Source organism: Sinohyriopsis cumingii, chromosome 5 (assembly GCF_028554795.1).
Source record: "Sinohyriopsis cumingii isolate HCF-2022 chromosome 5, ASM2855479v2, whole genome shotgun sequence".
NCBI lineage: Eukaryota > Metazoa > Mollusca > Bivalvia > Unionida > Unionidae > Sinohyriopsis > Sinohyriopsis cumingii.
In genome coordinates this window covers 26,806,212-26,950,390 of record NC_142965.1, presented here as the reverse complement: position 1 = coordinate 26,950,390, position 144,179 = coordinate 26,806,212, and the positions used below count along the sequence as shown (strand labels likewise).

The window sequence follows — 144,179 nt, the reverse complement described above, 5'->3', positions numbered from 1 at the left end:
ATATGATTTTCTGACTGTACCACCATCCTCTTGTAGTTCGATGGTTTCCGTCGCTATGGCTTTGCTTTAACGTTTATTCTTCCAAATATGACGCAATATAAATTAATTTTGACTATGCTCAATATTTTATGGTTTTTCATGTGTAACCTGTACGGATAATATTAACGGCGCTTCCTCCACGGTCAGCAGGTCCACGTCTAGTCTGTAAAAAAAATTGTACTCATTAGAATAAATCTTATTAAATGGTAGAAACGGCTAATTCGAATATATTGTAAATAAACAAACTACATTCTCTGACTGTAAATTAAGTACAAGTGAATACAGCACCTGCTTCTTGCAATACATCCTAAGTATTTAAATGGATTTATTTATTTGTTACTCTTTTTGTTGAAAGATGTTTCTCTGAAAGAAAACGTTTGACTTGCGGAACAAGAAAACCCATAACAAAAACACAATGTACCTGCAGGATTAACTTGCATACCCTGGCTTACTTTCAAATGATATCATCGTTTAAAACTCAAGTTATTTACTTTTAATTGGTGTTGAATTTTAATCAAACGACAATTCGTCTGTAAAGACTTTCAAAATACAAATTCCACTTTAAGACAAGAAAAAAAAGATTTTACGAACAATGTTGGAATGGTTTCTAAATTCCTATGTTGTCACGGTTCGGTGCGTGTTTCCAAACATGTCATTATAACAACGGCGATGATTATGATGATTACGATAATAATGGCGGCAACTTGAACAAATATGATGATTATCTCTTTTGTCCTTTTTTTTAAAAAGGATTTCTTCACAGTGCCTGTACATAAATACGTATCTTTGCAACGTAATGCATACTTCATTTTATCGTTGAAGATACTGATTTGAAAATTTGAGATTTCATTGCGGTGGGTATGTAAATGTATACATGACTAATGTGGACAAGACGACTGCTTTGTAAATATTATTCCTGGTCTTTTTTCTTAAGAATCTCAATTCAGTGCCGAAGCATTTTTTAGGTGTATATCAAATACTGGCATGTGCCATAATTAAAGTCAGGGACATAAAATGGATAACGGTCTATTGGATAATACACCTAAGTATTGTTCCAATGGCACGGGCACTCTACCTCTGGATCATCACTTACCGGCTTTCCTGAGACACCTACCTCTGGAGTGGCCGAGTGGCCGAGTGGTCTAAAGCGCTCTCCGGTACGGATCACTGCCATCTCACCTCTGTCTGCGTTGGTTCGAGTCTTGGATTCGGCCAATGTGGGTATGTGAGAAAGCTTGCCAGTAGCTTCTCGTGGGTCGGTGGTTCTTTCCGGCGTTTTCCCGGGTTCTTCCTCCACCATTTATACTGGCCGCCATGTATAACCTATCGTGTGCTGAAAAATGGCGTTAAACCCTATAATATCAACAACTGGATCATTATTTACGGCTTCTGAGATACCTACCTCTGGATCATTACTTACCGGCTTCTGAGATACCTACCTCTGGATCATCACTTACCGGATTCTGAGACACCCACTTCTGCTATGGCTATATATAGGTGTAAAGAATGTAAAGTGAAGAAATAAGACTTACGTCCAAAACAGACCGTTTATCTCACTGTTGTCTTAACTTCACACACACACACACACACACACACACACACACACACACACATATTAAAGATCACCACACCTTAAGTACATTTATATTTCATGATCATTAGGAGATACATTCATATCTGTATCCGACACAGGAAACTCCTCAGTGGCAAGCTGGCAGCACGGGTATATGCAGTGGTGCTTCATTAACGTTTATATTTTTGTCCTTTTTATCATCATCATCATCATCATCATCATCATCTTCTTCTTCTTCTTCTTCTTCTTATGCTCATTTTTTATCATTAAACTAACGATATGCAATCTATTTTAACAAGTGTTATGTACAACTGCTCCGTTTTTAAGATATTTGATAAAGAAATGTGAATTGATAAATAATAACCTACTTTAATCCACAAATCTCTATTGAACAGTTTCTTGTCTGCTGAAATTGTTGGTAACTCTTCTCCAGGTGGTCACATTGGTCAGGTTCCAGGGGTAAAGACGTCATAGTATCGATAAATCGATATATCCATATTGGCATTCTATCTTTTCCGATCATTCTCTTCACTTCTAAGTTTCGTGCATCATTGGCAACACCTGAGTTGATATGCTTCTGAGCTACAGTAACTGAGAGTCTTTGATCTGATCTGCCAAACAATTCGTCATCGACAGGGATCATTGCGAAACCATTCTCGACTGCAGTAGTTGTCATTGCTTGTACAAATTCTTTGCCAGAATGACTGTTGTTGAAACTATCCAGATTGTTTTTTTGTCGTTGTAGTTGATAGCCTATCCAAAAAACTAGGCCTTTCCAAATGTTTAGACCGATCACTTTGGTTCAGACATTCATGCTTGAGATCTACTGCGGACCGTTTTCCTACTTTTCGGTCGCCTGCAGTATTTATTTCATTTGTATCTGCGGAAAACTGCATCAGTCCTTTAACTTCAAGTTTTCCATTACAGCTGGATATTGGAAGACAGTGTTTGATCCAGTTGGGACTGTCACATGCTCCGTCTTCTGTTTCCTTACATATCTCAATGGTGGCAATCTGGTCAGACATGGAATTTTGAATCTTGGCAGATACACATTCTTCTAGTTTGCTTTCATCCCTTTTAATGTGTTCATCTTTAGAAATTACATTGCTTTTATATTGATGACTTCCCTTTTCGCAGCTGGATGGCCCTGGTCAAATTTTACAAACCGATTTAGCTGGCTTGTACCTACTGAATATTCCTTTCCATTCTCGACCACAGAATTCGATTTATTTTCCATTGTACTGTCTGCGTCTCGTAAGAATATTTTGACGTCATCCATATACTTTTCTTCAAGAATTCCATACCGCTTGAGTACAAGTGATGGCTGTTGGTCAAAATAATTATGTGAGCGTTGGCACTTCAAACCGAATTTACAATCACCCGCGACAAACCATCTACAAAGATGTAAGAATTGACATTCATTATGTGAACATCCCATCCATCCGTTGTAGAAACGACATATGGTAGGCATTGTAGTTTCGTTCCTGTTTCTAATATTTCGCATTAGGTATCCGATATCTTCAGGGCTGAGTGCATGAAGCAAGTGCATTTTAAGTACTCGAACATTGTGTGGATCTCTTATATCATGTCCAAATAAGCACTGTTCGAAAGAGCAAGTATTCAGGATGTAAAATTTACAAATGTGAAGTCCATTGCAATCTTCCGAAGAGCAACTTCCGGCATTTGAACAGTGTTTCTCGCAGAGGCGCACGTCTGTTTTTCCAGCGACATATTTATCCCTTAATATGCCTTCTTCTTCATTACCATCAGCTTCAGTATCAGGAATACTTTCACTGATATTAAATATGTTAGGAAAGTTTTCAACTTCTTTCTCAAAATTTGAATAATGTGTTGCATGCTCACTTTCAACCTGTCTTTGTAGTTGTTCTAGTTCCATCCGGTTTCCATTTTTCACCAGGCATCCTAGAATAGATGAAATCCAATACAGATAATTCTGGTCCGTGGCATCTGTACTTGTTTGCATTAATTGAGCACTTTGGTTTTTAATCCTTACCGCAGGTAATGAAATAGTTTGATTTTTGCCATCGTGTTCGCGAAACATATGGTGTTGATGATCAATAGCGTGGCTCATTATTTCATCAAATGGAAATGCATGGCGGTCCATCTGGAAACCGAAGCAGTGTTCGTTTTCGGTTGAATTGGCATACTGGTCTCTTTTAATAGGTCCATTCCTGGCTCTATAAGACAATGATTCTTCTGAAGAACAAAATGCATCTCTGTTACCACACTCAGTATTTGAATAATTGCTACTCACAAAATTCATTCTTTCATAAGACGAGAAACCTTGGAGTGCCGTCTTGGAACTGAACTGAAGGTCAGTTTCGATATAATTGCTATACCGTTTTGTCGTTTTTGTTGCTCTGTCATGCTGTTTTTCTGGACAATCAACAACGTCTGTACTACCATAGTGAGGATCTGAATGATGATCAGTAATAACATTGTTTCTTTCATGGGAAGGAAAACCGTCGTGAGCCATCTGAAATCTGAATTGATGGTATTTTCTTTCCGATGAATGACTGTTTGCTCTTGTTGCTAGTCCTTCTGAAGGATGACTCACATCTCTACTACCATAATGAGGAGGTGAGCCTCTTTTCACACTTCTAGAACATCGCATCTGTCTGCAACCGCGTTGTCCACTTCTCATGAAATTGTTTAATTTTCTCCCGCCACATCGCCCAGCACGCTGGTATTGCGTGGGAACTAAATTCGGAAAGAATGTACTTTAGGTGGAATTCAATTGATATAAAATAAATTTTACTTGAACGTTTCTACACATTCAGAACGTTTATAAATCTGGCATATTTAAACACAATGTAATTATTCTATAATGGATTGACTGTATAAATCATTGTGTGTCATATTGTATTTGGAAGTCTTGCTGATGATATGACAAGAAACAGTATATTATCGTCATGTTTTAGGATGTTGATAGACGTTATCATGCAATCAGCTGACATTTTAAATTGTGCTTGCATGAAGCCCCTCTGTAAAACGGGACAGATCGTATACATTATTCAAACAAGACCCATCAGTGGCAAACAATCTTTCTCTGACTATACTCGTCTCGTTAGCTTTGATAATACCAAGGATTCCAGCTGTAAGCTTCCGTGAGTCATTGCTTATATTAATGGCACATGATAAATTACTTAACTACAAACTGAGATGATTATGCAAGTTGACATAAAATATAGATAGTAACTCTCGTCCTGTGTAATATAACATGCTATGGGAAAATCATAATTTGCGTTGAAGCATACAAATTAAAGATAATTTTATAATTTGTAATAGTTAACAGAAGACGCACGTGTGCGTATGTGTGTCTAAATCAACTTTTTGTTGGATGAGCTCTAACTTATTGAACTATGAAATGTTAAATTTCTGACTGTGTTTTAATTGTGATATGATGTTGATTTCTCTATTACAAAAATGACCAAATATAATTCTTTGAAAGCACAGTCCAAATAATTAGAACCACTCTTTACAGGCATTCTCATGAAATAATACAATCCTAACTATATGGGAGTGAAACTTAACACGTGACATATGTGTTATTTAAAATAAAAACATATAGACACATGATGAAAATGGCACAGCATTGGTTGTCATCGTCACTGTAAAATATGGTTTCGCAAAATTCTAGTTTGTCCACACTCGGATAACTTCGAAATATAAATACAGTTCCTTCTCATCCTGTTCTCCTTACACTGTGAAACTATAAATATAAAGTCATTTAAATTTACGAATAGGGCAATCGTGTCCTGGTAGTCGAAGAAAATCAATTATGGAAGATATTTGTTGTATTTACTGATGGATAACATTTAGAGTACCGTTGAAGAGAAAGACGTTCATTGACATTCTACAGGGAGCCGAATGAAAGTTAAAAATATAAGAAGATTGCTAAGAAATGAGCATTCGTCTTGGTGGCACATTCAGCTATTTTGCCATTTACCTTCTAATTTGTATTCATTGTCCATACATAATTGATTGTACTCAATACATTAAATTGAATTGAATATCCATTTTGTGAATGGTTCATTGTATTAGGCTTCATTTGAGACTCTTAGAAGCAACTTACACACTCTTTTGGAAGGCTTTCTCCCTGAAATAAAAAAAAAAAATATCATTCAGCAGCGTTTTTCTTGCTTGATTTTTATTAAGCTTACAATACATTAGAGTTATAAAAAATACATCAGACGAAAATATCCTCACGAGAGGTTAATTTACAGTACGATATTATTCTGCTCAAAGTAGGAGACAACTTGATAAGCACACACACATATACACGCACACACAAACACATACACACACAAACACACACACATGCACACACACAAACACATGCACTCGGACTGTATATAATTCTTATTTAAAAGGCGAGCTTCCTGGTTTACTTTAACCAAAAGTGTAGTACAACAAGTGGTATGTGAAAGATACGGCTTACATGTTATACGTATGTTTCGTCTATCACCACCACCTACCCACTACCCATCCCCCCAACACATATATGAAAGGTATGTGTTATTACCTCTTGGATGTGTGGCGGGTAACGATTTTTAAATGTACCCGTGCGATGTAAATGTAACCAGATAAAACCAGGGCCGTCGGAATCTCATGCCTGACAAACATGGATTTCCATTAAAGTTGATTGGCTTGCATAAGTCGTGTATTGTATGTACAACGAAGGTCCTGTCGAGTTTGTCCGCTACAATATGTAATTCAGCGGCTATTCCGAACCTCGTCAAAAAGTTTTAACTTCTGTCTGTTGGTGAGCGTCTATTTTCGTTCACATAGATTAAGTAAACAAAACAGAAGGTTGAAATTTAAAAGCTAAGCGGGTTTAAATAATGTACGAACATTACACAGACAGTTCTCCTAACAGCGACGACACTATAATGTGTATCGATCGATCCCTGGCGTGTACGCCAGACGACAAAATGGCCTACTGAAAAGATGACCAAACAGTAGATTATTCAAACACTGAAAGTTATTTACAGATGATCTAACTCATTATTATCCTTGATTTAATATTGCTACTGACAATATGATTCGTTTTTTATCCCTATTTTATCAATCTCTCGCTCAAGTGTGGTCGGTTTGTCTGTCTGTCTTTTGCACAATAGTACTTGCAGTTGGAGAGAGAGAGAGAGAGAGAGAGACTGAAACATTTTTAAATGTTCTGTTGTAGAACCTTTATATAGGGTTGAATAACATCAAATATGTTACAAGACTGTATGTGTGTGCCACGTAGGTTATGTGTTACAAGACTGCATGTGTGTGCCACGTAGGTAAGGAATTTACACAGTATGGCTCTTGTATCACGTGGATTCTGGTATCCATGGTAAAGTTTCGCACTGCAGAAAACTCCCATGATAAGTGTGCACATACTAGTATATAGAAATGTTAAAACCTTTTTATCTGTCCGTAGGGAGGTACTCTTTAAATTTGGAGGATCCAGTGAAATAAATGTCAGGCAAGTATTGATATATGACGATGACTCGTGCGTTGTTATGTTCAGTTGTTACATTACCAGCGAAAGAAATATGATGTTGCATTTGTTCCAAACACAGTAATAGTGGATAGATAGAAAAAAGGTTACCCTACACAAGCTTACTTCGGATTCAGAAAACGAAATGAAAAATATATTGCATAAAATAATGCGAATTCGTGAGGTTATAATTCAAGTTAAAGAATAATTATAAAATAATGCAGATTGATAGATGTTGACAAAACTGTATGACACAATAAACATATGATAATTGCAATTTTTACTTCCTTCGAGAGTCAGGACAAATGATCAAAACATAAACATTGTTTCTGTTTAGTCTTCGTCGTGACCATTAGTATCATTTGACAATATTATAGTTTTGGCTCTGCCTCTGTAATGTATATACTTTAGATATATAACTGTAAATTCATTCACCAGGGTGCTACTTAATTTTATGCATAACGAGTTATTGTGACTTCATTTGGCATTGCAGTAATTATATCATCCAAGGTACTGTATATGCACTAAACATTTCCCTTGGCTCTTTTCAACTGCAGTTTTCTTCTTATTCTTTCTTCTTCTTCGTCTTCGGACCGCTCCGGTGGCCTAGTGGTTAGAGCGTCCGCCTTGGATGCATGAAGGCATGGGTTCGATCCCCTACCGAGTCATACCAAAGACGTACTAACAGCTGCTTCGCTTGGCGTACAGCATTAAGAGGTTAGTGTTAGGACTGGTCGGCCTGGTGTCAGGATAATGTGACTGGGTGGGACATCATGCTACATGTCTGCGGCATGATGCCCTGGTAATAGATATCACTATAATCTGTCACACTGCAGACATTGTAGCGATATTACTGATTCTTTTTAAAGCTACGTTACAAATCCAAATCACACACACACACACACACACACACACACACATCTTCTTCTTCGTCTTCTTCTATTATTATTATTATTATTATTATTATTATTAAATCAATAGTATTAACATCGAAATAGTAAAGGTTTAAATTAACAATACCATTAACATGTCCTGGGCTGGGGAAGCCACTTCTTCCGTGTCCTCGTCGTTTTCTTTTGGGCATACTTACTACACACTGTTCTTAATAAAAAACAAAGATACTTTTGTCATTTCCCAGTGTAACTGTTGGTATGACTAATCAAGTTAAGCCAGTAGAAGAAAATATGTATATGAACAGTAACAGCAACAGTAAGTATTGATATTGATATTGTTCTTGCTGATGGTGATATTGTTGCCACTGGTGATAATGATATAGTTTTTCATTAGTTTTGTCATAGTATTGTTCAGTGATTCATATGTCTGAAGCGTTAATAGACAAGGTGAGAAAATTATCTAACACATTCAATAGGGAAGAGAGTCGAGGAAAATAAACTGGTTGCAAAAATGCACTTTCACGTGTCAATTGGAATACAGGAGATGCTTAGCAAATACGTGCACTCTAAATAATAATAATAATAATAATACTGATGATGATGATGATGACGATGAGTATAATAATAATAATAACAATCATAATAATAACAATAACAACAACAACAACAACAATAATAATAATAATAATAATAATAATAATAAAAATAATAATGACGTGATTATAATAATGACAATGATAATGTCGTAAATGTTTCAGCAATGGTTTCTTTTAACCTAGAATTAAAAGTAATAGAAAATTCTGGCTACTTACCGATCAGCTCTAAATTTCAGTGTTCGTTGATGATCGTCTTCTCTGCGGAAACCTGATCACAATTAAGCTAGTGGATTAGACATACTGCACATAATTGTCTTTTCCAAAGGTTCTAATTTATATGTGCTTAAGGTACAAAGACACTGATGAGAAGCACGATGACGATGAGAATGAGAATGATCATGTATTTGGAATAGGGTGCGGTGAGGGTACACGATGATGATTATAATGATGATCGTAGTAGTGGTCGTGGTAATGATGGTAGTTAAAGATAATGAGACCGGAGGTGAAGGTGGTTGCATGCTAAAATACCGTACCTTGCAATACAAATGCCTGCGTTGTATTGCACGGCTTGAGGCACCAGTTCTGTTTGCCTACCTAATAGTTTTATTTATAAACCTTAGTCATTGCACTTTTTCGCCGAAAACTGCAAAAACCACTCAATAGCAGTTTACGGGAAATAACTGGCAGACAGCCAGCAAGGACAAGCGGCCCTGAGCCTTTACCACAAATAATTTTTTGAACACGGTTGTGTTAGGTTTTATAACACATGGATCGATAGAAATTATGAGCTATAGAAGCGTACTAGTATCACTATTTTAGTCACTGCACTAACTCTCCACAGAGATTATGTGATACAACTAAAATGCCAGTTTTGGAATTAGTACGGTAATGCGTAACAAACCTGTAATTTTCTGAAAGTGATCATCTGTTTCATGTTCCATTCAAAGGAATGTATATTGAATGAACACCTATCGATCTTTTATCCAAGAGATTAATTATTTACAAAACACATACACCAGAAACGGGTATTAATAGAAGATAGCGGTACCCATGTTGGCCAGCATTCACTCTTCATTTATCAGCACTCTTTTTTATAAGAGTGATAAATTAAATCATAATCTAAGCTTTGACGATCGCTGATGAGAATTTTATCTTTTGGTGATGCATTAAAAGATTTATGGTGATCATGTATTCATGGGACCACGTTTATCGGCCTCTTTTAAATATTATTCATAAATATAAAGCATAATTACCAGAAATGATCTGTCCAATACATTTAGTTACATCACATCGCTTTGTTCACACACACACACACACACACACACACACACACACACACACTGTTGGGATAACTTGATAAGAATCTAAAAAGGAAAAGATAGATACATTGTAAAGATTAGGACCGACAGGTGGGTATGTGTTAATGTTTTTTCATGCAAAATAAGACTAGCTGATAACAACTTGTGTCGAATTTCCTATCATACTTCAATTACAAATTATAATATTGTACTTTTAAAACAGGTGCTCTGTATGTATGTATGCTGTTGTTGTATGATTTAACGCCATTTTTCAGCACAAGATAGGCTGCACATGGCGAACAGTATGGCTGTTGGAGGATGAACCCTGGAAAACCCCGAGAATAACCACCGCTCCACGAGAAGCTACTGGCAAGCTGTGTCACGTACCCACGTTTGCCGAGCCTGAGACTCGAACCCACGCAGACAGAGGTGATATGGCAGTGATCCTAAACGGTGAGCGCTTTAGACCATTCGGTCATTCGGAGCCATCATGTATGTATGTATGTATGTATGTATGTATGTATGTATGTATGTATGTAAGTAGCAGAGGAGGCGAACAGGCCTTTTGCTGAAATGTAACTTTGAAAACTTAAAACCTCATACGAAAAAATGAATAAAATAAGGTCACTGACGTTAAACAAAGGCCGTTAACATACCGAGAGTTTCTCTAATTGGGTTACTTTATTTTTGTCGAAATTTGTATGTGTGTTTTGTTTACCCACCGGACATCTCATTGAGGTCGCGCCTCCTCTGCTGCTATAATTAGATCATTACTTATATATCAATAACGGCACCTGGTGCTGAATCTTATACTGCTAGATTAGCCAGAGAAAGATTAGAAGCAATCAAAAAGTTTTTACCTGTTCGTGATTCTCTTAAACAGAAACTTCAGGAACGTCAAGAATCTCAGGTGGAATATGCAGAAGGTACAGAAAAATTATTTAAACCAAATACAAAAGTTACTGAAAGAGTTGTAGAAGCAACTGAAGGTCTTCGTTCAATGTTAAGACAGACTGCTAAATATACTAGGAAAACAACAGAACGTTTGAAAACTCTTCCAATTGATATAGCGGCTGCTCAGCCGTAACCTGTAGGTGAAGAAATATTTGAAGGTATTAGTGAAGTCAAAAAAAGATCTTGCACCTAAACCTAAAATAAAAAAAGAAACTGTTGAATTAACTAAAAAGTCAGAAAAGGTGTTATTAAAGAACTTAAAGAAGTTGAAGAGATAGATTTCCACGTGTTGCACTTGATAGTTATTTTCGAAGGTCTGAAATTTTAAAAAAAGCATGTTGACATAAATAAGGTTAGTTATTTTAAATGGATATATCGTTTGTATTATGACAAACCCAGTATCAGAAAGAATGATAAAACGTATGACGAATATATTAAAGAAGTAAATAGAGTTTGGGATCAACTTCAACAAAAAAACAATTCCACAATCTCCCCAGCAAGAACCTTCCTATCAACTTCCTCCACCGTAGCAACAAATAGAACGACAACAAAAACAACCACAACCTTCACGAATTACTCGGTCACAAAAACAAAATCTACAACCTCCTCAGCAACAACTACCAGAACTAACTAATGTTAGGAATAAATTTACGTCTAAAGGTATTACCCTCATCACAAATTTGCCACGTGAAAAGGTAATAGATATTGCTGCACGTGGAAGTCGTCAACTAGAAAAATATGTAAAAACTGAATATCTTCTTCATTGGAATAATGATGATGATTGGATTAAAGATGTATATTTCATATATAGTAACAGACCTGCAAAAGATGATGACCAGCATTTTCGTGATTTTAAACGTGATGTAGAATTAAACCAGACACAAGAAGAAGAAGAATTTCGTGACTTATATAGCCGAGGCGCTACTGGAAGTGATTTTTCTACTCAAGGAATCTGTCCTGACAGTGTTCTTACCGACATAGATAGATTAGAAGTTCTGATTGGAAAAAATTTGCCGGAAATAATTAATGAAATATCTGATATTTGTCGAGATTATTTACTGGCGGTATTATTGATCGCAACATTTATCGTTCTCTCATAGATGAAATTGCTGATGATTATAACAGCGACTAAACAACTAATTAATCAGTATGTAATTAAAACAATGATCATACACATCGCTCAACGTGGACCTGTAATGCTCAGGGTAGTAAACTCACGATTGCCATCTTACGAAGCGATTTACGGAGATGAACTTGGTGATACTGTTGTAGGTTTTTCAGAAGGATGGCTTCAAAAGCAATACCAATTGTAAGACACTTAGGGATGAAGGCTATTGAGGTTATTCGTGATAAAGGTAATAATACAGTTGGTAATCTTGCCGTTAAATTGTTCTCGACAGTCAAGGATAAACTAGCTCAATTGATACGAAGAAAACCACAGCAAGTAAAATTACCTAGCACTGAAGTTATGCCTGTAAATGTCAGTAAAATAATAAATCAAGCAGAAAACCAGAGTTGGCTGGTGAAGCAGAAAGAAATATAACCGCAAATTTAATAGCAGGAAGTGGTCTTCGTGTTAGACGATAACAATTATAATAAAATGTTCAAACGTTTGTCTGATCCAGCGTTCGATATAGACGCACCAGTTCTCAAAGATGAATTGATACGTGATTATCAATACTATTCATGCAATACAAGACAACCAAATCAGCGTGGAAGGATCGAATTACAAGTTCAGGATACCATCATATATTTGTTACCTGCTGAAGCAATTATTGAAATAGAAGGTGCAATTATAAAAACAGATGATACTGAATATGCAGCTGATGTTAGAGCTGGTTTTGTCAACAACGATATCATGGAGTTGTTTGACAGCGCTACGCACATGATTGACGAAATAAATATTGAATCAATGCAGAAGGACGTCGACATTGCCACGACGATAATAGTTCCAGCAAGATATTCAGATGATTATACAAGATCAGCTGGCCCGACAATGATGTTCTGCAAAGACGGAACTGACTTTCCTGATAACACACAGTTTAAAATAAAACGACCAAGAAACGCTGCTGACGGCTCCGACGCTCATGTGTGGCCGGTGGTTCGTGGTGGCAGCGATCAATGTTGAAAGGTGATCGTATAGGATTTTCATGCGCGATTCCATTATCCAACATCTTTGGATTTTGCAGAAATATTAGAAAAGTTATCTTTGGAGCTAGACATACAGTTGCACTTGTAAGAAAGGCTACTGATGATGATGCAATCTGGCGACCTGCTGGTGATGCTGGTAAAGTAATACTGACAAAACTTTCGTTGTGGATGCCATTGATAACTCCAACGATTGCCGAAGAACACAAATTAATTTCTTACATGGATTCAGGTGGTAAATTATTACTATCATGGTTGACAGCGATCACAGACAGTGTTCAAACAAGTGTAAATGGTTTATTTACATGGCACATAGTATCACAGCAGGGTGTTTCCGCACCACGACATATACTTTTTGCTTTTCCAGATTTTGCGCGAATAAATTCACATACACGTATTCATCTGATATTTGACAAACTTGGAATTAATTAAGTTTCTTTACGGATAAACGGGCATCAAGAACCAGCTGAGGATATATTGTTAAATTTTGATCAAAATCATGTAGCGCGTGTATATCATCCTTTGATGACATTCATGGGACGTGATCAAAATATAGATAATGGTCTACAAATACCCCAATTAGATTCTACGACGCTGTATCCGATTTATTACTTTTCACATGAGCATCTTGATTTATCCAGACAATCTGTCGTTGATATTCACTTTCGAGCTCAAGTAACACAACCTCCTGTGCTGTAGCTGGTCCACCAGTTGTTCATGGTGCTTACAGAACAATTGCAGTTATTCTTTCAGATAAAGCAATGTTACTTGAAGGTGCTGGTGGAAGAATGCGAGTTATTGACGCTCCAATAGAAAAAATGTAATTAAATTGCTCATCACATTTTACAAATGTCGTAAAGTCCCGTTATTGTCATTCTGACTTCCGGTCAAGTGAAAAAATTACAATCAAAACTCGCGAGTAAATGTGGAACAAAAATATCACTAAAAATGATCAAATTTCTAATGGTGGTCCAAACAAATTATCATTAACCAAGACACAACTTAAACATTTTAAGATGAAAAATATCAGATTTTGAGTTCTCGGAGATGATCAAAATCTACAATAAAGCAATGACGGCGGTAGATTTAGAAAATCAGGATTTAAATAATAATGACATCACAAAGCGAGCTACTACAACAAATTGTAACAAATACGACTCAAGCAAAAACAGTAATGATATCAGTAAGCTCAAATAATCTAGAATTTAGTGTTAACTTTCCAATTGCGATTCCAGTTAAAGTTATTAATGATGTTAATGAAGAAACATTCAATTCATTAACCGGTAATACTAGAAATGAATATAAAACTGCATATACATTATTAGTAAATTCATTTAAAGATTATATTCTCGAGTATCCTAATGACAATCTTAAAAACGAAGATTATTGAAACGATACAGCATTTAAATGAGTTTATATCAGACCTTGACTATTAATCAGAAAATTATTGAGTATATAACTAAAATAAATATAATAATTGAAATATTAGAAACTGGTATAAAAGAAACCTATAAAGAAATATTTCTCGATCATAATAGATTAACTGAAGCTGAATTACCAACATTTGTAATACCAGGATTTGAAACTGACGCACTAAAAATATCACTTAACGATCTTATCAAAGGAAACTTTCCTAAAATTCTCGAGTCATGGAAAAAAAATAACTCCACCAGCATCTCTTTTCAAACGCAATAATAATCCGTACGGTGAAGGTCGTCATATTTCACCAGGAATCGTTAATTTAACATCAACGATTGTAGTCAGTCTTGTATGTGACGTAATTGATGGCATCTTTCAAATAGACATTGAAAAATTATATCAGACTTAACAAGGATATATTCTTTATACATTTACCCCGCAAGTACCTCCTCGATACTTGATTGTACAAGAACCAATCAATCCAGTTTATCTACGTTGTCAGAGCGGACACTTATATGATTTAAAAAAGAAATTCTAAGCATAAATTTGTATGTCAAATCTTAACGATTTTACAATTAATCAATAGGTATATTACATAATGTATAACATGTGAGGGTTTTCATACACGACAGGCAGGTACTTGAAAATGCCATGGAAACAATAATGACACAGTCTCCAGTAAACAAAGAACAACTTAGTGTTCAAATAGTTATTGATGAATACAGTAACGAAGACTTTTTATTGACGCAGGAACAATTAGATAAGCTCCGGCGAGAACATATTTCTATGATCACGTGCGATAGAGATCAGATTATGAATTATGCACATTCCTGAATTAAACTCGATCAATTTAAAGAAAGATATTCTCTAATTCTGAATAATTCGGCATATTAAAAAATTAAAACAAATATACAACATAATATAATTTTTTACTGAATTTTGCTAATCAATCTCACTAGTGACGCTGTTACCACAGTCGCTTTCATTTTCGTAGACGAGAGTGTTTCGCGTTCAATATATGATATAATTTTTTCAGTTTTCTCACGCGTGTGTTTATGATCTTTTTTTTCTTCTCGCATTTGTCAGATAATTTTGATATAATTTGTTCAATTGCGATAGAAAGAGGGACGAATAACTTTACTTCTGTATCTATCACTGTTGATAAAGATTGTAACATAATTTCATATATATTTTTATCAGTTGATATTGAGATGATAGTGTATATCAACCTTGAAATTTACGATTTTGTAATGATTCAAAATCAGAAATGATCTTATCAGGACCAAGTTGAATCTTTGTGCCCTCCTTTTATAAATAATTTATCGCAGAAATAATAGCATTAATATTTTCAAAATTCATTTTTTTATTTATTTTATAAAATATATATTTAAAATAAAAAATATTAGGTCATATTGACCGTTTTTGAGGACGACACAACATATAGTTTTTGTTTTTGAGGACGGCACACATACACATATAAGCATATTTACTGCCTTGTCTATACGTATATATTTACAGCACTGTGTATAAGTATATTTACAACGTAGATATGATAGTGTATATCCACCTTGAAATTTACGATTTTGCAATGACTCAAAATCAGAAATGATCTTTTCAGGACCAAGTTGAATCTTTATGCCGTCTTTTTCACATTTTTTGTTGCAGAATTATACATTGCTAAAAAGACTATTTGAATTTTTTGGATTAATTGTAAAATTAATTGTACATTGCTAAAAAGAAATTTGAATTTTTTTTTTATTATTGTAAAATCGTTAAGATTTGACATATAAATTTATGCTTAGAATATTTTTTCTTACGTCAATTAAGTAAAAAATTCAAACAGTCTTTTTAGCAATGTACAATTTGCATATCGCCCTTGCCACAGTACTGAAACTACTTTTCTAAAAGTAGTTAAAGTCATTCTCTCGGCTTTGGATAGCCGAAAGATCAGAGTCCTCACCCTCCTTGATATGTCTGCAGCATTTGACATAATGGACCATGATATATTACTTCACCGTCTCCAACATGTATTTGGCATTCATGATACAGCCTTACTGTGGTTCAAGTCCTATTTTGTCAACAGGACACAAATTGTGTCTGCAAATTGAATTCACTCCAGCCCAGTTCATCTATGTTGTGGTGTTCCACAGGGGTCTTTACTTGGACCTGTTCTCTTTATTCTATACACTCAGCCGCTCACATGTGTCATAGATCATTATCCAGTATCTCACCAATTGTACGCTGATGACACCCAAATATACAAATCTAGCCACCCAACTGAAGTTTATGCTACCATCCAAGGTGTATAGGAGTGCATTTCTGATGTGAAATCATGGATGACATGTAACAAGCTGCAGATGAATGATGATAAAACTGAGGCCATTCTGATTACAACAAAAAAACTTTCTCATTCACATCCTTTACCTCAAACAATAAATATCAGCAACGCCAACATTAAATTCAAACAATGAATACGAAACCTAGACGTTACTCTGGACAGTACTTTCACATTGTATCAACAGGTCATGAACGTATGCAAAGCTGCATATCTTGAGCTGAGACGCATCAGCTCAGTTCGCAAATATCTTTCAGATGATGCCACTAAAACACTTGTGTGTTCATTAGTACTTTCAAGACTGGTCTATTGTAACTCATTTATGTCTGGTTCATCTCAATATCTATTCTAGAAACTTCAAAAAGTTCAAAACACAGCTGCTCGGAGCATACTTAGAGTACCACGATCAGAGCACACCTCCCCGCTGCTCTGTACCCTACACTGTCTATCCATTCAGCCAGAATCAAACACAAAATTTGTTCTCTGTGCTATCCGACCTCACCTATGTGTACACACAAGAAAGGTACTTACGCTCCTCTTCTGACAATCGTATACTCATTATTCCCACTATGAAAACAAAGTCACATATACAGCGTTCATTTCCATACCAGGGCCCAGCAACGTGGAATGAATTGACACTGAACTTTAACACAAATATACAGTGATCCCATTCAAGAGTTCTCTCAAAAGTCACTTATTTCGACTGCAAGAACAAACTTAAAGACCTTATAATGTTTCCTACCTTGAATATTCTCAGCATGTTTCCTTCTATGTTTTCTAATTTCATGGTGTTTGTGTTTGTAATCATATCATTACATATGTTTGTTATTTTAGAAGTGTTGTCTAATGTTGTAAAGATTAGACACTATACAAAGTCCTCATTATTATTATTATTATTATTATTATTATTATTATTATTATTATTATTATTATATACTTGATTCTAAAGACGTCAAAAGTGACGATTTTGTGGTGATAATAGCGAAATTAATATTTTTTCTAGTTTGCCAAATTGATATTTGTCTGGTGAGAATAACCAAATTGATATTTGTCTGGTGAGAATAATCAAATTGATATTTGTCTGGTGAGAATAACCAAATTGATATTTGTCCGGTGAGAATAGCGAAATTAATATTTTTCTAGTGTGGCAAATTGATATTTGTTTAGTCAGAATAACCAAATTGATATTTGTCTGGTGAGAATAGCGAAATTAAAGTTTTTCTAGTTTGTCAAATTGATATTTTTTCTAGTGGGAATAACCAACGTTAGATTTGGCTAGTAAGAACAGCCAACGTGAGGTTTGTCTAATGAGAATAGTCAAACTGATGTTTGATTAGTGAAAATAGTCAAATTGAGATTTGTCTATTAAGCTTTTTAGATATATGCAATCTACACACATCCCCTATTATCAACCCTGGGGAGAGTGCACAAGGATCACCCACCAGGTGGTGATATGATGATGAGGTGTTTTTTTCTGTTGAGTTTTCGAGGCGGAGGCTGGGCCCCTGATTTTATTGATACAAATCGCGAAATATGCGCAACCTTCGACAGTTGTCAGTTATGGGATTCTATCGCCAGACCTCGAATATCAGAACTCTATCCTTTAGCTTTACGCCACGTTCCGATTTTGTAAATATACTTTCAGAAATTATTATAAAGTAACCTATGGAAAAGGACTGAGAATTACAACGTGGATTTACTTCTGTTTAGAAACTCGCTGTATAAAATAGCTGCATATATATATATATATATATATATATATATATATATATATATATATATATATATATATCTGCCTTGACAAAGTTAGATTTGAAAAATATATTTTTCTGCATAACAGACCTGTTGTACTGTACATGTAACCGTGTGTTCTTTCTTTCCCGATCAGCTACAAACCATAAATATCCGTTTACTAGTTTGAACTAGCATACAATTATGTTATTTCACTGATATTAATTAAAAATTAACTCCCATCCTTCATGTCACTGATCTTAAGAAAGGTAGGTAATCGCTAAATTACTCTGTGAAGGAGAGGAAAGTTATCTCCCTTTGGAGTAGTAGGCATTAAGGGGTTATTAGCAAGTTTCCATACGTTTCCATCTACAAAACCTCACGACGATTGTTTTAGTGTTTCATCGACATAAAGCAGTTTGAAATTATAAATTGACAGTTGTATCATAATTAATTCATTACTGGCAAAATAAGAAATTAAATAAATAGTTAGTAAATAAAAGCGGGATAACTACTTAATTACTCCACCGGAGATAGCTTAGCTGGCCAGTTATCTCTAAGAATAAATGGAAAATGATTTTTTGTTTATATTTTTGAGAGAGAGCAGATTTGGTTATATTTATAAATATACCGAAGACATGCAAATACCAAAATACTTGCCAGTTGCGTTCATTGATTGAAATATCATTTCTTCGCCAGTCTCTGTATTTGTAGATTTAAGCGCCCATTTTCCAACTGTTTTACATTTACCAGTATTACTGGATTTACAATTTTGGCTTTGTGTGACAGATTGTAAGTTTGAAAAAGAGTTATTTTGGGGATTTGAGTCAATATGATCTATCACAAGACCGTCTTCGATCAATCCGTTGAAACACTCGTAAATAAATTTATGACAATGTTATATTTTTAATTTCTTTTCCCTGGCACCAAATATCAGATAACCGTGATTATTAACATACCCGACTGGTATTTTTAGTCGACAGTTTCTGATTACACCCTCAGTATTTGCTTCGTAATTTGTTATGATAAAGTGTTTAGCAAAGTCTTGGCTTGAGAGGTTAGCAAAGTCTTTTTGACTCATTTATATATAATATTATTTTTTTAATGGATTATGTGTCTAAATCATTACCTTGATAATCTTATTAGATAATCTTCTACGCTTTCTATAACCTTGTCACTGTCATTATTTTTTTTTTATCATAGTATCTTTTCAGCTCTCTGTATCTTTTACATTGCACATATAACTACGTTTTTCCTCAAACTCCGACACCGCATTTCAAACACGGCTTTGGTCCTAGACTTTCATTACGAACGCTTTGCAAATGATGTCCGCAGGCTTTGTTACAAGGAGTCAAGGAACCTATGATATGCTTTTATCCTTTGTTTGAATCATTATATATATATATATATATATATATATATATATATATATATATATATATATATATATATATATATATATATATATATATATAATATTCCAATTTAAATGTTTGTCTTAATTATAATATGAACGAATTCGAGAGATTATCCAAGATCAAGCATTCTAAAGATAAATTTCATCTTGACAGAATATCCCCTGTCTTACTGATAAAAACTCTAGTTGATCCGAAGAATAAAAGGTAGATCAATAAAATTCACAACGCCAAGAAGGAATTTAGCAAAGATGGCACATCACATGTATGGTCAACATTCAAAATCACCGATGGTGTCGATGCTACGATGAACAACAAATGAGCAGCAACTATTATCAATTATCTCGATAATCGAAAATATCTTTTTAACGTAAAATGTATTGTACTGGCAGAAACGGACAATTCGATTATCCGTGACAAATATGTTCATGTTCTTCATAACGAATGTTGAGTGGTATTGACAAACCGTATTATGAAAGAGCGTATCCTATAACCGCGGTTATTTATGGAATTTATCCGATAAATGAGAAATCCAGCGTTGATAATCTAAGGCCGGTGAAATTTTCAAGATTGAATTGTGTAGACGAACGAGTAATAGAACATTTTACCGTTTCGACTTGTGGAAACAGTCTGACATATAAAAGAAGTAAAACAATAAACAAGAATGGGAGAAACAGATAAAGACACCGGAGCGTCTATCAAAGATATCGGTGACCTAGGAAAAAAACTAAAATTTCCAATATCAATAAAAATGATAACCGGAGACAATTTGTACGAATCAACATATTAATCAAAAGGAGCTTCGATCGAAATTATTGATCATAATGTGCATGCGTGGATTAATGCAGTAACAATATTTCCACGAAATGGAACTGCTAAACTTTACCAAGGAGATATATTTGATTTTGTTAACGAAATAAGTAAAAACGATCCTGTATCAGTATGGTTATTTCAAAATTTGAAAACGACAATGAATTTATTAGACCAGATGGAAGTATTTGTATCGAAGAAAAAAAGTAAATTTGATCAATTTGTACGGCCTAATGGCGTTATCTATCGAACATATTCTCTTCATACGAAAATAAAAAATCTTGTATTAAAATATATTGATGATACTGATCAATTACTCAGTAGTTGCTTTACCGTTCCGTCAGTCGGGGCCCATTTTGCTAGAGAGAAACGTTCGTGGAAACCAATTCGGTTTGATTTTATTAATGATATAATATCGAGTTGTGTCGAATACGGACATGGTGGGTTATGGAATAGTAAATACGATCACAGAGATGGTATTTCGGTTGATATGGTTGCATGTTATCCTGGAAGTTTTCTAGGTATGGGAGAGTATTCTGCATATTTAAAAAGATTCGGTCATCCGACACACGAAATGATCAGAGTATCGATAAACGGACCATTGCCAGATTTTGACCTGACTGAATTCGCGTGCGTTCAATCGTTCGAGTTCGCTAACTATCTCCACATGATTTGTTATGTCTGGTTTGGCAAACATTTTTCAGAGTAAATATGGGCACCAACAGTATTATTACGATATATGCTCGACGTAAAAATGCTGATATTTTTGACAGTAAGTGAAGCAATTATGTCATATCGTCCGCAGAATGAGGTGTGGTTACCAGAGCAAAATAAATATTCTGATGATGAAAATCCAGATACAACCGATTATGAAAATAAAATTGCCAAAGATCTCGGCAGAAAAATAATCGGTAAATTTACCCAAGGAGGATCATTTGATCATAAACGCCATTGTACAAGACTGATAATAGACGATGCTGAGTTTGAATTTATAATTGCTGATACAACGAAGAAAAATACGTTCATAAGTCGAGAAATAGCTTTCTTGCCAAATGGAACTAAATTAGATACAATTGTGAGTTATATGGACGGTGAGTCACCGCAATTTACTCACATAAGATCCTCAATGTTGGCTTATGTTCCAATAAATATATTATCGATGCTAAACAGAGTTTCTAAGTTTGCTGCCAGAGATTACTGGAAAAATTAAATATCGACACTTATGCATCATGGGGTGAATGGAGAATAAAACAAGAAAATATACTCGATTATTCTGAATTCGCTGATGTTGAAATCACAGATACTTATTGCAGAAAATATCATACATTAAGGCTATCATCCGCATCGTCAGTGTATGATCCCGTAGCTAGACATAAAACAGTTTACCTTAATGGACCAGGGGGTCTGGTAAAACGGCTCGCGTGATTGAACTATTTCGGAATTTTGATATGATCGTTTTAACCCCTACAAACAGACTCGCAAGAGAAATGAGAGAAAGAAATACTAAATCGTGCACTTATCACAGCTTTTTTTTTTTTAATGGAAAGGAGAAGAATGGACTCCTAATCGAATGGGTGAAAAGTATATACCAAGAATAATTGTTTGGGATGAAATATGTACAGTATCTTTAAAAACATTAAAAACATTTCTTGATTGGGTAAACCAAAAAGATATTGCTGTAATAATGTGCGGTGATCATGGTCAACGACCACCTATTTTGGATTGTCTTCACACAAATGGCTGAGGAATTTTGTAGATTATTACGAAGAAGTAAATGAAGAACACTTGATCCAGAATTAAGAGAGTTTAAGAAATTAATCAGACTACAACCGAATAATGTTCAGTGTGAAATAATGCGTGATATAATTTCAGAAACTCCTATGAGCAACTTTTTGAATTTATGGAGACCAAATGATTTGAGAGTGGCAAGTAGAAATATAGCTCGTGATACACTTCAACAACAATTAAAGGTCCTCGTTGATAAATTCGGTGAAAAGCAGATACAACTTCAGCAGCTGTTTTAGATGATAGTGGCTCTGCTACTTTATATCTACTTGCAACATCAACAACAGTCAACGCGTATTTGTATGTTAATTGACGTCTACCAATTTTAATAGTATCGTGTGGTAAAAACAAATTGTCTGCTTGATGAACTTCATTATGAGTGCTGACATCAAAACGTGCATGCTGAATTCGTTTTGGAGGTGGTAGATAAAATTTGTCATATTGCCTGTCGTGCTAACCAATTTGCGGCGCCAGAACGTTCGACACCTGCTGCATCAGCAAGTTTACTAATTGCTGCTCTACCTCTTCAGTATCCCCTTGGACTATAATAAATTGATTCCATTCTAATAATTAGTTGAGTAATTGCCGGCTTCTAATGCTAGTTTACCTTTCATCGCAGATCTTACCAGTCAACTAGGTAATGATTATCTGATACTTTTATTTTTGATGGAATTTAACGAATGAATCAACTTCACATCTGCAACATGTCTATCTTGTTGCTTTTACTTTTATAGGCATATCATGAGCGTGACTTGCTTTATCAATATCATTTACAGGATATTCAGCAGGTTTTGGTTGATCTTGGTTATCAAGTCGAATATCAAATCGGTTACCATGACCATAATAATTATATCCTGGAAGATGTTTTTCTCCTGGGTATCTAGCCCATGGTGTTCCTGAAAATTTTGACATTAATGAAGCAATATCACCACCGTCTTTATGTTGAATTTTAGGTAAAAACGACAATTTCTTCCTAGCACACACTGCACATCTTCCATCATATGCTATTTTTCTATTTTTTTTTTGTAACCGTGCATAAATCAGTTGTTGGAGTTAGAACTCTACAACGTAAATAAAAAAGATTCATATACAATAATATTACGGATGTAACTGATTTCTCAGCGACACGAAAGCAAGAGACAGTAAAACATATTTCAGCATTACCAAATTCTATCAGAATGATCATAATAGGTCCATCTGTGTCTGGTAAAACGCAATTACTGCTTAATTTGATAACGAGATGGCTAAATTGGGATAAATCATATTTAGTTGTACCATCAGTTGACTATCAGAGATGCTATGATGTACTTAAAGATTTTAATGAAAATTGTTAAATGAAGATGGCGATGATATTATTAACTTTATAACCGATATTGATGAAGCGCCGAGTGTTGAGGAATTAGACGGGGTTATTAATAATTTAGTTGTATACGATGGTGTTCTGCTGGATAAACAATCAAATCCAACTAGAATATTTTCTCGAGGCAGGCATAAAACTACAGATATAATTTATGTCACTCAGCGATATACACAAATTCCTAAAGTGATTAGGGATAACTATAATATTTTAGTTGTATTTAACGGCGTTGATACACATACTCTGAGAAATATTCATCAGACCTGGTGCAGCGGAGATATGGACATAATTAGATTCAGAAACTTCTTTTCAAAAGCACAAGCTAGCCCACACATATTTATAACAATAAATATACACGATCCTAGATGACGATCTCGTATAGGCCTTGATAAAATATTTGGTTAAATTAACAGCAGCAGAGGAGACGTGACCTCAATAAAACGTCCGGGGGGTAAACAAAACACACATACAAATTTCGACAAAAATAAAGCAACCCAATTAGAGAAACTCTCGGTAAGTTAGATGCCTTGGTTTAGCGTCCGTGACCTTATTTTGTATCTTTTTTGTATGGGGTTTTTAGTTTTCAAAGTTACATTTCAGCAAAAGGTCTGTTCGCCTCCTTTGCTGCTATGTATGTATGTATGTAATCAGCGAACTATCTGATATCTGCTTTAAATCTCTTTTATGAATATTCCAAGAATTAGGGCCGTAGTATAAATAATGAAAAATCAAAACAAGGATGGTTTGATTTGTTAATTGAACAGGTAGCAAGAAGAAACACTGTCTAGAATATAAACTTAAATTTGTTTATACTGAGTTTAATGTCTTAGATATAAAATTTTCACCCAACCTAGAATCATTTTGAACTCTTAATTATCCTTGTGCAACTCGGGAAATTAAGAATCTGCTAATGCGGTGTAAGGAAAGGTTGGACCCATTTGGAGGGATAATTGTGATATTCACTTAAGCCATCTCTAAACCTATTGTAATCACCAAATCAGTTTAGACAGATTCTAATGATATACTCTGATTTACAAATTCATAAGGCGAAACAAAAACAAATATAATGCCGTAAATGATTCTCACTAGGTGTATTATTCATATATTTCAGTTATGAATGCATTGAAAATGACATGGCTTTAAAGCATTTTGTTTGATGCCTCTAAACGAAAATTTTAGTAGCATAGGAAGATGGGGGAACACTTTTTCTTGAAGGTGATCTTTATGCAGAAAAAATAAGTGTTTTGGAAATTATAGGTTAAACCTATTTCTTTACAACACCGATATCCAGTCTGATACAGTACATTTTGGGCGCAGAGCGATAAACTCTGCAATGGGTGTACCGTTGCAATCGTCTTCGAACGTTCCTAGGGCTTATTTGTTATCAGTTTAATAAAATGGACTATGTCGTGGGTGATTAATAATATCAAAAAAGTTCCTTGTGGTTAAACATATCATGATGAAGATTCTCCGTCTGAATTTCGTCGACGATATAAACGGTGTCTGTCATAAGCATATGAGCGCAAACACTGTTTCTCGACTTGATGTAATAATGTAAATCCAGCACGAAAATTGTGGAAAGATCTAGCACTGCATCTCCAACGTGAACAGGTTGTTGAGTTTCGGATTGGTTTTCCTGTATTCGATTTCCAGTAGGTTTTCTTTAAATATTTTCATGTGGACGAAATCGTCTGAGCAGACACGTTTGTCACATGGGCGTAAATAATTGACGATTTCGATGTTTTTTCGTTTTCGAATGTTTTAATGGACTTTATAAACACTCTGTCGCTCACGAGTTTGAAGAAATCCTTTTCGAAGTCTGTGGTTGATATCGTGCCCTGCTGTGTATTAAAGTCAATGTAACTTTTCATCCACAGGACCTGATTAAAATTGAGCGCGCGATAAATTTTACCTGGCACCAGCCCGTGTTTCAGAGCCTTATCGAGCAGTCAATGATGTATGATATATTTGGTCTTGTTCATTAGATTCAGCACAACCTTTTTTACCTTGGCTTTTAACATACCGAACTCGTTTTTTTCTGCGCCAGCTTTTCCGGAGAAAGCACCTCTTTGTCGACCAGTATCTGTTCAGCGCAGAAAGGATAATCGTTGTTATCGTTGTGATCGTGCAAGTGTTCAGGATAGATCAAGTCAACTTCGACGAGATAACCTATGTTGTCGATATATCCGTCAGAGCTTTTCTGCGGTGATCCGAGAAAAACCGCCCACGGGGAGAGTCTCTGAAATGGCCCATCCGTCCTTAGAGATTGTTTGCGTCCAGATAAATGATGTACACGGGTGGCATCGCCAAATCATAGCTGGATAGGTATTTGTCGTCGGAAAGGGTGTGTTTCTTGCTAATTATGGAGATCCCACCTCGCACCATTTGTTTGGTGAATAAAAACACTTGAGCTGTAACCGGCTCCTCATTATCAAAGCGTCCCATGCCAACCTGGGCGATGAAAGTACCAGAGTGGATCCAGCCGGTACTGCTTCTGACAGGTTTCCCTGAAATACTGAAACACAATCAGCAGCACATCCGCTTTCAGATATACGTTTTGGTAATCCCCAAGAGTATGGCAATTAAACCTGCTCGACACCGCGAGGGCTTGGTAGTATTCGACGTCGGTGATGTTGGATAAGTTTAAGCTAGAATGAAACGCGTTTCTGTGAAGAAAAGAAATTTCCTAAAATCGTGACCAGCCATCGATGTCATCGTAAGGATAAATTCCTTTTTGTTTAAGAATGGTCATTTTTTCCGGATTGGCCTTGTTGATATGAACAAATATGGACAGTGTTTCTTCTAGTTCGTCAAGCGACGATGACATAGACTGAAAAGTGTCAATGAAACGTAAGGGCCCAATCAAGAACGATATATACTTTTCAAAAGTATTAGGATGCATTTGATTTTGGTTGCGACGGATGGTAACAGTTCTTTGACACATGAATGGGTCACGACTTTCAGATAAAGTGTCCATCGTGCCCTAGCAGATGATATGCGATCACTGGAACGAAATCTGGATCCTTGAAACCTAGGTTGCACTCGGCGTGGGCTGTACGGCGATAACACCCAGGAATGTAACAGTGGTCTCTAACTTTCTTATTATGCGGCTTGAAATAATTTTCGCCGACCTGCCTTTCCCTTGTTATTTTGGCGTCATTGCTTGATTTTAAAAAAAATGTTAATGATGAGACGGTACTCCGCCAAAAAAACCACACAATGCAGTCTGAACCGCAATGATGGCGATACGCTGAGGACAAACGTTAATAGGCACCAATGCAGGTATTGTATCCGATCACGGACGGCACGTTTTGCTGATCAACCTACGTGAAAGGTCGATCAGAATCAGGATGAGGCCCCTCCACTTTTTCCGGTATAGCCTCCGATTCAAACTCGTTATTAAACGTCTGTGTGTATTTTTTGGTTTCAAACTGTGAAGTATTTTTCCCTCATCGGGCATCTGAACAGCTTGTATTTCCTGACAGTACTCGTTCTTATCGTGTTTGGTGTACTGCAAGGATCATAGACGATTGAAATCTTTGATCCAGATGAAATGTGATTGATGGTAAAATAAACTTATGATGTATTGATTGGCCAATTTTGAAAATCATCAGCTGGTAGAAGTTGCATTTTCTCGTCTTGAGTTTATCTTTTAACCTAAAGACGTTTATAGACAGATCGTTATGCGCTTCCAGTTAAGGCACATCTTGGATCTTACGCGGAAAACCAGATATTGCCTGTTTTGATGTTGTGGAGATATGTCCTGTAGTAGGAGACTCGATCCACATGCCCCTCTGTTGGGTGTAACACCGGGAGCACAGCTCAGACTAAACTGAGATCGTCTTTGTTTTTACGTTCACGCGCACTTTGGTCGCTGAAACGTCTTTGGAAAGTTGTGCGCGTGGACCTCCACGCATCGGGGTGTTTGGATATATGAAATGAAATCGAATTCACTCTGGCGAAGATCCATGCCGATCCACTCTGCTGATAATCCTCGATTTGGCGCTGAATAAATGATCAGATGATCGACAATCGCGCTGAAATCGTCACTGCAAACAACAAAGATCGACTTCAGTCTGAGTCAGGCATCGATGGTTTTCCTGTTGTGTCCGTGTGAAATGCATAATTAAGGCCACATTAAGTTTGATAGCCATGTGGGTTTGACGTTCTCGATAGACGGTCGGTTTCACTAGACCTAGCTATTGTTTATTGACACCGCGCTGACGCACGTTTGGATTGTTGTACGCATTTATGGTTGGCTGTGGTTTAAGTGATCGTTATATTGAAGGTCGATCCGGGAAAGCGTTCCAATTTCAGCTCACCTCCATCGACTCACGATCTCGTTTTGAAGTTCGAGCAATGCCGCCCTCGTTTGTCGGGATCTCTCGGTCGATGATATGGTTAAAATCCATCACTAAGATGCAAGCGACTCCAGGGAACGCTCACAGCAATTCACGTATCTTCCAAACTAGTTCATCCAACGCAGCATTCGACCTGGGATACCAGGTTTGTCTTTGGGTAATCCCCAAGTAAAGCCCTCTCAGATGAAGGTTCAGTAGATCTCGTACAATGATATTTTTGTACGGGGACAAGTATAACATCCACTCTACGTTTCCTTCTCTCCAACATGGTGGCAATGGTTCAGATAAATTTATTTGTCTTATATAAGCTTTTAAAATATACCTATAATTTCTTGTCATTTTTTGATTTCTTTAATTGTTTGTATTGTTTCGAATTAGATATAATACAATTTTATCTTAATAATAATATAGCATAAATAAAATTCTATCACAAGGAAACAAACGATGTCAGTTGTTGTTTCACAGCACATTGAGAGATGCAACAAAACCAGCAGAGGTGAATACTGTGCACAGTGCAACGCAATCATGAAAAAAGAATCTTAGGACCTCAGCCCTGCCTCTGTTGCGGCATATGTGTTCGTGGACGCTTACAAGTGTGTGAGAATGCGGAAGCCGAAACATCAGGGTAACCAAATATTATTAAGAGAAAGTAAGAAAAGCAACGTAGTCAAGAAAACCACGTCGATCATCGACCACTACATATAATAGATTAAAGATCAGGAAACAACAACAGCAGGATAAACGACATCGAGAGGCACAAAAATGACGTAAGCCGTGTTCCTGGTACTAATGAGATCATTTAGACAACATGTTTTGAAACAGCTGTGATTTCTACATCGAAAATGATGCCCCGTGTATAAATTTGATGAGATCTTCTCGATGAATGCAGCATTTGCTGTGTTTCACTAGGACGTGACTGTCGTAGACGATGATGAGCGTGCCATTGTCGTAGCGATCTTCTTGCTGAGCCGCCGTGAGCAGCACGAGATCTGTTCCTTTGCCGACTAATTTGGTAAGCCTGAGCTGCTCACTGATGTCAGTGTTGAGATGGTACGTGTTCTTGATGATATTATCGAGAATTGTACGATTTTGACGATAACGTGAGTTACTGGATATTGTCGGCCTGGTCTTTCTCTGTGTTAAGACTGCGATAATTGTAAGAGATTTTTTTAAGTACTCGCAGTGCTTCCTGATGAGGTCTTTATCATAGATGACCGTTATTACATCGTATTCGGACAGCAAGATTCTCATGTACGCAGCTCCTATGGCTCTCGTCGCGATGAGTTATATGGTCATGGGAACGTTGTTTCTCACCACGGTCGCGATGGCGTTGCCCAGGATGTCTGGATTTTGCAAGACGAAGTTGATGACAAACATCTCGTCGTCGTCGTTGGCCACGACGTGGCTCGCAGACATGTTTCATATTAGAGAATGACTATTAAAATAAGCATAATATCTGAAGATTTACATCAGAAGCTCGATGAATTTATTGCGCGTTAACGCATTAGACAAAAGTCCACGTAGTGGTATCAGCTAATAGAGAGGACCCCTGTGGATCCAAGCTAGCTACAATCGTCGAATGTTCCTCTTTTGGCGAGGCTGATTCGTTTGTGACTAAATAATTATGTTCGTCCTGAGGTAAGATCGCCTTGACGAAGTTGCGATTTAGAGACTTTACACGGAGAAGCCGTTGGAAGGTAAGATCGTGAGCAACGACTTATACATCGACCTCGAGATCCCAGGTTTCTGATATTTCCTCCATCACGAGTCTGAACTCCAGTACAATATCCACTTATTGGGAATGATATACCAAAGCCCCTCCCACTTAGTGGATGTGCTGCTTTTCTCCAGAGGATTAGGCAATACCTTTATATCTATATATGTTTTGTACGATTCAATGGTCTTGAACTAAGCAATAGAAAGGAACAAAAACCAAAACGTTTTCTAAAATGCTACACATAATTCATTTCCATAAAATAAATAGTTAATGTTTTTTAAATTACAGTATTAAGAATTCGACACAGAGCGTCCTAAGAGTTCTATCAAAGGTATAAAGTACCTTAAATGAGTTCCAGTGGTCTTCCGAATGAATTTCAATCTTCGATGTACTGTTATACCAAAAGCCTGGAACGTGACGATATGTTAACAGTCTTGATGTATTACAATCGTATAATCCAAAATGTCCTTGAATGAATTCACAATATTCACCAAATGGTGATTTCGTCCGAAAAGATTGTTGAATACTTCGTAAATCCATTTAATAATTTATATAAATAAATCCTCTCAAATATTAATTGAAACACAACTTAAAGTGATTCAACTTAGACTTATGTTAAGATATGGAACATATAATTCGTTTTATTTTCCCTGATTGTAAAAAACTAGGCAATAATATGAGGACCAGGATGAGTGTCATTTTCCCATCCAGTTCAAAACAATGATACCTTCTAGAAACTTCCAAGGGCACAAATATTTTTATAACAAGTAATAATTATAATAATATATAACCTAAACTTATACACAAGAATTCGCTATGTAATCTGTTGCTTACAAAACGACATTATTCAGCTTGGCTCAACTCATACCTTCAATCATGGACAAAGGTAAATCACAATTGAAAATAAATGTGCACAACAATACATATATAACTTGTTTTTCTAATGTGACAAGCCAGGGGTCAATGTCCGATCGATATAATCGATGTTAAAACAAATGGGTGAAGCTGGCCTTAAGTCGATGTTTCACCTATTTGTCAGGATCTCAAAACAAACTCTCGCTAGACGCATTTACGTTATTTCTTGATTCACAACCATACGATTTATAAGTACGCGTTCCTAAGTCGCTTGATCTGTATTGCATTCTACTGAATACTATACATGGCCTAACACACAGAAAACAAAACGATTCCTATGTCAAGTTACTAAATACCTAGACATAACAATATCATGAGCATTCTTCACTTTCAGAAATAAGGGGGAGGACATTTTACAAAACTTTTCCGTACCACCATAAAGGCTCGTGAATACCGTGACCGTGGAGAGTAGAGACAGATTTAAAAAACATCTTCCCATTACACATTCCCCACTTGCAAACAAATAATCACTATAAATGGAGACGTAAATACAAATAACACATACCCTAAGTTGATAACTTTGCTAATCATATCAGTTTTTAAAGCTTGCACTTGAAGACAAAGAACTAGTTTAAATCAATTTAGCTTCTGACTATGTGAAATGAAAGAGGGTATCTTTACGGATTTTTATCCAATTCCCCTGTCTTTATGACGTAAATTTACATCGGTTTTTCGAATTTATATTTCTTATTTTATATATCCATTTTAATCCGAGTTATTATTATTATTATTATTATTATTATTATTATTATTATTATTATTATTATTATTATTTGTAGCAGCAGCAGTAGTAGTAGTAGCAATAACATTATTGTTGTTTGAGTTCTACAAGAAAAATTGTATTTATAAATTCTTAGCTGTATACATTTCAAATTGCCTTGTTTGAGTTTTACAAGCGATATTTTATGTATAGTCTTACAAGCAATTTCAAGTAAAGTATGTGTTGATTGTTATCGGGCAAGACTAAACGATTTTATTGTTGTTGTAGTTGTTGTAGTGTTTAACGCCATTTTTCAGCACACGATAGGCTATACATGGCGGCCAGTATTAATGGTGGAGGAAGAACCCTGAAAAACCCAGGGAAGAACCACCGACCCACGAGAAGCTTTTGGCAGTCTTTCCCACGTACCCACGCTAGCCGAGCCTTGGACTCGAACCCACGCAGACAGAGGTGAGATGGCAGTGATCCGCAACGGAGAGCGCTTTAGACCACTCGGCCACTCGGGGCCCCATATTAAACGTTTATATATATATATATATATATATATATATATATATATATATATATATATATATATATATATATATATCGTTTACTGATAGGTTCACACTATTGGCTTATTCCTTTCTTCCTTTTTCATGACACATAATGAAATTTTAAATAAAAAAAAAATATAGTAAATGCAAATCTTTCCCCCTAGCCCTTTATAAATTAAGTATCGATCAAATCAGAAAAAGAAATAATTACAATTATATTATGTGAGTAGGGCGTTGTATGGTCAGGGTTTTTTGTAAGTTCGCGGAGAATTGACGTTAGCGACCCAACATGCACTGCGATCGACAGGCCGAATCGGCCCCTAACCCATGATGTTGATATTCTGGTTAGGGGCTCATTGTATTTATTCACTGACAGCTGCAATGTTTCGCAGCCACCTTTGTCTGCACACATCGGTGTACATTTTATACACTTAGGCTTACCGGTGTAGCAGGCCAAATTAACCCCTGCCCAGATTAAACCCGGGTATAGTTTGGCCCAGGCCAGAGTATAATCCGGGTATAAAGTGTCCTAGGGTAAACTTTGCCCGAGGGTGTAAAATAGCCCGGGCCAGATCATACCCATTCAGGCCAAATATGCCCCACTTGTATATTAAATTGATATTTACTTATCGTTCTGGTCTGTACTTGTAGCAGGAAAACATGAACAACAATCATCTCCGCCTTTTCTGAGTTTATTGAGGTATGTTTTAGCTTCAGCTTAAAGAAATAAGAATACCATTGTGATTTAAAAATTAGAACATATTGATGGGAGTGTTGGAAATATAATAGTTATTCAATACAATTGGACTGGAAGAATGTAAGATATATATTGTATCATGATTCTTGATTCCTTCTTCAAGTTTTCCACAAAAAGCTAAAATTGTTGTGCATTGACACTACCACGATATTGTACCACATGATTAACACTGTCTCAGGACATGAAGAGTATGTATGTATGTATGTATGTATGTATGTATGTATATATATATATATATATATATATATATATATATATATATATATATATATATATATATATATATAAAATCTTATTTTGTATGTATATACCTTGACAGACTACGAGTACGACTGAAACATGTCACTTAACTTACCTGACAAAGCTGAATCCTCAATAAAATGTTGAAACATTAAGTAATTCTTGTGTATATAGCTCAACACTATTGATATCTTGTGGGTATAACTTGGCCTGAGGGGTATGAATTGGCCTAAGCCATAATATACCAAAGGGGTATAAATTGGCCCAGGCCATAATATTGTTACTAAATACCTGATGTGGCTTGCTTAAACCACCATAGATTCCAGTATTTGACTTGTTTTGCGCGCCATAGTATCTTGTATATATACTTTTTCTTTGCATCGCGTGACGCCTTCATTGCTTGCGCGGCACGTGCGTAATACATGTTAACGCGCGCGACTTTATATGTTACTTAGGGATCTTGACTGACACAGCCATTAGAGGGAAGCTTTTTATGTGTTTAGCTGTCGGGGCGGGATCGCAATTATGTCTTACTTAGTTTGAGCCAACGAGTTGGGTGAGTTATATACTTTTTAATCTACCCTTTTTAATTAATGTTCAGTTTCGCAAACATGCTCAATGTTGTATTACACGTCTGCGTTGTTTCATCGTATTTGTAGTTAATTCATCAAGAGTGTATGGCTTATGTAATTCGGTAGCGAGAGATGTTACGATTTGGATTATTAACAGGGATATGAACACATATGCAATACTCCTGTTTTTTAGGTTATCTTGTCGCTATTATAACTAATATTGAAGAAGTACTATGTATGTATTAGAGTTTTAGTATATCATATTTCTATTTTTGGTATGCCATTCGTACGTCACAGTCGTACATAAGGAATATTTCAGGTGTGTTAGTATTAATCCATTTGATTTGCTCAGATATTTTAATCTAGATACAAAGAAAGCATACTATTTGGAAAGTTGTTTCTTTTCATATTCAGCTAACTAGGTGTGGATAACTAGTTGTGGATTACTAGTTGTGGATAACTAGGTATGAGTGTCTAGGTGTGGATAACTGTGTGGACTGACAAAGTGTAGCCAGAGGCCGCAGCAATAGTGATGAAAGACCGCCAGGAAAGTGCGAACGTATATGTGCATGAAAAGTCTGGATGGTTGAAGTGACCGAACCGGGAAGCGGGCCAAGGGCATATGAAATGTCAAGTAAACATTGGGCATGCATATAAGAATTTCATTATAGTGTTTGACTATAAGAATTGCATTATAGTGTTTGACTATAAGAAGGTCATGGTGTTTGACTAAGAGAATTTCATTATAGTGTTTGACTATAAGAATTGCATTATAGTGTTTGACTATAAGAATTGCATTATAGTGTTTGACTATAAGAAGGTCATGGTGTTTGACTAAGAGAATTTCATTATAGTGTTTGACTATAAGAATTGCATTATAGTGTTTGACTATAAGAATTGCATTATAGTGTTTGACTATAAGAATTGCATTATAGTGTTTGACTATAAGAATTGCATTATAGTGTTTGACCATAAGAATGTCATAGTGTTTGACTATAAGGTCATAGTGTTTGACTAAGAGAACTTTCATTATAGTGTTTGACTATAAGATGGTCATAGTATTTGACTAAGAGAATTTCATTATAGTGTTTGACTATAAGATGGTCATAGTATTTGACTTAAGAGAATTTCATTATAGTGTTTGAGTATAAGAATGCCATTAGTGTTTGACTATATAGGTAAAGGTCAGCATATTGCTTGACCATAGAGACAAAAAGCACGGTAGTGTTCAATTATCTGAGACAACGTTATAATTATTGAACATTTCAAATAAGTATATGTTCTTCACCATGGTTTTCCATTGGATTCATATTATGTACCTTTGTATTCATTTTGATATCATGTTTCTTCATCATTAGTGTGAGAGAATAATACATCTTTTTATTGTCATTCGTATGTGTGTTATTTCTTAAATACCAGTTCAGTCTCAAAGGGTGTCAGCTCGATTACGTTACAAATATACCAGGGTATAATCTAGCATAGGCCACTTTAAGCTCAGGTATACTCTGGACAGGGGGTATACTATTGCCTGTTACACCGGCACAGTTGTACCCACATATACAGGTTTTGTCAATCTGAGTTTTGATTTTTCTTACTCTTTAACGGGAACAAGTCCACCATCAAATATTGAGGTTCTGGATTCGAAGGTCGGGCCCGCAATAAGCCTTAAAGTTCCGTCTTGCTCACTAATATCACTGACATGATCGACTCGAATTCGTTTGCGCAGATACTCAATGGCTTTCCTAACTACTGCATTGGCATTGAACTTTAAAAAGTCTTTTCAAATTCGTTGGTTGTCGTTTTGCGTAGTTCCGTGTTCATCTGAACATACGGAGCCATCAAACGTTGCTGACGAAGTTTCATCTCTCGATGAATTTTTGTGATACGCATACCCATTCTTAAGTACATCTGCAGATTTCGCATGAGTAGCACATAGTTGAGTTTGTTTTGAAGATGCGGCACCAGTTTTGGTGCAGTCGTTGTATTTGCGACCGCACGAATCAAAGATCCAACAGTGATGCAGGGACAGCCAAATATCTGACAACTACAGTGCTTCTGGGGCCAGTGGATAGTCGTTTCGGGTCCCGTGTAAAATCTCAGGATGTTTGAGGTCGACTTCAGTGAAGTATGCGTGGTCACCGTGGATGTTGTGATCGTGCAAGTCTTTTCGTAGATCATTGTGCTCAAATTCGATCCACTGATATCCACTGAAGTGGTTGCATTATGACCTAGTTGTGCAAATTATGGGCATCGAGATACATAATGTAATTGTTGGGGTCAGCGGGGATGTAACCGAATCCATTGGGGTTGTTCACAAGAGCGTATCTGAGTCGCCATGGATATTCTACTGCGAAGTTATCGCTCGATAAACAGATGCTGGTCAATGTCCATGAGCAATTCCTGCTCAGTTTTGGTCTTGGACAATAATGCATTACAGCCCATACCCTGTGCCGAAAGGTATTGGTTGCATGGAGCTTGTACATGTGCATACAATATCACGAAATGCATCGGGCACATCAGCGACCAACAAGATACAGATCGAACGTTGAACAAACTTTCTTTGCATGTATGTAGTCGTCGGAGGAAACACCTAAACGTGACAACGATGAATAAAACGCTTCAATTACTGAGTTTTCAACAAATTTGTTGCAGTCATTCGTATACTCGTGCGAATACACACCTTTTCTCGTTGTCATTTTTGTATTGGTGACGAGTGATTTTGAAAACTTCCACCGTCAGATTATTTACTAATGAATTCATACATTCTATCGAATCCATAGATTGCAATTATTCCAGCCAAAAAGTCATGTCTTTTTCCATGTTGTTGGGGATCAAGGTAATCGTTGTCTACTGTTTCAAATGGCTATGGTGCCTACACAGGTTACGAAACACCACAGTATATTTTATTTTTGTTGGGGTATATTCTTAAATGCAGATTGCAAGCATTGTGTGCGGCATCCGTACACACCAGTGATGTGATAGGGATCACAAACATTGGAACCAGAACTTTTACTTTCATATGTGATCGGGCTTTGTTCCTTCTCAGTTGAAAGCTTTTTCACAAATGCAGCAGTGAGTCGCTACGAAAAACTCATCAATGTTATCACCAGTCATTATTATGCTTTCGAGCTGTTGTCGAATCCATTCTGCTGTGACTTCAATCGATCTGAGGAACACCTGAACAGTGCCTGGAGCGCCAATGCTCTGTGCGTGCAAACGCTGGACACGATAAAGGACTGGAAGCGCTGATATTCCATCACATCGGACCACTATATGGAATCAGGTCACAATTAATACTTCCAGTTCAGTACCCACGAATGTAGTTCTAGTCTATTTTTAGAACATTTTTCCCTCTCATTTTAGTGGTGATAGAACAAGTTTTATTTATACTTTTTCTTAGGGATTTAAAGGTAATTGTTTATTCTTGAGAATATGAGCTCAGGGTGTTGTTGTCTGTGTGTATTTCGCCGACAGTGATCAGTTAGTAATAAGACCTTGGTGATGATCTGGAAGTGAAATCTGTGTTCTGTTTACATGTTGCTCTGTTGACAGTCCAGCATCTCAAAAAAGAGCAGGTCAGCCTTTGACGAGAACTTCACCGTCAAGTCATCTTTGAAGGTGTTTTAGATTAACATATGACTTGTATTGATTGTCACACAGTGGAAAGGTCAGTACTGAGAAACAAATGTAGGGTTCATATAGTAAAATTGTGTTCTATGTCCTGTCAGGGCAGCATTGATTCAACTTTAAATTGCTATAAAAGTTCTTTAATAAAGATAGACACATGAGATTTTCACACCATGTGTATATTGACTGTAGCAATCAGAAAATATAATTAAAATGTAAAAAATTGAATTAATTTTATTTATAAATTAAAAAAATTAAAATTTTTTTAAAAAATCCCTAAAAATTCAGAAATGGCATATGTAGTAGATGACAGGCATTATTATTAGAAGCAATGTATTCCTACACCATACAGAAGTTGCAATGGAGGAGGTTTTCAAAGCCTGTCATCGAAAATCGCATAAAATTCTGTAATAGCACATAATAGTGTTTGTACAATATGGACAGGAAATGTAACAGCCAACGGATTATATGGCCTATTGTCATATAAAGATCCCGTGACAAACACATGGAAGAAAAAAACATGTTCAGACTGGCATTGATGGTGAAGTTGATAAGTCTGACTAAAGGAGCTAGATGCATCCCATTTATGCCATAATAGATTGTGTGTGAATGTGGATAATCTGATTCTAGAGTGTCATTCCGTTAACAATAATAGGCAGTATTGCAAAGGTTATGGTCATTGCATTGGCCATGGTGACTATCCAGACTGCATGATAAAGTTGAAACTGTAATATGGAATAAATTCAGGTATCATGATATATTCTTTACACCCACCCACATCCATATCAATTTATGTCTGGCATGGAAGGAAAGATGGATGGATATGTTGAGTAACAAGGAGAAAGGAAAGAGTGCGGTCTTTATTTTAGTAGACCATGACTGGTATGACAGTGTTTTCTTAAATACATTCCTTCCTTCCTTCCTTCATTCATTCAATCATTCAGCGAGTCTAGTAAGTCGTGTCTTGTCATGTCATGTCATTTTAATTTTGTGCAGTAAAGCTTTGTGTCATTTGGATTCAATGTCACGTTTAAAACGAGCGACTGTTCGTCTTGGGTTTGATTGGACTGGGCACCTGATTGCGACTTTCATAATAAGTAATTTTGTAGTAAAACACAAACAGTTGTTGTTCTACTTTTGGAATGCATTAATATCATCTACTGCGACTGTGGTAAGGCATAAAATGTTAGATTGCATGTCCGTCCACCAGGTGGTCACACTTTAGTTAATTTTTGAGGCATTTTGGTAGGACATTCTTTGTCCATTGTTAGCTAAGTATTTGAAATTTGCCTGATAAACCACTACATGTTACAAGTATAGAAACGTATAAACACGTAGATGACAACAGTTGTTACATATTGCAATGTGTGAGTTTTCATCTGGCATGGTGTATGATGGATCATGGTCCTTTCTTGTGATATTAGTAGCTATATATGTCACATACAGGTCACACAGGAATTAACGTCACGTAATGGGTTAGCATGCGGGGGACACTAAGGGGGAATATGGCAAAATACTATGATTAAATTGTTCAGAGGTAATACATTAGGTTAGTCCTATGGAGCCAAAAAAATTAATGGGATGATAATGGGAATGAAACATGGGAATGGCACTATGGGGTAAGACTGTATAGGGTACTATCAGACTTACCAAACGTATAGGGCCAAACCTACTATCATCCTACAATACAGTAGTCGCTTTTTTATTAGAATCAAACACACGGACCCTGCTATATAACGAAACAGTTTAAAATTGTTACATAATAATTAAACAAATACCCACACACACACAAGAAATGTGATTGTAAAAGAAAGATCTAATAAAACACGCACTCACACAAAGGAAAGGATTTGATTGTTTATAGACACTATACCCTTACACAAACATAATATTATATTCAAACATGAGCTATAGGGTTTAATTATCAACAGTAACAGACATGCACAAACGTACAAGCACAAGACACAAATCGGTAATAATTGTGGATAATGTCTCACTTTCTCTGTAGATCTGGGTGACCATGAAAAAGGCCTTTGGAGTGGTTAGCCAATGAGGAAATTTACCGCATACCACACCTCTTCACTGTTCTTGTTCGCAAACTTCGTCTCACTGCTGGTTTATAGTCATGATCAGTTTGATGTGCCCTTGCCTCTCCACACGTGCCCGTCCTTTTCATGTAGGAGTCTCCGTAATATTAGTGATGACCCACGATGATAGTCTGGGTTGAACAGTATAACAATGGTGGACTTTTCAATACCGGCATACATCAGTGTTTTGTCTTGAAATAGGTGAAAAATAGACAATAAGCCAGTTTAAAAATGACCGGATTGAAACGGAATGAGGTGTTAAACCAATCAGAATGTGCGCAACATACTTCAGTCAGGGCTTATTATCTCGACAAATGGAAAAGCGAGCGAATTATATACCAGGACCAAAAAAGCACAATGAAAAGTTGAACTTGGCCATTAAAAAGAATTTATACAGTTAAAACTGATGATATAATGTCCATGTTTTCATTTTCTGTTTTTTTATTATTAAAACACAACAGCATATGGTCTTTTTCATTGCCAGTTATATCGCTTGGAAACGATATGTCGCTCCATGATTGTCATATCAAATAAACTTAATACGTGTGAGCGTGAATAAATAGTATGAGTCTCTACCAGGTGACCCAGGGAGTCAAGATCAGCAAGATAGATTGTTTGTCAGTGCTCCCGAAGATTATTTGAACAAATTGTAACTTTCAGAAATTTTAGAACAGCGTACAGCGTACATTGAGACCAGAGAAAGCAGCGGGTTTCATTACAGACTTAATTGAACATTATTAAAATTATTAAAACGATAATGCCAAAGTTGATGATCACCTAAGACTACTCATTAATCAAGACAGTTTAAAGACACTTTTCTGGATCGCGTTATGTACACCAGCAGAATCAAAAATGTCCAAAATAATCGACAAAACACAACACGTTCAAACAACAAAAGACAAGTATGATAGGACAGATGGAAAGTCACCCTTCATATGACACACGATGTATCTCTTAGAGGCACCGACGACGCAGTTTTACTGGTTGATGAAATTTGCAGTAAAAACTCAGTATAGTTCATATTGTCAGTCGTTAGGACCAAATATGCAAAGACCATGTCACCAAAGTGATTCTGCCGAGAAAAACAATACGGCTCAAAGATCATAGGAGAACATTCGACAATTGGACAGATACATAAAAACAAGAAGAAGCAAAACTTCTTTTGCAGAAAGTAGTTATTTCCAAAGAGCCCGTGCTTGGAGTTATTGTAACCCACAAACTTCAACACGACCTGGCTGTATCAAGCTAACAGGGTGGGATTTTCGGATTCACAACCGAACACTTTTGACGATGATATAAATACAATGTTTAATAATGGATGACATGAATGGGCAACTAATTATGAAATTGTGCGTATATAATCCAAATATTAGATTTGATTAACATAAGAACGCACTTACTTAATGATGAAAAATACAAAGAAATTAATTTAGTAGATACATAGACAATGGGTGAATGGTTGCCAACCATTCGGTAGTGAAACAATGGATATTGTTTACTCCGGTAGGAAACGATGTAAAATTTTACTCGTGTAGTAAATTATGGTGATAAAAAAGAGGGACAGATATACAAATTGTCTTTACAGTCCCGAAAAAGACACTGGGTTTAAACGAACCCCAAAAGTAGCCCTAGGCTAACAAATTACATGTACGGAGATACACTCCGTTATCAGCACAGTTTCAGCTCAACGGCTGCTACAGTTCAGCTTCAGAGCTGCTACAGACTCCGAACACTCGGAACACTTCGAAACACTTGGAACACTCCGAACATTAGACCCTCCGGACATTAGACACTCCGGGTATTAGGCAGTCTGGTCACTCCGGACACAGACACACTCTGGTCACAGAGAGACAGCTGAAAATATATCCAATATCGTGTACTATACATGACACGGGCAAAATAACATAATGACGTTATACACAGTAAGTTATATAGATTACATTTTCAGCACAATACTAACAAACTGACAGGTTCAAAAATAAACCTAGTCCTGCTCGATAAGAATCCTACTATATAAAAGTCCATTAAAAAATATAGCTTTACATTACTAAAAAAGGATGAAAACAATAGTTCAAACAGCTCAATTACATTTCTATACACATGCATATAAGACATAGGTTAGTACCTCATCAAATTGTTTTTCACAAGTGAGACTAAGTATATTTGTTACTTATACAGTCCCGAACTATTTTACAGATTATTGGAAAAATTAAGGTTTGCTATAGGTATAACGGTACCAATTGCACAAGTCCAGGTGGGCGGAGCTTAAGGTGTATGGAACATTGTATTCAGAATTAAAGAACAACACTAGCTGTGATTGGTGCATTATGTAAGAGTTGTACTTTCTGTTTGGCTTTTAAAAAAGTTGAGCCTCTTGGCAACATGTGAACTTGTGTTAATTTCTATCTAGATCATATTTTGTATTTTTTATGATTTTTTTAAAATATGGTACACATGGCTGAAAATGTGCTTGTTGTGACTAGATAACTCTTACCCCTGTCTAGTTCCAGTAGAGTTATCTCTCTTAAATGCAATGGAGTACCTGGTTATGTCATTGTCAAATTGACAATCTAGCATTGTTCTATATGACAGTGTGTGACACGCATGCCCAAGTAGGACAGAAAGTATATTTATTTCACAAAACATTAGCATTGAGGTATATGGAAAAACAATTGGTACCGTGATACCATCACCTGTGTCGATTCAAGATTCCGCTCTCTGGCGGGTCACGGTAACCTTGCGTAAGAGATTAACTCTAGCCTACGACAATGTTTAGACATAAAACACATGGCCGTGGCAATTATGCATGGGCTTAGCAAACGTGACATAGCCCATGTCCAGTGGTAGCGGTCTACATGTCAACATGTAGCCCATACTCTGTGATATCGATCTACATGTCAACATTTAACCCATGCTGAGTGATACTGGTCTAATGACTACATTTAGAACATGTTGAATGATATCAGTCTAGCCGCCATAATTTATCCCATGTTCAGTGAGTATCGTTTGTACTGGTGACGAGAATGGTGCTGGTTCAAATCTTGCAAATGTTTAACTGAAGTAATGAGCTGCTAGTGTCAGATTGAACCAATTTATTGCTAGTGCCAGATCGTAGCAATGCATTGCTAGTGTCAGCCTGAAGACCTTAACTTCATAGTATCAGATTGAAGTAATGTATTGCTAGTGTCAGATTGGAGAAAATTATTAATAATATCAGATTGGAGCAATTTATTGCCATTGTCAGATTCGAGCAAAGCGTTCTAGTATCAGATTGGATAATTATGGCTCTAGTGTTACATCGGGTCAATGCATTTGTTTTAGATTTGAGCAAATAAAATCTAGAGTCAAAATGAGGAACGTTTTGCTAGTATCACATTGAACCAATGTAACGATGTCTTCAGACTGGAGCATTGTATTGATATTATCAGACTGAACCAACCTAACGATGTTTTTAGACTGGAGCAATGTATTGGTATGGTTAGACTGGAGCAATGTATCGGTATTGTCAGGTTGGAGCAATATATTGATATTGTCAGACTGGAGCAATGTATTAGTATTGTCAGATTGGAGCAATGTATTGGTATTTTCAGACTGGAGCAATGTACTGGTATTGTCAGACTGGAGCAATGTATTGGTATTGCCAGATTGGAGCAATGTATTGGTATTGCCAGACTGGAGCAGAAGATTTCCGTAATGTATTTGTAACGTTTGATTGGAGCTGATTATTTCTAGTGTCATACTACAGCAGTGTAATCTTAGTATTAAAATGGATCGTTCCTTGTGTCAGGCTAGAGCGATGTATTAAATTATTATTATTATAATTATTGTTATTATTAATATATAAAATGTATTAAATTAATATTAAATCAAAAATATATATTAAATTAGTAGTAAATTAAAACAGTGCGTTGCTAGTATCAGGCTATATAAATGCAATGTTAGCATTAAATCAAAACAGCGTGTGTCGAATGACATAGAAAAGCGAGTGGCCGAGTGGTCTAAAGCGCTCTTCGTTACGGATCACTGCCATCTCCCCTCTGTCTGCGGCGGTTCGAGTCTAAGATTCAGCCAATGTGGGTATGTGAGAAAGCTTGCCAGTAGCTTCTCGAGGGTCAGTGGTTCTTTCCGGGGTTTTCCCGGGTTCTTCCTCCACAATTAATACTGGCCGCCATGTATAGCCTATCGTGTGCTGAAAAATGGCGTTAAACCCCACAACAACAACAACAACACAGAAAAGCAATATGTTAGTATTAAAGCCTAGCGGTCCTATTATCAAACTACAACGATGACTTGGTATTAAATTAAAATAGTGCGTTTCTGGTATCAGACTCCACAAACGCAATGTTAGTATTAAATTAAACTGCGCGTGTCTCTTGTCAGACTACAGCAATGACTTGTTAGTATTACGTTAAAACAGCGTGTGTATAATTTCAGACTGCAGCAATTTAATGCTAGTGATAAAGCAATGTGTTTCTGTTGTCAGACTAAATAAATGCAATATTGGTATTAAAACTGTGCGTTTATAGTGGCAGACTACAGCACTGTAATGTTAGTATTAAACTAAAACGGCGTGTGTCTCGTGTCAGACTAAAGAAATGTAATGTTAGTATTAAATTAAAAGAGCGTGCGGCTCATGCCAGACTACAGGAATGTAATGTTAGTATTGAAACAATGCGTTTCTGTGTCAGACTACTTAACGAAATGTCAGTATTAAAATAAAACAGCGTGCGTCTCGTGTCAGACTGCAGCAATGTCATGTTAGTATAAAAACAGTGCGATATTAAAACAGTGCGTTGCTGGTGTCAGACTACAGCAATGTAATGTTATTATTAAAACAGTGCGAGTATAGTGTCAGACTACAAAAATTTAACGTAAGTATTAAAACAGTGCGTTTATAGTGTCAGACTATAAATGTAATGTTAGTATGAATTAAAAAAGCGTGTGTCTTATGTCATACAACATCAATGTAATGTTAGTATTAAAACAGTACGTTTCTAGTTTCAGATTACATAAATGCGATTTTAGTATTAAAACAGTCAGTTACTAGTGTCAGGCTACAGCAATGTACTGTTGGTATTAAAACAGTCCGTTTCTAGTGTCAGATTACATAAATGCGATGTTAGTATTAAAACAGTTTCTAGTGTCAGGTTACAGCAATGTACTGTTGGCATTAAAACAGTCCGTTTCTAGTGTCAGATTACATAAATGCGATGTTAGTATTAAAACAGTCAGTTTCTAGTGTCAGGCTACAGCAATGTACTGTTGGTATTAAAACAGTCCGTTTCTAGTGTCAGAATACATCAATGTACTGTTGGTATTAAAACAGTCCGTTTCTAGTGTCAGATTACATAAATGCGATGTTAGTATTAAAACAGTCAGTTTCTAGTGTCAGGCTACAGCAATGTACTGTTGGCATTAAAACAGTCCGTTTCTAGTGTCAGACTACATCAATGTAATGGTAGTATTACAATAGAGCGTTTCTAGTGAGAGAGATCCAGGGATAACTATTGGCGGAATTAAACACATGGATTAATAGTTCTAGATTGGTGCAGAGTATTTCAGGTGTCAGACTGAAGCAGTGCCTCGCTAGTGTCAGACTGGAGCAATATTTTGCAAGTGTAAAATTGGGGCAGTACGTTTCTGTGTCTGACTGGAGTAATGTATTGCTTGTGAAAGACTGGGTCAGTACGTTTCTGTATCAGACTGGAACAGTGGCTTCCTAATGTCAGATTGGAGCAATATATTGCACGGCTGTAGCAGTGGATTTGTATTGTCAAACTGAAGCAATGTAATGCTAGCGACGGATTGTAATAAAGTATTGCTAATGCCGGAATTCAACATGTCCTGTCTAGTGTCAAATTAGAGTAAAGAGTTGCTGGTGGAAGATTATGCTAATAATTCACACTTGACATCCATGTATTAAAAATAAATTCTATATCACAATCGTGTAACACTTGAGTTTCAAAGAACCTTGCATACGTCCTGGCAAGTTTTTGGACCTGCAAGAAAACATGCAGCTAACAAATACCATAAAATAAACAACTTTACAATGTTAGGAGAAATCAGCATAGTTGTGAATGACTGCAGTCTTTGCTTAATGACTTACTACATTATTTTTGAGAGTACCAATAGTTAAAGTGACCTTAAAATTCATACAGAGAAACTGATACTATGGTATCCCAGGTCAAACTGACATTATAATTCACATAGTTAAACTGCCATGAGAGTACCCAGAGTTAATCTGACAGTATGATGAGCATAGCTAAAATGGCATTATAATACATAAAGTTAAACTAGCATTCAAGTAGAGAGGTAAACTGACATTATAGTACCCACAGTTAAACTGACATTATAGTACCCACAGTTAAACTGACATTATAGTACCCACAGTTAAACTGTCACTATAGTACACGGAGTTAAACTGCTAGAATTAAACTGATATTATAGTGCACAGATTTAAACTGACACGATAGTCCATGGACTGTCATTATAGTACACAGAGTTAAAATGACATTATAGTTCATGGAGTTAAACTGTAATTATTATACATGGACTTAAACTGACATTATAGTATATGGAGTTAAACTGTCATTATAGTATCCATGCTTAAACTGTCATTATAGTAACATAGTTCAACTGACATTATGGTACATGGATTTAAACTGTCATTATAGTATATAGAGTTAAATTGACTTTATAGTACTTAGAGTTAACCTGACATTATAGGACCCAGATTTAAACTGAAATTATAATACACAAAGTTAAACTGACATGGACTTAAAATGACATTATAGGACCCATAATCAAACTATGAGTATAGTACATTGAATTAAACTGTCATTATAGTACACAGAGTTAAAATTACATTATAGTACACAAAGTTAAACTGACATGATATTACCAAGAGTTAAACTGCCATTATAGTTTCCAGACTTAAACTGATGTAACACAAACAAGTTACAATGGCAATATAGAAAGATGGCACAACTACAGATATGGTTAAATATTGTACACTTTAAGAGTATGTTTAAAATGGTACAAGAATGGAGATTTACATATTTGGCTTAAAATATATGTTTGCGCTCTTGATAAAGGGACGAGTATTCATTTCACAAACTTGCCTCTATGGGCTTGTACTATTTATATTCACATCAAACACGACACAGAATGCTTGCAACTTTCACATTCCTGTCTAGTTACCGGCAATCGTCTGATTTTAATACGAACATATTTTCCCAAGGTTTGACAATTAAAAAAGAAAACTTTGTTCATCTTGTGTGTGGTTTTTCAATAACACAACTCAGATTACCTTATTTAAATGCATTATTTAAATGCATACAGTGTTGTAATGTTGCATTCTTATGTCCCGGATGCATTAGTTTCGTATCGTCGGTTTCACCAGATAATAACTGTATTCCTAATATAGGACCCATATCGCTTTTTCAGTAATGACCTGCGTAATTGACATGACATAGCTGTTTTATTGCGATGTCTGTTCTCACCAGTATATCTATGCATTTTGTAGAATGCCACGTCCTGGTGTTGCGTTTTCTTTTTTAATTTTGTTGTGAATCTCACTCTAGTAGGAAACCAAAAAGCATATTTCAGTTTTTCAAATTTATATTTGCACATATTTTCTAAACCCTTTTAATAACGTCATCATCCTTAACTAAATGCTTGAAACTTACATTGCTTATTTCTCTGATATTTAGTATTGCAACGAAAATCAAAGTTACTAGTTTACATACGAAAATACCCACTCATTGTGCAAAGTAAATTGTGTTTTTGATTGTTGTAAGTGATCATGTATTGTATCATCTATACCGAAGAAATTATTGTACGGACAGATAACAACATATTGGCAAAGTATTTCATATTCCGTTTTTGTCTGTGAAGAGAATAGTATTCATAAACAAATGCAGTGTCTCGTGGGTAATGGTACAATTTTGATAATGACTAGGGGTGAATAATAAACATGGTATTTCTAGGTAAAACGTTAGAGTTATACTAACTAGGAAGAATGCGTTTATAGTTATTTATTTAAACACAGATCAATTCATTTTTGTCGTTGAATTAACAGTAAATAAAATTTTTTATCCGACTCGATACAAGAAGTTAGTGAAAACATGGAGAATGATGATACAATGCAATCAAAATAGAGATATGGGAACAAAGTCAGAAACGTCCATTGTTTTTAAATGGCAGATGTTTTCATTATACGATTATTGATTGCATATATATATATATATATATATATATATATATATATATATATATATATATATATATATATATATGTATATATATATATATATGTATACCATATTTCTATCATTTCTATTATTTTTCGTCTCTTGCGTTATACATATTTCATGTTTTATAGTTATTGTAATGAGTGCTCTTATGTTGTCTCTGTATTTTGGATTTGCTACCCACCATCCCACATATACTATCCAATACCCAACGTTTACTTTTCGTGCATTGAGAGCAATACTTTTTTATTAACTATCCACCAACAAATATTTGATATTATCCAACACGCCATGTGAAAGGAAGAAAATCGTATCACCTACTACCACATGAAAATGGTATGATGTGAAAAAAAGTGGGTTGAAATTGCACACTGTCAAGAGCAAGATGGTAGGAGCGTTTATACGTTTGCTTTCAGTATAGACACGCATACATACTATCACACACTACAGGTTTCTGACAGCATATACCCTATATCAAACAAAATAATTATATAATAGTTTTGTACGTTTTATTTGCTTTTGAACAGATGTAGACATTTGCAAACACAAAATACGCTGAGATAATGACTTTGAGCAGCATCTCGCCTTTCGAAGAGATTTGGATCACATAACTGGTTTTAGGGTTATTTAATCGAAGATGATTGACAGATGCAACGCTTCACAGTTCATGTTCTCAAACGTATCATAGCTTGTCCATAGACTAATACTCCCTTTCACATATTATTTGTGTTTCCTTGCCAAATATTTGTATATGTGATACGTGTCAAATTGGCATAACTGTATAGGAATATAGTTTTTCCACTGCAATCCATTCCATCACTATTTATGGATGCCCTTTCATAGAGAGTTTCGGCACCAACACAAAAAGCTCTCTAATGTTGGGCCGACGTAGTTGATGCGACTCCGCTAGGGTTTTTCCATTGTAGCCTCCAACAAGTTGAGGCTGTAAATATACTAGTTTTTTTCCAACTATATCACCAGGCTGAAAATTCATTTCCTTTCTATGTTTATCATACCTAAATTTCACTTTTCACTGAGAACAGTGCAGATTAATTCTTGCAACCGCACAAGCATTTGACAACTTATACTTACATCGGAAACATAATCAAGAATAATAATAAAGAATATTAATTTCGGTATCTTCATTAGAAAGAAGTTTCTCTTTAAACAACTTCAATGGCCCAAACACGGTATGTCCAAACACTATTTCAAAGGGACTGAATCCTAAAGATTCTTGAACTGATTCCCTAACAGCAAGCAATAGTAAATGAACCTTCACCCCAATCTGTACTCGTATCAAAACAATATGACCGAATTATATTGTTCGATATTTGAAGAAATCTTTATAAAGCCCCCTGGCTCCCAGGGTCATAAGTAGAAGACTTGAATTGTTGGATGCCTAATTCGTTCATAACATGCTGGAAAATGCATGATATAAAATCTGTCCCTTGATCAGATTTGAGCAGTTTTAGGAAAGCCAAATTGAGCTAAAACGTCATCAAAGCTTTTGTTATTGTTTAGTTTAAATATTCATCAAAGGATTGCTTCAGGCAATCGTGGTAACACACATATTATGGTCAACAAGTATTGATTACCTGACTTGGTCTTAGGTAAGGGATTGACATAATCTACCAATAGAAGTGATTCAAGATCTTGTGATACGTCTTTTTAATCTCTGCGTAAAGAGCCAAAGGATTTTCATGCGACAGACAAAGAAGTTCCTGTCTGTACGATTTTAGAACTACAATTTGATAGTGCACTCATTACCAACAGGTAACTCTGGTGTTATCCATTGTCTCATAAGACTCCCACTTTTAATAAAATAGCAAACAGTTAATTCTATGGATTCGGTTTTACTAATGGCCCTTTGAAACAAACAGGTGATATAAGGATCTATTTCCTGTTCGACGACAAACCAATATTGTTTGTCACCCCAGTTAGAATAAGGGAAATGTGTAGTTAAAAGTGAATCACTGTGATCAATCCACTTTTATTGATCCAATAGAGGAATGAGAGTGATCTCATCCAAAACTTAACCCATACATGAGTCAGCAAAACGAATACTTTCCTGAACAATATCATTCTCAAGAGGATTATTTGTCATAGCTCTAATAACTGCACAAGCTGGGTATAAATCAGGGATTTCTTTTTCAATGGGATCGACTTTCTGATCCAAACAAGGCTTGTCAGTTACAAGTGGTTTAACCACTACCTTGTTACCAAATAGGTCATTGTCGAGTAATAAATCAATCCCCTGAATGGTAAAGACGATTGTCACGGGTCCTGAGAGTATGTCCGATGTCTCTTTACACAATGGAGAGGACAATTAGCAAACCGCACTCTACTCTCTGAATAAGAACATTCTCATTTGAAGACTTCGCAGAAAAAGGCAAAATACCTGGTAACAAAAGACTCTGAGCAACTTATGTGTTCCTTAAGATTGTAATAGGGATAGGATTGGCCGAATCACCCAAGAGTGATATAGAACCCTTCGACACGAATGGTCCATAATTCTTCATAACAAAATCGAACTGGGTTTATTAGACCCAACAAATGTATCACTTTCAGTACATGACGGAGACTTTAACCTCTAAGAAATAAAAGCATTTGGAATACGTCTGTCTTGATTCAGTTGTTTCTTTTTCTCCAGAAAATTTGTTTCTGAATGGTGTGACAGATTGAGATTTGGAAGAGCTCGTATTAGGCTAAAATTCCCTTTTAACAGATGATGCTAAGTGGAAGAATTACTGACAAAAGAAACTTTATGAGCTAAGTACCATGGTCAAAGTCAATAAAAACCCAAGTATTGAATGATACCGGAGGAAACATGGCTCATTAAATGAATACGTATAAGACAGGAGTTGTTTGATAAAGTGACAGTTTATTTGTGCAGAGTAGTTACATAACACAGAAGAATGCCATAATGTAACACATATAAATACCTGAAGCCTCTTTTGACTGGATTTGCCAATATAATAACAAATATGAAAGTATGCTCATCAAATGAATAGATATACTCTAGGAATCGATTTTGTAAAGTTAGTTTTTTTATGCAGTGTATTGACATAAGAAAGAGGAATGCCATACAGTTATTTCCAAACAGACATGCGCTGATTTTCACTGCGTTTTCAAATAGTTTCGAAATCATGTACAATTGTTAATATCTATAATTCATTGCACTTTGCGACGTGGCATATTGTGCGAAGATCTCTATGTTTAAATATGTTTAAATTAATTGCGCATTCGATCCCTAATTTGTAGCATACTCTCAGGTAAAAACAGGAGATTGATACTTAAGGTTGTCCATTGATGTAATTAAATGCTTGAACTGTACAGTTAATGCAAGTACGACTCATCTAAATTTAAAGATCATGTTAGTTTTAATCTTAACATTCCGGTAGCGACTTCCTCCTGAGAATCATAACTAATGCAGCTTTCAGTGACTTTATTTACATATGTAAAGAAGATTTCATGTACATACATACATATATATATATATAATATAATTGCAATAAACGGTCAACGTGTACAGTACGAAACTGGTATCAAACGAGCATGAGGTCTTTCGACTCTTTAACGAGCCTTGTCAAAAGGCAAATACAGACCATAGACAAGACAAACAAATAAAACAGAAAAGCGGTTATGTTTAAAAAAAAACTGTACTTGGGTGTTTCTACATGAATTAAACCTTCAACTGTATTATGTTTCAACTAGTTTATTTCAACTTCTTGGTGATACGTGTGTTTGTTGTGTATTTGCCTTTGAATAAGACGCGTTCAAGAGTCGACAGCTCTCATGCTAGTTAGAGACTAATTTCGCACTGTTCGTTGTCGGTTTATTGTATTTATCTTAATCAAGCCCTGGCACACGTGATCCCTTGCTTGATCCAGTGCACTTGAAAGGATTATTATTCGCCATACGATTTGTTTTCTTTATACGTAACTATGTATACTTCCAATTCTAATTAATTGAGCGCGTGTTCTACGTTTTGATTGGATAGATACAGACACGTGATACTGATCTGGATTATTTTACACTTCGACAAATTCTGCTGACTACTTTTGGCTCCATGTTTCCAGGTCATTTGATGTAAAGGTATAACTGTATCAACGCCTTACACCATAATAATAACAAACACAAGCAAATACCCATGCAACCATGTGTTTCTCGATCAAACTTTACAAAGCCCAGATTAAAATCGACCATTAGAAGTTGAAACTATGTAATTACACAGACCTTGCTGGATTCTAACACTAAACCATTTTGCCAAAGAAAGCGTATGGCAGGCTGTAGAGCCAATTTTCAGAAATTATTGATTTCGTCTCAACAACATGTTCCAACAGCGTTTTTAAAGGTCAGTGTCATATGACACAAAGGGATCTAACTAAAAATGGACAAAAGTTTGCTTGAAAGTTCGAAAAGCTTAGAAAGTAACAACAACGGTTGCAATAACAACACGTGCCCTACGCAAGCATAAGTTTATGAAAAAATGATTAGTGAGGTTTGAATCGCATTGACCATTTTTTACGTATTAAAATAACGATCATAACAATATGACTGGCATGACCCGCTATGACACTCTACCCAATATTACTGATTAGGATTCGACGACTCTCGTCTAGCGTAGATCGTGCTATGTTTTCTGTCGCAGTTAAGAGGCTAATGAAATAAACCTTCGATCTGCATAAACGTGAATGTATTGTTGATGAAATATGCTAATCTGATCATAGAATGGAAGTAAACTGCAATTATAAGGATTAAATGATCATGGCTGGGTATTTATTGATGTATGAATTTTACGTAATCACTATTAAAGTTAACATAATTTCGAACTTTATTTACTTTGTGAGTGATTAGGTAACATTCGATTACTACCCAACCATGATCATTTAATCCTAACATAAATAATACAAATAATACGGTGTAAAACAGTCATTTCAAGTGCACTGATCACGTGTATCGGGGCTTGATTAAGATAAATGCGATAAACTGATTGTATTCATTGCAAACAACTAACAGTAATCTAAATTTTTCTCTATGAATATAGGCTTACTATCAAGATCGTTATTATCAGAAGAAGTAAATATGTTATTTGGGTCAGGGTTGGGACTTTCCTAATTGAATTTTACATCTTAAGGTTTTGAGTTTGTTATCATCATGATCATTCTAGAAGGTTTTCTCCATTAGGTAATCTTCTTTTTAGAAAATGCTAATTGTGACCTGAGGTCAAGTAGATAACTATATAATCTTGCAATTGTGAGGACTTGGTGATTCATGCTTTAACATCTAGCACTTTCAAGCTGTATGTTATATGTTCTGACCAGTAGTTTTGGCCTGGAATCTTGAAAGTCTAAATTATTGAATTCAAGTGATTGTTTTCTCTGGAAATACAAAAGCGCGCTGAAAAAATTCTTCGATTACTTCACAGGAATTTACTTATAGTATATTCAAACGCACAATCATATTTGGTGACTCAGCAAAAGTCTGTTGACATATCAACAATTTAATAGTTGCCACAGATATGTCATCGCCTTCATCTTTTGTCATTTATTTCTGGAATTTTGCTGTATTTAATTAGGAGTTTAAATCACTAGAACTTGTTTCTGTAATTATTCAATAATTTGTCATTTAATTTGTAATACCGTAAGTTGTTTATTCTCATATTTTTGTATTCAGGGAAATGAATATATTTGTTAAATTTTACAAAGTTTGTTCTTTCACTCTTTTCGATTACTTCTTTTAAGAGCATAGACTCGTAACATTGTAAGTGCTAATAATATTCCGGATATTTCATGGTCATAGTAGTAAAAATACGCTATTAGGTGACTAAAAGGAAATTTTTGAGATTTATTTAAAATAAAATGTGCCGTCTGCAACAAATGCTTTTATTTCTGCGTGGCTATCTTTTTCTAGTCCTTTTGGTTTACACCTCTTAGACTGAATGTTCTAAGGCGGCGTACTTTCCTTTCATTCACAGTTTCACATCCCCCCATAATACATAACGTTTCAGATTTACAAGAACAGATTGACTTCGATTATATGTACATTTATTCAATAACTTCATTCTTTAATATTAAGCTATGGCAACATAATTCGCTATATATATATATATATATATATATATATATATATATATATATATATATATATATGTGTGTGTGTGTGTGTGTATATGTATGTATGTATATATATATATATATATATATATATATATATATATATATATATATATATATATATATATATATATGCATGTATGTATGTATGTATACATAAAACAACATTATTTTTCAATTTTAGTCAGTCCCATCTGCTATTTCAGATGATCATGACTTTAAACAATAATAGATATACAGATAGCAAAAATGGGCTAAATGAAAGCAAACCTTAAATCCTTATGCATTGTATCAATGTATAAAATGGAAATATAAACAAAATGAGGTTATATGTTACCAAATTAAAGGTAATAATTAAATAAATTTTATACAGGAATAACATTTTTTATCATTTTCAACGGCGTGGATTCTTAACAAGCCCCTTTCAGTGATCATGTGATATGACATGTACAGTTGTTTAAGGTAGAGATGTCCGCAAAACCGGCTATGTTTTCTAATTGAGCACTGTAGTGCTGGAAGGACTGTGCAAGTAGAGTGTCTGAATTTCTGATTGGAGAATTTTTCAATGGTTGCTGACTTTGATCTGAAGTGAAATATAGGTTGGTGTTTGGGACTGATACAGGTAGAACGTGACCACTATTAACCATATTTTCCACAATTGAACTAATGAGTCGTTTCTGTTCAGTGCTAGGTCAGTGACTGTAAGTTTTTAGAGACTCCTCACTTTGTATATCGTAAACAAAATATATATGGTTGCAAACCCAGCATTACTCATAGCTTGTTGCACGGAGCGAATGATCAGTATAGCGTTGCATTCCTGCATTCTTGTTGAAAATGGTTAATTGCTTTGATTTGACCGGTTCACAATTATACCATTTGTCAGCGAATTTAGAAGATCTTTACCATTCTTTGCAACATTGCCTAAATAAGACCTTTGCTACTTTATCATATTTATGACGGAAAAAAGAACAGTTTTCACTGGATAAGTGTTTGTTCCAGTTGCGTACATTATTTGTTCTGATGTTTCTTCAAGTTTCTCATACACACCACCTTGGTGTTTTTTAAACTCTTTTTTTAATGTTTTAGTGTACTATACTTCATGCCAGATTCATCATTTGTGAAACTGTAAGTACGTTGGGGTCAGTTGATGGTGAAATTCTATACCTCTGATCACAAGATGAAAAGCTAGCAGATACGATATTCTGAATCGAAGGGCAACAGGATAAAATGTTTGAAGATATGCATTGATTTTTCATAATTCTTCCAGTGAAATTTCTTGATAGTGCCGTTTGGCCTTGAAATACCCGATTTGAAATTCAATTTCAATTTTGCATTTCACATTGAATTAGCATTTCTGAATTCTTTGTCTTTGGCAATGTCAGTTTTTTTCTATTGTCATTTAAGTGTCTATTTACGACTGCACGAATGTTTTTCAAGGATATCATGTGATTTTCTTGCTCCTGACCAGCTGGCATTTTTGTGACTCTGGATAATAAAACTGGGGGTTGGACCCCAGCGTAGAACCTTGTTAAGTTGCCACTCAGCTCGTCTGCTTAATTGTGTTGAAGTCAAGTTTGTGTTCAATATTTTAATGCACAAAGCTGTAACTAAATATAAAAATATTCATAGCACTACAGTTTTTACATTTTGCAATATCTTTATAAAAAAAACACATGAAAGCAAGATTTTCTGTAATTTGTACATACATTGTATTTTTATGATTGGGATTTATGTATGTAATAGTGTGACATTAGTAATAATTTCTTTCAAGATTTAAAGTTTTTCAAATTTATAAAGAAGATTCTTTTCTTGAGAAGAAGCGTAGCAACGCAAAAGGGTATGTAATTTCTTTTTCACTGAAACGAATGACTAAACATTCAAACTAATTTAACTTAGCAAGACAATCGAATTCATTGATAATTATATACATTTTTCAATGGTGTAGAGTCGCATTTTTTATATATTATTATAACATTACCATGTCATCAAAGTATGACTATGTTAATATAGATGTTCAAGATCTTTCCTTCAAAAATATTTCATGCAAATAATCTGATTATCTTCTTGTAGTTTTCTCATTCAAAAACCTTAATCATTCTTTGAACAATTGTCTCATAAATATTTGTTCTTATTTTTGTGAAAGTGGTCATATTCACACCATGTCACCAACACGCACACACCTTTGAAAATAAGCAACAACAAAAGGAAAATAAAATAATTAAGTTTGAAAACTTCAATGCCCCATTTTGTGTTTCTTTTAGTAGCCTCTGCGTACCGGTTTTTTTTAATAGCTTTTAACTCTTCTTGAGATAATTTCTTGAATCTTGATTTATATACCACAGCGGCCTCGAAATTGACTGGCCAGGTTCCCACGCTACTAATATAGTTGCTGTGTATGTCTCGGGTGGTAATGGGGTGCTCTGTGAGGGAATTTGTCAGTCTCTTTTGTTCTGTTTCATTTTCAGCGCTGGTAACATCCATGGGAATATGATTAAATCCATCCCCATCTGACCCAATGGCTGCTATTATTATTACTTTTAATTCCTCGTGATCTAATTGTCAAAAAAATATCACAAACTTGCATTGAAAAATCACCGTAATGAGCCATTTTGCTCAACTATGAAACAGACGAACGCCAAATTGTATAGCAAACTATGCAGTTCAATCAAAGAATATTGATAAAACACGAAAGTAGTCCCATCATTTATTGATGTCACGTGATCGGATAAATCCAATCATATTGAAGAAAATCCGTTTCATTCACACGAATTGGAATTATTAGGAATTATGTCCAAAATAATCATAGTGTTACAGACACAAGTCCTAATGACTGAAGTACTGAATAAACTTTAGTGGAAATCCTAAGTCCAGTGCTAAAAGTGTTGATACATAGTAGTGTTGTATCCACAGTCTTTTGATAGAAGACAATAATGTAGTTCCAGGTTCGAATTCACAAAAAAAAACAGTTTATATTTCTTTCCAAGAATGTCATTTATTTGAGCCTTTTCTTTTTCAAGAGAAAAATCAATTGCATGATTTGAAGAAATAAGTTCTAACGCAAATGAACTACTGCTGAAACAATAATACAAATTGATTCAGCACGATCTTAACGTACGATTGACCAATTTTCAAATAAACATAATTTATAGTTTAAACTAATTTCTAAAAATAGACGCCGGAAAAGAATCAAAATACAGTGTTCTAGAAAGATTTTATAATTAGAAAGTTTCTCTCCAAAAATCACAAAACATACGACAGTCATCAAGTAGTCTGGCTATAAAATTTCAATGGCCTAGATTGAGCTTAAGATAATGATCCTCACTCTGGGACAAAAAGTTGTTTACCAAACTTTCACTGATTTTGGACAAAGGCAGCCACTATATAATGTTTCATTACCCACAGCATATAATGGCAAAACTATAATAAACGAAAAACTAACAAATGCCCAATGCGAAGTAAACATACTTAACACTTCCCCTCATAAAGAAATAAGGAAGCATGTATGCAGCTTTATTTTTACTATTAGTCAAGGATACTTGTAATAATAAAATTTACATAAGATGAAATCGTATGGATGTCATAAAGTATACATGAAAAAAAACGATATTTATATACACGTAAAAATGCTTCTCCTAATTAAATATTATTTTCCCTTAACGTGCCTAATGTCGATATTTTATTCCTGCAACATTAAACTCTACCTTAATTATCTCTGAATTTTTGTTTTCATCTTGCCAAATATGACAATCGAAGAGGAACCTGAACTGACGCACAACTCAAAGTGGTGCAATGCCAATATCAAATCCAAACATTCGATCTCGATTGTGGAATAATTTATTTTGTGCTTATTTAATTTCGTAGAAAAATAGTTCACATGGTGATCTATACCATGTTTGTCTTCTTGAATTAATACTGCATCAGCCCCCAACATCATTTCAAGCAATATACATTTTTAACGATTGCCTGACATTTGGAACTGAAAGGACTGGTGGGCTGTTTAGTAGCCTTCTGACATTTTTTCAAACCAATGAAACTTGGTTTTCCTGTTCAACCAATTTTTTAGGGGTTAAACAATTACGGAAGAATTGGAACGAAATATCCGATAGTATCCAGCTATACCCATTACGCATCAGTTTATATTTACTGATAAGCATAGGGAAATCAGAGATAGCCTTGACCTTAGCATCTATAGGTTTAACTTGTTCATGTTGCATGGTATGTCCTAGAAATGTAACCCAAGGACGCCAAAACCCACTTTTGGATAAATTGATTGTCAAGTTTGCATAAGTGATTATGTAAAAGTAAATACGAATTGTCTGTAAATGATCTTTTCAGTTGTCGCTATAGATGATTACATTATCAATGTAAGAATCGCAACTATCTAGACCAAATGTAATCATGTTCATTAAAAGTGGAAATGTACAAAGCGAATCTTTCACCCCGAACGGCATCATTTTATTTTGATAAAGTCCATCTGGAGTCACAAATGCCGATATTTCATTTTCCCTTTCTGTCAATGGTGCCTGCCAGAATCCTTTCAGAAGGTCAAATTTGGTGAGACACTTTGCATTTCCAATTTTATTAATGCAGTCTTTGATTCCTCAAAATGGAAACGAATATGTTTCAGTTACACTGTTCACCTTTCTGTAGTCAGTGCAAATGCCGAAATTATTATCTGGCTTTGTTGCAAGTGTATATGGTGATCTCTAATCACTTGCACTAAGTTCTGTGAAATCATTCTCCAGCAAGAATACTAAATGTCGTGTTTCAAACATTCCAGTTGAGAGGGTTCATCCTGCACAGAAGATGTTTCACAGGCGTGGAATCTACAATTTCAACGACATTGTAGAGTTTATTTATACACGTAGGAACAGCTGGAATGAAGCGCTAACATTCAAGTAAAGGTTGTTCTTGTTCATTTTTTTTTTCTTGTTGCTGCAGATGTGAAAGTAGTTTGGTCTAGATTATTCATAATATCTGAATTCTGAAGATTGATTACTCCAAAGTTAAAACGGTCTGATTGAATTCCAACGCTTACATCTTCACTCAGTGTGGACAGGTGCAACTAAATCGATTACACGATTATCCTGGCTATCTCTATTAACGTATTCCTTTAACATATTTATATGACAATGCTGATCTTGTTCTCGCCTCTCAGGCTAACTGATGATATAATTTACATCGCTTACTTTCTTTTCCACTTTGTTTAGACCAAAGATTTTAGCCTGTCAATGATTTTGTGGCATGGGCAGGTTAGCCAGAAATAAACCACGAGGCTAACAACTCGACTACATTGTATTTTTATTTTTATCATACCATAATTTCATTTTTCACTTGGTGGTAAGCGTGTTATTTGTTGCAATCTCACATGCCTTTGACAGCTTGTACATAAAATTGAAAACCTAATCAAGAATATTATTTTCTGTATCCTCATTTGGAAGAAGTTTCTCTTCTGATAACTGCATTGGTCCACGAACAGTATGTCTAAAACTAGCTCAAAGGGATTGAATCCTAGAGATTTCTGTACAAATTCTCTAACATCAAGCAACAATAAGTGAACATGTTCATCCCATTTTTTTTCCAGTTTCAAAAAATATATTTGATCAAATCGTTCTAAAGCGCTTTGGCTTTCAGAGTGATAGGCAAAACAAATGAATTGTTGGATGCCTACTTCATGCATAACACGCTAGAAGATTCCAGACACAAAATTTGACAATTGATTAGATTCCATCGCTTAAATCCTGACTGTGTGGGACAGGAACAATTAAACTGATTACATGGTTAATTGGGCTATCTCTATCAACATACCGGTACTCCTTTAATATATTTACATTCCAGGAGAACTAATATTGTAATTTATCTCACTCAGTTTCTTTCTAACTTTGTAAGAACAATAAAAACCAATCTAAAGAAAAGTTTAATGATCGAGAAAGAGAGACAAAGCCCTATCACCAGACTGAAAAGTTCTCTCCATTGTTGTTCTCTATCGTACGTTAAGTTCATTTTTGACTTGACCTGCTGTATGCTTAATTCATGCATAATTTGCTGGAAACCGCCAGACACAAAATTTGAATCTTGATAAAATTGAACAGATTTGGAAAGGCCACATTTAGTAAAAATCTGTATCAAAGCCTGTACTATTGTTTTAGTTTTAATATTCCTGAAAGGAATAACTTCTGGGAATCTTGAAAACGTACACATTATGGTCAACACGTATTTTTTTCCCGACTTGGTGTTATAAGGGACCAACACAACTTACGAGTATTCTGCCTCATGGTTCGTCAAATGCAGGAATATGTTGCTGATGCGACTTGGGTATCTTCTGATCGGGTTTTCCTACCATATAACAAGTGTGATAAGGTGTACAGTATTTACAAACATCGTTTTTAATTGTTGGCTAATACAAATGATTCAATATCCTGCAATATGTGTTATTAATTCCTAAATGGCCAGCCAAAGAAGCTTCATTGAATTGACAAAGCATTTATTCGCTATACGATAATGGAAGTAAACTTTAACAGTTCAACGAACGCTCGTCACAAGCAGGTATCTTAGGCGGTCTCCCTTTTCTCCTAACAACCTCTAACAGGTACCTCCGTTACTTTAGTTTCAGTAATAGCACTCTGGAATCACACGATCGTTTTCCTGTTCCACTCCAACTGTTGTTTGTCACCGTGATCAGAAGACAGAGAACGAATAGTTAAAAGAAGATCACTGTAATCAATACCCTTTGTTTGATCATGGGGAGGAGTGCATGTGACCCCATTAAAAGCCTGACCAATGCATGGGTCAGCTAAAGGTATACTTTCCTGATCAACATCATTCCAATCGCGCTTTCTTTGCATGCGCTCTAGTAACTGTTGAAGCTGAGTTCCAACCAGGGATTTCTTTTTCAAACGGATGAACTTTATGATGCAGACAAGGCTTGTCAGTTAGAAGTTAATTAACCAAAGCCTTATCTCCAGCTAATTTATAGCCTAGTAATAAATGAATACTCTCGATGGGTTAAGACGACATTGTTCCGGCTCTCACAGAACCTGGGAAGCACTTTGATGAGAACCATAAACAATGGAGAGAAACATTAACAAACTCGTATTCTACTCCCTTAATAAGAACACTCTCTTTAGAATAATAATTCTTATAAAAAGGCAAAGTATCTGACATTAAAAAAATCTGAGAGGCTCCTGAGTCTCTTACACGTTTAACAGGATGGGATTGGCAAAATCACTAATGGGTGATATAGAACCATTCGACATGAATGATTCATAATTCTCCATAATAAAATTAGATTGAGGTTTAGATGACCCAACAAATGAATTGCTTTCAATTCATGATCGTAACCTTGATCCCTAAGAAATAGCAGTATTTAGAATGGGTATATTTTGATTCTTCTTCTTATTGTTTAATTTGCTGCAACAATAAATAACATACATGTCTTCTTGCAATAGCTACACGTAGGAAAGATAAGGACTTCAGATCAGTTTTATCAAAATGTTGTTCTAGTTTGAAATTTGAAAGTGCTCATATTAGGCTAATATATTTTGTTTCCACAAGATTCCTAAGTGGGAAGCATTGACAAAATAAAAGTTATTAGTTTAGAATTACTCGTTAACTGTACGATTAGCATTTTCCAATGTTTCAACCTTTTGCTCATCAAGGTAAGTCTTAACTGTGGACGCAGTTTTTGAACTCTTCAACTAATATGAGTTTTGTTAATCATGATCACCTTTCTTGGCTAAATAACACCTATCAAATAGCTGCTCTCTTTCTCTTTCAAATTCAACATGAGTTTGTCCAGTTTCTCTTTTTCAGTTCATAAACTTTCGTCGAGAAGCCTCAGGTACTAGCTCCTAACCCTTCAAGATGCGTTCATTGACAAGATCACAATCAATGTTTTGCTGCACTGACAGGGAAGTGTAGATCGGATGAGTCTTGCCACGAAGTGAGCTTGTTAATAACAGAGTACATTGATTTCTTTGCCGTTTTAAATGTTCAGCAATTTTTTTTTTTCCAAACTGAGGGAAATATTATATCTACTTTTTGCTTAAAGGGAGTACTGACCTAATATACTTAGTATCATCAAAACTTGAATTTGTATGTGAATCGAAAATATACTTTTCACTCGACATCTCTAATTGTTATAAATCTGAATTGAATTCCCCTTCTTCCTTTCTTCTTCTTCTTTTTATTTCTCTCCTCTTTCTCCAATCGAATTTACTTCTGGTTCTCTTTTCCTTTTTCTGCAGGTGCAAATTATCTTTTTCTTTGTCTTCGTCTAGTTGCATTTGTTTCTCCCCATCTCTTTTTGTAGCTCAAACTGTATTTGTATATCTTATTTCAGTAACTGCGATTTCCGTTCATGATATTCAATCTTTCTTAAATCAGTTATAACTTGCAATTTCATTTCCATTACATAACTGGAAAGTTTTAGCCAAATGGAGTCTGAGTAATCCTAACCAATTCATTTTCATCCCAAACATTTTTCCCACCAAATATTGGATAAACATATCTACTCTTGTTTCGTTAAAGAAACATTTGCCTCAGAAAGATTTTACTTTCTGGCAGGCTGAAGAAATTCATCCGTTTTCGAGGAATCTAACTGTTCATGGGTAGAATTGGAAAATATTGTTCCTTTCTTATGATGACATTGTATAAGCTTGTTTGATTCACCAAGGATTTATAAAATGTAAAATAATAGCTGGCACATAGCATATTACAAAACAAGGCGAATTTCAATGGCAAGAATAACGTTTTTTGAAATATTTTAGATATCTTCGTATCCCAATGACCATTCCCCAATTGTCTGTTACGGGACTAAGCACTTGCAATACGTAATATAAAGAAGTGAAAATCAGCAAACTTTGCATTATTCAACAAATTCATTTCCCTAGAATAAAAAGTGAAATGTAAAAAAGAACGTACGGTACCGAGGATTATATCCCAAATAATCTTAGAATTACAGATGCTAGTCATAACTCTTACATTTCGATATAAACTTTAATGGAAATTCATATTAAATCCAACGCTAACAGTGTTAATGTGTCTGTGATGGACTGTATCAAAGTATTGTACTAACAGTCTCCTGCTGAAACTATGTAATATAATTCCAAGGTTGAATTCACTATACCTTCTTGTAAGTGTCTCTGTGTAAGAATACTATTTTTTATCAGCACTCTGTTTTTCCAAAGCAAAACCATATCCGTTGCATAATTTGAAGAAATATTGTCCAGCGCCAATGTACTGCAAGACAAAACAATAGCAAATCTTGATTCTGCTAGATCATAAAGCATGAATGCCTAATTTTTAAACAAGGAAGATTACTATTTAAACAAAGACATAAAAGAGACCCAGGATATGGGTCAAAAGTTCATGGTTCTAGAAATATCGTAGTTATTATTAAAAAGCCCCTAACAAAATGACAATAAAACATTCGACAATCATTACGTATCCTAATAAAATACAATAATATTGACCCGGCTGAAGATAATGATCCTTACCCAGAGTAAAATAAAAACAACAGTTGTTGACCAAAACTGTCTCTGATTTTAGAAACAGTTAACCGTTAGATACAATGTTCCATTACCCACAGCTTATAATAAAAAATTTAATATATAATGTTACGTGTTTTCTGATATCTATACCTAAGCCGTGCTAAATGTTCTCAGATTTCTCTAAGTTACTGATGCTAACTTCCCCATGATGTCTTCATGTCATCAATTCCACATGTCCTCTAATGTCTGGTTTTGAATGCTACATGTTCTCAATCAACATTCTGCCAAAAGAGAACAAAGGTAATATCAAGCATAAACTTATAATGCCTGTACCTTTTGAATACGTTAACGTACTGACTTTAGTCCTTGGTTATAGGTTGTCAAGGTCATTTTGTAAACATCATATTACACAACTTATTTGTTGTCCGTGATTGTAGATTAAGATCATTATTACTCGTTGGTAAACACAAAAATTTGTATTTGATTTCTAGACATCGGTTTTCCACAGCAGCAGAGAGGGCGAACATACCTTTTGCTGAAACTTTATTGTTGAAAACTAAAGCCTCAAACAAAAAAAAAAAAAAATAAGGACACTGACGCTAAACACAACCCTCTAACTTACTGAGCGTTTCTCTCCCAGAGTGTCTGACGCAGAGTCTCTCTTGGGGGTTAGTTTATTTTGTTACTTTTTGCCGTTTGTGTTTTTCTAAATTTGTGTGTGTGTTCGTTTACCCGTATGACGTCTCACTGAGATTGCGCCCTCTCTGCTGCTATGATTAGATCATTATTTCATCTCAATAATGGCACAAGCTATTGAGTCTTATACTTCTTGATTAGCTAGTGAAAGATTAGAAGCAATAAATAAATTTCTTCCAGTCCGTGAGTCTGTTAGACGAAAACTACAAGAAGGTCCAGAATCTCATGTTGAATTTGCAGAAGGTGCAGAAAAATTATTTAAACCAATTGCCAACCAACCAAGAACTTTGTTGCAGAAACGGAGGCAACACAAAAAGCCCATGAAACATTGCCTGTTGATATTGCTGGCCGTCTTCAAGCAGCTCAGCCACCACGGAAGCAGCCTCCTCAACCACAGCCTCTTCCAAGAGGTAAAATTAATATTGCAGATAAATTCACGCCCGAAGGTATTGCCGCTATCAAAGACCTAGAACAAATATTTAATATTGCCGCGTTTGGATATCATGAAAGAGATAAGTATGCAAAACCTATAGGATACATATGGGATCTGCCGATTGGGTGAGGGATGTATTTCGCATCGCTACTGATACTCCACAAATCAGATATGAGAAAGACGCTAACAATTCTAATATTTTTAAACGAACAGTAGATGAGCGTGTTAGACAATTAATAATTGAAAAGAGACAAAAGAAAAGGAGATGGAGTTGCAGCTTAAAAAAGCAAAAGTAGAAAGATCACCCTTACGATTATGGAAGAGAAAAGCGGATGAAACATGAAGTGAGGAAGAAGGACCAACTGACAGTGGGTTTTCTACTCAAGGAACCGGTCTTGTTTCTTGTCCTAACAATATTCTTTCTGACGTAGATTATAAATTCTGATTGGAGGAAAACGTACAGGAAATAATTCGCCGGAAATCATTAATTAAATATATGATATTTGTGAAAGATTATTTACTGGCGGTATCATGGATATCAATGTTTATCGTTCTCTTAATCATGAAATTGTTGATGAATATCACAGCGACTTATAAACAACTAATTTAATCAATCATCATATAATTTAAAAATGATTGTACACAATACAAAACGTGGACCTGTAATGGTCAGGGTAGTAAACTCACGATTACCAACTAACAAAGCGATTTACGGAGATGGACTCAGTGATGTTGTTATGGGTTTATTTAGAAGAATAGCTGCAAAAGCAATACCGATTGCAAAACAATTAGAGATGAAGGTTATTGAGGCTGTTCGTGATAAAGGCATCGGCGCTACTGGTAATCTTGCCGGTAAAGAGTTCTAAATAATCAATGATAGATAAGCTCGATTAGTACAAAAAAAAAAAACAAGTAAAATTACATAGCACTGAAGTTATGCCGGCAAATATCAGTAAAATAATAAATCAGGTCGCAAATTAAAAATGATTGTACACAATACAAAATTTGGACCTGTACTGGTCAGGGTAGGAAACTCACGATTACCAACTAACAAAGCGATTTACGGAGATGGACTCGGTGATGTTGTTATAGGTTTATTTAGAAGAATAGCTCCAAAAGCAATACCGATTGTAAAACAATTAGGGACGAAGGCTATTGGGGCTGTTAGTGATAAAGGCATCGGCGCTATTGGTAATCTTGCCGGTAAAGAATTCTCTATAATCAATGATAGATAAGCTCGATTAGTACAAAAAAAAAAAAACATAACAGGTAAAATTACCTTGCACTGAAGTGCCTACAAATATCAGTAAAATAATAAATCAGGCCGCAAAAAAAAACTATCAGAGTTGACTGTTGAAGCAGAAAAAATATGACTGCAAATTTAATTGCAGGAAATGATCTTCGTTTTAGTCGATGATAAATATAATAAAATGTTTAAACGTATATCTGATCCAGCATTCGACATGGACGCACCGATTCTCAAAGATGAATCGACACGTGATTATCAAATTTATTATTATGTCGCACGAGAACAAAGCAGCGTGGACGAATCGAATTACAAGTTCAGGATACAAGTAGATACTTCTTACCCACTGAAGCATTTATTGGAGTAGAAGGTGAAATTTTAAAAACAGATAATACTGAATTTGCGGATGGTATTAGAATCGGTTTTGTTAATAACTGTATTATGGCGTTGTTTGACAGTACTATGCATATGATCGACGGAAGAAATATTGAAACGATTCAAACATACATTGATGTTACTACAACGATATTAGGTCTAGCAAGATATGCAGATGATTATACAAGATCAGCTGGTCCATCAATGATGTTTTCAAAAGACACTGATGACCATTCTGACCATAGACCTTATCTTTTGGTACAAATAGCACAAAATGCTTCGTCTAATGTACAACCACCTGGAGCGATAGCCCGACTCGCCGCAGCATTTATGATGTTACAGTCGGTCAATCCAAATTATAATCTAGGATTTGGAACGCGTTTATCAGTATTGGTTGGTAATCGTGGAAGATTTTCATGTGCAATTCCATTATCCCACATCTTTTGGTTTTTATAGAAATGTTAGAAAAGTAATTGTCGGAGCTAAACATACAGTTGTACTTGTAAGAAAGGCAACTGACGATGATGTAATCTAGCAACCTGCTGGTGATGCAGGTAAAGTAATACTGACAAAACTTTCGTTGTGGATGTAGGTGATGACTCCAATAATTGCTGAAGAACAAAACCTACTTTCTTTTATGGATTAAGGTGGTAAATCGATATTATAATGGTCGACGATGACCACAGATGGTGTTTGAAGTTCGTTAATGGTTTAATTACATCGCACATATCATCACAGAAATGTGTTTCTGCACCACGCCTTTCCATGATACTGCACGAGTAAATTAACAAACACGTAGTCATATGACATTTACAAACTTCCCTGAAGATTCTTTAAGAATAAATGGACATTGACAACCAGCCGAGCATGTATAATTGAATTTTGATCAAATTCATGTAGCACTTGCACATCGTCGTTTAATGACATTTATGGGACGTGATCAAAATATAGATACTGGTTTACAAATATCACAATTAGATTTTACAAAATTATATCCGATCTATTACTTTCTTTGGAACATCTTGATTTATCTTGACAATATGTCGTTGATATACACTTCCGGGATCGTGTAAATAGAGGAGCTATTACAGGGCATAGAGCAATTGCAGTTATTAATTAAGATAAAGCAATGTTACTTGAATATGTTGTTGGACGAATGCGAGTTATTGACGCACCGGTGGAAAGCATATAATTTAATCACTTATCATATTAATAAAACGTCGTATAGTCACGTTAATGTCACTCTGACTTCCGGTCAGCTGAAGAAATTACAAGCAAAACTAGCAAGTAAATGCGGAACAAAAATATCGCTAAAAAAGATATAATTTCTAGTGGTAGCCTAAACAAATTATCATTAACCAAGACTAAACTAAAACATTTGAATAAGTCTTTAGAATAAAAAACCCGGTGTTCAACTTCATTTTTCTCCGAGCGCTATTATATATATTGTTAAAGCTGATGGAATATTTCTACTTCTTGCAGCTATACCAGGTTTAGTAGCTGCTGCAGCCCCAGCCATTGCAAAAACAGCTGAAGTTGGTGTTATAAGTGGTACTGCCGGAAAGGTTGGTAGTATGCTTGTTGACAAAATAACAGGAAAAAGATTTAAAAAAGGAAGGGGTCTAAGATTACCGGGAACCCCTTATCGGTACGAGAAAGGTCTGAGAATTCCAGGAACACTTTGTTAATCCGTCCAATGTCTAACTTTAACTTACCTGATGCTGCTAAAAAATTAAATATAAAAAATTTCAGACGCATTTTTATGCGGGACCATTTACAAAAAGAACCAAACAATTTTGAAACAGCTATTATAAATCTAGATAACAGTTCTGGTCCAGGAACTCACTGGGTTGCATACGCATTTGATCCACGTGGAATTGTTAATTTTGATTCGCATGGGCTAGCGCCACCAAATGAATTTTTAAAATATATAAACACAACAAAAACTCCAGTCTCTTATTCAACATTACCAACACAAACAATGACAGATCCACCGATATGTGGCCGTGAAGTAATTGCTGTATTCGACACTATATCAAAATCTTCCGATGCACCTCATGAAGTTGTGCATGATTATACAAGTAGCCGTTAATCGTTTTAAACAGATCTTAATGTATAATGGTTGATGTTTACAGAGGATCCTCTTCCATCAAATACAAGAAGGGAAGGATGATATCGATTTATCAAATTACGCGACTAAAGATGAACTCGCTGATATTTTATGAACTTATCTGGAGTTGATCGAGATGAGGTCGTTATTTTTGCGGGATAAATACGGTGTTTTAAAGACAAGCAAAATCAAATGGAATGATATAGTTCGTAGAGGTCTCGGTGCTGCTACAGATAAAATTCTAGTATTTACTGACGACGGTAGAATCAGAGACTCAAACACATCATTCGCAGTTATTAGAAATGAAATTGCGAGAAATGTTCCTAATCGTTTGCGGAACATCGGTGATACAATGATGGGCGAACTCAGTATGAACCGAAATAAGATATTTGTTTTAAGAGATCCAACATCTGATGAAGATGCCGCAACAAAAAATATGTAGACGTTGGCTATCATACTGTAGATGCTAAACTATCCAGGCTACCAGCTGAGTATAACGTTCGCGTAAATATGTTTTTAAATACACGTAATTTTTTCAAAAACTTAATAAAATCGCCGATTTATTTGGCACCCCGTTGACTGTTGTCGTAAAACTCGTTGATATTAACACAAAACTTGACGATATTAAAACAGCTATATCAGATATTGAAACGATTAGAAAAAAATTAGAAGATGTTATAAGTGGGATTCCTGATATCGTTAAAAAATTAATCTGATTAAAATTCCCCACAAGCAGATTATCAACCTTGAATATATACAGTAGCGTCTGACCAAACATTATGGTCACCACTCAATAAAACCATTAAACATCACGCTGAGGATACCTGCATATACAGGCTTTCAATAATTGGTGCTGTAACATTTACAATATCTACGACGATTTCACGGCGTTATCCATTAACTGGATCTCTTGGATCTATGTTAGTAATGTTAAATCAAAACGACGAGGAAACATTTACTGTGGAACCCGAAGAAAAAAAACTCGGCTTGATTTATTATTGTTGCCTTGAATTAGTATCTTCATTCCCACCTAATTAAATATTGAGTATTCCGATCAACGTTCAAAGTGATGTTGCAGCGCAAAATAATATATGTAATCAAGCACGTGAATAGCAAACAAAATTTAAAAATATCGTTGACGAGTATCTAGTGAAAATAAAACAAATATCGCAGACGTGTAGTTACTGTTGATATAATTGTATATTCAGTGCCTGTTGTTATTGCTGGAATCGGCGTATTGTTATTAACAATAACAATGATGGCACCATTAGTTGCAACAATTTGGGTCATTTAAAGTTTACATTTGGCGATTACGATAACCCTGTAAATATGTTTTGTTTTGGTGATTCTAATTGTACAGGAAACGGTTTTCTGATATCTAGGTTCGATTATGTTCAAAATTTACTTAAAAGTCATGTTAAATAGGAAAGTTTAATACAGTTATGTAGGATAAGCTGGTTCCGATTACATATAACCTATTCTAATCTAGGATTCAAATAAAGCGTAACAGCACTTGCTTGACAATACTGTACTTGTAAAAACATATTGCTGTTTGGTGTCTGTATTTTATGTATTATTTTAACGAGACTTGCTTCAGATATAACTGTTGATGTACGCATAATGCATGTTTTTACAATCAAGTCATCATATCAATGATTGAAGCAGTCATATACTTGTAAACAGGGAGCTTCGTAAAAATCATGCTTTTATATTGTTCGGGACTAAATTTGTTCGCAGAAGCATGTTTTGAAGTCCTCGTTTGGGTGTGTCCTTAGTATGTTAGTGTGTCTACTATCATGAACGTCTTATATTTACACCAAATACAAAATTACTCACACATACACCAAAAACTGCATTATATAATTCCATTAACGTAGTACTACTATTCACCCATCATTTTCGGTAATACAGACAGTTTACAATAGAAATCAGACTGTAGATACATTAGACTGTTGAATGAACCAATTTTGTGTAAAGAAGAATAAACATCACTGTCATTTGTTTTAGATCTTCTTACGTAAAATAATAATAGCGGATTGAATTGCTAAATTAAATCGTTTTGATATCAACAGATTAATTCTGCCAGGACAACTATTCCAGCTAATGCAACTAAGAACGGTTCATGTTTAATGCAAAAATTTGAAGATGGTTAAGAAAACAGTCGCCGTGTTTAATAAACTTTACTAATTACATAACTAATAAGAAACATTAGTTTTAATAAATATAAGCGGAAAAACACCGAAGTTTCACTCTTGCGCCTCCATGTATACACCGTAGTACACAAACTGAACACATAACTCACATATTTGAAACGTCCATGCTCATCATTTGAAATACTGGTTTTCAGAGACCGCATGTTTTGGTTTTTGTATATTTTCTTTAATTTTGATATGAAGCAAAAATGATTGTTCCTGTCATGTCTTACTTTTCCTAAGTAATAAGGAACTGGGGTTTTTGCCCCACTTACCCATTTTGTGGCATTTTCACCCGCCCTCACCTTTACTTTCCATGACCATTTAGCTTCTATTTGAGCGTTGTATGTAGTTCACATTTTACTTTGACCATACAAAGGCAGGTACCATAGTGATCCCGTCATGGTGGGAAGAGTCTCGTCCGGTTGGAAATGTCGGCAATGACGGCTAGTGGGAAAAACACCGGCCTTTCGTACTACTTACTCTAGACTGCAGTGATTTCAAAAACGACAAAAATATCCTGCTGAGAGATTGGTTTACTTGGACAGATAAGTCTATGGTAGCAATAAATATACGCACTGCAAGACAATTGGTTTTTCTGTTTTTAAATCCGCGTTGTTTCTTTTTTGTGCTTTTAACTGTCTATCATTTTCCATTTCCGCTAGCAGCGTAAGCCGCAGTGATTATTTTATCTTCGATTGATACCGTGTATAATTTAATGATTGTATTGAAATTGTTATGTCTGGTCGCAAGCAATTCGGAATCGACTTTTACTCGGGAATATAGTCGCATCGAAATTAATTTACGCGCACCACCAGCTATACCGGTTACTATCAATAGAGCTCCGACAACAATACTGCATCTACAATGGTTGATGTTGTCGTTGTTCAAATCAAGCCAAGACCAATAGTTGCGGCCACTGCAGGACCGCATTCAGCATTTACAAAAAAACATTTACAAAAAAACAAACGCGTTTGTATTCCACGATTAGCGAGGTTCTCTTGGTAATTTTATCTCGTAGCTGTTGTTCGGGATCGATATTTTTAAAGAATCGTTACGACTTAGAGTCTGTCGTAATTCTTCTGTTAATAATAAAATCGAGTATTTTAGTTTCACGGCAGGCAGATCATGTCCGGTCTCATCGTCACGCGCAGGCGCAATATGTACACGCACTTTAACCATTTCTTGTGTTCGCTGGCACACTACTCATGCACTTATAAAATACATCTGTCTTGGAATACTTAAATATCCGACGATTGTGCGTCTTGGTGGTTTTTCACCCCTGTCCTATAAATGCACACTGATTAACACTGATGACGTCAAAACGTTTGATAGTTAGCGATCATTTTTGCCCAATAGCTGTTATCCGAGCAAGTGCGTTCTTGTTAAAAGAGAGTCAAGACGCTTTTTTCTTAGTTGAGTGAGTGTGGGTTTTACAGTATTCATTGTTCAACGTAACTGGGGTAGATACAACGGTGAATGCCACTTCACAGTGATATAAACAAGCACGGAGTGCTTTCGCATCTAGTGCTGGACTCAGTGATTGAGAGTTTTATGTGCGTGTGCGATGGTTCCAGGATAGCCTCGGGGTGAAACTGACATATCATGGTACCAGCTACCAGTTTCTACTTTATCCTTAACACGATTATATTTAGTTGTATGTGATGGTCTGGTAACGCCGTTTTTTGATGCGGTGGGACAAAACTGTTATCCATATTAACGCTGGCGAAAAATTCGGCCAACACCCGTTCCATGGGAAATTCCGGAACCTCATCACCGCCTTCAAATTCCATTGCTTATATAATTACAATAGAAATCAAATCTTAAAGACAAACACAAAAGAGGGTTAAGTAGCCTCCAGTAATCTTTTGAACTGAATTTCATCTTCTGCCGTTAATGATGCTGAAGATGCAACTTTGAAAAGGTTCTTAATCTTACTGACCGGATTGTAAATATATATATTACTTCTTTTGTGAAATAAAGACCGAGATGGTTTATAAATAATTTTATAACATTTCTACTTCGCACCACGTATTTTTATTTCCACGTATGATAAACATGAAAGATCCGAACACTCGCACATTTGAGATGTGAGATTTAGCTAAAAGTAAACCATTTGTTGTTCTTTAGGATAATCGCTCGGATCAAATTCATTCACTAAACATGTGCCATGTCCGCGTATACATCATCGGTGGTAATGTGCATTCGCAACCAATCAGTGCCTGTGTATAGGATCTTGATCCGATCCTGATAAAGCGGTTCGATCTTTTTATAGTAAAACTCGTACATGAGCAGCTTGGACAAATCCGGTACAATTGTACCCACATATACAGGTTTGTTAATCTGAGTTTTGATTTTCCTTACTGTTAACGGGAACAAGTCCACCATCAAATATTGTTTTTTCTGGATTCGAAAGTCGGGCCCGCAATAAGCCTTCAAGGTCCGTCTTGCCCACTAATATCACTGACATGATCGACTCGAATTCGTTTGCGCAGATACTCTATGGTTTTCCTAACTACTGCATTGGCACTGAATTTGAAAAGTCTTTTTCAGATTCGTTGGTGGTCGTTTTGTGTAGTTCCGTGTTCATCTGTACATACGGAGCTATCCAACTTTGCTGACGAAGTTTCAGCTCTCGATGAATTTTGCTGATACGCATAAACTTTCTTAGGTACATCTGCAGATTGCACATGAGTAGCACATAGTTGAGTTTGGTCCGAAGATTCGGTACCAGTTTGGGTGCAGTCGGTGTATTTGCGACCGTACGAATCAAAGATCTAACAGTGATGCAGGGACAGCCAAATATCTGACACCTACAACGCTTCTGGGGCCAGTGGATAGTCGTTGTGGGTCCCGTGTAAAATCTCAGGATGTTTGAGGTCGACTTCAGTGAAGTATGCGTGGTCACCGTGGATGTTGTGATCGTGCAAGTCTATTCATAGATCATTGTACTCAAATTCGATCCACTGATATCCACTGAAGTGGCTTCATTATGACCCAGTTGTGCAAATTATTGGCATCGAGATACATGATGTAATTGTTGGAGTCAGCGGGGATATTTAACCGGACCCATTGGGGTTGTTGGCAAGAGCGTATCTATGAGTCGCCATGGATATTCCACCGCGAAGTTATCGCTCGATAAAAAGATGCTGGTCAATGTCCATGAGCAATTCCTGCTCGATAATGGTCTTGGACAACAATGCATTACAGCCCATACCTGGTGCAGAAAAGTAATTGTTGCATGGAACTTGTACAAGTGCATGCAATATCACGAAATGTCTAGGGCACATCAGCGACCAACACGATACATATCATGATCGTCACCGAGGTTTTTGCCTTCGAATGTTGAACAAACTTTCTTGTCATGTATGTAGTCGTCGGAAGAAACGCCTTCATGTGACAGCAATGAATAAAACGCTTCGATTACAGAGTTTTCAGCAAATTTGTTCCAGTCATTCGTGTACTCGCCATTTTTGTATTGGTGACGAGCGATTTTGAAATCCTCCATCGTCAGATTATTAACTAACTTGTCCAGGGACGAACTCATACATTCTATCGAATCGATAGACTGCAATTATCCCAGCCGAAAAGTCATGTCTTTTTCCATGTTGTTGGGGATCAAGGTAATCGTTGTGTTTACTGCTTCAAATGGCTATGGTACATACACAGGTTACGAAACACCACAGTATATTTTATTTTTGTTGGGGTATATATTCTTAAATGCAGATTGCAAGCATTGTGTGCGTCATCTGTACACACCAGTGATCTGACAGGGATCACAAACATTGGAACCAGAACTTTTACTTTCATATCTGATCGGGCTTTGTTCCTTCTCAGTGAAAGCTTTTTCATAAATGCAGCAGTGGGTTGCGACGAAAAACTCACGAATGTTATCACCATTCATAATTATGCTATCCGTTAAATCGAGCTGTTGTCGAATCCATTGTGATGTGACTTCAAACGATCTGAGGAACACTTCAACTGTGCCTAGAGCGCCAATACTCTGTGCGTGCAAGCTCTAGACACGATAAAGGACTGGAGACGTTGATTATCCATCACATCGGACCACTACATAGCAGAACCCGAATGGCATTAGTTTTGCGACATTCACTGTTCGATCGATATCAGGCACATTTATGTCTTTATTAGCAGAGCTGGATGCATTATTGTCTTTGAAAGCGGAGTTTCTACTGAATCATTCAAGCATTCACAATTCGCGTAGATTATATCAGTGACTTTCATCTTTCGCCCTACTGCAGTAAATTGGAGGATGTTTTACCAGGCCCATTCATGATTGTACAGTATTTGTTTTCGCTGCTACCACCACAGCTAACATCGTGACTGGTGAGCAGCCTTTGAGTATTAAATACATGCATGCAACGTCTGCACGGGTATTAATACCCTTGTCTTAGCTGTGAAGGTTAAACAGTCGATCAAGGTCCTTTATCCATATGTAGTACGAAATCGATTTTGTTTCTTTCATTTTACTGACGAACAAAAAATCAATCTGAATTCGTTTCTGATGGCCATGTGGATAGAAAGAGCTCAGTTCTTCTGTCAAATTTTTGACATTCAATTATTTTGGAAGTTTTAGCCCCCACCACCACTTAAATGAACTCCTTCAAAATACTTTCTGAATCAATTGTTTCGTCGCCACTCAACATTTGCATATAAGAAGAAAATTAATATTCAGCAGAAGCTGCTTTAAGTACATTCATTCACTGAGTTGAGGCTAGAAAGTGTGTATATTGATCGGTATGATAGACTTTCCTGCCTGAGTAAATCACTCATTCAGCAGGATGTGTTTGTCGTGTCTACAGTTCCTGTAGAATTCAGTATCTAGTTGTACGTAATGCCGTTGTTAGCCCAACTGGCCTTTGTTTCCAACATATCCGTCCGAACGAGTCTCAACCCACTACCGCTGAATCACGTGGATGCTTGCCTGCATACGGTCAAATTTAAAAGCGAACTATTATTTGTTTGGGCGGGGTGGGTGGGCGACAATCCATCCCGCTGGCCAAAGCCTCCTATATCCAGGCGCTGAAAATTGCCGATTTTGCTAATTGACAAAAGCCGATTCGAGTCTAGTATATAAGACTGGTAGGGGCAAAAATATAATTAATTAGCAAAAAGAGATGATCACATCCAACTGAATGATGTTTTGTATACATATTTAAAGATAATTGTTATATTTATTGTAAATTTGTTATAATTGTTAATTTGTAATCCAGCACCACTAGTGAACCCAGGTGATAAACGAGCACCATATTGATGTTCGCTGATGGGCAGCGTAGCAAGTTTCACCTGGGTTCAGTTATATATTATACAATTGCCGGTTCTATTGATATTTCAAAATCTTCTCAGCCGATCGCAGCATGTCCCACCAGTTATAATAGTTTTTCCTATAAACACCGACAAATTGTCAGTGGAGTGCATTCCATCCCGAACGAATTTTCCTTTGAAGACCAGCGAGTCGCAACGCTATTCACTATATTACGAGCCATTTGTAAAAATATATATGAAAACTAATATATAAAGATAACTTCGTGTCGGTTACCGCCCACAACAAGCAATTAATTTTGCACCAGTTAAATCGTAAACAGGTGTACTGAAACACATCATTTACACTGATGGATTTTATATGAACGTAAGGCAAAAATAATACTATAATCTTAGTGTGTGTATTTCCTTGTGTTTAATGTACAACAGTGTTACTATTATTCTGTACGCGGCTAATAACGTACATTATTGAGAGGGCTTTGAACTGGATTTACCGTAACGGGGGAAGTTCGTGTTTTATTGGAATTTGAAGCAGTTTCTAGCAAAGAGTCCCGGCTGCTTGGAGGTAAGTAAAACAATACAGTACATTATTATATACGCTGAAATATTATTTCTTGATTACCCGCTTCGACAGAGCTGAATTAGTTACACCAACTGTAACACTCTGCACTGATTTTGGACTAATAACTAAGTATACTGAGATATATGCGCACGGAGATAATTTCATATAAGCCACAAAATCGGATTTGGCTGCCAGAGAATGACGATGTATCGTTTGCAAAAGATATGAGTCGAACAATTACTGAAATTTTTACCCAGGGACACTCATCTGATAACACGCGCTGTTGCACAATTAATTATGTACCAAGCAGAGCTTGAATTTATGATAGCAGATATGGCAGTAAAGGGCTTATTAGCATCGCGGGAGTGTGGAAACTTACCAAACAGAACTGTAATTGGTACCTCTCTCAGAAACTACGACTATGATTTGCCCCACGGACTCATTGTATACCAATAAATCAAACATAGACCTTTTAAAAAATTTGCCAATGATGCATATTGACAACGCTGCTCAATGGGATCATTGGAGAATAAAAATGAACGAATACGTAATTATTCTAAATTAGCAGATTATAAACCTAATCGTGTCTCTTACCGTTATTCCTCGTCGTTATTGCTTTTGCCGCAGTTGTATCCGTGACCTCCTAGCAGCAGAGAGGGTGAACAACCTCCAATTGGTTCACTCTCTGTTTCGCAAAATAATCCTTCCTCGAAAATCGCAAAAAAACCCACAAACAAATCGCGATTGTCTCAGTATCTGGTATGAGACAACCCTATCAACGAACTTAGTAAACTCTAATTGACTTACCCAGACTATCGCTGATAAGTTTTTCTGATCGTGAAAAATCGCAGGAAAATACGCGATCACGTCGGTGCCAAGTTGGAGGCAGCACCCTCTCTGCTGCTGTAAATTAAATCGTTATTATATCAATTATGGCAAACATCGGAGAACCATATTCCGCTAGATTAGCTCGAGAGTGATTAGAGGCATTAAAGAAATATATACCATTGAGAGATGCTGTCAAAAAAAAAAACTGCAAGCAAGACAAGAAGCACAAAGTTGAATACGCAGAAGGTAGAAAACAGTTATTTAAACCTGTTACTAAAGTTACTGAAAGAGTCGTAACGGCTATTAAGGAGGATCTTCTTCCAGTATCAAAACAGACCGCTGAACAAACTGAAAAAAATGCAGCGAGAACTAAAAACAACAAAAAAGATTTTACGAGATCTTCCAACTGATATAGCTGCAGCTCAGCCTCCTCCCGTATATGAAGAAATACTTGACGGTATTGGCAAAATTCGTACTGAAGTTGCCGACGTGATAAACGAACTTGCATCTAAACTAATAAGATAAAATATTAAACTGATTGCAAGATTTAAGGAAGGATTTGTCGAAGATATTAGAAATACTAAAGAACATGATTTACCTAACAAAATATTAATTAGCATATTTAATAAATCTAGTATTTTGAAACCCAGTTTTGAAAAAGTAAGCGATAATAATTTTATTAAATGGACATATTGTATATATAAAAACAAAGAAACAAGCCTGAGATGATGATTTAGAATACAGAAGTCTTTTTGAAGAAATGCAGAGACTTTATAAAGAGAGAGTGAAACAAATAGAACAACAACAACTTTCCCAGCAGAAACCTTCTTATCGACTTTCTCCACCGCAGCAACAAATAGAACAACAACAGTCTTCTTCATCGCAGCAAATGTTGATGTCGGAACTTAAAAGGCCTGAAGAGCTACTTAAAAAAGCAAAAGAAGAAAGATTACCCTTAAAACTATTTAAGAAAAGCATGGAAACAACAGAAGAAGGAGCAACCGGAAGTGGTTTGGAAAGTGGTCTTATTTGTTCTAATACTATCCTCGATGACATGCAACGGTTAGAAGTTCTTATAGGAGGAAAATGAGCTGGAAATAACTCACCAGAAATAATTGATGAAGCTGCTGATATTTGTCGACGATTATTTCAAGGTGGTATCATGGATATTGATATTTACCGAGAACTTATTGATGAACTCGTTGATGATTATCATAGTGACTTGTTGTCACAGTGATTAGATAAATAAATAATTAAATAAAAATGATCGTACACAATTCTCATCGTAGACCAATCATGGTCAGGGTGGTAAATTCACGATTACCAGTATATAGGCTGACTTGCAGAAATGAACTTGGTGATGTTGTTCAGGGTTTATTCACAAGGATAGCCCCCCAAAGCAATGCCAATTGCAAAACAATTATCGATGAAAGCTATTGATGTTATTCGTGATAAAGCTCCTGGTGCTATTGGTGATCTTACTGGTAAAGCATTCTTGGCAATCAAAGATAGATTAGCGAGATTAATACGACGAAAACCACCACCAGTCAAATTACCCAGTACTGAAGCTATGCCCGCAAATGTCAGTACAATAATAAATAAAGCCGCAAATCAACAACTAGCAGCCTTGATGAATCAATGGACTGAACAAATAAATACAAGTCTGATATCAGGAAGTGGTCTTCGTTTTAGAAGATAACAAATTATAATAAAATGTTTAAACGTGAATCCGACACAGCGTTTGACATAGACGAACCAGTTCTTAAAAATGAATCAGTGCGTGATTTTCAGTATTATTCTTATGACGCACGAAATCCAAATCAGCAAGGACGAATTAAATTACATGTTCAAGATACAAGCAGATATTTCTTACCCGCTGAAGCATTTATTGAAGTAGGAGGTGAAATTATAAAAATAGATGATACAGAGTACCGGGGTAATGTTACAGTCGGTTTTGTTAATAATGGCCTTGTTTGAAAGTGCTACGTATATGATTAGCGAAAAAAATTGAATTAATTGAAAATAATGTTGATGTAGCTACAACAATAATAGGTTTGGCAAGATATTCTGATGATTATACAAGATCAGCTGGTCCATCAATGATATTTGCTAAGGACACTTCTGATTTTCATAACAATGATCAGTACAATATGAGACGACCAAAAAGCCGTGCTGCTCCTAATCCTGCTGAGATTGACGTGGAAGACATGATTATTAATGCTAATACAGAATTTAGTTTAGGTTTTCATACACGTAGACAAATGCTGAAAATCTGAAATGGCCAAGGGAGCATTGTACTCAATTATTACAATGTGTACTTGTTGGTAATGCTAGTGATAATTACCATTCACTGTCAGTCACCAAATTGGTGACTATGATGAGGTTAATGAATGCATCTTAAGCGGTTATGAGTTAGTCCCTGAAGCTTATTGGGCAAACGTCAGAACCTATCAAAATTGAAACTGGACAAACTCATGTTGAATTCGCTAGCTAAAAAGAGCAATTATTTGACAGATGGTGCTTAGCCAAGAAAGATGAACAAGATTATGGAAGTCTCAAAACAACTTGTATTACTTGAAGAGCTCAAGAACTAAGGCCATAGTGACATTAAGACTTATCTTGACGAGTATAAAATTGAAACCTTGGAAAAAGCTGCTCGTGTTGCTGATAAGAATGTTATAACTAATAAAGTCTTTTTTGTAAATAAGACTTCAACTCAACAGTCTTCTGGCAGTGAAGTGTTTCAGCCTAATACAAGCCATTCTAAATCACAATCTGACACAACTTTTAAAACTCAAGCTTCAGATAAGCTTGATGAAAGATCCTTGTCTCTTCTGACGTGTACCTATTGCAAGAAGAAAGGACACGTAATTTCTGAATGCTACAAATTGAAATTTAGCACCAGAACCAAGACAGACCTATTACAAAAGTTTTTATTTCTAAGAGGTCAAGGTCACGCTCATGTATTGAAAGCAATACATTTGCTGGGTCTAATAGACCCCAATCTGATTTTGTTATGGAGAATTATGAACCATTCATATCGAAGGGTTCTATATCACTCTTGGGTGATTCGGCCAATCCTATCCCTATTAAAATTTTAAGGGACACATGAGCTTCTAAGATTCTTTTTTTTGTCAGGTACTTTGTTTCTGAGAAGTCTTCTTCTAATGAGAGTGTTATTCTTCAGGGAGAATAGCGCGGCTTTGTTAATGTCCCTCTCCATTGTATACATTTGTTATCAGACTTAGTCTCATGACCCGTGACAGTCGGAACAGATTATGCTACTCGTTCAGGGCATTCATTTATTACTAGGCAACGATCTAGCTGGAGGCAAGGTTGTGATTAATACACTTGTAACTGACAAGCCCTGTTTGGTTAAGAAAGACGATTCAATTGAAAATGAATTCTCGGATTTATTCCCAGTCTTTGCAGGTACCAAAGCTATGACAAAGAATGCTCTTGAAAATGGTGTTTATAAGGAAATTATTCCTTTAGCTGACACATATATTTGTCTGACTATTGATGAGGTCACATTTACTCCATGTTTGGAGCAATCAGAAGGTACTGATCACAATGATCCTCTTTTAACTATTCATTCTCTTTATTCTAACCAGAGTGATAAACTACTATTACTTGTTGTCGAACAGGAAGATGGTCTCAAGATCTCCTGTTCGTTTCAAAGGATCATTAGTGAAAATGGAGCCACTGAAGTACCTGTCTATTATTTCAATAAAAAGAGAATTATTATAAAAAAGGAGACCCCCTGAGATACCTGCTATTGATTAGTGGTCAGAGAACTATCAAATTGTATTTCCAAAATCTTACAGCTAGGAAATACTTAGTCTGTCCCATAAAACTCATTTGGCTGGTCGATTACAGATTAATTAAACGTTTCAGAAGATCTTGACTTACTTTTACCGGCCAAAAATCAAAAGTGATATTTGTAAATACTGTAGATCTTGTCATCTTTGTCAAGTTGTAGGATAACCCACTCGGAATAATACCTAAGGCTCACTTGCAACCTATTCCTGCATTTAACGAACCATTTTGTAGAATTACGGTAGATTGTGTTGGTCCCTTACCTAAGACCAGGTCAGGCAACTAATGCATGTTGACCATAATGTGTGCGTCAACAAGGTTTCGAAAGGTAATATCTTTGAGGAATATTAAATCTGAAACAATAGTAAAAGCTTTAAGAAAGTGTTTCACTCAATGTGGCCTTCCCAAATCAGTTCAATCAGATCAAGGCTCAAATTTCGTGTCTGAAATTTTCCAGCAAGTTATGAACGAATTAGGCATTCAACAATTCAAATATTCTGCCTTTCACCATGAGAGCCAATGGATATTAAAAAGATTTCACCAGACTTTGAAAAATACGATTCGATCATATTATTTTGATACGGGTAAAGGTTGTGATGAAGGCATTCATTTCCTATTGTTTTCTGTTGCGAAAAAAGGTCAAGAATCCCTAGGCTAGGTTTTTAGACACACCGTGCGTGGACCATTGAAGTTGTTGAAAGAGAAACCTCTATCTAATGAAGATACTGAAATTATTCTTCTCGATTAAGTTTCCAATTTTAAGTACACGTTTTCAACGGCTTGTGATAATGTCATCATATACAACGACACATGGAAGCAACATTTAGCAACAATTCGGAAATTCTTTGACACACTCACAGATGCAAGTTTGACAATTAATTTATCCATACATGAGTTCTGCCGTGCTAGTGTAACTTTTCTAGGACATTTCTTGGGACATGGGCAAGTTAAACCTATATATGCTAAGTTCAATGCTATCTCTGAATTCCCAGTACCTGATAGTAAAATGCAACTGATACAATTTTAGGTATGGCCACAACCAGCTTACTTTCATGTGCAATATGAAAAATAAAAATCAAAGACTATAAAGGTGGAGTTTGTTGTTACATGAATATGATATTGAAATTAGGCACATCAAGGGAATAGATAATTTAGTAGCAGACGTACTTTCCCATGTATAGAAATGTATTATTTCATGTACACTTTGTATAATTCATAAGAGTTTTTCGTAACCTCATGTATAATTAATGTCTTGTTAAAATAAAGCTTTATCATATAAATCTTTCTTTTTATTTATGGGGAAAGTGTTTTGTATATTTGATTTAATTTATATTTCATTTAAGTTGTTTGTTAGTTTTAAAATTATTTTTTTCTTTCTATTACATGCTATATTAATGAAATTTTGTTTACTGGAATTTGGCATTTTCCAGAAATTAGTTTGATCTGACTGTTTCATAGTAAACAACTAAAATAGAACTTTGTATCTGAAAGCTGACCTAGTTTCTGGCCTTGCCTCAAAAATCAGTAAACAACTTTTTTATTGTGTGATTTATACAGTGAGGGATTTATAGTTAAATCGAGGCTGTACTGGCGTACGTGACTTTACACATGTAAATAGCCTCTATTCTGATTTTACCGGAATTGCGCAGTGGTCATGTTTAATATCGATGTTTTGAGAAATAGTCTCAGTTTGGGCTTTTAAACACTTGATGTCAAGGTGTTCGTTTTGTTGTGACCAGTTTGAATTATATTTTTAATTTTCTTCAAATGACTTGGATTTATAAAGGTTTATTCGTTTGCCTGGAGAATATTTAAGTGCTCATACAGAATTCTTGCACAAAGACATTTATTTAAATTTTATTTGGAAATTCAAACACTGGAATATTATATTCTGTGGTACAACAAAGAACTGTAGACACATCAATCGTATACAGGCTACAGTATTCCTCATCGCTTTCCATATCGGATTTTCGTCGGGACTCGAACTCAAAATATTTAGAACCTAAGCACTTAACTATGGTTTAAAATTAAACAAAAAAGGAAGCCAAACCAATATCTTTAGTAAAGTCAAAAGATAAATGTATTTCTCTAAGTTAGAACGTAAAAATATAAGATGAATGTACAGTATTGTGAATTAAATCCGATATAAACATAAAAGTTATATCACCAATCCCAACTTATAGAGTGTTCCGAATGAATTCAGGTATTGAATGTGTTGATTTACCACGGTCTTGTATGAACTGAAGGCCAAGAGTCTTAATGAATCATAATGATATAATCCAGCATGCAGTTGAGTGAATTCATAACAGACCTAAAATAATGATTCAGAAATGATAGAACGTATTCCAGAGACCTAAATACAGACACATACATAACGATTGCTTCATTGCCGGATGGATGAAGTCAAGCAACATGTCAACAAGTTCATGAAATATAATGCTACATGGAAGAGTAAAAGACCTTGTGTGGCCTCAGTTGTTTTTTGGTAAGAAAGAAACATTCCAGGTTCATAGATACGTGGCCTGCTGAACGACAAAACAATTAATATTGATACCATATATGATACCGTATATCTTGAGTGGAGGAGGCTTTGAATGCTCCACATAGATCCCAAAATTTCAGTGTCATAAACTTGATTCAAGTGTATTAAGAAGGTATGATAGACACGGAAGACGCCCACAAAATGTTATTGAGAACTGCAACAGGCCGCTCGCCTATGCTGATAGACTTTTGTAACAGTCCCGCATAAATGAATGCATGCCTACTTTGGCGAAGTTAATTTTGATCTGCGTTTACAAGGGTAAAGCTGAGGTATAGTCTGCACCCACTAATAACATTTTGTAGCTGGAAATTGAGTTTAGTCTTCTCAAAAGAATTTACTAGCTATCAAATGAAACAATTGTCACTTTCAGAAAAGAAGTACTGTTTATAAACATGTTGTGTTGAAAAATAACGGAAGCACAGATAATGACGAAATAAAAACAGTCAGGATTTGGGAAGTTGCGCAAATGCAGTAATTATTTTGGTCATTTTTTATGCTTTATCATTATTATAGTTGATATATCAAACTTTCACCAAGACTGCTTCCTCTTTACAAGCGTTACTAACAAAAATGGAGATGAAAATAGGATGGGAAAATAATACAAGAGATAATAAATTTTCATTTCAAGAGAAGCAATCACCAAAAAACGTAAGAGAGTGCCTCATTCGTACACCAATAATAATAAATGTCGGAGAGAGATGCAAGTTTTGAGGACCGTGCAGAAGCAGCTCTTTTAGAAAATCAATCCCCTGATCAAAAGGTTATCAAGTATGCGCCCGTAGTAGTGATACCAACATACAATAAAATGGAAAACAACAATTCTATGAAAGTGGATTTGTTAGATTTAAGGTAGACAGTTACCTGAAATTTCAATGACTATGGTATTGTAGCATATTGCAGATTATATTAACAATAATCCCATGTGTTACGTGGGAACGGCCGTTCCTGAAAACGTTGCTATGTAATATAGAGCGGTATAGTCAAATAAAAAGGATGACGCAGAATAAGCTAATAACAGGTCAGAAGGACAAACCAAATAATTGAGGGTTATAGTCGCTTAACATTTTAAACGTTAAAAAAAGAAGCAAGGAGTCATAAATTCTACAAGAATAATCCAAGGACTGTTCAAACAACATTTCCAGATACGCCTTTTTTGCCGAGTTGTTGCGAAAAAGATACAATACCTGACCATAGTTTGAGACATACACTGGTTCAAAGAAGTTCGTAAGCCAGCTGTAATAAAGAGGCCAATATATCGAGGAATATTATCAATAAATGGCACGAAACAGTAGGGTCAGAAATCCAGAGTTAGGGGATCATACACAATCTTACACTAGATTATGTGAAAACTCAAATACTGGAGTCCTTGTATAAGTTATCTGGTTATCATGAAAAGGAGATCCTTGTTCGTCATGTCAAGAAAATATAACTCGCTCGTTATTTAACAAAATACAAGAAGAAGGCAAGGCAATGTAAAAGACTATCAAATGCATTCAACAACTGCTCCAGGATATGGTACTAAAATATATTGCGATGCTTGAAACTGGTATTGATAATATTGGCTTGTTGGATCATTCTGTTTTTATGTTTTGTGAGGAAAACAACGACGGAGATGAATGATTCTATAATAATACATTTTTTAAGGTGCATCATAGTTTTGGTTAACAATGAATTATTCTCAATGACGGTATAAACTATATTTGCATGATAACCGTGAAGTTTTGCGCAAATGACGAGATAATGTCTAATGTGTTTAATTTATTGCGTTCATAGATATTCAAGTTTGTTTTCGCAATAATATCTAACTTAAACAATAAACACAACATGTACGAATTTATGAAACTGTAATGTTCGCTAAAGCTGATATGAGTTGATGAAATTGTAATCTTCAAAAATGTGTATGACTTGCGAGATTGAACTTTTTATGTATCGGATAAGAAAATATTAAAAGGAATTGCTGATAAACATATTAAAACTTACGAAATTCTGCTGTTAACACATGAGATCGGAATATATGAGCTGTAAGAAACATTAATAAAACTGCACCAATTACTGGATTCAAAGTTATGATAAAAAAACTCCTATAAATAACAATCTCAATCTGGCACAACTTTTCGAAATCAAGTTTCTAATAAGATTGGTAAAATGACCTTATCGTTTACTACGTGTACCTATTGCTAAAACAAAGGATAAGTTATTTCTGATTGCTACAAACTGAAAAATAAGCAGCAGAATCAAGACAGACCTATTCCAAATGTTCTTTTTTCTAAGAGGTCAAGGTTACGGCCACGTATAGAAAGTAATAAATTTGTTGGGTCTAATAAACCCCAGTCTGAATTTTTTTTATTAATAATTATGAAGCATTCATGTCTAAGGGTTCTGTAACACTCATGTGTGATTCGGCTGCTCTTATGCCTACTAAAATGTTAAATGACACAGGAGCTTCTTAGAGTTTTTTCTTATGTTACGTGTTTAGGCTCGAACAAACAGTAACAAAAGAATGAGTGAAAACAACAAGCTTTGGAAACTATAACAAATATTTTATTTCCCTTTAAAAACTCTGTACAAATTAAAATATAAGAATTTACGGTTTCAGGAATCGAATCCAAAAATAATCCAAGAATAATCCTCGAATTAAATTTTAGATGTCCTAGCAATGAAATCTTCTAAGGAATTCAAGTTCGAGTCCCGACGAAGAATACAAGATGGAAGGCGATGAAGTATACTGTATCATATGTGGTGTTGGAATGTCTACAGTTCTGTGTTATTCACAAACAGTAATCCGGTGTTTGAATTAATGAAATGTCTTTGTCCAAGAATTATGTATGAGCACTCAAATATTTCCAGGAAAAGGAATTAAACCGTTTGAATCCAAATAATTCGAATAAACATTAAAATATAATTCCCAAACAGACACAACAAAAGAAATATCTTTACGTCCCAGTGTTTAGAAGCCCAACTGGCAAAAGTCTCTATAAACAATAATTATACAGTAACTCGAAAAGCAAAACAAATTCCCGGATAAGGGCCAACTTTCCATAACCTTCGAGAGTGTTCGCATTCAGGGAGTAGAGTGCGGCTTTGCTAATGTTCCTCTCCATTTTGTAAATTTGTCATCACACTTAGTCTCAGGACCCGTGACCGTCGGATCAGTGTTTTCTTTACCCATTGAGGGCATTCGTTTATTAATATGCAATAAACTAGCTGGTGATAAGGTTGTAATAAATCCACTTGTACCTGACAAGCTTTATTTAGATCATAAAATCGATCCTATTGAATAATAAATCCCTGATTTATACCCAGCTAGTGCAGTTACTTGAGCAATGGCAAAATTAGCTCTTAAGAACCATTCTGATCAGGTAAGTATTCCTTTAGCTGACACCTGTATTGGTCAGGCTTTTGACGAGGTCAATTTCACTCTTTGTTTGGATCAATCAAAGGGTATTGATCACAGTGATCCTCTTTAAACTACTTATTCTCTTTATTCTAATCAGGGTGACAAACGACTATCACAGGGAAAATATACTGAGATCTCCTGTTTGTTTCAAAAGGAAATTGGTGAAACTGAAGCCACATAAGTACTGTTTGTTAATTCATTAAAAATGGGATTCTTATGAGAAAATGGAGACCACCTGACGTGCCAGGTAGTGATGAGTGGTCCGTGAACTATCAAATTGTAATTCAAAATCGTACAGACAGGAAATTTTTAATCAGGCCCATGAAACTCCTCTGGCTGGACATTTAGATCCATAAGACGTATCACAAGATCGTGAATCACTAAAAGTATTGATTGTAAGTACTATATATCCTGTGAAACGTTTCAAATGGTATAAAAACCCAATAACAATAATCCGACGGTTTATCTGAAACCCTTTCCTGCATTCGAAGAACCATTTAGCAGAATAATGGTATAATGTGTACGTCAACGAGATTCCCAGAGGAAATTTCTTTGAGGAATATTAAAACTAAAACTAAAAGAAAAGCTTCGATAAAGTTTCTTTTTTACTCAATTGGGTCCTCCCAAATGCCTAATCTTATCAAGTGTCAAATGTTATGTCTGCAATTTTCCATCAAGGTATGTACGAATTAGGCATCCAATAATTCCGTAAGATCTTTATTCTCATTTTCATCTTGTATTCTAGGGAAATACATTATTTGTTGAATTTCAAAAAGCTTGTCGCCTTTCTCAGTTTTCTGTTGCTATCTTAAGATCACAGACTCGCAACACTGTTTAAGTTCTTAATGCTTAATTTTCACTGCCAGGTATCATAATTGGGAAAGTTACACACTCTTCAACGACATGGAAGACAAACTACAGAAAAAGTTCGATGCCATAGCTGAATGGCAGAAACGGTATTTCAAAGCTGATATCACCTCTGATGAAGTCAAATGTATATATAACGAATGGGCAGAGTTCGGATACGACGAGGTAACATTGTACACTATTCCATTGTTGTCGTCGTTCGTACGGTAGTATATTTAGTATAAGTAGTGGTAGTTGTTTTAAAAATAATAATATTATCTGTTGTTACTGTGCTTTATTCACTGACATAATGAATGGTTGTAGTATTTATGACCAAGAGCTGGAAATAGCAACGTACAGAGGTGATGTTGGAAACCATCAAACACTAGGCATGTACAATACTAAGAAACTTACAAGACACAGCAAATGGAAAGATGGCAGAGACATTTACGACTTATCAACTTTGAATACTGCACAATCTTATAGAGTTTGAATGTAAGTCTACCAAAAATATTGGACACACAGCTCAATAACGAAATTTGTCTGGAATGAGACTATATGGGTATTATCTCCTTTCTTAAATATCGGGAAAGCATGCGCTAGCTTCCATTGTGAGGGGAACACATTAGCTTCAAGTAGTTTAATGAAAAATACATATGCAAAGGCACGTAACTTTGTTCAGCTATATTATCGTCCAGGACTTGTTACTGCTTCTGCAATTTCTTGTTTATTTATAATAATAGGTTGGTTTCTAACTTCAATTACCGTAATTGTTTATCATTTTATTGTTCAATGTCCATCAGAGCTAAAAAAAAAGAATTCAGCTCACACATATTCTAATCACTTGTTATAAAGATCATGTTATCATATCATTATTCATATAACAGATGCTGTCCAGTGAAATATGGAGAGGCCCCAAAATAGTAGCTGATACACTGGAAGAGGTCTACGGAAGTGACGATGTGAAAATGCATCTGAAAATATTGGATATCGGAGCTGGATCCGGACAATGTGGAATAGAGGTGAACCCTATCTCCGAAAAAAACAATTATCTGTTTCTGAAAGAATAAGTTCAAAAATCAATACTTTGTCTCTAAAAGTAAATGTCTCAATTTAATCTGCTTTTGAACAAGTCGGACCAAAATCAATATGACTATATCTACTGCGTTTCTTCTATTTAATTAGCCTCAGTGTTTTGGAAGCCCTCTGCAAGACGTTTTAAATATAATTCAAGGTTTTCTTAGTGTCTTCGAGCAAACTGTGCAGCCAATTTCAAGGAAACTATGGAATGTTTTTTATCAAATGTGTTTTCAGATAGCTACCTTCAAAACATAGTTTTCCCAGAACCTAGTTATCAAAAGTCGTTTACGTTTCGTTAAAGGAACATTACATAACATTTAATTCACCCCCAGAGTAAACCTATCTTTCGCAACTTAATTTATTTGCCGACTAGTTACGCTTATAGTAATTATTGGTTTACTGAACTTTGCTTCACTGTAGTGTCAAATGTCTTATATTGCGAATTTAAAGATACCAACCACTGCAGCACACCACGATTTGTTTTCATTGCGTACAATTCTACTGTGCAAAAGCCGCTGACGTTTTGTCTTGATAGCTTTGTTATAGACAAGTTACAACAGACTTTACACCCGTATCCGTCTGGTGAAAATATTTGGTTTACTCCGGTCTTATTTTCATCATCTGATACAAGATTTTAGTTTCCTTATCATAGAAGTTCTCAAAATGAACATTGAAAAGTCTTGGGAATACATTTGAATATGTTAATAGTTATAAATGTTTAGTTCTAAAGCAAAACAACAGCAGACTATAAAGATTGTCCAAACTGTTAGAGGCAAATGTCTAATGGGATGAAAGAGAGTCAATCACCTATTCGAGTGAACTTGACAGTGGTGTTTTATTGGTTTAATGCCAGAGATGACGTGAGTTCGAAATTATCAACTCCAAAGATGAGGCCAATATTAATAACAAATTACCGTAATTGCTTGAAAGACCTCACGGGTCAGTTCTTTTGCCACTGGATACATTTAAATGTAAACTTTCGGGTTATAAACTCTAATGAATAAACCAGATCATGTGATTTTATTGAATTCGATGCACGCTGTAAATAAAATTCTAATTTCCCCATCGACCTTAAACATTGATTCAGAGCGTTTTGTATGACAGATCATAGAACCTATGAAAAATCTTATATGCTGATCAGTTTTCAAGCTGAAAATATACACAATAGGAATTTTGCTAGCAAACGTATTAGCGGTTGTAACAAGTGGAATTCCCCCAGAGCAAGTGTGTTGAAAAACTAAAAATGATATTTTTACAACAATGCACTGACAACAGATAATGACGTTAGATTATGGTATAAAACTGCATGACATCTCAGAAAAATGTTTTCGTGTTTGATTCGTTTCAAACACATTTTACTGTCGTTTCCTTTTTTCAGAAATATAAGTTCGCACAGGACTTAATTCATTCAGGTAGGTCCAGTCCCAAATCATACAAACATGCTCCAAGATGACATTCATTTTACATAAAAATGGGCTTATCTGACAACTAAGTTTAAGTAACATATATAAAGTGCAAACATTTCAAATATTTTAAAGTAAACAATTACGTGAACCATTAGATATATCAACACAGCGAGTAGAGGGCTACAGAGGAATAAGATGATTTTATTGGTTTGAGTCATTATTATCCATTCCATTTTCTTGATTTAGTACTTAGAATACAATTTTAAGTACTAAACAAATCTAAATGTGCGCACCTATTTCTGGCCATTTGAAAATATTGCACATTTTGTGTCTCATATGCGTAACCTCTGAATATCGAATCAAATATTACACAATAATTGTGAATTGAAAAATAGACCGAAAAGACGGCATATCTGAGTATTAGCACTGGACCAATAGTTTTCTATATCTTCATTACCATCATATTATGCACATCAGAGTGTTAACTCAGTTCAATTTGTTTAGTCAGATCTTAGGGCCCTAGATGCATATCCAACTATATGTTGTATAATAAAGTAGCAGTTCCGAACAGTATAATATGTAAGTGTGCCGGTATTTGATACAAATGTTTGTAAAATAGACTTTCTTAAATAAATTAATTGGAAGCATTTTGGAAGCCTTCTGAGAGAGAGAGAGAGAGTTATAAAGTTAGATGGGGGAAATAAGTCTGTACAATAGGAAGTAAGTTAGTGACTGGAGTGACACATGAGGACTTGTGTCGACTAATTATATGCATTATCCCGTGTAAGACTATTCTTAAATAATTATGCTTTTTATTATTTATAATCGATTTTATGCATAATCCTCTTTTTCCAAAATCGGAGCCCCGAGTGGCCGAGTGGTCTAAAGCGCTCTCCGTTACGGATCACTGCCATCTCACCTCTGTCTGCGTAGGTTCGAGTCTCGGATTCGGCCAATGTGGGTATGCGAGAAAGCTTGCCAGTAGCTTCTCGAGGGTCGGTGGTTCTTTCCGTGGTTTTCCCGGGTTCTTCCTCCACCATTAATACTGGCCGCCATGTATAGCCTATCGTGTGCTGAAAAATGGCGTTAAACCCTACAACAACAGCTTTTTCCAAAAGTTTACCAATCAGTTTTCTGCATTTAAAAAAATCTTGAGAGCAGTAAAGAAGTAGACATGTAGCGATTATTGCAACCTGTACCGGAAACTTTGCCAATATTTCTGAATCATATTTAGAGCAAATAGATTGCGCTTATATGTTGTACAATTGGACGTAAAGATATTGTATATAGTTTAAGAAGGATAAAAAGTAACACTGTAGGCCTTTGCCCAAACATTACGTCCATCATTGTGAAAGTAGTATAACAGTGGTCAAAATTAAAAATCCATCTACTCATTGCTGGACACCATTCCTTTCTGCCTGCAGGCAAAATAAAAACACCCTCGTACTCTTGCATCTCAGCATAATTTGAAGTACCTTACATCTACAAAAGTATATTAACTTGCTACCCCCGCCACATTTGTAGACTTTAGTACAGGCCCACTTTTCTTTCCGCTTTAGTTTCACAGACTTGATAATTGAACGGTGTGATGGTTACAAATGTATATGTCGTAGAATCTTTAAATGCTGATGTCTCCAGCAGCATGCTAAAATAACAATAATAATCCATTATAATTTCAAAATTAAAAAGTAAAATTAAGCTCTTTAAAGGAACTCATTCAGCCAGATATGTGTTAGACAGGATAAAGTAATTTTTAAAATACATTTTTTGGGAAACTTAACTTTAGTGAAATAGTGTGTAGATAAAATGAATGAAAAATGATATTTATCTTCACATTGCAACCATCCAGACACAAACAGTTTAAGATTTAGTAGCAAATCTATATTGAACTTATATAAGTTATATAAATTAGATCATATGCTCGGTCAACTGATTACAAAGCTGGCGAGGGAAAGAATAAGAAAACAACATTACAGAATCATCGATGACTAGGTCATACAGAAATCAAACGAATGAATTAACAATGTATGTACGGATTCAACAAAAACGACTTCGTGATTTATTCAAGAGCTCTGAATAATATTATCATCGAATTCACGGTCGTAACACTCAAATAAATGAGTAAATGGCACTAAACCCTAATTTACGAAACTCCCTATTCGGAAGATAAATAAACTGTAAAGAAACTTACACCACATGTTTTGGATATATAATGTGTGTTGTGTGACTGACTAGTGACATGATTCAGTGTTGCGCCTATCTGATTTTTATATTTTTATCATGAGTCTTAGGAGAAAAAAAAGAGATTTACACGAAGACCTGACATAGATATTCTTATGCTCCTTAGTATATATATATATATATATATATATATATATATATATATATATATATATATATATATATATATGTATATGTATATATATATATATATATATATATATATATATATATATATATATATATATATATATATATATATATATATATATACATATATTGATGGCTCAACATCGGACTCCTTTGACATCCGCACTGGAGTGAAACAGGGCTGCGTCCTTGCACCTACGGTCTTCGGCATCTTATTCGTAGTCCTGCTCAAGCACACCTTTGGGACGTCCACAGTAGGGATCTACCTTCACACGCGATCAACCTGGCACGACTGAAGACCGAGAGCAAAGTGTGTAGAGTAACCATCAGGGACATACTCTTCGCAGACGATACTGATCTAGCCACCCACGAAGAATCTGAGATACAGCGCCTGATGGACCGTTTTTCAAAAGCATGCGATGCGTTTGGGTTGGCCATAAGCCTAAAGAAAATAAACGTGATGGTTCAGGACGCGGACCCCCCAACCATCATCATCAACAACTACGAACTTGAGCTGGTCAGTTAGTTTATGTACCTCGGCTCCAACATCACCATGAACCTCTCGCTCGATGCTTAGCTCAACAACCGGATCTGAAAAGCATCAACAACTCTCTCCAGGTTGTCGCAGAGAGTGTGTAACAACAGCATTCGGACCCATAACACTAAGATTACCGTGTACCGTGCCTGCGTCCTAAGCTCTCCCCTGTACGCCAGTGAAACCTGGACTCCTCACAAGAGAAAAGACTGAGCGCTTTTTACATGCGATGCCATTGACGCATACTCGGGATCACCTGGAGAAATCGAGTAACAAAGAACGAGGTGGTCGAGCGCGCCAATCATCAGATGTATAATTTTACTAGTTTGTGTTTCATGACAGGGAGTAAACTATTGTTCCCTACCATATAATATGTACGTTGTCCATTACGGAGACCCGGAGTCTTTCTCTAACACATAACGAGCAAACAAATTCCAAATTGTAATGGAAAACTCAGCATACAAGTCAAATACTATTCTACTCCATCTGTTATGTCATTTGTAACTTGCACTCAGCAAAACGTTACAGACCATCGTTAACTTCTTAACTCTTACCTAATCACTCGAGGTAAAGATAAAATTTTATGACATCCAGCATCTCTCTCTCTCTCTGTCTCTCTCTGTCTCTCTCTCTGTCTCTCTGTCTCTCTCTCTCTCTGTCTCTCTCTCTCTCTCTCTAAGACCATACGCAGGTGACGTCTACTTGCCAATGGAAACTGTATGGTAGGGTTTGAACTTGGAGTTCTCATTGGGTTTCTCACTCGATTCTTGCTGTAGCGAAGTCATCCTTCTTGTTGGTGGCTATCCTCTTACAAACGATTTTTTATACCGACATGTCCATACCGCAAAGTGTAGTGATTTGGAAGACGCACTCGCTTCTGGTACACGATTTGATAGACTTTTTCCAAGGGTCGACTGAGGATTTGATGAGTGTGTAAACGTACAATCTTGTGCAGTTGGTAGGTGGTCACTTTAAAGTTCCCATCCTCTCCAGATTGCAAGGTTTCTTTCAATACCCAAAAGTTCACCACTCGACTGGTGCGATAATTGAGAGTCAATTATATCACTTTACACTCCGTGTGCATTTCTCCTTGTTTGTCCCGGTATTCGTAGCCGTAATTTTTACGACCGCCACTAGCGAAAGTTAAAATCTCGTCGGGGTGCTCGTCCGTCCAGGCTCCTAAACGGTCTCCTTCGATGTCAGAGTGTTGCTGACCCGGGCGATCGATGTAAATGCAACTGTCCGTGTCAAAGTACAGGACCCGATCCCCTAGCAGTTTTAAAGCTTCGTACAATTTTAAGCGAGCATGGGCTGTCACGTAAGCCGCAATGATGACATTTCCAAATTCGTCGGCTTGTACAAAGTCCAGATCTTCTTCGTAATTGACTAAGATCAAATCCTCACGAACGACGTCCACGTGTTTCATTTATTAGGTTTTGTCATGAATCGTCTGGAAGTACCGGAAAGTTTCTGTCAAATATTCCGTCTTAGGTAAACACGGTCGTTGTGCCATTTAACCCCACAAGCAATTTAAGATCACTTTTGCAAACGATCGCCTGCCTTCATTTCTCTCGATGTGGTCTAAAGTGATGCCTTCTTGTTCCCAGTATTTCTCTTTGAATGTCTTTTGGTCTTCGGGAGTGTGACACCAAGAAGGATAGCCACTTTCTTCTTGTTTCAGTTTCAGAAAGGCACCCACGTAGTCTGCAAAAATGCCTTTCTTAGTTTGGTCACCCTTGTTGTATTTCTGTGTCTTGGGAAAGTGATAAATTTCGCACACTTCTAACAGCTGGTATCTCAAGTCCAGAGTTTCAAACAATTCCACGCTAATCCACGTTCCCGTCAAGGCGCGTTCTTGGGTGTTCTGACAAGGTTAGTCTTGGTTACACGTTTCGGCACAAGTACGGCACAAGGGAAATATCAGTTTGCCTTGGCAATGGTGGGGTAACACGGGATGGTACAAGTCCATGGGAGGCAAAACTTTGCACTTGATCAAGCCTTCGTATTTTCGAATGTGGTCCAGGTCGATGTGTTCTGTCAGCAATTGTGGGTGCCCAGTAGGAAAGCGACAATATTTGCACACGTAGGGATACAGTGAACACACGTCCAAGTATTTGATTTCTTCTCCTCTCTCTTCGTCAGCGTGGTACAGCAAATATGTGGCATGTGTCCCTCCTCCGTACAAACTATCCCTCGGGTTCAGGGGGTCCATCAACTTGTAACTTTCTACGATGCGTTTAAACTCGGGATAGGTTTTCCCACATTTCCACCACTTGGCATCCTTGGTGTTCTAACTTTAAGCGTCGCTCACAAGTGGCCTGGTACAAGTCTTCTATGGTTCGTTGTAAAAACTGATTTTTAGTGCCACGTTCAAGGTAACAGACGGGGCATCCTTGAAATAAGCAACCGTTAAACTCGTACATGATCTTGGGGTTTTCTAAATCCCAGCCATCTACCGAATACGTTCCGGTGGTTTTTTCGCCTCGTCCGTTGCAGGCGTGCTGAAACCGTTTGTCTTCATTGTCGCATAAGTAATGCAACCAGCGTAGGGTTTTGACAGAGTATTGACGTTTAACAAAGTTGGTCGTTTGAGGGCTGATTACAGCCAGGGTGTTTTTGGGGCATGAATCGTTGGCGGTACACTAAGGAACATGTTTTGACAATGGTGCAAGCTTCTTTCAAATGATCGACCCCTCCGTGTTCCATGAATAGTTCTTGAAATTTTCCACAGCAACGCCGTAAAATGTCCAAGTCGGAACGACAATACTTTAATATTTCTTCCTGAAAGTCGAAAGGGTCTGAGGCGTGAGCCTGGTACCAAGCGTAGAAAGCTTCTCTTTGTTCGGTACGCATGTTGTCGGGGTGATAATCGTCAGCCTCCGGCAAATGGGGTAGAACAGCATGTTGATTTGCTTCAGTATTGAAAAAGTGTGGAAGTAGCCTTTGGCCATTTCTGTCATTCCAAACGTTTTGTCAAACGTTTGATCGAACATAAACATAATGAGATCGATCGTTCACCTCAACGAATAGTGTGGTGTTACAAAGAGTGGCAATCGGCGTACAGCCTCTTGCGAGAAAGTCAGGCGATTCCATCGTGTTTGTGGAAGGAGTTCCTAACGAAGACGACAGAATCGTGTCTGACCCCCGTCAAACGCATCTGGTCATTTTCGACGACATGTTAGGAGAAGACGAAGAAGAAATTAAACTTTGGTTTACGCGCAAAGGACATCATCGCAATGCCAGTGTCAATTACATTGCTCAAAATTTGTTTCAACAAAGTAAAGCCCATCGCACCATTAGTCTCAATGTTCATTACGTGGTCTTGTTTAAAAGCCCTAGAGATAAATCGCAAGTGCAAGTCTTAGCCAAACAGTTAGGAACGCCTTAGCTAACTCAGGCGTACGACGATGTCACTGAAATTCCAGACGCCTATTTACTCGTCGATTTAAAACCCACTACACCCGATTATTTGCGATTTCTTACCTATTTGTTTCACCACTGGTATCAAGACGGAGGGCCTGTCCTGTACATGTCTCCGTCCTCGACTTAACCAAAAAAGTCTATAGAAACCTCCGACACCTTTCGTCTGTCTCACACAGCGTCAACATGACGTCTCTTCAGTCTCATCTTCCAGTCAAATTGATTCGTGCCTTGTACGGCATCAGTCGCGAGAAAAATCCACAAATACGTGATCGTGTCTAATAAGCCAGTCTCAAAGAAGGCTTACGATGGTTCACGGTGACAGCACGTCAATTACTGCAAGACATCATTCAGATTCATCAAACCAAACGATTGTTTGATAGAAACAAAGTAGGTTTGACACAATTGGCCGATCCCCGCATTGACACTCAAACCAAAAAGCAAATCATTTTGAAACCTGAAGAGAGCGGTACTCTAGGATGTGTCATCATTCTCTACCTCTTAAAACAGGATCCTAATTCTCCCAAAGAAAAAAGCCACTCCCAAAAAAGGCAAACCAAGTCCCAAGAAGAAAAAGAACAACGGTGTCAATTCCAGAAAAAGAAAAGCCCCCAGAAAAAGAAAAGTCCCCAGAAAAAGAAAAGCCCACAGAAAACAGCTTCCACTCGCAAGAGAGGCACTTCGGCCAGGACGCAACCTTACATTCGCAAACCACGACCTACAACGACGGTGACCGCGTCTCCGGTAGCCTCAGGTTTATCCACGTCTCCGTTGATGACACCATGGAAACCCGTGTCTCCAAGAACTTCTCCTCCAGTGGTGACACCCTTCTCCTTTTTAGCTGCTCTGGCAGCTGCTCACAAAGTACCTGCTCCCAAAATCAAAGTCCAAGAGAGGTCGGGTATGTTACAGAGTTTACTGGATTTGTCCAAGCAAGAACTGACTCGATTTAGTCCGTTACGAACCCCTCCACGACGCGTGATACCTGTCATCAAGTTGATACGACGTAAAGACATCAGTGTCAACGCGTTCCAGTATAAAAAAGGTCTGAGACAAAGCATGGGTATCAGTGTTTTTGTGCTCCTGAAGGCCCAAAGATGTCACCCCCTAGAAAACATGCCTCTTCTAAACCCAAAGGAAAGAAAAGGAAACGGCTGCATCCTCGTTTAGTCAAACATGGGGACATGTTGTCTGTCCTGTAAAAAGCTTCTCCAACCATGCGAAAAAAACTAATTCAAACTGTCTCCAAAGATATCATGGGTACCGTGTGCGAATGTTGTTTGAACGTCTTGAAAGGCACGATCCCTTTGTCGAAACACCAGAAACAATGCTTAGGCAAACATCGTAACGTTCTTCGCCAAATGGTTCGAATGAAAATCCCCATTCGTCAAAAGAAGAAGATGTTGGTCCAAAGTGCAGGAATTTTCCCACTATTGTTAGGAACTTTGCTGAAAGGAGTATCGGGAACCATGCTGGGAGGACTCGTGGGAGCAAGAATAAAAGGATCTCTGGAGTTCAAAGATCTCCTACGTGACCCGTGATATCGAGTGGAAAGACAAAAGCTAGCTTTAGTGCCTTACAAACGATGGAATACCATCGTTGGCAAGAACAACGAACCCCGCATATACCTCCCAATCCCAATTTGACCGAGATGTCCCAGTTACAACACGAACTGCAGACGTTGATGGATCGCCACGATTTCTCCGAAACAGAAAATTCGCAAAAGTACGGTCAACTCTTGCAACGACTGCAACTCTTTCACCAGAAAGCTTTAGACGATAAAGCTCTACCCACTCTGAAAGATTTTAAAACCTTTATGAAAAGTCCATCCACCACACCACCACCAACAACAACATCCCCAGTGGTCATGAAAGACTCCACCCCACAAAAACCTGAGGAAGAAGAGATACGAGAAGTGTTTCAAATACCGTCATCAGCTCCCGTTTCTAGTAAGATTGCAACGTCCTTGTTGACCCCTTCCCCCACAGCCCAACGAGAAGAAATGACAGCTTAGGTTAAAAAGACAGAAGTGAAACAGAAAGAAAGGAAACCAGAAGTGAAAAAAGAAAAGAAGACCAAAGCCATTACATTACCACCTCCACCATTAGCTTCGACGTCTAATCCCGTGGCCTATCGGACACGTAAATCCGTTTCCAATCCACCCTTTCGCCCCGTGCAAAGTATTATCAGCGAAGAGTGGGTGACTTATTAACCAAAAAATGGAAAAGGTGTTAGCCAACATTTACTACTATCCATCCCATCCTGCCAGTTACAGAGGAGTTCAGATATTGTATTGTGCTGCCAAATTTCCGCTGAAAAGTCTCCGTTTACCTCAAGTGCAACGGTGGTTACAAGAACAAGCTACCTACACTTTACACAAACCCATTCGACGAATGTTTTCCAGAAGTCTCACCCAAGTGGAAGGCATCGATCATCAATGGCAAGGCGATTTAGCCGATGTCTCTCATTTAGCCACTTACAATCGTGACTACAAATATTTGGTTTTTGTCATCGATGTCTTTTCCAAATATGCCTGGATCGTGCCATTGACTACCAAATCCAGCAGCGAATTAGTGCGAACCCTGCAACAGGTGTTGAACAAAGCGGTCATCACCCCATTCGATGACAAACTGACAAAGGTATCGAATTTCTAAACCAAGCTTTCCTAAAAGAATTAATGAAACGTGACATTCTTTTTTTTTTTACCACCGAGACTCCACAAACGAAAGCCATCATCGTGGAACGTTTTCAACGCACTTTGAAAGAACGCATGTGGAAATATTTTACGCATCACCACACTCTCAAGTACATCGACATCTTACCGTACCTGGTTCAAGCGTACAACCAACCTTACCATCGAAGCACTGGACATGCCACCCACCCCCAGATGTGACTCCGGACAACAAAGTGCTGGTTTCTGATCGCCTATTTGGTACGTCCCCGACGGTGGTTGCCCACAAGAAAAGTGATGTGTTTGCCGTATGAGATTGGGTACGCATTGGCAAAACCAAACGCACTTTTGACAAAGGTTACTTACCTAACTGGACCACCGATTTGGAAGACATGAAAGGAGAAGTGTTAAAAGGAACGTTTTATTTGCCTGAGTTACAACGTGTCACAAAAAAGAAGACGACGTGTACGACATCGAAAGCATTCTCGAACGCAGAACCCGAAAAGTGGGCAAACGACCTGTCAAAGAAGCCAAAGTACGTTGGAAAGGATATCCACCCAGTTTTGATTCTTGGATCGACGCTTCGCAAGTCATCGACTATAAAAAGAAGTGACCATCATGCCCTTTCACACAGACTCAGCTACCGCTGACACTGCAGCGACCACTTCTTCGCCCAGTTCTTCTCTGCAAAATCTACAAAAACAACTCTTGTGGGTGTGGTGTGGAGAACGTGTGCCTAAAACGCAAATCGTCTTTTTCTGACAAATCTTTGTGGTATATTGTGTCATCGGTGCAGCCATTGCCAATTTGAGTTTGCAACAAGCAGACAAACAATTGTGGACTATTTTATTGTTACATCGGTTACCTTCTTCCCAATCCATCCCTGAAATTCTCTTCGAACGGCAACAACGGGAATCTTGCGCCCAGTGTGTCACCATTCCACCAACAACAACAACAACCACAGTTTGTGCGGAAACACTCCTCTGACTTCCAGTAACCCCTCGGACAGCCACAGAACTCTGGAATTATGCGCCACCATAACCAATTTTACTTAACCTTACCCAGCGACAGTTCCATGGAGGTGTTTCCCAACAGCAATTTTTGCTGTTACACGGCCAAATTACCTCAGACCATCCAATTAGATCACGAAGCCCATTGGGAAGTGGCTTTGGTGGAAATCATTCACCCATCACAAGTCCTCAATGTCTTCCCAAATCAATTTTTTTCAGTGGAAGTTCATGACGAGAAAAGGCAAAAGTACTTGGATACCAATGTAAAATATAATAAGAAAACATATAACTCAGAAACTCAAAAGTCAACCTATCACTTGTTCATTCCCCCAGGCTATTATTTTAGCGGACACCATTTGGTGAGCACCATTGCTTCCAGGTTTAATGTCATGTTTCTTAAAGCTCTGGAGAATGTCAGAAAAAGTGTCACCCTTGACTACCATCAAGTAGCTAGTCGCCTCCTGATGAAATTTCCTGAGGGGAGCAAATTGTTGTCCGTTTTATTTTGTCCTGAATTGTTCGACATGTTGGGCGGGGACATGGAGATGAGGATGGCACTGATCAATAAAAACGAATTACCAGTCATTTCCGAGAACTATTCTTTTGCCAGAACTGAACCAAGGACTGAATTTGATATTTGTGTACTCCAATGTGGTGGAGTATAACGTGGTGGGAAACACCTCCGTACCGTTACTGCGTGTCATTCCTTTCCAAATGGATTCTGCCACGAACGCTGACGAGGAAGGTGGAAACACTTATCACGTTCACCGCGAATTTGTACATCCTCACTATTTGTCCGTCAGCAAGTCTTTTTTTGACACTGTCAACATTGCTATAAAAGGAGATTTGGGACAAAATGTTTCATTCACCAAAGGGAAAGTCTTGGTGAAACTCCATTTTCGAAAACGGTTCTCTAACGATTCGCAAGTCATGTATCCAGTGTACCGAGGTGTCGCTCGACAGCGAGGACATGGTTTAGGAGATATGCTGAAATCGGCCTTTCGTTGAGTGGCTCCGGTGTTGAAACCAATGGTGACACGCGGACTGCATGCCTTGAAAGATGCTGCATTGACGTAAGGTAAAGAATTTCTCCAAAATGTCATCATCGACAAACAAAACCCTAAAGAAGCATTCTTAAGAGCAGGCAAAAATATCTTGCTGCAAACGGGCACAGACAGTTTGGGCCGCTAGAAACGCCTATAAATGCTCTGAATTTTTCCGAGTCAGGCATTCCTGCTTCCCTGACACCACAGCAAGGACAATGTAGAAAAAGAGGACGAAGAAAACACCTCTTCAGAAGACTTCATTCACCTACAGCTAGAAAGACTAAGAAAAGAAGAACTGTTCGAGACTTAGACGTTTTTGATTATAAAAAAACCACACAGAGAAAAAAAATGATGCACCGAGAGTCTTGCGCCTATTCCAAGTCGGAATTGGATATGTTTGACATGCCCCCCACCATGATGATGATGCAAGAATCCCAATGGGTCGAATTTCATCCCGTCTCTTCTTTGACGGATTCCGATCCTATTGAGTTTGAAATCAAAGGATAGCCCGAAGATTACATCGATCTGAATAGCAGTTACATATACTTGAAAGTGAAAGTGAAAGTGATCGGCACGACCACAGATGGTCCCGATCTAAAGGCCGATGAGATAGTAGGTCCCGTCAACAATTTTATGCATTCCTTGTTCAGCGAAGTGGACTAACAAACTCATCAGCAGCAGCATGGATACTTACCCTTACCGAGCGTACCTGCAAAATCTCTTAACGTACGGAACAGAGGCTAAAAACACTCCTCTGGATGTCAGCGTGGTATGGAAACCTGACACGGCAAACAAATTCACCGAACTAGATGAAGACAATAAGGGATTTACTGAACGTCAAAGGCAAAATGGCTAAAAGCCGTAGTTTAGAACTAATGGATCGTTTACATTTGGACGTGTGGTTGCAAGAAAAGTATTTGCTGAACGGGGTGGATGTTCGCCTGAGACTGAATCGTCGCAGTGCCGCTTTCCATTTGATGACTGCAACTCCCGATTACAAAACCATTATCCAAAACACCAGACTCTACGTGCGACGTGTGGAAGTGTTACCTAAAGTGGGAATCGATATCAGTCACACTTTGAGCAGAACGACTGCCAAGTATCCGATCCGAAGCGTGGAAGTGAAAACGTTCTTCATCCCCGCTCATCATCAATCCATGATCGAAGATCATCTATTTCAAGGCCAGTTACCCAAGCGTTTGATCCTTGGTATCGTCAAAAATTCAGCCTTTAACGTAGCCTACAAGGAAAATCCTTTCGAGTTTCATCATTACAACGTGTCCAATATCGAAGTCAGTCGCGATGGTAAGACCTTGTGAACCAGGCCTTTCGAACCTAAGTTTGGTAACGCGAAGAATAGCTTGATATCGTACTTGTCCCTGTACGAAGCTACCGGCCAGTTAGGAACCAACAGCAGTCACGGTATTACGTACGACAATTACGCAGGAGGTTATGCATTGTGGGCTTTTGAATTCACTCCAGACCAAAGCAGCGACGAGAGACATTTCCACCCTCTAAAATCAGGTCAGCTTCGAGTTTGCACACCGACCTCCAGATCACACGGTGAACGTGATCCTGTATGCGGAATTCGATAATACCATAGAAATCAACAGTTTGAGAGAAGTCATTCTAGACTATTAGAAGCCATGGAAGACTGCTATCAATCATTACATAGTGCAGAATCTTTGGACATGGAATGTGAGGAGACCATGGAAGGATAACCCCAAGACAAAGACGAAATAGACCTAGTAATCAAGTCCAGATAGCCAGAACAAGAACAGCATTTAGTCTCCTGTTTTGCCAAAAACTTGGCCAAAAAAATTACGGAATTGATCAAGAAAGATTGCCAAATTCAACACGATAAATGTCTGATGCTGAGTCAAGAAGAAACATTGGATGAGTATCTGGACAAAGCTTGGGGTCTCATCCCGGAAGAAGCCGCGTTTCATCAGTGGTATAAAGGCTTGCGTGAACATTCTTGACCTCCATTAACGGCTCTGGAGATCCGTCACATCAAAACTCTCTTGGACCAGGGTACGAAGTCTGAGCTAATAACCGTTTCCTTGTCACACATTTTCCAGGAGAAAGTCAGGATCAAATTGATCACTTATCATTGCCTGTGAAGAAAAAAAAACAATACAAAAATGGATACCTGGGAACTTTATTACCTTTAGAACCACAGTCCGTACACTGCTTCTTGGAAACCTGTCGTGTGTGCAAAAGATGAACTTCGTCATCGCAATCCTCAAGACCATCAAGCTTATGTGACCAACACGGACGACAGTCATATCCCAGGAACCCACCGGGTATCCGTCTACTTTCCTCATGAAGGATGTGTGGAGTATTTTGATTCGTATGGATTGCCCCCTTTGGAAGACGATATCATTGATTTTATGAGAAGAAATGCTCAGAAAACACGATCCAATAATGTGAAATTACAAGGCACAGATTCATTGGTGTGTGGACAATATTGTATTTTCTGCAACAATGCAGACTGGGATATTCTTTAGAACATTTAGTTACTTATTTTGATCGTCATTATTCTAGAAATGATGAGAAAGTAGATGGATGGTTCTATGACCATTATGGTTATCTTTTGTATCTCGCTAGGAAACGTAGTGTACATCATTGGCCCAATGACTTCCAACAGTGGAAATCTCAATTTAATTTACAACGTTGTCAACCTTGTCCAAAATAGTTAGTTTGTTGAGAAAATGTTCGTTAGTTTATTGATTGTTAACTTTTTAAAAAATTGTTAATTGTTAGTTGTGAGTTGTTTGAATAAAAAATGTTGTGTTTTGAAAAAAATGCGTTTATCGTTTGTTTGCCATGGGTATCATGAACCATTCTCTTTGACTTCTCTCTATCCCTCACATCAAACTATTTTAGCGTTCCGACTCGAAACCGTGTAGGGATGTTTTCCTTCGCGTCCGCGCTTTTACCATAAAAGCAGGGCAGTTTCCAGTCTGACCATCCATTGTCAGCTCATCCTCCTACGAAGATGTGCTCAAGATTAGCCAAGCTAAACGAAGCTAACGTGAATTTGCATCGCGTCATGACAAGCCTGATACCGAGACCTGAAGAGACAGAGAATGTCAGAAAGTTGAAAGTCACTGAAGACCTGATAGTAGAGCTCTTCAGAGTGGAAATCAAGAAGGAGAAAGAAGAATGGACGGTGACGTACAGACTTCAGAATCAGCAAAGAGAGCAGCAGCAACAAGAGCAGCAGGAACCTGACAGAGGTTTTGTCGACTGCCGTGTCGATACCAAAGAGTTCTCCTTCTCTTTCCGAAGAAGAAGACCATATCCTGTGGGAAAGCCTGTCGCCAGACGAGTTCGCAATCTTAGATCATAAAATATTGCTATAGCTCATCGTTCACAAAAACCTGCCCTTTTCAGGGCTACCCAATACTCTAGAAAAGAAATAATCATTCCATTGCCTATGATATGCTAGAAAAAATTAGAAGTGCGTATATAAGCACATAATTTGTTTATCTTGGTTAGAAAGTGTGACTCTAAGTCGTTCGTTTCCGTCGCCTGTCAAAGAATTTAAAATATTGATTGTCAGTACAAAAAAGTGATCGAGTGTTTCTTTTTTGGTGATAATATGGAAAATGTAAGTTTGGGTATCAGGAGACGTTTTCCTTCACGTGCGTGCTTAACGTATTTAAAGGAAACACTCGTCAGTCTGGCTACCCATTTTCAACGAGAAAACTTAAAGAAGATGAGTAGCAGAATCGCCAAACTAATCGAACATCAAATGCATCTGGACTATGCACGAAGACTGTTGGATGAGCTGGCCATGAAGGCGATAGGATAGGAAGCCAGGATAGAAAAGGAGGAGTAGGAGGAGAAGAGGAAAACCAAAGAAGAGGAGGAAAAGAAGATTACCATTTTGCCTCGCCTTATCATAAGACAAAAAGGTGAAGTAAAGCCCATGGAAAGGACGCCTCCACAGGTAGCACCAGCACCAGCAAGACAGCCACAACCACATCCACAGCCACAACAACAACATCAACCAGTAGAGCGCCCACAGGAGGCAATGAGACCAGTTCATCCTCGAGTGTGGCAAAAAAGGCAACGAATGCAGAGGAAACAATAAGTGTTCACCATTCCCCAAACGGAGGAGTGGGATAGTGAAGCCTCTGCGCTCCCAGCCACAAGGGTATATTGGGAAGCAGATTGGAGCAGACGATGCGTGTGCGGTGCTCGACCTGGAAGATGCAGGCATTAACCAGGTGCATTTAAAAAAACAGCCCTTTTCAGGGCTAAACAAAGCTCTAGAAAAGAGACTATTCAAGTTGCCAATTGTATGAGTGTGGAGTAGTGTGATTATAAACACTCACTTCTTTAATAATGTGGTTGTGTGTGTGTGTGTGTGTGTGTGTGTTTGGATGAGCTCACGTACGTTTGTGTGGACATTAGATTATTGGGTTTTGTAAGCCCTCACGTTCGTTTGCGTAGATAGGAGAGTGTATGTTTCTTTAACCGTCCCTTCTGTGTGGATGATATGTTTGCGTTTTGTTTTTGATTCTTCGCGTGTGTGGATAGTATATTCGGGTTTGATTTTGCTACTTCGCGTGTGTGGATAATACATTTTGGTAATTTTTTTGCTTATTCGCGTATGTGAATAGTAGATTTGGGATTTGATTTAGTTTATTAGCGTGTGTGGATAGTAGATTTTGGGTTTAATTTTGATTATTCGCGTGTGTGTATAGAAAAGGTTTGTTGTTTTCCTTCCGTGCGTGGATAATATATTTGGGTTTGTTTTTTGCTCCTTCCCGTTTGTGGATAGTATATTCGGGTTTGTTTTGCTTCTTCGAGTGTGTGGCTGCTATAATTGTGGTTAGTTATTTGTCTGCTTATCTGTGTGTGGATAGTACATACTATGAGAAGAAAAATAAGGGATGTTTTCTTTCACGTCCGTGCTTTGCACATAAAACTCAAAGCGTTCGTCATTCGCGCCATTCTACGAAATAACCGAAAGAACAAGATGGCAGCAGCTTCAGACCTGTTCAGTAACTTGAAGAAGAGTTACTACTGAATGATAGATGCTGAATATGAAGTGGAAAGAATTGAAAGAGAATGGAGGATAAGAAACAGCCTGGACTTTGCTAACAAACTAAAAGCAGCCAGGGTGAAGATAGATTAGATAATAGAAGAAGTGAAGAAGTTGAGAGGGTTGATTAATCCACCCTATGTCAGAGTGGGAACGTTAAAACAAGCTCTGGATAACGTTATCGAAGTAAGGTGTTTCTTGGAAGGTATGGTGCAATGGTCAGAGTGGCCATTTGTCAAAAGGGGTCTGGACAAGCTCAAGAAAGCTGAAGAACTTATGAGAAAGGTGGTAGAGTAAAAAAAATAAAAGAAAAATGGAGTAAAGAAAGAAAGGACAAGGAAAGCTTAAAGAAGAAAGAGGCCTTTGACCAACTGAATAAAAATTGGATCAGGATACAAGAGAAATTTAGAGCCATGGGCCATCCCGAATGAATGTCAGAGAGAGAGAGAGAGAGAGAGAGAAGAAGAAGAAGAAGAAGAAGAAGAAAGGAATGATGGAGAAAGTTAGAAGATGGTTAAAGAATTTAAGAAAATAGAAGAACCCAAAGACCCTTTTCAGGGCCCCTCATATGCTTCGAGAAGAAATGACTTTCATGCCTGCCCCCCCCCCCAATGCTTTTAAAAATGTTGTATAAGTATAAAGTAAGTTTCTTTCCCTTGTCCCTATACAGGCCCAATGTTTCTGTAATGTACTTTTCCTATTGTCCCTATACATGTCTCAGTGTACTTTGTCCCTATACAGGCCCAAGGGGGTCTGTAATGTATTTTCCCATTGTCCCTATATGTTTTGTCCCTATACATGCCCGGGGGTGGGGTGGGGTGGGGTTGCCATGTTAATTCCCATTGTCCTACAGCTACCCCATTACACTACTTACAACATACTATGAAATTTGAAAAAATACAAGCAGAGAGTAAAATAGTAGATGACAAGAAAACATCTCATCATTAAGATCTATAACGAAGTCATGTACAATCACACACTTATCCATTACAAAAACAATCACAACACATTTCAATTTACAAAACATGTTTTCAGGATCTATTCCATATTGCAATTTGATTGTGTATTGACATTTAGATATATCGGCGATAAGAAACTAACGTTTAATGCTTAAATGACAAATCTCCGCTGAAGAATCTAATTCCTTTCGAAGTAATGCAGTTATCTTTTCAGTTCATTTTTCAAACATCGCAGGTTGTTATCGGCAGGCTGAAGTAAATTTACAGGTACCCTTTCAGAACAAACTATTTGTGTCTTCGATAAATCGTAATTCCTTCTCCGACAGTAGCTTGTCCATTTTCTTTGCTATGTAAACAATCAAACAACGGAAGGAAGTGGTGACAACTTTCAAAACCAAAATCTTGGCAATCATGACTGAGCATGATAGTGTTATATACACTCAAGTTCGAATAGGAATTAATAAAACAGTACTTTATTCTAATGATTTATGAAGATCGCAACGTCCTATAATCAACAACACCGTACAAAATACGGCGAAATTTATCTGAAACACCTTTCAGACATTCTCGATACAAAGGAAGCTCAAGCTTTGTGAGCAAATATGGTGCAGAATAAAGACACTAAAGGCAAGAAAATATTTAGAAAATGCTCTTTAGTGCACAAGATAGCTATCCGCTTGACCTATCCGTTATCATCAGAAAAAAGAAATTTAGTACCCAAGGAAATGTGCATGCGAACAATAGACTAAACAATAAGCATTTCAGTAAACATGAAATTGAAACAGAGATTATAATACATAATTTTCATGACGAAAAGATTATAGAAGAGGTAATATAGTTCATTGGAAAGCTAAAATTAATTAATGGGAAAGAAAATAATAAATAGTTAAAAGATGACTAAAATGTCTAAAGCATAAAGCATGTATTACAATAATGTTTGGAACGAATAGAAATTATTAACTTACCTGTAACACAGTTGGATAGCAGTTTCAGATATTTAAATAACTAAATCTAAAGGCTTGCGAATACATTGCATTAGGTGAAATGTTAAATGTTTATTTAAAACAAAGTGTAACAATAATAGCAATTCTTATCGCGCTTTATGATATTATTAACAGTTGCTCTATATATGGAAAAATTTACAGCAAGGTGAAGTTATTTTGATTTCCTCATACACTGAATATGACAACCAGAAAGTATTAAATACTATTTGTATAATTTAGCAGCAAAAGCAGCAGCATCTGTGCCTGGAATAATCAGTATTGTGTTACTTCGCTGCGCATGACCACCGGCGCAAATCCAACTAAAATAACATTTGTTTGCTTCGTGATGAATATTGTCACTTTTTGACAATTCTGAACTGGACTTTCTCAACACTTCTCAATTAGACATCCCATGTGTTCTGCGATTAACATGTATAGTTCCAACTATTTTAAGAGAAAAACATTCGATTCTAAGACTGTCATTATCGTAGTTATTCCCTTCTACATAGTTGTTACTCAATTTGTCTTCTCTTTTGTCCTCGACAGTTTCTAGTGTGCCATGTATATCTCTATTTTCTGTAATTTCTGGAATATGATTCTATTTAATTTTCGACATTTTTATTCATGGTTGTAAACTGTATAGAATATTTTTTTATATAAAAAATGTGCATAATTTGGCTTTGTTAAATTACGTAGGATCTATAAATAGATGTTACGTACTTGTTGACAATTAGTGATAATAATGGTAATAAAAAGAGTTAAAAGAGTTAAAATAGCGCCTTTGGCGTGGTTTCACATTGACTGATATGGTATGTAATTTTAAAGAAGAATTATGTGGTTTCCCTATGGTTGCGCGAGGTCATAGAAATATACGAAGCTCGTCGTAAATCAATAATGTATGTTGTCACATGGGGACTATTGCAAACTACAATCGCAGTGTATATCAGGAAACAATTAGGCACTCAGTTTCATTCCGATTTCTGGAGTCGTTCACATTTTTTGGGTCCCTGATATAATTCTGCAGCAGTGTTTTATGTTATATTCAGATATTTTTTTAGAGAAAAAACATTTGATTATATGGCCTCTATTATGATTCTGGAACTGTTTTAAATTACTTGAAGGACTGCTGCACTGCACCATCTTGTTCACCTTACGGTTTTGGGAGGACCAGTATATTTACAATATTGAAAATTATAAAGGATCTTTCATTCGTTTAGGACTTTCATAAATCTTCATAAGGACTAATTTAGATTCACTTCATTATACTTTAAGTTCCTCTCACATTTTTTCATTTATTAATTTAATAATTTACAAACTTTTTAGTTTTGCTTCTTTTGTATTAAGTTTGTGACCTTAGAGTCGTGGCACGTGACACTGGTACATATTTTTATGAGCCTTTATATAAATAAACTTTACAGTATCAACATTTATAAGCAAATCACTGGATATTTTGTTAAAGTTCTTGTTGTATCTAATGATACGTACCATTTTGTTACCAATTATATGAGATCAAAGACATAACCTGACTTCTAACAGAATAGAACAATTTCATTTTAATGGTGTCTTGTGTTGTTTCAATTTCGCAAAGAGATTTTAAAAAGTTTAAAAATAACAACAGTTTTTACCTTTAATGATAATTTAAGCAGTCGCTGTATCTACAGCAAATTTACAGTAAGGTGATGTTATTTCGATTTCCACCTACAACTGATATTACAAATTTAAAACAACAAAAACATTTGGTAATATTTGAATGGCTTGGCCGCATTGACCAGCATCTGCTTTGCCTCTAATAATCAGTATTGTGTTACTTCACTGCATATGACCAGTGGCCAAATTATAAACATGTTATTTTACTTGTCCTGACGTTGATCGGTTCTTATTTGTACATTGGCAACATGTAAAATTGAACTTGAACCAAGTAACTAGCAGTAATCTGATTCGTGGTAACGGCATGTTTACGCTTTCCTTGGGACCTATCTACAGTGTTCATAATATTAATGATACATAGTTGCATTCGCCAGTCGACACCAGGCTTATATGCTAAAATTGTCGGTCACGAGGTACACATACTGTAGCGTATTTAATGCTTTGTTGTCTTTGTTTCTTAAACCTATTATAATGTTCTAAAAGTCGATTATTAATTATTAAATATAAAAATATTCCCCCCCCGTCTGTCTGTCTGTCTCTCTCTCTCTGGGTTATCGTAGCTAGATATGGGCGAAAGTTCATGAAAATATAAGCTCTGGAGATTTTCGCTTGTATCATACGACGATGTATCTGGACCAGTTGAATGAGTGTTACGTTTAGTCAAACCGTTCCAAAGGGGGAAGAGAGACAGACAGACAGGCAGACAGAAAGAGAACAGTGGTGTCACTAGAAGGGTGCAGTCCGCACCGGGTGACACAATCAGAGGGTAACACAAAAATGACTGTCTATACAGTTTTCGAATCTTTGTGCGGGAAGGAGGTCCATCGGGTAGCCAACATAAGTTACGGCACTGGGTGACACCAACCCTAGTGACGCCAGAGAGAGGGAGAGAGAGAGAGAGAGATACTTTTATAATCTTTAGAAATGTTAATTCAAGCAGAATAATGACTATGATGAACTGTCGATAGATTAAAATATTTTAATTACGTCTTGTTGCTTCGTCATTTCGCTCAGTTTCTTTTCCACGCTAATTTCTCTACGGCATTACATGAATATCTGACAGTTCAGGTTAAGTGTAGAAGAAAATAACCGTGGTTGTCGTGCACTACATTCTTCATAAAGAGAACATATTTCATGTTTAAATAATGAGTGTGTCTTATATTGATTTAATAATTCTGAATAAAAATAGAAACTCAGAAAGAAAACAATCAACTTATCAATTTGCATATGTGATTATGAACAACAAGAACAATCGTAGAACTACATTTTGTAGCGGACACACTAGCAGGGATGTGAGGAGTTCATTCGCTCGGCCAATGCACAGTTACCCAGAGCATATCGTAACTCCATTCAAAGTATACATATTATGAATTATTCAAGTATATAAACAATAATGCAATATAATACATCTAAAACGTGAATGTGTCAGCATATACTTGAAATGACTGACCACAGTTTGGAGATGAAATAAGTTTGTATTCAGAGATAGCATGTCCTTAAAATTCATAGGTTTAGCTTGCCTGTGTCTCCCAGCATGTCTTAAACGTGTAACATAAGCATGAAAAATGTCACATTTACCTAAATTTATTTGTCAAATTTATATCCCAGAATCGATCAATGAACATCCAGATGGTTTCCAAATCATCTTTCCAGGTGACTTTGTGGATTATAATGTCATCGAAAGCTTTACAATTCGGTATATCCTCGAGCTACGAAGGCTTAAATCTAGTTTGTTATTTCCGTAAGTGGAGATTGCCCTAATGCCTTCAAAAGGTTAAACGTGTTTACATATTTTGCATTTCCAATTTTGTCAATGCAGCCATCGATTTTGGGATTGGAAAGGTGACTGTCTTGGCGACCCTGTTTCCTTTTCATTAATCAGTAGAGATAGAGAAAGTATATTTGGTTTGGGAACTAGAATACATGGGTCATTCCAGTTACTTTCGAAGGAGTCATTCTCCAGCTAATAATGAATCTCGTTCTTCAAACAGTCGTTTAGGAGGGACTTCATCATATAAAGATGTTGTTTCGCAGGTATAAAATAAATAAATTCAACGTCATGATATATTTTATGTGTTCGTGTTTGAACATCTGGAAACAAATGCTCTTATTTCCTTAATAGTTGTCTTCTCTTGTGCATCATATACGAATGTTTCTGGTACAGAGCTATCTATATCAACATATTCTATTAACCTGTGACCATTGCTTCTATTTGGCTCCAAGGAATGTTAATAATGTAATTTAAGTTACTAACATTCTTTGCAACTTTATAAGGACAATACTACTTGACCTGAATGCAATTTACAACTAATTCCTAACAGTAAACAACAACAAATGAACACCTTTGTTCCAATCTTGTTCTGTGCCAAAACAATAAAACCAAATCATATTCTTCAACGTATGATGACTTCTTTCCAAAGAATGTCATATTCATACATAGCATGCTGGAGAAACTTACAGACATAAAATATCCAGCAAGATCAGGTTGGACAGACTTGGTAAGGCCACAATATGTGAGCAACTTTTCTAAAGCTTTCAATATGGTCATAGTCTTAATATTCTGCAAAGGGATTGCCTCTAGAAATTTTGTGGACGCATACATTACCGTCGACAAGTATATGTTGCAGAACGTGGTTTTTGGTAATGGTGTGACACAGTCTACCATTATTCTACTAAATGGTTTGTCAAATACATGAAAAAACTGAAAGGGAGTCTTACCTATCCTATCAATTGACACGTGTCACAAGATCTACAGTATTTAAAAAAACCACTTATAATATTCGGTCAACAAAATGATTTGAGATCTTGCGATAAGTCTCTCTGATTCCTAAATGACCGAACAAATGAGTTTCATGTGATAGACTAAGAATTGCCAATGAAAACCCCTTTGCTCACAACATGACAACTTGTTACTTGGGTGGCTTCATTTTCTTTAATAGCCCCCAGAAATAAACAGATCTCAGTGTTGTTTTCCTGTTCAACAACCAGTGAACACTGTACAACTGGTCACAATAAAAATTCTCCCCGTCAATTGTGTTGCAAATAAAATTTAATTTATTTCGTTTCGTTTTGGACTTTTCTCAAATAATATCATTGTATATACTATGATCAGAGTTGTATAATATTAAATATGCTAATCATGTGATGAATTTCAGCACGGTATCGTCTGGTTAAGGATAATTTCTTTTTTATATATACAATATTATTTATGTATCATGCTGACAGCAATAACATACTGATGTTCAAGTTTGAAAATTGGTAAATTTTTATCATCACTATATAGGAGAAAAGCTAAACTTTCAGCAGCTCACACATTTTTTATAACTTATTGCAAAGTAACATGATTTAAACTCAAAGTGGAGGTCATATATTTTCCTTTTTTTTGTAAAATGAAATCGTTATTGCATACAGTTCTATTAAAGTCGAAGTTTTTACCGTTCTGTGGGGGGCTAAAGTATTAAAATAATTGTTTCCGTTGCTCCATTTGTCTAACTCATAAATCTTTCTTTTGTTCATATGATACTGACGATCTGAGTTTTTATTTCTTAATGTCTTTGCATTAAGTCATTCGTATGCCTTTATCTCCCCCGCCTAAATCTGCTATAAACTACAGTTTATCATCGAGATAAATCTTAACCTTTTTGTTGGAATCCATCTTCAAGAAATATTCGTAATAGTGAATGTAAAACTCTCTCGTGCCCGAATAATATTGGAATCGTTGTAAACACCGAGGCTACTTTGCTTTGTTAACATGATCACACAAATCTTAAAAGATCAAACTCGACTAGTCTCACATAGGCTATCAATAACACCAAATGTGTCATTATTATCTCTGTTATAAATCTCAGTAATTTGAGTCCTTTGCCAGCTGTTCATGAAAATAGACATGCAGATATTTTGTTAATTAAGAGCATCATTACAATAATTTATATTTTTTCTGAAGTTGAAAAAGAACGGCTTCAAACACATTGATGGATTGGACCCAGCAGAAAACATGCTTGCGAAAGCAAAAGAGAAAAATGTGTACGAAACTTACATCAACACCGCCATCACAGACAAGGCTTTGGACATGGATGATGGTAATCCCCATATTTTCTTTGAAAACATTTCACAATACATTTTAAAACAGTTTGCATTATATAGCATAATGTTAACTGTCATTGATATTTCTTGAAATGTACACACCTATTCTTCTAATAATGTAATAATTAAACCTGTTTCAGAGCAAGAGTTAGTAACTAATACACTGTTTAAAACTTATTCAGAGCAAGGTATAATTTACATCTACCAAACAAAGACTAAACAAGAGAGCCAGGAGTTTATCCGTCACTACTAAATCTTGTTTAATGGGGAAATAAACAAAACCGAATACAAACACAAGAGATAAAAAAAGACAAACTTACTAGACGGTCGTACTTATCTATGGTATCCTGCTATCAACTCTACGATGCTGTACCTATAACAAAATTCAAAGAAGGGAATGTAATAAAGAAGTGAGATTATCGTTAGATTTTGTCGTTAAATAAATTTTTATGTTTTGCAGTGACAGCCATATTTAATTTCAGTCACGAAGACAAACCTGTCAAGAGAGTTTATTGTGTGACGAAAAAGTGATTAATTTATTCCCCGTTTATCAATTTAATTATGTGATATTCAAGTAAGTTTAAGAGTATAAGCTTATAATTTAAACTTTTTCGAAACATAAATATATACATCAAATCTTTATATAGCATTTTAGGAAATATTGAGTAACTGTGTACATAGAAAATTAATGTCTGATTTTATTTAAAATCTTTTTAAAGTTTTTAACTTAATTTGGATATTTTGTCGAGACACGTTCAGGAACGAGACATAGGATGCCTATTCTTTCTTGCATACTAATCTTTCTCACCTTCTCATGTTTGTCCCTGAAATGGGGAAATCAGTCAGCTTCAAATATCTGAACTTTATTTGTACAGAATCAACCTCTGTTGCTTCAATTGAGGGCCAGGAAACTTATTATTTTGTACGCTAAAAGTCGTGCAACTGATTCAGGATTAGATCAAGTAGCAAAATGACCTATTTTACGAGCTTACCTGGTTCTGGGGTATTGTTTGGCCCGTTATGAAACTGTACATTGACATGAAGCATAGTTGAACAATAAATAAATAAATAAATAAATAAATAAATAAATGAAATAGAAAAACAAACATTCATAGAAATATTTTAGAGATTCCATAAAGGTTTCCTCTGAAGGGTAAGAAATTTACATTTAGCACCGTTTATAATCGGATCACATTTTTTTAAGGAACTTATGATGTAGTCACAGCAAGCGGTCTTGCAGGGAACGTTTGCAGTAAAGCGCTACGGGAGATAACAAGAATCGTTAAGTCAGGTAAGTTGAAGTTGGACGGATTCCAAAGACAGAAATACAGTTTAACATTTTCCGAGTTATTAAATCTTCATTGGTGTTTCGTTGTAACAACTAGTGTAAATTGCTTGGTTTGGTTGTATGTTTGAGTATGGGTGTGTTTGTTCTCTATGTGCTAAATCAACACAGAAAATCATAGTAAATCGACAACAAGCACAAGCATGAAACAACATATATGATCATTGGGATAATATGATGGTTTTGCACAATAAATGGCATATATATATATATATATATATATATATATATATATATATCGATGCCACTCAATGCGCTGGCGAAACAGTTGGTCTCAGAAAACGAATGAATGATCAAAAGAGCCACATTCTCAACAAAACAAACCACAACAACTCAACCGAGATTCAGTTGAATCACTTAACAGTCTGTGTAATAAGACTAGCATGGCATGGACCAATATAGAACTCACACGTATGGAACGATACTGCATACTGCGCTTGGAATTTCGTGGAGAATGTTGCCTAAAGAAATGTGTCTAACCGTCCAAATGCAGTCTTTTTAAACTTGAATCAAGCATTGTTTATCATCTATGCACAATTATTTGGGATACTGTCTCCTTCGTTAAATAGTGCATAAGGTTTTGTATAAATTATACAGTCATTATTATTATTATTATTATTATTATTATTATTATTATTAATCTTTTTAAGATAGTACTAGTAGCATTAATATTAGTGGTATTAGTAGTTGTAGTAGTTGTTGTGATAATACCATAGTTACGTCGTTTTCATGACATATTCCCATTACTAGGACAATGAAACTATGTGGATATTAAATATTATTCATGGCGCTGATATTCGTCAGGTATGAGTTCCATCCTTTGCTGTTAAATGATAACGCTGTGGTTCTCTGTACTAGAGGTACAATTTCAGCTGAATGCAGCTCGGAGCTTCATGTTGTGTTCCCATTTTAAGACAGTTTTTAATTATATATTATTTCATCCTACACTTGTAATTATTTTGTATATACTTTGATTGTCATTCTAAGATGTTGTATTCCAGATTTTCCCTTGAAATTAGAGTTTAGTATTTGTCTTGTTGATGTGTGTGTGTGTGTTTGAGAGAGACAGAAAGACAGACAGAGGAAAAAGAAAGATAAAATGGAACGCTGCCTTATTCCACATCAAGGCTTATTTACGATAGATACGAGTACTCATTTCATTTCAATGGTACATACTCACCGAACATCTCCTTAGTAATATGAGTGAAAAGAAATTACTGAGATCAGCCGACCTGATTATCTGCGGAGGATTCCAACTAGCAACCAAATGATTTAAAGACCAGTAAAGTAATCACTGATAATAAAATATTGTGTACAGTCTAAGTTACCCAAAATAATGAAGCGAACATTATACTCGACTCATAATGTTTGCAAACTCTATTAAATCCACGACCTTCCTTTGATACCGCTCTTAATGTACAAGTGCTTTTCCCGTATTTTATTAATGTTTTCGGTTTTTAGGCTAAACATATTATACTTAAAAATTCCAGTGGCAAGTATTTTATTTCTCACTGATGTACATTAGAGGCAAATATAGTTAAAATCCGTTTGTCTGACTGAGACGATGGGTATTGTACGCAGTTGCCGTTGGTGATGACTTGCTTGTTAGTTTGACTGCAGCTCCTCTGGTGGGTAAAAAGTCATAAACTTAAACGATAGATTAGGCCGTGGTAGACTGGATAGCACACTATGTCCTGCATTGGAACTAACTTTGTGCCAAAAGCTTTGTCACGATGGTGTGCTAAAACACGAAGCTTGCAGCTCCAGTTGTCGCTGCTCCCTATCGGTATCTCTTATTCACCGACGTCGATGTTTAAATATGTCATGTTTTGCTTGCATTCATCTTTAATGCGGCTTTTTGGGCGTCCAGTTGGTCTCTTATTATATTAAGCAAATGTCATAGTTAGCATGGTCGTCACTGTCTAAGCATGACCAGGATGCTTTCTAGACTGGATTGGGCAAGGACGCTGGTGCTGGTGACTTATTTATGTTAGTGTATTGCCAACGATACAACGATAGCTGCAGAGATGGAAGTTGTTGAATATCTTCTCTTGGCTGTTGGGTGTAGTCACTGTCTTGTTGCCACAGCAAAATACTGGGAACATGGGCCCACCGAATCCATCTCATGGTCTTTTGGAACGTTTGTTGAGTCCCAGGAACGTTTAGGTGGCCTGCTGTAAGGGTTGCCATTATACCCAATGTGGATATTGATCTCCTCCTCAAGTGAGAGGTCGTCGGTCATGACTACTTTTATATTGATGATGTTTTTGAGTGAGCACATGGAACATTGATGAGAGAGTAAGTCTATATTGTTCTGCAACTGGGTAGCTAGTGCTGTATCGTCTGCGAACAGAACTTCTCAGATCAAAACATGCCGCATTTCGGCCTTAGCTTTCAATTTATAGCGATTGACAAATTTATGTCGGCACTCATGTATGAGCAGATAGTTGCCATTTATGCGCAAATGGCGAGGTTGAGAAGTAAGGTAGACAACATTGTCTAAGCGTTTTGAGGCCAGAACGTAGCCCTTTTGCACTATTCACTTTATCTTGATGCTATCAGAGGCAACTGATCTTTCCCGAATATCTTGAAGACGTCTGTACTGTTGACCGTATCGATCTGCTGTGCTCGCAAAAAGACAATGTAGAGTGATTTCTGGAACATCATATCCACTGTTCAAATTCCCACTCAGAATTTACCTTGTGCCTCTGGAAGCACTCTGTTATCGAGTGCTTGATGCCTCCTGAATATAACTCTGACAACGGTCTCCACCTACTGTTGAGGAATTCGATAATACTGTAGCTGTTACTGTCTCCACAGTCGCCTTTATTCTTACACATCACGGTGATTCTAACGTTCGAATATCTAGAAGAGGTTAAGATCTGCTGGCTCTTTGTCGATTTCCTTCATGCCGGCTAATATAACACTGGCCGTGCGTCAAGTGAGATATCCGTTTCGTTTCAAAATAGATCCAGGTGGTATTCAACCCAACGATACCTCTACGTTCTCCTTTAAGTGATCAATTCATCAGTCTCTGCGGCTGATGATGCTGGGGCATCTTCTTTATTCCTTTGTAAATGTCACTGATGTGTGCTGTACCTGGGATCCTCTGCACCGCTCGATTTGCCAGCTTAAGATCCAAACGTGTGTTTGTGATGGATTTAGAATGCGCTCTAGTTAAGCTTCATTCTGCATATCTGTTTAATTCACAGGCAATGTATTTCTCGAACCAGTCTTTGTTTTGAGCCCAGGTTGTCCTAAATGTAGTGACGGCTCACTTGTAGATGATTGAGTCAATGGCATCCCAAACATCATTAACTTCCCCTTGAATGCCATCCTCAGGATTGGACTTCTCAATGGTCTTTGAAAGTGCAGACATTTGCTATATAAGTTCATGCTGCGTATTGTTATGCAAGCGAAGAATCCATGTAACTTTCTGTGCTGTACTCAAACTTTGAGGCTTACAAGTGAATGGTCGGTGTTGCAGTCTGTATTAATCTAGTTGGCGCCAGTGACCAGATTTTGGGTATCGCCATGGTACGTTCTGCTTATGTTTGCCCTTAAGGAATGTGTTGTAAGTACAACGCCAGATCTGGGCGCACAGTTCATATAGCTTCTGGTAGCTCTTGTTGAATTTGCCGACACCTTGGTGTCTTAGGCATGCTGTCCTTATTCTCTGGTCTGAACAGCCTCTGGCAACAAAGTCGGCTGTGAAGATCAGTTTCTGGCCCTTCGGTGCGCATTTGAGATTGTCATATAAATAGTCATAGTATTCAATGGATCAATACAAAGTTAGTTTATTCTCTAAAGAAACGTCTCAAGCTGATGACGACTTTGATACAGTTGTTAAGTGTTTGAAGAATTCAACAAAAAGTGGCTCAAGCTACGTGCTCTTTTTTCAAAATATGTTACTGCGCATTTATACGGATTAATTAATGACAGCAATACGGGTGAGAAAATGGAAAAATAAAATCATTTGATATTAGTACTGTCTTATCACATTTAATCGATGGATGTGATATGAAAATAACAATAAGTAATTCATTTTTTTTATACCGATATTTTTTATCTTTCATCAGTTCTGATTTTGAAAGGTTCTATGGTAGACAACAGTACGACAGATTACAATGCTGGGTACAGACTACCGCACATTTCAAACAAAGTGGATAGTGACGGAGGAGAATTTTTAATTAATGATATTCTTGGAACTAATCTTTTCTTTCGTGGAAGAATGGCCAGTGTTGCTGTTACTATTACAATGATACGCTACATGGAAATCTTCTTATGGAATAGTTTGTAGACTGATGAATGAACCACACTGTGCAGGAATTTACACTTGTTTACAACTTTGGATTCAGCCGGGGCTATTTTGAATTCTTTGAAAAAGTTTGAGGAACCCAGGTCTGATATAACACATTTCTAGTTTTTGCGGTCTTTGCCATAGCTCTTGAGAGAATTTGGAATTTTCATTTTCATACTCATTGATATGTATAGTCAGTATACCAGGAACCGTGTTTTCTGTTAATGTTTGTTCCACACAGCATCGCGAATTTTATCCTATATGTACCTTAGTCAATTTTAGGTCACCGTCAGTAAATGTAGCAAACAGTAGCTAATTCGTTTCACACGAATAATTAAAAACTAATTAGGTACTTTAAGCGGCATCTAATGGCACTGACCTGAAAATTTACCGAGTTAAGCCTTTAAATAAGATAAAGTTCACCATGCTGCGGTGGAACTATAGCTTCTAGTATACTAACAAACAGCTCGACTTCGTTTGCGTGTGTCCCTCTTAAAATGACTGATATGGCTTGTTTTCAAAGTTAAAGACCAGTTTTATGAGTTTTATATATATATATATATATATATATATATATATATATATATATATGTGTGTGTGTGTGTGTGTGTGTGTGTGTGTGTGTGTGTGTGTATGTATGTGTGTGTGTGTTGTTGCAGTTTGAATTTAGAACAACTCCGTCATGTCTAGCAGAAAACAAGGGTGTCTTCTTTTTAAATGTAGTTCTTAGCGCTTGGACACAATGACTGAGACAACCTGACTGAGATAACCAGACTGAGATAAGAACAGTAAGCTTAGCAAAAGAGCTAGAGAAAATGTGCTCGTATGTTACTTCGTGCAAAATACACAAGTCACACACGGTGCTTGCCGCACTCTTGCCGCGCCAATCAAAAGTTTAAGTGATCTCACCTACTGAGCCTCCGGTAGCTGGTCTTCGTTCATGGACAGCAGCGAAGTTGATAGCGTATGCAGTCTCCTGTCAACACATGGTCCTGAATTTGCTTTTCTTTGTGTTGGGTCCACTCTTGATGTTTCTTTGTCAAGAGAAATCTCTTGAGTCAAATGCAAGTAGTGAGGAGGTAGAACGAAGCCCGCCATTACATTATAGACTGGAAACGGCTCAGCATGGTGGGCGCTAACTCAACCTCAAGATGAAATGAACCTTTCCACCGTCGGACGCAAAATATTGCGTTGATACTATAACCACAACAATCTAGACCTATAACCAGATCACTGATGCCTCCAACGGTATTATCCCCTTTTTGGTAGGAGAAGGGGTGAACTGTCCTCTCAATGGCTTACTGCTTCACCCAGGCAAGCAATACAGGCTTAAACATGCATAGAGTCTGAGTCTCTCTGTACAGTTGGCAGGCTGAGTCCTCATGAAAGGCACGTGCCATTGTGTCTTGGTCGCATGTGCTTGTAGGAACGTGCATAAAGAATACCCAGCCCCTTAATGGGACTACAATTCAGTTTGCATTTTTGGATGGGTGATCCCGCTTAGTCTTTGGCATTCCCGAGTCAGTCCTTTAACTTCATATCTGACTATAATTATCCATTAATAATACAGTATGATATTGTTTGGTTATGGCGCACAATATACTGGATATTCCAATATGGCATGCGCTGATAAAGCTGTATTTATCAATAGTTATGCATTTATGCGGTATAAAATTGAAATAAATTTTAAACTTCAAGCACATAAATGAATGAGTGTGTTTAAAGTATTAAACAACATTTGTAAACAATAGTTAGAGACGACCAATCTGATTTTTGTTATTGTTCTTGCATTGAACAGTGAACGAAAGCATTATTTATCACTGTTTTCTTCCTTCAGGTGGCACCATTGTCATGGTAACTAACTATGAGAAGAGAGCATTCAATGGCGATCTTGAAGAAACCTTGAAGTCTCTTGAAAACGAGCATAAGATTGTATTACTGAAAAGAGAAGTTAAAGATGGATACCTGTACAAGCAGAGAGGTGATGTGATGGTATACAAAGTACTGTAGACGAGTATATGAATGGTTGCTGATTATTACTAGCAATCCGCGACACAACGGCGTGGTATCTATAATTCACTCTATGAAAACGGTCTGTATTGTGGCTGAACAATTATAGGTTAGGAAAGATGGATATATCATTTTGAGTTTTGTTACATCCAATTCGAAACATCATGCATATTCAACTACTATCCAGAGGTTTCCAAACACAAATGTTGATAATATTATTTGTATAATTAAGAATATGCAGATATAAAGATTATACTTTTATTTTTATCTTTTCTTGCGAACAGATATTATTGAATTGTGTGTAAGGTACAGAATAGCTGCAATGTAATACCAATATGTTTGTGTAACATTGTAATAAAATGAAATATCACACTCGTCTGTATTCTCTGTCTGAATGCTTCGTATGAAATATTATGCACCAAAGAGAAAACAATATGCATATAGAAAATGGGCCGGATTTACAAATATAGTTCAACATAATACACGATTAGTGGACAGACAATGTAAAAATAGGAATTTTTTTCATTTCCAAAGCTTAGAATGATCATTTCTGCATTCTTTACTTTCAAAATATCTCTTGCTACGGAAGCGGCGGATATTACATATACACAGTCATAACCGCATATGTGTCGATCATTTTGGTTCGTTTGCTTGTCTGCATTGCGTTTCTTGTAAATGCAGATTTCACAAAAGTAGAGACGTTCGTTGAAACCGTTTCATTGTGATGATCTAAATAAAACATATACTTCATAAAAATTTATTGCACTTATTTATTTAAAATATATCGATGAGCCTGATTAATATGATACTGAGGCAGTCATTCGAAATAGTTGCAATAATTATAAATTTTATGATACAAGTAACACATTAAGTCCAGAGATACATATATGGAGATAACTGGAGTAGGCGGTAACTAGATAAATTTGAAAAACAAACTGACGCCGAAAATTGCAAATCTACATTTTAACTAACCAAAGCATTTTCGGCTCTAACTGAGTCGTTTTCGCTGCCAAACTTATTATGAGATCTAAAAGTTATAGTTACAACAGTTATATGACACAGCCCTTTAGTCCCAAAAGAGAACTTTCAAATGCACCAGGATAAGTTTACGTTAAGCATTAGCTTTAATACGACCATTCCAAACATCAATGTATGCTGCGAATAACATTTTTGAATGAAATGACTTATTAATTTACTGCAAATGAACTTTGCAAAATTATACGCATCACACTTGTTCTCTGGCGAAGACCAGAGTGTCTGTTTAGACTTTAAGTTTGCTACTCCTAGAATGTAATTAACACACTTTTTAAGGGAACATATTACGTTGCAATTGAAGCTAATCGGCTAAATTAATATAGTCATACTTTAAAAAGTGTGAAGACTATAGACGTTTTCAACGAAAGAGGTATCGTATCAACCCTTTTATGCTTTTCCTGAAGGTTAGCTGCACTGAAGACTTTACAAGTTGGAAAAAAGAGTCTGGCAGGTCCGAGCCGCTTTCGTCAACTAGTGGTCAACAAACGCAAGCTCACAAAACATGTGGAAATGTTCTCTGGAAATTCGATCTTGGTAAATGACTAAGAAGCAACCAAGTTTGCGAATCCCGAAACGTTTGAAAATGTCATCATTGTGTCGTACGTGAGAGATAATACTCGTTTAAAATTGTAATAAGCCTTATAACTAAAAGGATATCGATTCCATACCATTGACCCAAACATTCAAGTGAACGGTTTATGTGCATGTACGGAAGAGCACATAGAAGACGCCTTCATTACTTTTGGTAGCGACGGCCCAAAAAATTACGGTTGTCTACACCGAGACCGACAGGAGGAAGTTTCATACCAAATGCAAAGTCAAGGAACTAAACACACTCGATTGAGTCAAGTTGTGACCTTTGACGTTTTGAAAGAAGCTCTACAGTATGGAGCAGATCAAGACGTTTGCGTCACAATATTAGCTCCACACACGATTGTACATTTAGAACAACCACCTGTTCGGCATGCGCCTTTTAAACATTTTTGTACCATAAACGAATGCGATTTTGTTATCTCCGCCACAACTGCAGGTACCCGACGAACCCATTCAATACTACGCCTGCCGTTGCGCTTTTGACTAGCAACACTGCAGGGATATAGTACAATTGATAATCTGCACAATTACTTGCGCACGATTAAGGCTGGTTTCGCAAACTAGAATCGTCAGTCATGCTTGGCCTGAATTACGACAAGGTACCGATGACCCCCGAAACAAGTGTAAAAAGAAAACAATCATCACTTTCAATCCTGTTGCATATTAAATATATATATATATATATATATATATATATATATATATATATATATATATATATATATATATATATATATATATATATAATTATAGTAAACTTGAACAAATGATATGCGTAATGAATCATTAACGGTAGCTTTTGTTTTTCTTAAATGAGTCAGTCAGTCAGTAAGTTTATTAACTTTACAAAAATATTTTCTTAACTTGTGTTTATGTTATGCACTGTTTATTTAAAAGTTTCCTACTTGTTGAAAATAGAAATGCTAAATACGAAATAAAATTTGGGCATATTACAGAGAGAAGGAAACAGACATTGATGTTCTGTTCATGATATAGATATTGGATATTAAATGGCAAAGTCAAGCCTGCCTTTGAAGTGTGGATGGAAATGTATTTACTATTAATGACAATATATATGGGTGCTTAGATGATAATTGACCTCTTTCGAGCTCAGGAATGCGTACTGAGGAATGCTTTCGGTTTGTAAAGGTTAGTACAGATGATGATAATCTTGTGGATTGTGGCTGATCTTTCCATGAGTGAATAAGTTGTTTTTGTATGTAAGATATTGTGCACAAGTGTCTCTAAATTACTGTTGAATGATATTGTTCGAGTTTTTCAGATCATAAGGTACTATTTTTAATATAATCTTGAGACTGGCAGTTTTTGTTTCGACCCCGCTTCAGTCCCGATTTATGAAAAATTATTGATGATTTTAGAACAAATAATGCAGAGGTTTTTGCATGTTGCGTCTTTCTGCGATGGTGCGCCATCCAGTTTTAAAATGAAGTGCATTTCTACTAACGTGTTTAGATAGTCCAGAAAAAACTACTTTTATTACTTAAACTAATGGTGGAATAATATATATATATATATATATATATATATATATATATATATATATATATATATATATATATATATATATATATAATTGTGAAATTGTGACCACATAATTTAAGAATTGTGCATTTTTCATATAGTAATATTGTGTATTCGATAAATGTTTGCAAAATTCTAACATATTTACCCATTGTAGCGTTTCATGTTTAAATCAATTTTGATACAGCTAACTCCCGGAAGATTTTGTACAGTTCTTCATTCTCATTTTATTAGCAATGCCTTCAATTTGCACCTATAGTCTTAAATAATCGAAAATCTGGATTCTATAGAGTGTGTAATTGTGTAGCTTGTGAAATGAAAGTTTGTAATTTCTTCCTAATATGGTTATTGTGTCTTAGCTCTTTTATATTGCTGTTTACTTGAAAAATATTCTCTCTTTCATTAACATCTGAAACAAGATCCTTCTTATTGCTATGTTTAGTTTTTTCATTAATAGTACAAATATAATATTCATATCTTAGATAACCAGTACAAAAAGTTAACAAGTTGACATAATTATCAACGGAAACAGTCTCTATCTACGTTCCTTATGCATGTGGGAAAGCTGTGAAACGCTGTTATGAAAATGATTTTTTAGAACTTTAAAGATGACAAATTATAACCAACAAAAACCCAAAGCAACAAAATCAAAAACAAAATGAAGTAATTCTGAATTTTGCTAAAATTTAAAGACGAATATTACATTTGTACCATTCAGTTGCCTCAAAGTCTCAAATTTCACATTACGTTATCTTGCTAATTACAATATTTTTTGGAGTTAGATTTATGGTCAGGTAGAATGGAATTGACATGGAACAAAAAGTAAATCTTGAATTCATTCCATTGTAACTAAAATAGAAAACTAGTAGATTACACTTGTGCCAATCTTGTTGCTTGCAGGTATGCAGAGTGGTACATTTACTCCTCTATGAATCTTATTTTCAAGTTTATTCAACATAGCAGAACTGGTCGTTTTCGTTGGCTACTCAGAATTTTCTATTTTGGTTGGCTATTCAGTGCTTAATCAATTCATGTTTATATTTCTCTTGTAGCCGCCATTACAAGATATGGCTCTGCATGTACTGGAACACTACTGTTCTATCTCTTTTCCGTGCAGGCTGGGGGTATTAAACTAGCTCAACTGTTATACATCTCCACACATTAGCCCGATAACACAGCAGAGTAATGACTAAATTTCGTCAGTACTATTCAAAAGGACAGTGAATTATGACTGTTATTCGGAGTCAAACTTCCAGCTGGTCAGACTACCAATAGTCCCTAGTGTCAACCACCGAGTTCAATTGCCGAACACGATTGAAAGTGGGTGTATTTTTGTCAGTGTAAATGTGGCCGTAATGTTCTTCTATAACTTATAGCAAATTATCCTTGCAGACTGTTCCTTTCCCATGAGATTGTTGTTGTTTATAAACAGGTATTCATATGAATTTAATTTGAATTTGTAATATAGCTTTTGACCGTCTTGTACGGTGTCAAAGAAAGTAGTGGCAGTCAATTTTATGCAGCCACATCCCTGTGTAAAAGATGCTATTTTTGGTAATGCAGGCTGGTTGCATAGTGCATTATATTAATGAATACTTAGTAGTCATGCATTGGTTCAATATTGCTTTAAAAACTGCTTGTGCCGTAAATTGTTTTTTTTTTGTGAAGAGGTTATGAGATTCTTTTATTTTCACAGATACGTTTAAGATTACCAGAGCTGACTAAGAATTAATGATTAATTAGAGGCTATAATAATTTTCATTTTTCAATATGGTTGTACCATTATTAAAACATCGGTGAAATAATTAATAATAAATTAATATTAAACGGACAATTACACTTGAAATCATATAGTGTAAAATCTTGGGTCATATTCCATATGCTTTGCACTTTTATTTTCTCAATTTGTACATACTACATGTACTCAACGTCCTGCATACATTTGGTACCTATACATTATGGATATTTTCCTTTCCTACAATGATACCGAAATATTTCATCCTGTGGTATAAATTCGTCGCATTTTAATAAAATGCAAAACCATAAATTAAAATAAATCGTTTTTGTATAACCAAAATAAAATATACCTGGTATTTACACATGAAAAGAAAATATGAATGTGGTTATATGCGAAACGTGTTTCTAAATCGAATTTTTGAATATTAAACTCACCCTTTACCACACTCCCTACACACCATTTTTCGTACGTTTACATCAGTTTCAATTTTGTATTCATCGACCGATCATAAAATAATCATCGATCTGAGAGAACGGTAGTTTTGGGATGACCTACAATGTTTCAGTGAATTGCATATGTGATATTTTTGTAAACTATCTAACCATACCAGACCATACATACATGTATGATTGAGCAACACAGCGCACCGGAATTTTATATTGTTGTTAAGGTAGTACAATTGGCATAATATCGTAACGATGCACTCTTTGGTGAGTCAAATATATTTGGCCCACCCCCACCACACAAAAGTATTTAATTTCTGAGAGGTAATGCAGTTTCTAATTATTGCTCAAGATCACAAAATGCTCTTGTTTCTTTGGTGTGTGTAAACCTTTTACACGTATACACCATCAAGCGACGCATGGCATAACGAGAAATCTTTTATTTTCACAGGTGATAATAAAAGATGTATTTTTCACATGTTAAAATATGGGATTAAATTATACAGTTGACTATAGGGACTGTATCAGGCCAAAAGTTCAATTTATAGGATTAATTATATTTTACAGGTTTAAATACAAAGGGCTGATCTGCTCCTTCATTTAGAGGCAAGTTAGCTTACCTGTTTAGGACTGTAAAGGAGTAACTGAGGAAGCATGCGTTTGGGCAGAATTGGGTAACCAGATACAAAACCTATATCTTGTCTTGTCCATCCCTGGGATCTAGGTGTACTGGTGACCTTCGGAAACAAATGATAACTGGCCCGCCCTGTAATCTTGGTGTGGTCTCGTCTCCCGGTATTGACGGTTCTAAATTATTGGGTTTCCCCGTAAAGTAGCAGGTTATTCCACTATTTGTGTTTGTGTTGTTATTTTAAAATTAATACTATTAGAAGGCTTGTAATAGGTGTGATGTTACAACTGATTTATTATCATAACAAAATAACTCCACTAAACAACAAACTGAAAATTGGAGTTGTATCCCTTGGTTCATATACAACCTGGAACATATTCCATTGCGCATTCACGCGTTTTCAATGATTGTGTATTGTGCTTTCTAATCCTGGCATACTAGAATTTACAAATAATATGCAACAAATCAGATGAAATTGAGCGAAATTGCCATCTGCAATTAAAACAAAAACCAATATAAAGGAAAGCAACCTAAATACTCTGTACGTTATATTTAAGCCTACACACTAGTGTTTGCTTAAATGACACAAAACACGTGGCATCGTGTCTGATGTGACCGTTGGAAATAGGGAGAATGTACGGAATACACAGATGGGATGAGAGATCGTCAGTAGTGTGGAATTGTTAAGTAACTAAACAGATAATAATCACACTGAATATAGAAGGTCAAAGTATCAAAAGCTTCAACCAACAGAGCATGTGATCGGAATAAAAGCTAATGAGTCTAATTGGTCCATCTGATATCTTTTACACAAGTTAAAACAAGTCCACCCCATATCATTTTTTAAAAATATAATGTTCCAGTATCCTGTTTCGTTTGTTATAATTTAGTATTTCGTTGTCTTCAACTGCTATGAATACATTTGGTCTATTTTGATTCTTCTTTGTTTTATTCGGTATAACTAGTACTCCTTCTTTGGCCTTAAATCAAATTTAATATGCACAAAAAATAAACAAACAAGCAGACAAAACACTGATTTGCAGAAACAAATTACGTCTCTCCCTTTTTACTGTCCTTAAACCGTTTGAGAATTCCACGTAAATATTTGTCCTGTTCTCTCAGGTAGCACTGAACACTTTGCTCAGAGATCAGTTATGTAATTTTCAGCTAATAGAAAAACATTCTTCCAGAAAAAGACATTGTAGTATGGATTTTCAGGAGATTTTACAACAGTTTTTAATTGCTATTTTGTAAGACTTTTAGGTTACTGTTGCCACCATATGGCATATTAATTGTAACTATTTAGTCTTAAACACTATTTAAATTCATGTTTCAACCAGTTGATTTATTTGACCTATTTTGTATTGAGTTTAGGAAAAATTTATTAAGGCCACTGATTAGCCAGTTGGAATAAAGAACCAAGGCCACTGGTTGCCAAAATATTACTAAGAAAAAGTAGAGACTACTGGTCACCGAATGTTTGCAGCAAATACAAAACAATAATCACTATACAACCTAAGCCAATAGTCGCCAACATATTACTAAAAACCCTGAGTGTATAGTCACTGATCTTCACCATTCCTGTTCTTTTCTTCTAAAATCACTGGCCCATTCGCCCACTGGCCCACACTACTCACACACACACACACACACACACACATATAATATATATATATATATATATATATATATATATATATATATATATATATATATATTGCACCTTTCATGGTCATACACGCAAAACATTGGATAAGGTGCTGGCGCGTACCCTCCCCCCCCGAAATATTTTTTTAGCTACGTAATTACTTATTACACATTTTTAAAATTACCACTCTACCACATATATCCTCTCCTCTGTGGATTACATAGGAAAGAAACATCTTACCACACAGGATGGGCTGCATCTCTTTCGCAAATTTTCTGTCCTATATTTAGGTGCACATTGCTCTTCATGTAAGCTATACACATGACCAGCATCTTCCTGGATACGTTCTGGCTGTCATGTGATGCATCATTTTTACACATAGTGCCTCGTTTGTTTTTATTGCTCTACCACGACGCTTCCATTCAACTTACTTCGCACCAGACGTGGGCCCCGTTTTACGACGTATTGTAACTTTACGCGTAGAATATTCGTAAGTTTTAAGCCTATGAAAATCGTATCATATTTCGTAAGTATGTTTCACAAAGATATCAGTAGGAACATTTCGTACGGCAAAGAAAAACGTTTGCAGAAACTACATTTTTTGCATGGGAGGTAGATAGTCAATCTGTAAATGTAATAGGGCACATGCAAGATAATTACAAACGATGGCGATAAAATGACCCGAAACAAAATTTCGGGCAAAAAATGCCTTGACGTATTCCTTACATTTCGTGCGCCATTCTGGCTCTCATCATCGTAAGCGTTCATGCAGCAACTTTCTTTTTGTTTTTCCATTTCCTTACTTCTCATTTTTTTTCCTTTTATAATTTTTTTTTATCGTATGGAATTTTCTTCTCTTTTCTACGCTCCTGACTCAAGGCAGTAGCGTGAGACTAAATCGTACATGTAAAATGTTTAAGACGGAAACCAGGTATCGAAAGCCCAGCGACCTTAAGTTCACAATAGTCATTCGCCTATCCCAAAAAAGCTATTACTTTAATAATTTCTAACGTATCCGAGGACTGAATACAACTTTCTTCGATAAATGACTTTTTATTAATATTATTTCAGAGAAGCAATCCCCGTGCATACAGCAACTTTGCAAAGTTTGGGCAGCTTAAATATGGCGCCACCTGGACATTATTCGGAAGAAAATCAGCTGGCATACCAGAGGCCCTGGACCTGAGAACTGAGACCGATTGCGTGCATCAGCTTGAGAAAGAACACCTTTCCAGCGTATCCAGCCATTTTCCTGGGACTAAAGCATGTAGACGTCTCGAGTAGATCAGGCCGCCCGAAAACTACGCTGGAAAAGAAGCCGAGATCAACATTTCCATCGGCGGAATGGTAAAACTTTGCTTGGCTGTATGGGGATTTCTTTTCGATTTATCCGACAACCACTTTTGGTAAAGTTCTCTTAAAATCCCAATTTGATATATTCGATGCCACCATAAAAATGTAATTGTATTTTGTTAAACAAGGTAGAATACCAAAACAAAATGAGTTACATATACTCACAGAATGGTTTTATATTCAGAACTACATAATCACCTGTACTCAAAATTCAAAGTAGAATGTGAATAGCAGAGAAAATTTGTTACTTTATGGATTGCTCTGATTAAATGCGTATCTTACACATTATTGGCTGTGATGGACCGTCCATGAGTCATAACCTGGCAGATTTTCCTCTCACAGGCATGCGTAATCTGGCTGCAACACAGACATAACTAAGTAGTCTGCGGTGCGGATATTGAAGCCTCATCTAGTGACTGAGTTCCTACTCGAAGAGTAATTAGGCAATACGCGATATATAGAGTCGAATGCCCGATATGCGTGTGAGGGGTGAGAATATTGGTACCCCCAAGTGTTCGCGCAGATTAGGAGTAATATCTTGTTGGGTGGTGGCTCTGTTCCCACCCAACATCGAAACGTACATGGCCGAATGGCCGAACACGTCTTACATTTGTACCTGATGTTTACCATATTCTTTATTATAATTTTAGTAAAAGATTTTAAATTGTTGACAAAATATAATATTTCAGGAATGAACTTTTGACCATCGTGCAAGTTCACATTTGTGTCTTACCTTTTTATATCATGTTGTTTACTTGATAAATTACTTATTCTTGCATTCAACATCTGAGGCAGAATACTCGTTTTGTGTCTCCACTATTTCATTTGTGTATAATTATTTACTCAAATTAGTATTCACCAAAAATACAAAGTACTCATTTATGATATACTTGGAATTACTATGATTTCAGACAAGAACTTGGACTGGAACATTAATTTGGAATTACTATGACTTCATACAAGAACTTGGACTGGAAGATTAATTTAGAATTACTATTATTTCAGACAAGAACATTTTTGGATTATATTTTTGAGATATATCAAACCACTGTTAGCACATAATCACACTTCAGGCTATTGGCACATTAACACTTTTCTGACTACAGGCACACAAATACCTTCGATACTGGAATTTAATTGGAATACTGTTGTGATTCAGTTGGTACTTTTTTCATTTTGACAGTTAATAAAAATTTTGTGAGTATGACTATCTGGGATTATATCACAATACTGGAAATTCTTTTTAAGTTTTCACTTCGAGTTTTTGGGAAATGTCTTATTTGTTGATAGTCACAAAACTTCTTGTTGTTAGCTCTTTTCTTTTACTTTGTTTAAGACCACGGAGTCGCACTATTTTAACATTTCCCAGGAAGATACAGAGTTCTGACGTATGAAACTGTAATAGAAAAAAAGAAAGGAAGTATATTTAAATCGGAATTTTCTATACAAGTTCAGAGCGGTTTGTCTCAAAATTTAAGAGATTACAGGTCTAAATGAAACACTAGTATTTCTTTCTATTCAAAACAAAATTTAATACGGGCTTTTCTTACATGTATGAGCACTTGGCGTGTGTTATGTGTATCAACACTGGGCTTGTCTTACGTGTATCAACGCTGAGCTTGACTTACATCAGCAATGTGCTTGTTTTACGTGAATCAGTAAGGGGCCTGTCTTACAGGTATCAACACTGGGCTGGTCTTAGATTTATCAACACTGAGCTTGTCTTACACGTATCAACACTGCTCTTGTCTTACATGTATCAACAATGGGCTTATCTTACATGTATCAACACTGGGCGTGTCTTACGTGTATCAGCACTGGGTTTGTCTAACGTGTATCGATAATGTTGTCCCAATGAACTGTATTACAAGATGCTTCATGAATAAAAGACTGTGCATTTGGATGACTGTTTGTTTCACTGAATCTGTTAATTTTTGAACCCGCCTTGGTGGCATCTCGACAAAACGATTACGTTGGTATCGGTGTGCGCGTCTGTCTACATGTCCGTTCATCCACACCGTTAAATGAGGTCACTTTTAAAGTTGTTTACATTAGGCTCAATTTTTTTACATTCAAGGTAAATCCCAAATATTTTCTTTTCTTTCGTTAAAGGTATATACAGAAAGCGATAATTTAGCACATCCGGCAACCCCAACTTTGATCCATCTACATGCAATTAGGAGTTTATAGTCGCCATACTAAACACATGTGGGGACAATTTATGTGTAATATACTCATAATAAAAGGATTTGAACAGAGTATAATGTTGATGCATGCAATTTGGCAAGCTGTTAACTTGCATACTTTAACTCGTTTAGCCTTTCGGCATTCATGTGAACAAACAAGCTTCTCCATTGTTGTTGACATACACAGCTCTGTCTCTACAAACGTAGACCATAATAGCGTCGACTCTTACGCTGTGCCAAGGTTACAAAGCCCTATCTAAATCGTTGGAAAGATCTTTAAGTCAAAATAGATTCAAATATCACGCAATTTGACCTGAAACAGATTATCCACTATCACACATTTGCAGTATAACAAATGGATTCAATATGGCCGAGCACGTGCTATGCATATGACAAGAGATAGTTCGGATAAATGCTCCCGTATACATACATACATACATACATACATACATACATACATACATACATGTGAGGCCGGGGGCGGTATTCCTAAACTAATAAAATCTTGTCTCGCCTTTCTTAACCTTTGAGTTGCCAAAGTCGAACATTAGTATCAATCCCCGTTTGAGTAATTAGAGGCTTTTCAAGCCACAACTATCCAACACCATGTATATTTCAAGTGTAGATTATCCAATGGACAGCTGCCCACTCTTAATCGGATGTAATTCCAAAGCAATTCTAAATGGAACTTGCACTCAGTATGTGGAGCATAGAATTATAAAGGAAATGACTGACTGATAGACCAAAGTACGGATATCTTTCTGCAGCAGTGTACTATCAAGAATTTGCTTATAATTCAACGACAAATAAAATCATGCTTGCACGAGCGACAAGCTGTTTTTCTTTGGCTGTGTTCATTTTATTCGCTGATTCTTCTTTGCAAAATCTCAAGAGAGCTTCAGAGTGTATAAACAGTTCAGAAAAGATTCAATTTCATCTTTCATCAAGAAACCAGTTTCAAGCTTTGCATGACAAGCTCATGTTTTTTTAAATGATTGTTTTACTATCAGAATGCATCTAGATCGTCCGTCTCAGATTGAGTGCATAAAGCTTGTGTGGACTATCAATGGCATTGCTTTCTTTTTATTGTTTTTGTGGTTTTCATAATTAGATTCACTCCATCCAGAATGTATACGTGTTCTGGGTACAGACGATCTCTACGCTTTGATCTGCACACCTTTTGAGACAGAATATGTTTTAGGTTTTTGGTCAGGCACAAATAGATTACTGGAAGTGACATTGAGACGGTGAGAACAAGTGCTTTAAATTCTGTTTTGATAAACTTAGTGTTAATTATGGCAGGGATGTGCACATTTGGACGTGCCATTCTGATCTTTTTGTTTACGGGTAGGTACTACAGTGCGTACTGGGAATCTCAAAGCTTGTTTACATGTTGTTTCGACTGAGCGACGGATGAGGGTACCCTGCTGGATTCCATCATATTAAAAGAGTGAGACAATAAGATTTAAGCAGACAGTGGATTCTAGAAAGCGTTATGGACGAAAAGATGTGGGAGTGTCGCAATTTGTTTGTGCTTGGATACTTTTTAAAATTGTAATTTTATTTAATATTTTGACGGTGCACAATAAATAAATAAATAAATAAATATAAAAAGCAAACTACTGATTTAAAACTGCTCATAGCAGCAGAAGACGATGATTTTACAAAATATAACAGAAAATAACCTTCGATTACCTGGATATTATTTTAATAAACGAAACTAATAAGGGCTGCATGTTGGTTAATATGTGCAAAACAGTGAACTCGTTAGAAATCCGTTTCCGATCACTCGCTGTGCTGACTAAATTTTGAGAAACTTCGATATCCTTTCTGCATGCAGGTGTTATTAATGTCCATTTGGGATACTTCGATCTTTCTATGCTCAGTGTGATAAATGTCCATTCGGGATACTTCTATCTTCCTTCTATACGCAATGTCATTAATGTAAATTTCAGATACTTCAGTCTCCGTCCTATATGCAGCGTGATTAATTTTCCATGGCATAATATAGACGACTGGTCATTCCGTATGTTTCCTCTATCCGTAGATTTCCGTGTTTCAAATGGCAACAAAGATGAAAACGCATATTGCAAGTTATTTCCACAAGGAACTCCTCATTTGTAAGAAAAATATTAACCTACACTCTACTTGTGTTTTCAGGTTACTTTCCCCATTTCTTTTTTTTTTTCTTTTTTTTTTTTTGGTGAATGGTAATATCCCTCATTTCCTTCTAATTAACTGCAGATTCTTTTAAAGTAGAGGTATGCCAGATAGTGAGCTCAGAGCATTTCAATAGTTACGATTTCCTTCTATTGTCTATTGTGTACATGAACCAAAGGAGACAACTCCAGCTTGTATTTCAATGCATTGAGTAGCTATTTCCCTATGGTAATATATATATTTTATTGTGAAAAAGTGCAACATGAAATTGAATAAACATTTTTGTCTGATGTACGCATGGGTTTTTTACGATTATTTAATTCATAATAATTAAGATTAGATTTCATTGTAGATGACCCCCACCCCTTAAGGTTTGCAGACATAAGAATGTAAATGGGCCCTACCCTATACCCGCATTCCGTACCAGACAACTGATGGAGTCAGAATCCGTGGTGGTTCAATGGTCAAAATGAAAGAGTCCGACCATTGGATGACCCTGTGTGGGCTGACTTGCTACGTCCTTGGGTAGGATACTTTACACCAATAGCCTCGGCACTAAATAAACAGCTTGTATACCAGTCTCGTACAACACTAAACAACCTCAATCAAACAAATCAATCGACTTCTAAAAAGATTACAATCTATCTTAGCAATAAGTATTCAATAGTATTGTCAAAATGATCAATCTACATATTTTTTTAAAGAACAACATGTCTGAAAGTGAATTACAAATTGAATGTTATATTAATTATTTGCAAAAACGTTGTCATTAACTAATATCTAAATTACTATTGACTAATACATGTAAAGTCTAAGGTCATCCATATTATCTCGTTCCTCTCTTGTAGTGTAAATACTTATGCTTTCATTTATCGTTTTCTTTCTTCCTGTAACCATCAGTTGATTAGTTCCATCATACTTCCTGTTCTTTAATATTGCTTTCTTGTATTTGCGTTTCACTTTTTTTTTTGTTTGTGGGAAAATATTTCCTTTAGCATCTCGAGATGACAGAATATGATTTTCTGACTGTACCACCATCCTCTTGTAGTTCGATGGTTTCCGTCGCTATGGCTTTGCTTTAACGTTTATTCTTCCAAATATGACGCAATATAAATTAATTTTGACTATGCTCAATATTTTATGGTTTTTCATGTGTAGTAATATTAACGGCGCTTCCTCCACGGTCAGCAGGTCCACGTCTAGTCTGTAAAAAAAATTGTACTCATTAGAATAAATCTTATTAAATGGTAGAAACGGCTAATTCGAATATATTGTAAATAAACAAACTACATTCTCTGACTGTAAATTAAGTACAAGTGAATACAGCACCTGCTTCTTGCAATACATCCTAAGTATTTAAATGGATTTATTTATTTGTTACTCTTTTTGTTGAAAGATGTTTCTCTGAAAGAAAACGTTTGACTTGCGGAACAAGAAAACCCATAACAAAAACACAGTGTACCTGCAGGATTGACTTGCATACCCTGGCTTACTTTCAAATGATATCATCGTTTAAAACTCAAGTTATTTACTTTTAATTGGTGTTGAATTTTAATCAAACGACAATTCGTCTGTAAAGACTTTCAAAATACAAATTCCACTTTAAGACAAGAAATAAAAAAAAGATTTTACGAACAATGTTGGAATGGTTTCTAAATTCCTATGTTGTCACGGTTCGGTGCGTGTTTCCAAACATGTCATTATAACAACGGCGATGATTATGATGATTACGATAATAATGGCGGCAACTTGAACAAATATGATGATTATCTCTTTTGTCCTTTTTTTAAAAAGGATTTCTTCACAGTGCCTGTACATAAATACGTATCTTTGTAACGTAATGCATACTTCATTTTATCGTTGAAGATACTGATTTGAAAATTTGAGATTTCATTGCAGTGGGTATGTAAATGTATACATGACTAATGTGGACAAGACGACTGCGTTGTAAATATTATTCCTGGTCTTTTTTCTTAAGAATCTCAGTTAAGTGCCGAAGCATTTTTTAGGTGTATATCAAATACTGGCATGTGCCATAATTAAAGTCAGGGACATAAAATGGATAACGGTCTATTGGATAATACACCTAAGTATTGTTCCAATGGCACGGGCACTCTACCTCTGGATCATCACTTACCGGCTTTCCTGAGACACCTACCTCTGGAGTGGCCGAGTGGCCGAGTGGTCTAAAGCGCTCTCCGGTACGGATCACTGCCATCTCACCTCTGTCTGCGTTGGTTCGAGTCTTGGATTCGGCTAATGTGGGTATGTGAGAAAGCTTGCCAGTAGCTTCTCGTGGGTCGGTGGTTCTTTCCGGCGTTTTCCCGGGTTCTTCCTCCACCATTTATACTGGCCGCCATGTATAACCTATCGTGTGCTGAAAAATGGCGTTAAACCCTATAATATCAACAACTGGATCATTATTTACGGCTTCTGAGATATCTACCTCTGGATCATTACTTACCGGCTTCTGAGATACCTACCTCTGGATCATCACTTACCGGATTCTGAGACACCCACTTCTGCTATGGCTATATATAGGTGTAAAGAATGTAAAGTGAAGAAATAAGACTTACGTCCAAAACAGACTGTTTATCTCACTGTTGTCTTAACTTCACACACACACACACACACACACACACACACACACACACATTAAAGATCACCACACCTTAAGTACATTTATATTTCATGATCATTAGGAGATACATTCATATCTGTATCCGACACAGGCAACTCCTCAGTGGCAAGCTGGCAGCACGGGTATATGCAGTGGTGCTTCAGTAACGTTTATATTTTTGTCCTTTTTATCATCATCATCATCATCATCATCACCATCATCATCATCATCTTCTTCTTCTTCTTCTTATGCTCATTTTTTTATCACTAAACTAACTATATGCAATCTATTTTAACAAGTGTTATGTACAACTGTTCCGTTTTTAAGATATTTGATAAAGAAATGTGAATTGATAAATAATAACCTACTTTAATCCAAAATCTCTATTGAACAGTTTCTTGTCTGCTGAAATTGTTGGTAACTCTTCTCCAGGTGGTCACATTGGTCAGGTTCCAGGGGTAAAGACGTCATAGTATCGACAAATCGATATATCCATATTGGCATTCCATCTTTTCCGATCATTCTCTTCACCTCTAGGTTTCGTGCATCATTGGCAACACCTGAGTTGATATGCTTCTGAGCTACAGTAACTGAGAGTCTTTGATCTGATCTGCCAAACAATTCGTCATCGACAGGGATCATTGCGAAACCATTCTCGATTGCAGTAGTTGTCATTGCTTGTACAAATTCTTTGCCAGAATGACTGTTGTTGAAACTATCCAGATTGTTTGTCGTTGTAATTGATAGCCTATCCAAAAACCTAGGCCTTTCCAAATGTTTAGACCGATCACTTTGGTTCAGACATTCATGCTTGAGATCTACTGCGGACCGTTTTCCCACTTTTCGGTCGCCTGCAGTATTTATTTCATTTGTATCTGCGGAAAACTGCATCAGTCCTTTAACTTCAAGTTTTCCATTACAGCTGGATATTGGAAGACAGTGTTTGATCCAGTTGGGACTGTCACATGCTCCGTCTTCTGTTTCCTTACATATCTCAATGGTGGCAATCTGGTCAGACATGGAATTTTGAATCTTGGCAGATACACATTCTTCTAGTTTGCTTTCATCCCTTTTAATGTGTTTATCTTTAGAAATTACATTGCTTTTATATTGATGACTTCCCTTTTCGCAGCTGGATGGCCCTGGTCAAATTTTACAAACCGATTTAGCTGGCTTGTACCTACTGAATATTCCTTTCCATTCTCGACCACAGAATTCGATTTATTTTCCATTGTACTGTCTGCGTCTCGTAAGAATATTTTGACGTCATCCATATACTTTTCTTCAAGAATTCCATACCGCTTGAGTACAAGTGATGGCTGTTGGTCAAAATAATTATGTGAGCGTTGGCACTTCAAACCGAATTTACAGTCACCCGCGACAAACCATCTACAAAGATGTAAGAATTGACATTCATTATGTGAACATCCCATCCATCCGTTGTAGAAACGACATATGGTAGGCATTGTAGTTTCGTTCCTGTTTCTAATATTTCGCATCCGATATCTTCAGGGCTGAGTGCATGAAGCAAGTGCATTTTAAGTACTCGAACATCGTGTGGATCTCTTATATCATGTCCAAATAAGCACTGTTCGAAAGAACAAGTATTCAGGATGTAAAATTTATAAATGTGAAGTCCATTGCAATCTTCCGAAGAGCAACTTCCGGCATTTGAACAGTGTTTCTCGCAGAGGCGCACGTCTGTTTTTCCAGCGACATATTTCATATTTATCCCTTAATATGCCTTCTTCTTCATTACCATCAGCTTCAGTATCAGGAATACTTTCACTGATATTAAATATGTTAGGAAATTTTTCAACTTCTTTCTCATAATTTGAATAATGTGTTGCATGCTCACTTTCAACCTGTCTTTGTAGTTGTTCTAGTTCCATCCGGTTTCCATTTTTCACCAGGCATCCTAGAATAGATGAAATCCAATACAGATAATTCTGGTCCGTGGCATCTGTACTTGTTTGCATTAATTGAGCGCTTTGTTTTTTAATCCTTACCGCAGGTAATGAAATAGTTTGGTTTTTGCCATCGTGTTCGCGAAACATATGGTGTTGATGATCAATAGCGTGGCTCATTATTTCATCAAATGGAAAAGCATGGCGGTCCATCTGGAAACCGAAGCAGTGTTCGTTTTCGGTTGAATTGGCATACTGGTCTCTTTTCATAGGTCCATTCCTGGCTCTATAAGACAATGATTCTTCTGAAGAACAAAATGCATCTCTGTTACTACACTCAGTATTTGAATAATTGCCACTCACAAAATTCATTCTTTCATAAGACGAGAAACCTTGGAGTGCCGTCTTGGAACTGAACTGAAGGTCAGTTTCGATATAATTGCTATACCGTTTTATCTTCGTTTTTGTTGCTCTGTCATGCTGTTTTTCTGGACAATCAACAACGTCTGTACTACCATAGTGAGGACCTGAATGATGATCAGTAATAACATTGTTTCTTTCATGGGAAGGAAAACCGTCGTGAGCCATCTGAAATCTGAATTGATGATATTTTCTTTCCGATGAATGACTGTTTGCTCTTGTTGCTAGTCCTTCTGAAGGATGACGCACATCTCTACTACCATAATGAGGAGGTGAGCCTCTTTTCGCACTTCTAGAAAATCGCATCTGTCTGAAACCGCGTTGTCCACTTCTCATGAAATTGTTTAATTTTCTCCCGCCACATCGCCCGGCACGTTGGTACTGCGTGGGAACTAAATTCGGAAAGAATGTACTTTAGGTGGAATTCAATTGATATAAAATAAATTTTACTTGAACGTTTCTACACATTCATAACGTTTATAAATCTGGCATATTTAAACACAATATAATTATTATATAATGGATTGACTGTATAAATCATTGTGTGTCATATTGTATTTGAAAGTCTTGCTGATGATATGACAAGAAACAGTACATTATCGTCATGTTTTAGGATGGTGATAGACGTTATCATGCAATCAGCTGACATTTTAAATTGTGCTTGCATGAAGCCCCTCTGTAAAACGGGACAAATCGTATACATTATTCAAACAAGACCCATCAGTGGCAAACAGTCTTTCTCTGACTATACTTGTCTCGTTAGCTTTGATAATAGCAAGGATTCCAGCTGTAAGCTTCCGTGAGCCATTGCATATATTAATGGCACATGATAAATTATTTGACCACAAGCTGAGATGATTATGCAAGTTGACATAAAATATGGATAGTAACTCTCGTCCTGTGTAATATAACATGCTATGGGAAAATCATAATTTGCGTTGAAGCATACAAATTAAAGATAATTTTATAATTTGTAATAGTTAACAGAAGACGCACGTGTGCGTATGTGTGTCTAAATCAACCTTTTGTTGGATGAGCTCTAACTTACTGAACTATGAAATGTTAAATTTCTGACTGTGTTTTAATTGTGATATGATGTTGATTTCTCTATTACAAAAATGACCAAATATAATTCTTTGAAAGCACAGTCCAAATAATTAGAACCACTCTTTACAGGCATTCTCATGAAATAATACAATCCTAACTATATGGGAGTGAAATTTAACACGTGACATATGTGTTATTTAAGATATAAACATATAGACATATGATGGAAAGGGTACAGCATTGGTTGTCATCGTCACTGTAAAATATGGCTTCGCAAAATTCTAGCTTGCACACACTCGGATAACTTCGAAATATAAATACAGTTCCTTCTCATCATGTTCTCCTTACACTGTGAAACTATAAATATAAAGTCATTTAAATTTACGAATAGGGCAATCGTGTCCTGGTAGTCGAAGAAAATCAATTATGGAAGATATTTGTTGTATTTACTGATGGATAACGTTTAGAGTACCGTTGAAGAGAAAGACGTTCATTGACATTCTACAGGGAGCCGAATGAAAGTTAAAAATATAAGCAGATTGCTAAGAAATGAGCATTCGTGTTGGTGGCACATTCAGCTATTTTGCCTTTTACCTTCAAATTTGTATTCATTGTCCATACATAATTGTTTGTGCTCAATAAATTAAATTGAATTGAATATTCATTTTGTGAATGGTTCATTGTATTAGGCTTCATTTGAGACTCTTAGAAGCAACTTACACACTCTTTTGGAAGGCTTTCTTCCTGAAACAGAATAAAAAATATCATTCAGCAGCGTTTTTCTTGCTTGATTTTTATTAAGCTTACAATACATTAGAGTTATAAAAAATACATCAGACGAAAATATCCTCACGAAAGGTTAATTTACAGTACGATATTATTCTGCTCAAAGTAGGAGACAACTTGATAAGCACACACACATATACACGCACACACAAACACATACACACACATACACACACAAACACACACACATGCACACACACAAACACATACACTCGGACTGTATATAATTCTTATTCAAAAGGCGAGCTTCCTGGTTTACTTTAACCAAAAGTGTAGTACAACAAGTGGTATGTGAAAGATACGGCTTACATGTTATACGTATGTTTCGTCTATCACCTCCACCCACCCACTACCCATCCCTCCAACACATATATGAAAGGTATGTGTTATTTCCTCTTGGATGTGTGGCGGGTAACGATTTTTAAATGTACCCGTGCGATGTAAATGTAACCAGATAAAACCAGGGCCGTCGGAATCTCATGCATGACAAACATGGATTTCCATTAAAGTTGATTGGCTTGCATGAAGTCGTGTATTGTATGTACAACGAAGGTCCTGTCGAGTTTGTCCGCTACAATATGTAATTCAGCGGCTATTCCGAACCTCGTCAAAAAGTTTTAACTTCTGTCTGTTGGTGAGCGTCTATTTTCGTTCACATAGATTAAGTAAACAAAACAGAAGGTTGAGATTTAAAAGCTAAGCGGGTTTAAATAAAGTACGAACATTACACAGACAGTTCTCCTAACAGCGACGACAGTATAATGTGTATCGATTGATACGTCAGACGACAAAATGGCCTACTGAAAAGATGACCAAACAGTAGATAATTCAAACACTGAAAGTTATTTACAGACGATCTAACTCATTATTATCCTTGATTTAATATTGCTACTGACAATATGATACGTTTTTTATCCCTATTTTATCAATCTCTCGCTCAAGTGTGGTCGGTTTGTCTGTCTGTCTTTTGCACAATAGCACTTGCAGTTGGAGAGAGAGAGAGAGAGAGAGAGAGAGAGAGAGAGTTTAAGACACTGAAACATTTTTAAATGTTCTGTTGTAGAACCTTTATATAGGGTTGAATAACATCAAATATGTTACAAGACTGTATGTGTGTGCCACGTAGGTTATGTGTTACAAGACTGTATGTGTGTGCCACGTAGGTAAGGAATTTACACAGTATGGCTCTTGTATCACGTGGATTCTGGTATCCATGGTAAAGTTTCGCACTGCAGAAAACTCCCATGATAAGTGTGCACATACTAGTATATAGAAATGTTAAAACCTTTTTATCTGTCCGTAGGGAGGTACTCTTTAAATTTGGAGGATCCAGTGAAATAAATGTCAGGCAAGTATTGATATATGACGATGACTCGTGCGTTGTTATGTTCAGTTGTTACATTACCAGCGAAAGAAATATGATGTTGCATTTGTTCCAAACACAGTAATAGTGGATAGATAGAAAAAAGGTTACCCTACACAAGCTTACTTCGGATTCAGAAAACGAAATGAAAAATATACTGCATAAAATAATGCGAATTCGTGAGGTTATAATTCAAGTTCACAGGTTCTGGCTCTATCAAGGTTTGTAAATAGAATATTGTTTTACTGGAAAAGAATAACGGGCGTTCACAGCTTCCTTCAGTTTTCCAATAAGGACAACTGAGATTTGAGTTAGTATTCAAAATAATAATAATAATAATAATAATAATAATGATCACACACACACACACAAACGCGCGCGCTCGCACGCACGCACGCACACACACATACAAACACACACACACACACACACACACACACACACACACACATATATATATATATATATATATATATATATATATATATATATATATATATATATATATATATATATATATATATATTCGTATGAACGTGTACAGAAATCATGAGTGTGAGAGAGAGATAGAGATAGAGAGGGGGTTAAGTGAGTGTGAAGGCTTCCAGGTTCAAATTCACGCCCTGCAAGACAGACTGACTGATACAAAGTACCCTGTGTGCTTAAAGAATAATTATAAAATAATGCAGATTGATAGATGTTGACAAAACTGTATGACACAATAAACATATGATAATTGCAATTTTTACTTCCTTCGAGAGTCAGGACAAATGATCAAACGATAAACATTATTTCTGTTTAGTCTTCGTCGTGACCATTAGTATCATTTGACAATATTATAGTTTTGGCTCTGCCTCTGTAATGTATATGCTTTAGATATATAACTGTAAATTCATTCACCAGGGTGCTACTTAATTTTATGCATAACAAGTTATTGTGACTTCATTTGGCATTGCAGTAATTATATCATCCAAGGTACTGTATATGCACTAAACATTTCCCTTGGCTCTTTTCAACTGCAGTTTTCTTCTTATTCTTTCTTCTTCTTCGTCTTCGGACCGCTCCGGTGGCCTAGTGGTTAGAGCGTCCGCCTTGGATGCATGAGGTCATGGGTTCGATCCCCTATTGAGTCATACCAAAGACTTACTAACAGCTGCTTCGCTTGGCGTGCAACATTAAGAGGTTAGTATTAGGACTGGTCGGCC

General features: G+C 36.3%; 3 protein-coding genes across 6 annotated transcripts in view; 1 reads left to right on the top strand and 2 right to left on the bottom strand.

The window, feature by feature from the left end:
* Positions 1 to 9,192, bottom strand: part of LOC149798836 (uncharacterized) — a 10,664-nt gene extending 1,472 nt beyond the window's left edge. Inside the window, exons 1-6 of one of the 2 annotated variants that reach the window (XM_089957731.1) lie at positions 9,141 to 9,192; positions 8,824 to 8,875; positions 8,139 to 8,219; positions 5,709 to 5,732; positions 1,981 to 4,333; positions 1 to 202 (exon numbers count right to left, since the gene is read on the bottom strand). The exon at positions 1 to 202 is cut by the window's left edge and continues 1,472 nt beyond it. In XM_089957731.1, the coding sequence (XP_089813857.1) occupies positions 2,712 to 4,333; positions 5,709 to 5,732; positions 8,139 to 8,202 (1,710 nt within the window). In that variant the 5' untranslated portion in view covers positions 8,203 to 8,219; positions 8,824 to 8,875; positions 9,141 to 9,192 and the 3' untranslated portion in view covers positions 1 to 202; positions 1,981 to 2,711. The remainder of the gene's footprint in view (positions 203 to 1,980; positions 4,334 to 5,708; positions 5,733 to 8,138; positions 8,220 to 8,823; positions 8,876 to 9,140) is intronic. The other variant, XM_089957732.1, reaches the window with a different exon arrangement.
* Positions 9,193 to 75,858: 66,666 nt separating this feature from the next.
* Positions 75,859 to 121,876, top strand: LOC149798835 (uncharacterized). 2 transcript variants are annotated; one of them, XM_089957728.1, is made up of 6 exons: positions 75,863 to 76,148; positions 87,598 to 87,763; positions 88,465 to 88,599; positions 113,707 to 113,842; positions 115,051 to 115,137; positions 121,329 to 121,876. In XM_089957728.1, exons 2-6 carry the CDS (start codon positions 87,635 to 87,637, stop codon positions 121,499 to 121,501), a joined length of 660 nt encoding a protein of 219 aa, XP_089813854.1. In that variant the 5' UTR covers positions 75,863 to 76,148; positions 87,598 to 87,634; the 3' UTR covers positions 121,502 to 121,876. The 2 variants fall into 2 exon arrangements, with proteins under 2 accessions (XP_089813855.1, XP_089813854.1); XM_089957729.1 differs by lacking the exon at positions 87,598 to 87,763 and having other exon boundaries at positions 75,859 to 76,148.
* Positions 121,877 to 134,357: 12,481 nt separating this feature from the next.
* LOC149798834 (uncharacterized) lies at positions 134,358 to 142,375 on the bottom strand. Of its 2 annotated transcripts, none has more exons than XM_089957726.1 (2): positions 141,546 to 142,375; positions 134,358 to 140,170 (listed from the first exon to the last, which is right to left on the bottom strand). In XM_089957726.1, exons 1-2 carry the CDS (start codon positions 141,637 to 141,639, stop codon positions 139,074 to 139,076), a joined length of 1,191 nt encoding a protein of 396 aa, XP_089813852.1. In that variant the 5' UTR covers positions 141,640 to 142,375; the 3' UTR covers positions 134,358 to 139,073. The 2 variants fall into 2 exon arrangements, with proteins under 2 accessions (XP_089813852.1, XP_089813853.1); XM_089957727.1 differs by having other exon boundaries at positions 141,546 to 142,358.
* Between the last annotated feature and the right edge of the window lie 1,804 nt (positions 142,376 to 144,179).

What these genes read in the sequence shown, in the direction of transcription:
- LOC149798835 (XM_089957728.1), top strand. Translation starts at nt 87,635, where the DNA reads ATGGAAGACAAACTACAGAAAAAGTTCGATGCCATAGCTGAATGGCAG. An exon ending in CCGGACAATGTGGAATAGAG is followed by an intron (nt 88,600 to 113,706) that starts GTGAACCCTATC and finishes TTTTTTCTGAAG; the next exon opens with TTGAAAAAGAACGGCTTCAA. An exon ending in AACAAGAATCGTTAAGTCAG is followed by an intron (nt 115,138 to 121,328) that starts GTAAGTTGAAGT and finishes TTCTTCCTTCAG; the next exon opens with GTGGCACCATTGTCATGGTA.
- LOC149798834 (XM_089957726.1), bottom strand. Translation starts at nt 141,639, where the DNA reads ATGTATTGTAAGCTTAATAAAAATCAAGCAAGAAAAACGCTGCTGAAT. An exon ending in AAAGCCTTCCAAAAGAGTGT is followed by an intron (nt 140,171 to 141,545) that starts GTAAGTTGCTTC and finishes TTCCGAATTTAG; the next exon opens with TTCCCACGCAGTACCAACGT.